At 46.2% G+C, this 144179-nt stretch overlaps 4 protein-coding genes across 4 annotated transcripts; 2 read left to right on the top strand and 2 right to left on the bottom strand.

Moving 5' to 3' along the window:
• Positions 1-39746: 39746 nt before the first annotated feature.
• LOC119387317 (40S ribosomal protein S26) lies at positions 39747-42552 on the top strand. The gene is made up of 3 exons (XM_037654666.1): positions 39747-39977; positions 40561-40875; positions 42470-42552. The coding sequence occupies exons 1-3, from the start codon at positions 39975-39977 to the stop codon at positions 42512-42514; spliced, it is 363 nt and encodes a 120-aa protein (XP_037510594.1). The 5' UTR covers positions 39747-39974; the 3' UTR covers positions 42515-42552.
• Positions 42553-44512: 1960 nt separating this feature from the next.
• Positions 44513-126051, bottom strand: LOC119385912 (histone-lysine N-methyltransferase SETD2-like). The gene is given in 34 exon segments (XM_049414156.1): positions 44513-46739; positions 47226-47405; positions 49980-50018; positions 50875-50956; positions 51563-51729; positions 54203-54268; positions 54303-54440; positions 57273-57653; positions 60906-61231; positions 61937-62143; positions 64903-65108; positions 65983-66115; positions 66580-66763; positions 66854-67049; positions 67175-67374; positions 67992-68102; positions 68527-68652; positions 80282-80495; positions 81804-81901; positions 85734-85935; positions 87141-87217; positions 87335-87386; positions 88066-88194; positions 88857-89452; positions 92500-92597; positions 92599-92878; positions 95407-95489; positions 95587-95818; positions 96759-97429; positions 103355-103779; positions 122587-122665; positions 123105-123175; positions 123802-123918; positions 126026-126051. Coding segments are annotated over 34 exon segments (6360 nt in total). The 3' UTR covers positions 44513-46571.
• A 528-nt stretch (positions 126052-126579) lies between these two features.
• Positions 126580-128585, top strand: LOC119387314 (regulator of MON1-CCZ1 complex-like). The gene is given in 3 exon segments (XM_037654664.2): positions 126580-127924; positions 127926-128357; positions 128359-128585. Coding segments are annotated over 3 exon segments (1857 nt in total). The 5' UTR covers positions 126580-126631; the 3' UTR covers positions 128491-128585.
• Positions 128586-128858: 273 nt separating this feature from the next.
• Positions 128859-142501, bottom strand: LOC119387316 (NADH-quinone oxidoreductase subunit B). Its single transcript, XM_037654665.2, has 5 exons — positions 142434-142501; positions 140681-140919; positions 139134-139313; positions 137467-137602; positions 128859-129032 (listed from the first exon to the last, which is right to left on the bottom strand). Exons 1-5 carry the CDS (start codon positions 142444-142446, stop codon positions 128935-128937), a joined length of 666 nt encoding a protein of 221 aa, XP_037510593.1. The 5' UTR covers positions 142447-142501; the 3' UTR covers positions 128859-128934.
• Positions 142502-144179: the final 1678 nt, after the last annotated feature.

The raw sequence follows: 144179 nt of genomic DNA, 5'->3' as shown, positions 1-144179 counted from the left end.
CACTCGAATGAAATTTCAAAAACTTTCGTGGGTAGGTAGAGGCCACCTCTACGAATCGACAACGCGTCGCCTCTACAGATGGTACGCGTTGCCGAACATTGCCTCTCCTGCTTGCTGAGGTCGTCAGATCGAGACCCGTCGAGTTACTTCCCGTAGTAGACACCAAAACAACTTCACGCGTAGGCTTGTATACATGTTTACAGTTGAGATTGTATATAAGCGACGCGGCTGCGCTACGACCGCTCAACTCGCACCCTTTCGTATTGTGACGACGGGGGCCCTTCCCCCGCTCTGTAGCAGCACGTCTTCATCAATCACCGAACGCTGCGGGCCGCCGCGTCAAGGAGAGAGGATGGCAACGCGCGGGCGCGCGAGCAATCACCCTCCCTCGCACGCGGAATTGCCATCGACGCACTCGTCGCCGGATACCGACGACGAATGCGTACGACGCGCACTTGAAAGCGAACCGTGGCCCGAAAGGAAGTGCCATACCAAAACACATATCTATGTAGTATAGACATCACAAGGAGGAAGAGGACGCGTATACACAGGGAGTGGTGACGTACCAAAACACAGGGAGTGTCTATGTACCAAAGACATCAAGGAGGAAAGAGGACGCGTACCATGACAGGGATTGGTGATGTAACAAAACACGTGAAGGCTCTATGTACTATATACATCGTACACAGGGAGTGGTGACGTACCAACGCACATAGACTGTCTATACAAAAATCAAGGAGGAAGGGGGACGCGTACACAGGGAGTGATGACGTACCAAAGCACACGGAATGTATGAGTAGTACAGACATCAAGGAGGACAGAGGGCGCACAAGCAGGGAGTTGTGACGTACCATGCGGCCCCGCGTATATTACATCAAAGGCCTCGTGGGGCGGGCCGTGCGGGAACCTCGAGTTTGACCTCGTTCAGTGGCGAGACATTTGCGAGACGGATGAAGGAGTGCGTGGTCGCGACACTCCAAACCAGAGCGATGACATAACCCCCGGTGCGGAGACGTCGCGATGCTCGACAACGCGCCTTGCGACTCATTACGAGCGAAGAAGGTCGCGTGTGTTATATATGGGACGACAAACAGCACGCATCCCAATGCGCTGCAATGCGTGGACTCGTGAGGCGACCGAATACGAACACGTGGCCGTTCCATCTGGTTCCGCGTAGCGAGAGCGCATACAAGTTCGGTGACGCCCCCTTTCTTCGCGTGAAGGACTTGGCGCCCCAGATTTCTCAAAAGTCGCGTATCGGGATGGCACATCGCGTGCTGAGAGTGCTGGGACCGCGGAAGAGAAACGCTTCCTCGATCCTCGGGGGGTGTTTTTGTGACGGACACCGTCGTCCTTTGCATGAAGGAGTACGCCCACCCTCCTTGATTCAGCTAGGCGCGCAATATAGGTACACGGAAGAGTTCGCGAAGCTCTCGTCAGGTCGTGCTACTTTTTCTTTCTTTTTTCTTTCTTATTCTCCAGCGTACAGGTAGGTATACCGCTTCTGCTTATTTACCGATAAGGGAGGTAAGCGATATATATATATATATATATATATATATATATATATATATATATATATATATATGTGTGTGTGTGTGTGTGTGTGTGTGTGTGTGTGTGTGTGTGTGTGTGTGTGTGTGTGTGTGTGTGTGTGTAGAACAACAGACGAGGAAACGTCAATACATTGTTTTGCCTCTTGTCGACGTCCTCGTCTTTTATTCAATGATTCTTCCCGACCACATGGATGTCCGTCGAAGCCCTGATTTCATTGTTATATGTCTACACAGATGTATAACAAGAAGAAAGAAACCCCTCTTTCGAGTGCCGTAAGCTATGAAAAAAGGAACGACTCTTCCCTTCAGTGCATACAAATTTTATACTGAAATCCGGCAGTGGGAAAAGTAAGGAAGTGTCACTATTCAAGCAAGCACAAGCAGGTTAGGAAGATGACTGAATCTATGCGAAGGGGATTGGGGGTAGGCGAGGAGAATAAAGATAAGTTAGAAATACCGACGTAAAGAGTACTCCGCCTGTCTATTATGTGCGGTGTTGTTACAACTGTCATAGAAGTTATCGAATTAAGTAAACGCTGAAGCCGAATACGGCTAAATTGAGTAATTAACATCCCCTTTTCGCTAGGTAACTGACGTACGAGCACGACATTAAATGAAGGACGAAAGAGATAGAAAAATGGGGGAGGGGTGAATCAAAAGAAAATGCGATACCGTGTCCGTCTTGCTCAACGTTCAAGCAAATGAGATCCGTTACGAGAACGCGGTGTCTAAACGGAAGCGTACATGTGGCGACGTTCGCACAGAATGTCTACGTAGAGCGGAACTGCAACAAGATTCGTGCAAACATAGCACATTTCACTTTTTTGAAGAACAGAAAGAAAGAGAGGGGACATATCAAGCGAGAGGTACAACGTGTAAATGAACCACGAAGGGGGACACCGCAGAAAGACACAGGCAAGAAGATAAAGGGAGAGGGGGATTGGGATGGGGGGAGGGCAAGGGCACGAAACGTGGGAAAAACGTCCTAAATCAGCCGAATCTGCGCAACGCTACGAAACTGAACGCTGCCGCTGAGGAGTCGAAATCGAAAGCCCAGACATGGAGACAAAAGAGAGAGAAAGAAGTACGAAGAAATTAAAGGATAAAAAAAGAGGAAGATAATGACGAAGAAAGGAGAAGAAGATCGGGACAACGTGGGTGCACAGGCGACAAGCTTTTTTTTTATTCTCCTTGCATTTCTCTTTCTCCCAGAGTTCACACGTGCAGTAAAAAGAAACGTGCCGGCGGCGAGTCTTGCTGTCTTTGGCGGCGTATTTCTTTCGCCCTCTCTTGTCTTAAGGGAGACACCGAGACAGGGAGAGGGTGCGCACCGCGGAGCACAGAAGGAGAGCGACTGCACCAGGGGTGTCGAGTTTCGGCTTTCCCACGGACCGCGCACTCACGGTGCTGCCCTGCGGCGTGCTGTGTCCGTCCGCTCACCAGGGAGGAAACGACGTCCTCCCCGCGACCGACGACGAGGCTTGTACACTTTTTAGGATACTCGCGACTTCACGAAGGAAACGGCGCGCTAAAATGTCTGTGGCGGCGGAAGTATACGAGTATAACGCATGGCCTTTCCAAGTTCCAACACGCGTTCCAACGTTGCGCTTCTCCTTGTGAGCAGGTGCGTGCGGCGCACGAGAGACATGTCCTATACGATGACATTCGCAGATATACAGTTACGACAAACATCGAGTAAGCTTTCAAACAGCCCCGGCAAATGCAAGATGCAGCGACCATGAAATACATCTCTGAGTATATGCGGATGTTTATATGTTCCCGGACTCGGCTGTAACCCAAAAGAAGACATCAAGTCCACAAGGAGGCAAGGTTTAATTTTCCCCAGCGGAGCACAGGGGAGGGGGGTCATCCTGTAAGATTCAATCCACGAAAGTGAACGGTCCATTCCAGTGCGCGTTTACTCGATAGAGCTCAAGAGCTAGGCGGAGTGGCTCCAATCGTAACCACTGCTATGGACGCACATCTAACCAAAGCACTTTGAAATCGACACTACTTGGTGGAAAATTTTCAGAGTATACCACACCACTTCAGAGGTGCAACGGTCACCTCTTACTGCTGGCCGTTGCGTTTTTGATGCGACAACAGTTGGTCACCCTTTCTCTCATTCTTTTCCTTTCTTACGTTTCTGTCTCCCCTTACCCCTTCCCCAATGCAGGGTAGCAAACCGGATATTTTACTCAACCTTTATCTATCTCTTTCTGGGCGGCTGGTTGTGTTTGTCCGCGTGTCTCCCCATTCCATCACTTCCCGCAGTTGAAAATGCGAGTGTTTCTTGATATTTTTTTCAAGACAATTAATTACATTTAGCCAGGCGGATTCGTACATTACGGGTCTCGTTCTGTGCATTCCAGCCGGAACTCCGGTCGTGGGACCATTCTCGACTCACTCTCCAGAGGTTCATACTTCATTCACGAGGCCAGAACGTAACGCTGATAGGCCATCGCACTCTACACTCATAATATTGTTTCTTTATTCCTGTGTGAGAATACACTGACTCTACATGCGCAGTCGTTCCCTTTCATGTTTACGTCAGATATCGAGGCCAGGAGAATGGCGGTGTCCGCCCCGCCGTGACCGCGTGGGCAGCAGTCGTACTGAGTTCAGTGTCGGAGGAATCGGTTTTATCGCGTCGTATAGGACGTTATGTGCGGTAATTCCCAACCCTCGTCACACACTCACACTTTTCTTTCGTTTAGCGTTCGCTCCTCTTACATCTGCGTTAGCATCAAACACGATGTCCGCTATGACAGAATACAGCTGTCGCGCAAACTGCCTGATCTCAATGTTGGAAAAAACGGTCTTTTATCGTGTCGTACGACACTATACTCGCGGCAATTCTGGTCCTCCATCAGCCGCTTATACTATAGCGTTCGCCCTTGACGACATGCGCGTGAGCACCGAACAAGGCGAGGTCAACAAATGAGCCCGAAAACGACGAGACGGAAGATAACAGCGCGGGTTTTACCGCATTGCGAAAACCGAGGCACGGGCCTTATTACGTGAAACGTCTCACGCGACGAAGGCAAATTGTCGACCGACAGAGACCGGAAGTCTGACCACCGTGGCCGAAACCAGCTTCCTACGAGGCTATATACGAACAACAGCACCCCTAACAATGCACGCGCTTTCGTCTACATGACCCAGATGAGCGGGTTATATACCGTACGAGACGACGGCCACCAGACGCGGCTGCCAGCCAAAGTCTAATGCCTAGCCGAGTCAAGCCACGCCAGAATCAAGACTCTTCCGGCAGCGGTTGTCAACAAGGGCGGAGGGCCGCATGAGAGAGAGAGGGGGAGGGGGGAGGCAAAGGACCCAAGGTCGATTCGCGGACACAGGCTAGCGACCACATAGCGGAACCAGCGCTAAGCGTTAAAAATAACGAAGAAAAAAAAAACAGAGGTCGGCGAAGACCACGTGGAAAGAAAAAGGAGGCAGGCGGCAATTTGTGCCACGAGCAATGACGGGGAACGAATGAGGGATGCAAACAACGACAAAGCGAAGCGCGGTGGAGGGCCGGCAAATTGAATAATCCAAAGAAGGGAGAACGGATGAAGGGCGGTGCAGTGAGACAAACACAAGCTGTAGTTGCGTGGACCCGATGCATTGGCGGAGAACGACGACCCGATCTTATCGGACACGGAGTTGTTGCCCAAAATCCTGTAGCGGCGGCGGCAGCGGCGGGCGGTCATCTGCGGAAGCCGCGAGCGAGGATGAACGAGGGAGCGTGGGAAATCAACGAGCCGTGGTAGAAGATCGCGTGCGCTGCGCAGAACTATACGCTGTCCACACGTGGGCCGCGCGGACTCCGAGCGCGCGCCGCACTTTGGATGGAGGAGACGAAGACTTCCTCCACCCAAAGCGGGCATTTAATCGAAACGCGAGGCCGTGGCGCGCGATTTCATCGGCGTCTCGTTCTCATGCCGAAGCCAATTTTTAGCAGCGGTGGTATCTATAGATACTGCGCGGCGGGAAGAAGTTACATGTTATAAAGTATTGCGAGCAGGAAGAACGTAACGCACCTTACTTAATCTTTTTTTTTTTTCGAGCAGTTCATGGCAATGCTGCTGTCTTTTTTACTTGATTATGTGCGCTTAAAAGAAAAAAAATACTGCCTCGAAAGCATTTACAGCGTTCATTGTGAATGCAGACCAGTGCTGTAAGTTATAAGCTATAGTTTCGTTTTGTTACTATGCGTTTTATGTACGGTCACCGAGTTTAACAAGAAAGTTTCCAGCGTCATAGGGTGCGTCCGCAATAGTTCTGTGGATATCTGAGGCCGAATCAGCAAACAATTTCGCTCGTAAATGCTGTCTACTATCAGTGTCGGCTGTGGGATCTGCAATAGCAGTAGAAGAAACCCTAGAGGTACGCATAAATGCAAGGTTACCCATGTTGATACAAAAAGTTCGCAACCACCTCTGATAGCTGGGCCTTTTGCTAAGCTGTAAACGCTGTATATAGTATATAGGCCGACAGGCAAACAAACAACCTGCAAGCAAGACCTCCTGCTACGTGACGAGCGGACTTGTTCAAAGGGACACTAAAGAGAAACAATGAATTGGCTTAGATTGATAAAGTGTGCTCGGAGAACTCTTGCGTAGTTTATTTCACCACCATAGGTTTATTATTAGAGGAGAAAACCAAGTTCAAAGTTTCATTTTTAAATTTCGCGCCGAACTTTGTAATTCGTGACGTAAAAGACGTCAAAGAGCATTTAACGTATTTTGGCGCTACTGGCTCGACGAAATTTCCACAAACTCGTTATGGCAAGTCTCCGGCCCCCTCAGAGGACAATGTACTTCGATTTAACCGATTAGGAACTACGTAGGCCCAAGCAGGCGCCGTCAAAAATATGTGACGTCACCGCAAATGGTGCGGGAATTCCAAGGTGGCGTCGCCACCTGTATTTTCTATTTGCGCGTTTTCTCGCTTATTAAAGGGACACTAAAGGCAAATAACAATTTATGTCAGAGTGAAAACCCAATGTATGACAACTTCTAAAACGGCAATATTATCACCAGCAGTGCCCTACTTACCGAGAAATTAAGCTTAATGTATCACATGACGAGCGCCACGAGTGGGACATTTTCGAAGTGATCCCGATGACGTAGGGAAGTCGGCCTGCAATAAATCACTAGTAATCAAACTAGCAGCAGTAAAAAAAGAACATTCCGAGCATCAAAAGACGTAATAAAATGCTGTTTGTTCGTTTCCGCTTGATTCATGGAAAACAAAACCTCCGTGGCGTTGCCATGGGGAACGGCGCGCGTGGTTCAAAGGTTCCGTTTTCGCCGAACTGTGCCTCGCCCGTCTCAGTGGCAGTTTCGGGATCGCGTACTGCCGTGCGTGTTTTGCGCGCTCGTGAAAGTCGCTCTGACAGAAAGTTCGACAAAATGCCGCATGCGTGTGATATTGCCGGATGCCCGAATGGTGCACAACGCCAGTGCTGCAGCAAGGAAACGGGTGTGTCTTTTCACTGGGTGCCGCGGAATGAACCCTTACGCTCGAAGTGGCTTAGTGACATGCCATTGCGCCAGTGTGCTAAACAGTCAAAACCTCTGCGTGTGTGCTCGCTGCACTTTCGTACTGAGGATTACGAGACCAACCGCAACGTGACGGCTTTGAATGTGCCCATCCGAGCAAGTCTTTGCCGCAGCGCCCGTTGTTGCTACTGTGGGTCCCGCTACTTCCGCTCGGCTGCTACTAGTGTCGGCGGCCGCGCAGTAAAAGCGGGCAACGTTGGGCATGGCAGCAGTGACGTATGAGAGTCGTATTTTCAGACGGGAGATTTGAAGCGCGCTAACGCGATGCGGACCACTAAAAACGTGATTTTATTTCAAAATAAGCACTTCCTTGGCACAAAAGCAGCGTTACGAGGTTTCTGGACCGCTATTTCAACAATCAACGTCGACTTAATATTTGCCTTTAGTGTCCCTTTAAGCGTCTTCGCGCAGAAAGCGTGGTGTTTTTGGATCGTGAAAGATTACTAATGCGAGAAAAATCGTTTTGCTCTTTAGTGTCCCTTTAACGGAAAAGCAGCGTTGCGGAAATCGAACACGCCACTTATGTGGTGTGATGTTACCTGCAAGATCGTAGAACTAAAATGAAAAAAAAAAAATATAAAGAAGTAAAGTACGAACACAAAAAGAAGCACACGCGGCTATGGCTACCACGAATAAAACGAGAGAGATAGGCGGGGCTCCAAGGTCTAAAAACATACGCGATCTTCAATAGCACGCCTCATCGCGATTCTATAAGCACCATTTTCGCAGCCATGTTCGTATATGTATAGCGAGCCTCATATAGCGACCACTTAGCGTTCCATTGCTGGTATTTCTAGCCAAGGCCAATGAGTACGGAAAAAAGAGAATAATTAACGCACAGATGAGGTAGCCAGATTAGAAACAAACAAAAATAAAATATTAAGGGGGGAGAGAGAAGGGGATAAGAGACGGGCCAGCCGACGTGCGAGCGTGTCGCAGCCTATCTGGCTCAGGAATTCACGCGTACAACGCGCGCTCGATTGCCTCCCCCGTCGTATAGTTTCCTCGAAACCGAGCGAGATGCGTTTGATATGCGGCGGTGCCGCTATAGAAAAAGAAAGAAAGGTGCCGCAAGGCCTCGCAGGCATGCTTGGGCAAGAACTCGGCACAGGTCGGGCAAGGCGGGAGGCAGCGGCGGCGGCTCAGGCCGGCCTCCGGAGGACGGGAGAGGTCGGGCAGACCGCGGCAGATTCGTCGTCTTCGCCGAGGGGCGGCGAGGCAACTCAGCATGCGCGACTCGTCCCGGCAAAGAGCGCGAATCGTGGGCACGCCCAACGATCGGCCGCCGCACAGCTTTCCTCCTGCCTGCGCGGAAGCTCCTTCGTGTAACTCGGGTCTCTTTCTTTCTTTCTTTCTTTCTTTCTTTCTTTCTTTCTTTCTTTCTTTCTTTCTTTCTTTCTTTCTTTCTTTCTTTCTTTCTTTCTTTCTTTCTTTCTTCGTGTTCGTGGTACCAGGGAAGAAAAACTCGTCGTGACGACGACGATGTAGGAACTCCATCGGCGCCACGAACCAACGCGACGCTGCAACCTGACTACTATACGTATAGCGGCAGCGAGCAGAGATACGCGAATTCTCCGTGTTTCGGGAGAAAAAAAAAAGGAAGAGAAAGAAATAACGAAAGAGACTGGCGCTTTCTACATGCCTGCCGGTCGCGTTGCGCAATTTGCGAAACGTTTGCAGCGCGGACACTGTGCGCCACGCGCCGAGAAAGTGCGCCGAATTTTCCTGAACCGAGAAGGAGGAGGAAAGGAAAGGGATCTGGAAGCGGGGACCGAGTAAGAAGGATTAAAAAGAAGATGAAATCAAGCGAAGATATCGCGAGCCAATTCATAGAAAATAGAGAGTGACGCATGCGCACAAAGCAAAAAGAATAAAAATGGGGAGGGGGGGGGGCAGACTAAGGCCTTAATTACAAAGTAATTGGGTTCCATTCTTCCCCTTCGCAGTGGCTGCCCGGAAAGCTTACGTGGCAGGCGCATGCGGGTATCGAGAATACGTGGTTGGCTTCTTCAGGAGCAACGGTTACCTCGAACGCAGGTCGTAAGAGGAATGACGTGTATACGTACTATAACTACACCTAGCTGCTTCCTACGCGTTAGGCAAGACAAAACGGGATGAGCTCGACATCGAAGGCGGTGATAGCAGCTCTTTACGCGAGACATTTCCTTTTTTTTTTCTTTTTTTTTCTTTTTAATGAACAAAACTACCGAAGGGAACAGGCGAACTATAAAAGTATAGCCTGCATTTCGGGGTATACAATTTTCGCGTTATTTCGAACGAAGACCAGGGGTCGTGGGCGTCGGCAGGGGGTTGCAAAACGGAGAACCCGACAACAAGCTTCATTCCTAATTTTGTTCGTAATAGTTCAAGTTTAAAGGGGTAGCAGTCGCCAAAAAATGGCGGCAACAGATCCTTCGTTGGTTTCGTTTCAATAATAATAATAATAATAATAATAATAATAATAATAATAATAATAATAATAATAATAATAATAATAATAATAATAATAATAATAATAAAGACAGCAAGCAGACATTTGCGAAACCACAAGAGGCATCCACGACTGCGGTATCTTTAGAAAGATCATAATAACACTTAATGCTCTGAACACTGCGAATGCAGACACACATAAAGAGATGCAGAGGAAAAATTTCAGACAGCAATGCTTGCCTGTAAATACCGTAAGCCTTCAGTACAGGCACAACCGCGCGCCTCCTACCAGCAACCCCCCCCCCCCCCCCCCATCCTTATACCGCCACCACTGCTTCGTTTCTTAGACATCGTGTTGCTGCAATGCATAAAATCAACAAGTACAGCCTCTGCTATCGGGCTCAGAAACAGCCTCGAAGAGACCACTATACGCCGTCGTTGCAACGGCCGCGAAGCAAGCGCCCCGAGAATGCGAACACGCCCTTTGAGATAACCGAACAACCTGCACGATATCACTCGCTTCTTCGCGACAACATCGCGCGGTGCATGACTTCAGGCGGATCGGTAACGGGACGACAGCCAGTAACAGCCGTTCCGACGGCAAATTTCTCGTCTATCGGGAACGAACGAAGGGCGACACACACTGCACGACGCGACCAGCTTCGATACATGTGGGGTACAGAACGCGAGGCGAGAGAGACCAGTTTGCGTCCGAAATCGATTCCGCGCTGGGACCTGCTTTTATCGCCCTGCATTAAAAACGCTATCAGAGCGACCTCGAGGGGCGCCGTCCCAGTCGGCATACACGATGTGAGGAAGTCGCCACAGGCACATTATACTAAAGAAAGGGGACAAGTGTCGGCCAAGAACGACATATACATAAGCAGCCAGACCGGCCGATCGCGATAGAGCTCTGGGAGCCAATCTGCGATTCATAGGTAAACATAAAGAAAGAATGTGACAAGTCGCGAGAGCGGTTGTCGCCGACAGGTTTCGAAACAAAATGAAAGGAAGGGGGAGAGCAAAGAAGAGAGATGGAGCGAATAGAAAGAAGCGAGACAAACTCAGCGGGCGAACAGGTAATGCGCGCTTCTTTCGGAATCTTACAACTTGTCGGACACGACTTGACGCTACACGCATCGAATGCGCGATCGTCGCCAGCGGCGGCGAAAAACAGCGCCCGCTTGACGAATGCGTGGTGGCTTGCCAAGAAGCCACGCAGGCGCGGTGGGTGACATTGATCGCGCCAACGATGGCAAATAAGTACGTGGGGGAAACGTTTGAAACGTTAAGAGAGTGAGAGAAATCTGGGAGTTTATTTTCTAAAAAAGAAGGGAAACAGGAGATAGAGGAAAAGCAGGGATGCTAACCGGTTTAGAGTAACCGGTCTGCTACACTACACTGGGGAAAGGCATGGGGGAGTTTGAAAGTTAAAATAGTACCGAAAGAGGGGGGGGGGGGGGCGGAGACCACACACACAACGTCATAGTCCATCAGTCTTATGCTGCATACGGCGTAACTATCAGTCTACAGCCTGCGTTCTAAAACTGCAATATGATCATGAGGAACACCGTAGCGCGGGACTCCGGATTAATTATTACGTACCACCGAAGGTTATTTCAAGTGCATCTGTATCTAAGTACACGGGTGTTATTGCGCTCCTAACCAATCTGTGGCCGCCTTGGCCGGAAATCGTACCCGCGCCCTCGAGCTGAGCCGCGCGACACGTTACCTGTTATAAGTATACCATGCACGGCGGGCAGCTCGTGTGGCGAGAAGTAACCAACAGAAGATAGGAAGAAAGATGTACGACAAGTAAGTCAGGTTTCAGGCAAGTCTAATAATAAACGCGCATGAGAAAGCGCGCGCGTAGACGCGCGGTTCTTGACTCTCACGCTCGCTGCTGCATGCGTTGCTGCGTCTTCGAATGCTCGCGCAAATGGCTCCTTCTCAGCATCAGCGCACTCGAGCTCGAGCGGTATATGCATGCGTATATGTGCGAGGCATACTGCGTATTATGTAGTGCATGATGCATGCAGTGGCGCGAACGCCGGTCGTCTCGGTCGCGGCGGTGGCTCGAAGGCTATGCAAATCACGTTCTCGCGCTTCCCCCACCCGCGGCGGGAGCATGCGCGGCAGGCAACTTCGGGAACCTTGCCCCTGCTGTAGCTGGCTGCCAGTCGCGGCGAGGCGAAATGGTCTGCGTTGCCTCTTCGAAAGCGACCGCGCTTTGCACATTACGTATACGCGAACGGAGCGGTCGGCAACAAAGAAGAATGGCGCATTATAGGCCAGCACTGCCACCAACATAGTCGTGCCGATGAAGAAATTCGCTCACTGAGCTGTATAGGAAGTGGTACTCTATGGAAGTATGTGGAACGGCGTCAAAGAAAAGAAGAAGGAGAAAAAAAAAAGAACTAAAAGAAGAAAACAGAGGGGTTGGCCTAGACAGGTTATACTTGCATAGACATCGCTTGGCCTTAGGCTCACTTTGAGTTTGAATGCATGTTTCACGCGCACTATTCGCCATGTCTTCCAACTCAATGAGAAGCAGCTGTGAATGGAGATTATCAAATGCTTTAAACCTGTGAACCAGACCATTGCAACGTGGTCTTGTTAGCGAGAGTATAGCGTGTACAATCACACACCACTGATAGCAGACAGCCCCTTGTATCGCACAAAGTAGCACGGAAAAGCAGTTAGGACATATCAAAATATAACAGTAACAAAAATAAATTGATGAAAGTAAACGTGAAGGCAGCTGACAGCAACAGGAGCAAACCAGCGCGGGTACGTAGCGAAATGCCCATGTGCAACGCACTGGTACGACTTCTAGGTACACGAACCACAAACATTTTCGCCTCCATCGAAAATGCAGCCGCCGCGGCCGGGATTCGATCCCGCGACCTTCGGGTCAGCAGTCGAGCGCCATAACCACTAGACAACCGTGGCGGGGCAGTACGCGACACTAGAGTTACTGTATATGCTATACCTTCAGGAAGCATAGTTGCGCATCTGTCTTCCAAATGCCGCGAGCAACCATGAGATGCGGAGAAGCTGACACTCGGGCCAATTTTTATATTTTTTGACGACGCCGCTGCAGTGAACTGAATTGACACTAGTCGTTGACAGTCAAGTTAATCACCTGCCTTCGACACGCCAAGCATGTCGATCGGCGACACGGTAGGCATGTCGCCTGCAAAAAGGCAGTGCGGCTTCGCCGCATAGCTGCGGTTGCTAGCCAGATCAATCGCAACTCTGCTACCTCTAGGTAGCATATACAGTGACTCTACGCGACACGCGCTTTATAACCAATGATGCGAGAGCAAAGTCACGGTTCATCTGCCCACAGGGGCATGAATGAAATGGCTCAAACAAACAGGCACTACTCATCACAAGGCGACGAAGACTATGAAGACAAGTTGAACAAGTTCCATACATATCTTCACAGACTACCAAGCCCGCTCTATAATGAGCAGGCAGGCGAAGTAGCTGTCACAGCATTGTTAGCATGTACTACTAACTATACACACGGCTATAGCTGTAAAGCCTGCATGAGAAAAAAGGATAAACTTAACTCATACGAGCGAGAGGTGACGGCGTTAATGAAAGTTTGAGAGATTAATTGTAGTCTAGCCGTGCACAGGCTGAAGTCGACTCGATCCCACATACCTCACAATGAAATTGCTCAGTAAGCACAGCGGGCGCTGTGAAGTTTCCTCGCCTACTTCCCGTCGCAATGATGTAAAGAGTCCAATTACACCTTCGAAAGAACAAGCCGAGTAATAACTGAGGAACTTTCTACAGTGTACAGGCGCATACGACGTTCAAAGCGACTCAATGCAACATCCTTATTTAGAGTTGAGTACATCGCGTAGCGAGCACGCACCAACGTTCGCCAGCTTTATTGCCGAGGCAGCCCGACCGAGGTTGCCTTCCCAAAAATACACCGAGGAACGCTGATTAGTGCTGCGGCCTTTAGCCTAAAGGGCTCGAGGGGGCAAATATATCTCACTTAATGGGGCCCGAAAATGACTATGATAAAATGGCAGGAAACTGAGCAACGCTAAATCTCATCACATCCTTCAAAGAAACAAAAAATACGGAATAAGATAGCATACCGTAGGTGACCAAGAAACGAAAAGAAAAGAAGAAAAGGAGTATGCAAAAGAAACGATAATAAATTAGGCGATAATATATAGAGGCGCTGTAATCTAGACAGTTATAAGAGGTGCATCTCTCAAGGTAGGCCGTGCGGCACGCCGGATAATCCATCTAATTAGCGGCTTAAAAAAGAAGGGAACCTCGCCAGTCCGATCCCACGCGCAACTTATGAGAGAGCGGCTTCTCTGCATATACACGTGCAACTGTGAAGGGAACCGGCGAGGCGCGCCGCTGCTGTTCGCCGCACGTGCAACCGGAAGTCGGAAGTGCCCTCCCAAAAAACTTTCCCTGCGTGCATCCTCTTCCGGCGAGGGTCGGAAAAGCCTCTCCTGCCGGCACAGCGCGGGGTCTCCTTGTACCAGCTGGTCCAATATACCGGATATAAATAGTGTTCTTCCGAAAAAGAACGGGACGCCCCGGAGCGGTGACAAAAGATGGATGCAGAAATACAGAAAAAGTCGCGTCTCTCTCTCTCTCTCTCTCTCTCTCTGTGGATCGGCACACACGTACAGACACACGCGTCGCGAAAGTGACAGGCACTTCCCGCGGCCGTGCTGCATCGGAGTCCGTTAATTTCTAGTCCGCGCAGCAGCCGTACACGAGGGACACGAAAGGCAACCTCATCGTTTGTCAGGATTAACGTTGCCGTATAAATGACGTATACTACGCACGTGACGTGACGTGCCTACGTCATGACAGTTCCTGGCCATCAGTCTACCGACCTACCCGCCTGTCCTTGCCCGGCTATCTACATGCGCATAGCTCTGTTTATTTGAGCAAGCCATCACGTAGGGGAAGCAAACATCCGTCGCGCGAGACTTAGCCACCGACGTGCTTTATGGCTGGTACGACCTCACACGAATACGGGACGGCATAATATTCCCATCGATCATTCGCAGCGCTCCCTTACGGGAGAAGCGGTCGCGGGCTCGGCTGTCTTGGGAGGCGCCATTGTGGCTTCGAAACAGTTCCGTTCCAGAAACGTCGTCGTGCAGAAAACCACCCAACGACAACACCGATTCCCCTTCATAAAAACGGAAGTGAAAACCAAGCATCTCCGTAAGAAAGCAGTCATCGCGATGAAAAATAACAGTGTGCGCACATCACTGGTCCCAAAATTAAGTATCGCGGTGGACATCGACCTTCTGAGGAAATGAATGCGTTCTGCGCTCGAGCGGCTGACGGACATATTTGTGCCCATGGATATTCGCAATACACTTCTAGGTATAGACTAGTTCGCAAAAGAAAATTTCACCCAATCGTGATGCCCCCCACCCCCTCATAGCCCTCTAAAGGGGGGGGGGGCAATTCTGCCCCATGCCTTTACTTATAAGACGGACCTTTCCAGTCATTTCTTAATGTGCAGGGTTATGGCTACGCATGCTTTTTGACGATATAGCGACCAAGGAGCCCTGATGTTGCATTCAAAGAACTGCTTACTTCTAACCTTTACCCCGGAAAGCTGGGGTCCAATGGCAGGCCTTTGTGAGAAGCACAACATTGCTTTACTTTCATTTTTGCATCAGTTGCGGAGCTCGTTTTCTTTCTAACTCGACCCTGGAAGGGGGGGGGGGGTTATGCGGTGAAACTAGACTCCCCCCCACCCCTAATGGAGAACCCTACGCACGCCTATGTATGTACAGCTTAAGGTTTGAGCCTGACTGACTTGTAGGGTGTTTTTCTCGTGCGACTCGCGCTCTTCCCGCATCCCGCGGATGTAGAGATGCTGCCAAGCACTTAAACGCATGCGACGCAGCATGCGGAGCACCAAGCTGGGATTCCCGTCCCGCGTCGCTGGGACTCGCCTAAAATGCCGGCTACATACATGCAGCATCCGGACGCCCCGCGTGCCACCGGGACCGCATCAGTCAGTGCCACCACAGGCACTCCGTTGCAGCGATTCCCGTGCGCCGAGGTATGTAGCATTGAAAAAACCGCCACAGGAAGAGGAACGCAGGGAGGTCCCTCCGGTGTTCGTTCACTGCCCAAACTGTCTCAGCTCATCCGGCGACGGCATCCCGTTGATTGTCGCGAGGGTGCTCTCTATACATGGCAGACTTCACACAAGGGTGTCTGCCCAGTTTCTCAAGGGCCTCGAGGACTCACTCCTTCCGCGGATATTAGGAAAAGAAGGTGACGGGGGGCGGAAAGCAGACAGGAGGCACCAATCCTACGCTTCCTGTTGCGCGGATACGACAATTAATCGCCGCCAAGCTGCGTACGCCTCTCAAAGTGCGCTAAGGGCGCTACGCGTACGCCATGAACTAGGCACTCAAGAGTGCATCCTTTTCTGAACTTCAGCCTTTGCAGGCGTCTTATAAGCTGTCTCCTTTCCTAGACGAAGATCTACGAACGAGTGTCGCTGGTTTAGTGTTTTGGCGATGCAAAAGAGGCGATGCAAAACAGCATTGTTGTAGTGCTATCAGTTATATTTACCCCCGGCGCCTTTGTTTAAAGCAAGCCCCGGCAGTATGCCGAAAGTTCGTAAGATAGAAAGCACTATCACAGCACGCAAGAGAGACACCCTGCAGAGGCGCCGCGGCAAATGCCGCGGCGCGGCACCTTTCTCACGGCAGTGCATCGGCATCCGTGCGTGTGTGTACAGCGTGTGTACACATACGTACGTCTAGAAACTACTATACGGGTAACCGGTTCAAATCCATTCACAAGTCGACTACTACGAGCGCGCGAGAGTCTCGGAAAGATGTACACACGAACGGCGCGCAAACACGGGGTTACGTTATACACGTGAGTGTAGTACAATAAAAAAAAAATACAAGAGAAGGAGAAAACGAATAAACAGAGCCTCTACTAAGGGATAAGAAGCGCCGCCAGCTATACGCCGAGACGACGCTCCCTCGTCGTTGTGAAAGAAATGAAGCATGGCGCATGCAAACACGTATAGCAGTATGTACGCCATTGTGCGAGCAGGTATATGCGCGACGCAAGACGTGTGCACGTTATAAAGAAATACAAAGATGGCTGCCGCGCCCTGCTCGACAGATGGCGCCAAGTTTCCGAAGAACAAAGAGGGGTCCACACAAGCGCCTCCGGTGGACGGACCGACGGGGATGCTGCCCTTGATTCTGCTTCCTCGATGCGAATAAGAGGGGAAGGGAAGAATAAAAAAAAATAGTGAGGATGATGACGACGACGACGCCACGAGAGACGGAAGGAGTGCGGAGCGCCAAGAACAACGAGCCCCGAAAGAGAGCGAGCGTGAGCAAGAAAGTCCGGACATAATTTGCCCGGCGCACGCAACGATACCAAGAGTTGCCAGCATTAGGGAAGCTCAACAATGGCCCCGCGCGGAGAGGGGACCAAAGACCGTGATCTGGTTGGTGCCGAGGACCAAGGAGCAGGAAAGCGAAAGTACACTGGCGAAGCGCGGAGTAGACAAAAAGGAAAGAAAAAAAAAAACGCGAAGAAGTTGTTAGATGTTCTAGCGCGGCGGGGCCCGTTCTCAGACAGTGTGAGAAACGCGTAGGGTTTGAACTCCCCGTACCGAGCGCGCGCGGGGGCACGCGTGGGATCACCGAATGGATTGCGAAAGAAAGAAACGGGTTCGAACCCCGCGACTATACCCCCCCCCCCCCTCCCCTCTACAAATCCATTGGATCTAACCCTGCAAGGGGTAATTGACGCCCAAGGTCGCGATCGACGAAGCGTGAGTGCGTGCATGAGGAGGGGAGGCTTCGTGAGTGTAACGTTCCCACGATGTATGTATGTGTGCGCGTATACGCAACCTCTTATTTCTCCCGAGCGTCCGCTTCGGAAAACGTTTAACGTGCCATGTAGTGTACGCGCCCAGCATACAAAAGGTCCTACTTTATTTACCTCGCGCGTATGTGAAAACGCTGCAGCCCCGCAAAAAAATTATGTAACGGGTTCACTGAACATGCCTGCGGGACGCCATAGCCCTGCCGAGCCTATCATGAATCGTGATGCAACCGCTGTCGACAGAAAGAATGATGAGGATGAGCCGATAGGAGGAAGAGGAGGAGGCGGGAGTTCCTACAAAGAGGACGCCTTGTGTACACCTCGCATTGATAACCGACGCTTATCCGCAGAAAGGCAGGCCTGAGAAGTCGCCAGGTAAAATAATATTGAAAGAAAAAGGCTAGAACTGCGCTGACCCCTTTAGCAACAAACAGTTAACATTAATTAGAACTAACAGACAAGAAAACCAAGGAAAGTATAGGGGATGTTGTTTGTAGTAATTATGATGTCAATGTGGAGAAAGCAAAGTGGACGAAAAGATAACTTGCCGCCGGCAGGGCCGAACCTGCGAGCTTTAGTTCGGTCCCGGCCGGCGGCAAGTTATCTTTTCGTCCACTTTACTTTCTTCACATTGACATCATAATTACTACAAACAACATCCCCAATACTTTCCTTGGTTTCCTTGTCTGTTAGTTCTAATTAATGTTGTGTCTAGCAAAGCAAAACAAGCCCTTAAAATTCCCCTTCTTTCGTTCAAACAGTCCACATAGACTCTGTCTATTATACAAAAACAGTTATGATTGCACGCTATGATTGTAAAGGGCTATGTTTGGTCACTTCTAACACTGCATGATATTAGCAAGAGAGGCTAACCCACGAGAAATGGCACTTACAAATGAGAAAAAGCTTTTGTGAACGCGGCCCGGTCTTGAGTCATACAAGAAATACGCCAATGAAACACCCCAATTCGAGCCTCAAGCACATAGTCAAGTACAGTGGACTCTTGCTAAATAGAACCTGAAGGGACCAAGCAGATAGCTTACATTTAACAGTTTCATTTAATGAGAGATGAACGGAGGGTACCGAATTCAAGGACGAAACCAATCACAATAGATGCAGTTGTCCCATTAAAACTACGGTTCCGTTTAAAATATTTCCGTTTACCGAGGGTCCATTGTATATTTTTATGCCATATTGGTACTGTTTTCTATCCGGTACCTCCTCGACGACATCTGTGCACCACAGCCACGGACTGCTGCAAACAAGCGCAAACACAAAGGCTGCTTGTTTACGGACCACAAGATACCGTTGCACTGCAACGGTATCTGCATGCACCGCGCACGTGACGAGCACATCAGTGGTGGCGGTGGCAGCGGCGGTACGCGACGCAGCCTGCCAGCCACCATTGGCGCGACTCGAGTTACTAGCTCGCGACTATGCGGCGCCGCAAAGAAGAGCGGCGGCTTGTTAGCCCTCCCGCGGTCACCACGAAGGAGGCGACAGGCAAAAGCGAGACCTCCCGGAGGAGCAAGCGGCCGCGAACTCGAGTCCGGCGACCTCCACCAGCACTGCATGTGCAGGCTGCGCAGAGAGGAAAACACTGAAGACCGTACCGTCCCCACTACGCGCAACAAAAACATGCCGCTCATCTGTCCACCGCCTTGACAACAGAGACGCCGAAGAGAACGGAAAGAATGCACAGCAGCGCGGTTGGGGGATTTCGCGAATGACGACGACAGCGACAGAAAAAGAAAGAAAGAAAGAAAGAAAGAAAGAAAGAAAGAAAGAAAGAAAGAAAGAAAGAAAGAAAGAAAGAAAGAAAGAAAGAAAGGAGAGAGAGAGAGGAGGGAACAACAAGCGAGGGGCTTCTTGCCATGTGCATAACGTCGACGCGTCGTTGCGAGAGGTCTCGAAAACAAAATACAAAGGCACCGCGCTTCGCAAGGTTACGCGCACGCCAGAATCTGTCGCGCTCACATGCCACGCATCTGGAACACAAGAGTCGCGCCGCTCAGACAGGCCGTGGTTGACTTGCGATCGAGAGGCGCACGCGTGAATGTTGAGTGCATATGCCCGATATCAGACGCTGTGCAGTCGAGAAAAAAAAAAAAAGTGTACTTTTTTTTACAGCGCCGGGTGCTGTGAGGTTAAGAACATCGTAATTAGTAAGTACCCAACAAGACAACGGCGGTTTTACGACAACGTCGAGACTCGCTATGATATAATCAAGAATGAGTGGACGAAGGGAGCCTCAGCCTGGAAACAGATTATCGACAATGGGACTTTCCTCCGTGAGAGCAAACATCGTTCTGGTCGTTTAGATGGGGGTGAAATGCAAAGAATACCCATGGGCCCAGATTTAAGTGCACGTTAAACAAAACCAATTGTTCGAAATTAATCCGGAGTCCTCCACTACGGTGTCGCTCATAATCATATCGTGGTTTTGGCACGTAAAACCCCAGCAATTATTGCGAACACCGTTCTCATTGGCAAATTCATACATCAAGCGTTCGCACCTACCATGCAAGGGCGGCCAAGGCCAGTGGGGTGCTGGACCTAGGGTCCAGCACCCCACTGGCCTCGGTCTCTCCGTAACTCCCCCCTCCCCACCCTCTTCTAGTCCTTCCTCCCTATCTTATTCGCGAAGTTATGCCGTTAATTCAATCGTTTCCATGGGAGTGAGTACCGTGAGAGCTCGATAAAGAAGAAATTAACAGCTTCCAGAGCTTCGTTCGAAAAAAAAAAGCCTCCACTGATTGTACTGCAGGGGGGAACAAGAGGTAAACTTTAAAACACAAAGATTAAGCGCGTGGAGGTTCTAACAATTGTAGGTCAAAATGTGAGCAGAGTGAGGTATTGGGCTAGTTGGTTTTTCATGGTTACAAAAACCGCGCTACAGTTACTGCGAAATACGAAGTTAGGGGGGAGACACGAAACGAAGTGGACACTACAAGCGCAAACTATCAGCTGAATTTTATTGAACAAAACTTGAAGGTAAGAAGACATCCAGGAACGGGAAAGATCAGTTTACGGAGAGGGTAGGGGGGCGGCAATGTTGCTCCATTGTCTTCATGTGCTCCACGTGGGGTGATTGCGATGAGGTGAATGGGTGATTACGATTGCGAGAAGTGGCAACGGCTCAAAGCTTTTTTCCGAGTGTGCTGATTCAATTGCTATCTCTAGCTTGTGATGAATTCGATTTCCGCGTCGGTTAGTAGAATGGAGCTTGTACTGACACATGCGCTTTCCTGGTCCGATATGTGGAAGGCTTCCCAAATTTTGCGTGTTTTCTTATTCTTTGATTTGGGCAGAACTGTCGTTTTTTCTAATATTGGACGGCACCCACACTCTCTGCTCGAATGCAATGAACGGAGTGCAATGAACGGCCCAAAGAGCATCGCTATGCATGCCATGAAGAAGGCGATTACAGGCAACCTTTCCATGCAATGCAGAGAGTGCGGGTGCCGCCCAATGTTAGAAAAAAGCGACAGTTCTGGCCAAATCAAAGAATAAGAAAACACGCAAAATTTGGGAAGCCTTCCACATATCGGACCAGGAAAGCGCATGCGTCAGTACAAGCTCCATTCTACTAACCGACGCGGAAATCGAATTCATCACAAGCTAGAGATAGCAATTGAATCAGCACACTCGGAAAAAAGCTTTGAGCCGTTGCCACTTCTCGCAATCGTAATCACCCATTCACCTCATCGCAATCACCCCACGTGGAGCACATGAAGACAATGCAGCAACATTGCCGCCCCCCATACCCTCTCGGTAAAGTGATCTTTCCCTTTCCTAGATGTCTTCTTACCTTCAAGTTTTGTTCAATAAAATTCAGTTGACAGTTTGCGCTTGTAGTGTCCACTTCGTTTTCGTGTCTTCCCCCTAACTTCGCATTTCGCAGTAACTGTAGCGCAGTTTTTGTAATCAGGTCAAAATGTTGCGTGAGTGCTCGTAATGTGTTAAAGGCCAACTCCGACGATTTTTCGAGGTCGATAGATCTCAATAAAATTCGCTGGGTACGTTCCTTTGCACGTTTCCGTCATTTATGCCAAATTACAGGCTTGAGACATGCGCAGATTGTTTGCAAATGAATTTGAAAGATTGTCTGCAAACGCCCTCCTGGCTTCCCACAATTATTGGCAACATTGCGTCTGTGACGTCAGTATTGGGAAGGCAGCGGAAGTGACGCAGCCGAGGGCACCGCTAACTTCGGCGCTTCGGCCGCTACAGCGAGCGTCTGCTATGCACAAGGCGACAGACAGCGATGGTTTGGCCGGCGCTTCGCTGGTCGTCCCGGCTGTCACAGTTTTCATACTCGGCGCCGGCGTGACCGGCATGCCTTGCACGACTTCCGGTTCGTTCGTAACAACATCTACGTCATACGTAGACAGCACACTCGGTTTGGTTTCGGTTTCGGTGTTGCGCTTTTTTGCTTATTTAAAATTATTCTCCAATTTGCCGAGTATTTCTGCTATCGGGCCCGTAACAGGAGCGCCTCAGGAACATAAAAGCACCCTTACTTTGACATGGCCAAAAAATCGCCGGAGTTGGCCTTTAAAGAGACGCTAAAGAGAAACAATGAATCTGTTTAGATCGATAAATTGCACTCCGAGAACGCTAATGTTAATTTCGCCATCGTGTAGGTTTATTAATAGACGAGAAATCAAGTTCAAAGTTTCACTTTTAAATTTGGCTCCGAAATTTCCCTACGTGACGTCACGGATTTCAAAGCGTATTTATCGTATTTTGGCGCCATTGGCTCAACAAAATTACCCAAACTTGGTATGGTAAGTCTATGGCACCCTCGGAGGACAATGTACTTCATTTTTACCGATTAGGAACTACGTAGTCCCTAGTAACCGCCGTCAAAATATGTGACGTCACGGCGAATGGTGCGGAAACTTCTAGGTGGCGTCGCCAACCACATTTTGTTTTTGCGCGTTTGCTCGCTTACTAAGCGCCTTCTCGCAGCAAGCATGGTGTTTTTTGGTATCGTGAAAGAGTACTTTACTAATATGAGAAAAATCGTTTTGCTCTTTAGTGTCCCTTTAAGGATATCAGTGACTATTGAACAACGATCAAGTAAGGTGCACTTCAAATTTAAAAAAAAGCAAGGTCACAAATAAGATACAACTGAAGATGAAATTATGTGTGTTCTTAGCAACCTTCCGACACACGGCGTAGCTTGTACAGTGGTCAACTCTCATGTCTATAACGCCGGAGCGTCGTGCTCGGAACTGCATGAGCGACATCTACAGCTTGAAACGGGCCACATCAGAGCGTGCGCAGTGTCACTGATGCGCTCGCCATGTAATTTCCGTCCTTGTTATCGTCGCGGCCGCGACAACTGATTTCGCCGTCAGAAGCGCTGTCAACCGTATAGCGCCTAAAAAAAAGAGAGAGTGCAATCACCGGGTCGGCGTGTGTTATACTGCGCACTTATTCTCGGTTCGCAGTATCATATCATACCGACAATGCGTCGGACAATGGATAAACTTATAAGTGGACGCAAATCTGCTGCTGGGACAATGTGACCGCGAACGGCAAATCAACACGCAGCATAGCTTTCATCGCGCGCTGACAACGGTTCCCTTCGCTTCGCTTCCTTCTTTTCTATTTTTTCTTTTTTGTTTTTGTGATAAACTGGTGACAGCGCTTCCAACGGCCAAAGCAGTTGTTGCATTCGCGGTGATAACCAACGATCGAAAAAGCAAGGTAGGCGCATCAGTGGGGCTGCGCATGCTCAGAGGTGCCCCGTTATCAACTGCAGATGTCGCTCGTGCAGTTCGGAGCACGACGCTCCGTCGTTATAGATATGAGAGTTGACCACTGTACGAGCTTGTTTCGAGGCGGCTATTTGCTATTTGGGCACGGCTTCATCGAGACGAACTGGACTGCAACAACATACTGGCGCTAAACACACACACACTGAAATGCTGTACGCCCAAGGCAATTCTAGTTATGACATGCACTCTCGCCAGCTTGCACCTTGAAAACATCGGGCCACAGACAGCACGCATTGTTCAGACCGCAACGAACAAGCCAGTGCCAAGTTAGCGCACTTATCAAAAGCCAAACGCAACTGCTGTGCTGCTTTTTGAACGCTGTCCCAAGCACTACATAAAACTGGTTCTACAGTCGCGCTACGCTAACCAGCATTAGTTTGTTAACTAAGAGAAACCGGCTACAGGACAGCCTGATTTACTGATTTGCATGCGGGCGAACAAAGAACCCACATTTGCCCATGGAAAATAGACCGACTAAGATAATTGGGATTTCGAGGACACTTACACACAGACGGCCTTGCCCATTTTTACATACTGCAATTCGACCATAAAAGAATACTTCTTAAACTGACTGGTGTAACTGATTGATTAATTCCTTTGTTCCTATGACATTACGTTCATTTGCATGGTCAAAGTACAACAAAGCCGAACGCGTACTGTCTCCCTAAGTTCTGGAAATACTGAAGGCCGAGCCGACGGCATTCTTAAGCGAGCACGTACGTGGAACGAACTTCATACGCATTTACCGTGGCGAGGCTCCGCCTATAAAGTCGGCACGTTAATCTTGCACCTTTTTCCGGTGCAAAATTTTCTGCACCGTTATACCGGTTTAAACGGGTCATGAACCACTTTTCCAAGTAATGATCTAATGGCCTCAGTATCGGAGTGTACTGCCTCCCGAATCGATTGCCGCAAAAATTTCTCGAATCCGTCAAGAATCAGCGGAGTTACGGGGGTTTGGCGCACGCTCCCAGCGCTTTCTCTCTTTTCTCGTGCCGACGAGCGCACTGGAAGCTAGACAGGGAGGGATGGCATGGGGGAAAGAAGTTACGCCAGCGCGCGTCATGAAACGCGATCGCTCTCCCGCTGTGATTCGCTTGCGCGAGTGCGGCGCCGGCAAGTGGCGGCATTCGACGGCAAGAAGCGCATCTGATCCGAACGCCGCTCTCGATTTACGTCGGCTATCGGCCAATAAGCATGCTATGTCTTTGCGACGTACAGCGGACAGACGCCCCGCCCACCGACGAGAGTGAGAACCGGCCTCTGTTTGAAAAGAGGGTGCCTGGGGAAACGGCAACTTCGCGCTCCGCTTGTGGCCATTAAGCGGCGCGCACGACTGTAATATTTGGCAGAGCAGTTCATAGCCGTGTCAGCTTTCCGCAGGATGTGTTTTTTCAATCAGCCCAAGGGGTGCTTCATGACCCCTTTAAGCTTCGCATCAGGGGCCATGACGGCGGTGTTCCGAATTCGGGTCAGGTCAAACCACGTCGGTACACAAACGCGCGAGGCGCGAAGCGCTTTTCCTTCCTTACAGCTCATCGGCCTTGGCTCGCGATGTACCAGAACAAACGATCCTCTCGGGATATGTACGTATACGAGGCGTCGTCGTAAGCGCCCAAGCAGCCTCGCTACACGTGCGCAGTCGTTCGTCTTCCTTTCGCGGCCGCCCGCATCCGCAGCCAGGAGAAAGACGATGCCAGAGAGCGGCGGCAGCGCGCCAACGAGAGATTTCCTGGCGAGCACTGCGCGCGAGTCGTCTAGATGCCCATCGCGACGTCGTTGAGCGGCGGCCCGCAGAAACAGTGACGGGCGCGCGCGCGCGCGCCGTCAATTGAAGCCCATCAACCGCAGCCACGCGCCCCTCGACGACAACCAGAAGACGGGCGGCTTGCGGGGCACAACGCAACAATCTGCGGCGCTCAACGCGGATCGGGGCTGCCGCACTCTCTTCTTTCATTCCGCGCTTAGTCCGAACGCTTCGAGTCGTGCACAGGACGACGCATCGGTGGACAACTTTGTCAGCTACGCGCACGCCGTAGACGCGCAGCCAGAATGTTTTTCTCGAAAGGGGCGGCAGGCGGGAGGAGTGTTCCGACACCTTGAGATATGTTCGTGCATCTGTGTATGTGTGCGCATATTACACATACATAATGTAGATACTTCGAGAAGGGGGGGGGGGAGCGGGGCTCACCCCTCAAACCATCACCTGGACACGCCACTGCCACGCGGATATCTCGTGGCGACTTGAATTGTACGGACACCAGCAGCATTTTATAGAACTCCGCCACTATACACCCTCTCACCCAGCTACATCACTCAGCTATCGAGACTGCACTTCCTAGACTTCGTTGCACCTTGGACACCATGCACTTGGTATAGTTCAGTGCGACGACGCAATTTCACTGTGTCGATTGTGGTTGGGCGTCACCACATCCGTTTCCGTATTGGCGTAAAGGACAGTGCCTCGTGCCGCACTTGTGATAGTGACAAAGCCATAGAACGAAACACATGCATGGCGCATTAAACCTACTGGACGATAGAGCCGATCATTGAAGAAGAAGAAAACAATGGGATTATGGCCTCGACCTCCATCACACACAGAGAGGGGGAGAGAAACACAATCGTGTGGATGCCAATACAAGCTGGTTTTAATGCCAAACCATCATATGAGCTGACAATATTAACGGGAAATGTTAATGCTAGAACGAGCGTTAGTGCATTGTCACTATCTGTAAAATATGTTGCCAATGGCAATCACAGTATATATACCCCTCGTCGACATCCCTAATTGCTTTTTCGATTTTCAGCTGCTCACCGCAGCATGTGAAATTACAAGCGTCCATACCATACTGTTATACAAGTTTGGTTTGTTGGCTGCAGAACATTGCACTACCTTTGTTGTACATACGATGTCGTAAACTTTTGTACATCCAGGCGGTAATAAATAACGTAGCCGACGTGTGACCCACGGTCTTAGCGTGACCAAGCCTACCACTCAGCACTGTATGAATGGATTCGTAGAATGGAGTGCACAAGGTGGGTCAGACTTTTCAAGTCGCAACTTTCGAAGGGTGCTCTTGTCAACCGAAGTCTTGTCAACCGAAGTACCAGCCGCCGTCCCTGGATTTCAGTGAACAGCGGTGCCCAGTAGGTGAAGTATAGGCTATTTAAAACGAGCCGCTTGCTTTGGCAGCGAATTGCGTGTAGTCTGACTGTTAAACTAACCCTAATCCCTGACCGATTTACAGGGAGTGATTTACAGGGAGTGATGCTTCGTCAAACTGCAGCCCCTTCTCTCACTTCTGTAGTCATACCTGTAATGCACTGTGTTTTGTAATGTGCATGAAATAAACTTCTACTGGCTGCACTCGTCTCATCAACTGCGATTCGCGCCAGCTTGCGTGCGCGCTGGTAAAATTAGGCGAAGAGCGGTGCGGATTAGGAAAGCGTTGCAATGACAGCAAGCCTGAGCTAGCGCTGCGGGAGAACGCAACCCGCGAACGTGGTCACACGACCCTCGGTGCGTAGTTTCCTCGCAAGCACGCACGCATATAAATACGGGCGCGGAAAAGGAGGCTCAAGCGGCGCTCTGACCGCTCTCCATCAGTGCAGCCACCATCTCTCCTCCTCGTCACCACGATGCGGGGAGAAATAAAAAAATGCACGCGCCTGCCGAACGAAGAGGAACACCGTCTTAGCTCTTCTTCCAAAGGCCCGAAGAAGTTCAGAAATAAAAACGAAGGTCTCTCAGGAGAGGACAAGAGCGAGAGGGAAAGACCGGGTAGGGGCGAAAAAACAAGATGGCGGACGTCTTTTTTTCCCACGACGACGGACGATGCCGTCTGGCGCGCGGTGGTTCCAGGCGAGAAGGAGGTCTGCCTGTCTTGCGCCCCTCGGGTTGCGAGTCCTCCCTCCTCCGGACTTTTCTTCAAATCGAAGGAAGAAGAAAGCCTCGGGGGGTCCGAGAAGCGTGCGTGAAATATGCCCAGCATTGGCGGAGCCCCAGCCCCCCCCCCCCCCTTCAGCGTGTCGTAGCGGGGTCTCTCCTGCCTAGATGCCCCCTTCCCCACTCGCCCTTGGGGGATGCCCCCGGGGCGCCCCTGCAGCGAAGAGTGACGCCGTTCGACGGGTCTTGCCCCCTAGGTGAAACCCCCCCCCCTCCACGCCAAACCCTCCCAGAGTCTTCAACAGCCCCTAGCAGCCGCGTGGTTTTCGTACAGGCAGGGGAGGACTCCGAGGTGAGGGACCACGGAGTCTTGAGAAAGGAGGGTGCACCGCGAGGCAGAAGAAGAAGGGACGAAGAAGATCACGACCCCGAAGCGAGCCGAGCTCCCCGCAGCGCGATGCGTGTGCCATGTGCGGGTCAAGAGCGGCGACCGCGCAGGCGAACGGTGGCCGCCTGCCTAAACTCAAATTTTCGTCGTTTCTTTCACCTTTCGGGAAACATCGTGCTTTCTATTTTCTAGACTCTCTCACGGGACCCCTGCAAACTCTGCCCTCCTGCTGGACGTCCTAAATAAACCTGGTGCTTCTCAATCATTACTCCTTCGACCGAAGAAAGCGCGTGCGTGTTGAACCAGTTGACAGGCTTTAGTTGCACGTCTTCTCTCTCTTCCTACTCCCGCGCAACGTTCCATCATGCTACCGAGCAGCGTTTTCATATACGTATCAAAGGTCACGCCGGTAGACACATCGGAACAGAGTCGTGCGAAATGAGCCATGGAGTGTCTGTACAATAAGGTCATCTGAATAGCTACTAAGTAAGCCAGCTGCCACTGAAGCCCAGAGGAGGGCACGTTTTTGCCTCTTAACAGGCTGGTTATTCTATCGCTCACATGGGTGGCGTGAAAGGTACATACAAATAATGAAAATACAGCATATAACCGTTAAAAATATTGTTGTCCGCAAACGGCAGAGCGCTAATATATTGGTGCTTCCACGTCTCTGCCAACTTTTTAGGGTCTTTGTACTATATTCCGCCAAACAGAGCGTAATCTGGACCCAGAAATGTTGACCAGCGGCGGAATACCCTTCCAAACCACTGTCGTCACACAGCATTGCATTGTCTTCTTATTTAGGCGAGTGCCTACGAGACACTATATAGTGGGGCAATAAATTTACGGGAACACTATAGATCAATTTTCAATAGTATTGCAATTTGCAACGGTGTTTTGTTTCATATAGCGGGAATACGCGAAATTTGGGTGGATAAAATGAAGGCTAGGCTTTCTCCAATTTTGAATTTCGCACTGAAATCTCACCGCCGGTACGTCAGAATGACGTCAAGGAGTTCAAGGTACATTCGTCTCATATACTGCGGCCGATGTGGCACAGGAAACGTTTTCGAACAGTGCCAGGTTGAATCACTGGTGCCTTTATTGCGTATGACGTAGTCAATTATCAACCAATAAACACGTAATTATGCCCTCGCAGGCGTGGCCACACAACGTCCCAGAGACAGAGGTTGGCACATGTTGTGTATGACGTTACTGGCAGCGGAGTTGTCGAACGATTTTAGGGTGCGTCGAACATTCGGAATTTTGACCTACCAGTATAATAATTGAAGCGTGAGTTGGAAAGAAACTGCCGGACTAAGCTTAATTAAAGTTTATTCATACATTCATTTAGTTAGAATTCAACATTTCACCATAATGCAATTCCATAGAATAAACGATTACGATTAACGTACAGGACCACCATAAGACTTATTAAACACCCGCGTGTAGTGATCGTGGAAGACGGACTATGAATATTATGCTCCACTGGCTTCGTCATGTGTCCGTTGTAAATTAACCGGAAACCACAGAAAACATTACTTTTCCTTGCGCGTTCACAAGGTTTCCCAGCTGAACGGACGCCCAGAGAATATTACGATTATTGGACGAAATTATTAAAGTCGGTCCTTCCACTTCTGTGTTTATACTTTATGTTAAAGAGCCGAAGGAAAAGAAAAAAGCAATATTCTATCCTATATTTGAAACCGGTATTTACTACACCTTCGAATGTTCGTGATCCCATGAGAAAATTTCAACGTTTTAATACATCTGCTGCATAATAATCGCTACCGCACATCACTACAGTTCTGCAGCTCTTGATGACTATTGAATCTGATGCGAGTTCTCTATTTGAACAGTCCCTCAAGTACCTCACAATAAGTACACGAAAGAAGTAGAAATACAGTCTGCAGCGAAACCGCAGCAACCGAAAATGTAGTTCAAGAAGAAAAAAGAGAAAAAAAAAATGAAACCGAGAAATGAAGTTGATAACATAAAAAAAAGAATGAACGAGGGAACAAGGAGCGGATACGCAGCGTTTATAATGCTTCACGAAAGAGATATAAGTAAAGAAGGATTAAAAGAAGTGTGAAACCCGCGGCGTTTCGGCCTCAACCTCATTGCCTAATGGGCGAAGAAGGCGCGAAGCAAGAACTCCCGGACAGAAGAGACTTCCCGCTGCCAGCAGGTCACGGCTGGACCTGACCCCGACACGCCGCTTTGCATCGCCACGGCCGGGCATCTTTCCTGGTACACCTCGCATCCTTGCATGCGGCATGTGTAAGCGCAACTCGCCAACACCTCCATCCGTAGGGCGCGCGCTTCACGGCAAGTTCCGTGCTAAAAATTCCCGGCAAAACGTGCGCCGCGCCACAGCTATATACGCGTCATCACTCGCAAAAGGATGAAGCGCACATATGAGTCGATACGTGCAACTTCTCTTCTTTCCTCTTAAACAAAACTCTTTCGACATGCTTGCGTTCACATTTTATGAGCATCACCAAACAGCAGTTGTAGTGGCGTTGGCAGGGGAAACGAAGGAAGGGGAGTTGATCAAGGGCTCGTTTTCCTTGTTATATGCAACCTCATGGAACCAACAGGCAATGTAGCCAAGGGAAGTATAGCGGACATTTTTTGTAGCCCTTAACTGTTGTGAACTAATTATGATATAAGTGTAAGGAACATTTATATAACAATTACTGCGCTACAGTAAGACACTAAAAATAATGTCCCCTATACTCTCCATGACTTCGTTGTCAGTAGGTTGGCAGGGGGATGGTCTTTTGATGGAGGAGGGAGTCTAGCCCCCCCCCCCCCCTCTCTCGCAGGTTATTACATTTCGTGTGTCTTAAATGCGCGCGCAGATACAAACACCCGCACAAGCATATGCAAAAAGAGGTAGGACATCTCCCCCCTCCCCCAAACGAAATAAAATTGCTAGCTACGCCCCTGAGCAGTTTTGAAAGCGAAAAGTTACTTCTATTCTTTCTTTCTAGAACATGTTATAGTCATGTCACCATAGGCGTGCGCAGGGTTGATCATCAGGGGGGGGGGGGTGAAAGGTTTGTCGCAGACCCCCCCCCCCCTTATGATGCTTAGTCAATCCATGGGCGACGAAAAAGAGAGCTGAAATGAACGGCGACACAAGAAGAGAACACACAACACAGGTGCTATGGGGCAAAGTTTGACCCCCCCTCCCCTCTTAAGGGGTATTCAGACGGGGGAGGAATGCTCGGGGGAGACGGGGGGATGGCGTATCACGTGACCGCGACGTCACGGATTAGCGAGTGGGCGTGACCCCCCCGCGCCTTCTCGGAGGAGACGGGGACGTTTTCCCCGAAAGGACAAACGATCCCCCTGCGGTGGGGGATGTGGCGGAATTTCGGGCTCTTGTTTGGCCACATTGTTGCACTTGCTCCTGCAGAGAGCAGCAGTGGGGTGTTCAGTCTGCCGCTGGGGTCATCTGCAGCTCGTCGTCAGCAGCTCAAACGGGTCGTACAAGCCACCAGAGTAGTCTAGTAACACTGGTCTCCCCCTCCGTTCGCCTCGTCCGTGTGAGTGGGGGGCATTTGTGGAGACTTCTCCTCGCGAGTTGACGTCACTAGGCTCCGCCTTTACCCCCCGAGCATTTCTCCCCCGTCTGAATACCCCTTTAGGTGACTAGGGGGGCCCGCTTCTCTGCCCTCTCCCCCGGTGCGCACACGCCGCGCTAACGAGTGCGCGATGCCTAATCGTCGATCTCGCCTCATGAGCCAGCGCAGCGGGAACCGTGCGAAACTTTGCTCATTAGCGAAGCGATACCACTCTTTCTTTCTTTCCATTGCGATTAATGGAGGTGGCTAATATAAAAGCTGCAGTGACGTTCATCGCCATAAGCATCGTATACTTTAAAAAAGAACGAAAAGAAAAGAAAAAAGCAGAGAGCACATTTGTTTACAAGAAGGTACAGGTGGCACGTTACTTCATTTCTACACTGCAATCTGCAGAAATGGAGGGATATAAATATACATACACGCCGCTTGCTCATCGACTGCTGTAAGCCTTACGCAGTGCCAGCTAGTCTGCGTGACTCAGTGTATAATAAACGCTGACGCTCGCTCTCGCGTTGCAGTTCAAGTGGCTAGAAGAAAAACAAAATTGTCGATAAGTGAGCGACTCCGTGCGTCCATTTATCTTCTGCTATGAAACAACCCGAGGGAGGCAACCCAGGGATCTGTAAAAATTACATTCACAATACCTGCGACATGCTGCTATCGAGCACTAGATCGCGGCCGCCACGATTCTTTGGCGCGGTGGCCGTATTTCAATATAAGAAAAGAACGAGAAAACTCTCGCCCAACGAATAAGCTTAGTGGTCAAAACCAGTTGGACCTCTCAGAGGTAAGGCATCTCTCGTAGCATGCGTTGATTTGGGACGTCAAACCACCCGAAACAATAAGGTTGTACAACTCATCGGCGCTCATTTGTTTATTCACGTTACAATACCTTCAGAGCCTAAGCGGAACGTATGGAGTAAGGAGGGTGATACATTCAATGCATACACAGCTCAGGCGTGTCATAGGTTCACTCCTTCCGACTTCACAACTAGCGCACCAATTAGTTATGTGTGCTCGTTCGCAGTGATCTACAAATGTACTTGTACACAGACGTTAAAGGTGAATGCTCAGTGAATCCGGATAATCAGCCCGTTCATGGAGCCGCGAACTTCGCAAACTCTAAAGAGAGTTTACGCAGAAGCCGCAATGCCGCTAGTTTCAAGCACGTCGCGGGAAACAATGGCCGTCGTCAGCAGCGAAAGCAAGTCCGCCGATGACACACGACGACGGTTACGACGCGCTATATGCGCACCAACGTGACAGGCGAACAACGTCGACGCCATTCCGGGGCGAACGCACGTACCATCCGCGAGAAAGGCGATCCCCCTGTACTCTCTCTAGAAAAGGTTGGTTCTAACTGCAGCTCAGCACGGTCAGCGAGGCTCCTGTGTAAAAAGGCCGTGACAAACACCTGCACACTCTCGCTTCTTGTTTGTGCATTTCACTGGCAGCGCGTCATGCGCATGCACTTGTCCGTCACTGACGGACTTAATTTGGTCATTCACTCATTCATTCATTAAGCGAATTAATTGTCCTTGCGCGAAATCTTTTACGCAACCGCTGTCACGACTGCTGCCTAACTCATTCACATACAACCTACAAGTGTCCTTTTCGGGTCCTTTTCATCGAGTTACAGAGGCTGTAATCGAGTCGTAGCGAAGCCACTGCAACTGAACGGCAAACCTGTGGACGGAAAGTGTTGCCACGGCTAAACTGTCTACAACAATAAACGCACTTGACACAGCTCACTGGCCACCGAGACGGTACAGTGAACGTTGACTATGCTTATAATACCGTAAAATCCCGAGCAAGTGCCCTCCTTCCTTTTTGGGGAGATTCTCAGTGAAGGCCCTCTGCGCCCTTCGGGCGCGGCAACCTAATCGTGGCTTCGCCCTCGCTTCGCGAGTGCGGCCATTTCGCTAACGCTCAATGGCCGGTTGGCAGGGTCACGGTCACGCGCTACTGGCCGCTGTCGCGGCCACGCGCTGTTTAGCCCGCGCAGCCTGCCCCTTCGGGGCAGACGGAGGCGTACGTAACCCAAGAGCCGCGTCGCGCTTCTCTGGCAACAGACTTCAGCAACACCCGAGACAAAAAAAAAAAAAAAAAAAAAAAAAAAAAAAGAGCACTAGCAGCGAGGTTCGAACCAACGTCCTCGTAGTTCCGAGCACGACACGCTAGCCGCTGCGCCACTGGGGCCAATCGGTTCGGTAGGTCTAACGGGCTGTATTTGTATTGCCACGCTGGACGTAACTTTTAAGACTCGTTATTCTTACGTCCAGACGTAACTGCAACGGCTCGTACCGTTACGTCTAGACGTAACGCTAGACACTCCCTTTGAAATATCCGCCAATGACCGAGCAAGCGCCCCCCCCCCCCCCAACCCTCTCGCCATTTTTACTGTTTCACTGACTCGTTTTATTTACCCGATGAGGTGAATAAAAACAGTGAATGCATGCTTGTTCAATAAAGCATTTCATTAGAAGCACGAGTGTGCCTTCTTTATTCTGAGCGGCTCTTCCGCCGCCATCTTGAATTTTGATCCATGACCGAGCAATGCCCCCCCCCCCCCTTCCTTCCTAATCTTTTCGGATTATCTTTATCTTTCACCGTGGGAGGGGGGGGGGGGCTTGCTCGGGATTTTACGGTATATACAACATTCATGAAGGATCGATATTTTTGAAGGCCACCATGAGTTCACTGCATAATGGCTTCGAATCATTTAACATCAGTAGCATCAAAAGGAATGTAGACAGGAGGATAAGGCTCAGTGCAAAGACTGTACACAGATCACCAACGACAAAGCTACTTTAGCCCGAAATTCCCGTTAAATGGCAAAGCTACGGCACAAAGTACGCCGGCGAGCGGCCATGTGCGGACCGACGGACGACCGTTGCAGAGACAACGCGGCCCTGTTCTTCATCCTGCGAGAAGGGAGGCTGCGGGGAGTGATAAACGGGAAGCAGAAAGAAAGAAAACATTCGACCCTAAAAGCCCCACGTGTGAATCCCTAACAATGCCGAGATACAGCGACAGAGTGCGTGGAAGCGGACGGAGGGTGCTCGAGTTTCCGCGATTAGGTGCGGGCGACGCCGGACCACACGGGCAGCGCCAATTTTAGACGTCCCGCCGCGTAGCACATGCAGACGAGCTCGCGCACGGAGCCTGAACGGCGGGTGAAGACCTCCTCCCGGGCGCTCAACCATAGTCCCCTGTGCGACGCCGCTGTTGCCGCGCTTTCAGGCGTGCTGTTGCCGCGCGCAAGCTCACCTCTTAAAACTCCGCGCGCCACTGCAACGGTCCACTGTCCCAACGCTCTATTCGGCCAGAGCCCCATCTGCTTTCCCGCTCGTACCGATGTCTGCTTAGTGTTCGAAAGAAGGACGGCTTTTGGAAAGCGCCGCTTGCGATGCCTGGAGGTCGCGCTCAAGTGGCGACAAGATAGCAGCGCACTCTGTGCTTCCTCTTGGCCGAAAGCGTGCGGCACTGTGGAACACACAGACCAGAAGGCCTCCCCCCACAACCCCCTCCCTCTGCTTTCTGTCAATCAAGAGTTCGTGATTCCGAAGCCCCTCGAAAGCTCCGTTCTAATCGGGGTAAGTCGGGTAAAAGGCTTCGTGGGCTCAGATGTGGCCTTTCCCCCATTTCACATTACGTCCGTCAGCTTCCCCAAGCGATGCGCCGACTTCGCGAAATGAAGGCGACGAAGACTCGGCGGCTACTGTAGCTGAGTGGATCGAGAGCACAGAACACAATGGCGCACGATGCCGCCCCTCTACGGCTACGAGGGTGCGCGAGTTGGCCTCTGCCAGCCTCCACATCATCGTCACAGTGCTCCGCACTTTGGCGTGCGAGCTGCTACTGTCGCGTGTTCTTTATTTTTTTATCTCTTATCTCGACGACGCTTCGCGAGAAAGGAAATGCTCGACAACGAAACAAGAGAAAGCAGCGCCGCGCCGAGCTTGAGAAAGATGTACAGCGGAGGAGAAAGGCAGAGCTACGCGAGAGGGAGGGAAGTGCCATTGTTTCGTATCTGGTGAAGAAGACCAAGAGCGCGACGCAAGAGCCACCGTTGTCCACTGCAGGACTGCGCTGAGCGTGGCCTCAGACTCTCTCGTCTTCTACGCGGCGGCTCCGTGTACAGGCAGTACAGGCCTGTGAGGTGGTTTGAGTTCGTTCCGCCTTTTCTCATTGCATACGTCTTTCTTGTTTTCGCTTTTCCGCTCAGCAATGTTACCGGACCTTCTCGCATAATCCGCGGGAAGGCATTTTTTTTTTTTTTTTTTTGCCACAGGTGGTTGCAAGTTCCGCCTGCCTTGCGTACTGAAAGGTACTCCGAGCAACAGAAATATCCCACAGGCATGCACACATACGCAGCGTGCGTCGAACAAGTCTCGTAAAATAACGTTGACTACTCTAGACATATACTACGCGCAGGAGGTGCCAATTCTGTATATATGACCCTGAGACCTCAATCTGTATTTAACAATATGTAATGCAAACGTATTCACCAGGGGCGTAGCCAGAAATTTTTTTCGGGGGGGGGGGGGGGGGTTCAAGCATACTTTATGTATGTTTGTGCGTGCGTTTGTATGTGTGCGTGTATATATATGTAAGCAAAACTGAAAAATTTCGGGGGGGGGGGGGGTTTGAACCCCTCTCCCCCCCCCCCCCCCTTGGCTACGCCCCTGGTATTCACTCAGAAATAAGGACGGCCCGGTGCGCATTGACCGGCAACTTGCCGCTGTCCCTAAAGTGGAAAGTGTACAACCATGTCAACCGAAAAGTCGTTGAACTTTTTGTTTCCCTGAACTTGTCTTGTTTACATGTCACTTATGCGTCATTTACGCAAACTTCCGCAATCATCTATTCGCCCGCCAAGACCTGTGTGAAACGAGGATACAGAGTCAAGCAGACCTCTGCAAATGGTCCGGTGTAAATATATGCAATTCGACACGCTTGTACACTGACATAAACGAACAGCAGAAGTGTAAGGTAGGAGGCGAACGATCCTTTCGACACGGACGCGAGCCCAGCTAGGCACAGTGTGTTTTCGTTACCCGCACTAACAGGGCAGTTCGGAATTTAAAGACACGCACTTTCATCTAAATGGTGCGGAATTCTGGACGAGATAATTCGCGGACAGGGCAATTCTTTACGAGCCTGTCAACGCCGTCGTGCATAGGAAATGATAGGAATGGAATGAATGGCGCCCTCATTCGGCTCCCTCCCGCTTGATATCAAAGCGGCAACTCTACCCCCTTCAATACAGCGAGGCAGCTTGCACAAACGATTCGGCAGCGCCTAAAAAAACAGAAACAGATTCGCACAATCAGCGCAGGGGGCAGATCATCCAAAAACACAAAGAAGACCGAGTAAACGCTGCTCCAATCTACGGAGAATCGAGCACCCCCCCCCCCCCCCAAAAAATGGGGGGGGGGGGTTGCGGATGAATGTACAACGCGTAAAAGCAGCGGGCTAGACAGGAAGGGGAACAACGCAGAAGCAAGCAAGCAGAAGCCGCGCTTGGGACGACAGGTCGGCGGCGAGCGCGGAGGAATAAGAAAGCAAAAACTCGCAAAAGCCGGTTTCATTGAAGACCGCGCCGAAGGAGCAGCGTAACATCTACTCCAGCACACCCCCCCCCCCTACTGCTACCCCCCATCTCCACGGTGGCATCCCCCCACCGCCACGGCAAACCTGACTGCCGACAGGAGAGCGAACGATTGAGCAGGCAGCGCTTTTCTCCACGCACGACACAGGCTTCGCTGTGCCGGCTTCTCTTCCACTAACCTTAGCCTCTTCCCTCTCCTTCCGTACGCTCCAAGACAGACCGAACGGCGGAGGAGAAGAAACCGAAAGCGATAAATAATGTTAAAGAATAAAACAACAAACAAACAGCTCAGGAAACACGGTCTGTCGTCAGCCCGAAGAAAACTGGCGTATCGAGATGAGGGCCAATGCGACGACGAGAGATGTTTCAGTCTTTGATGAAGCCACGGAACGCGTGTAGTCTCACAGCCGAAGGAATGTCCGAAGAGGGTTGGTATAATCCGAACGAATGACTACCCGCCTGATAGGAACGATGGATCGGCTGTTGCGATATGCGACTGACATGTCACAACGCGCTCGCGTTGCCTGGATCGCCTTATTGACTGTCGATTAAACGAGCTCATCACACTTCGATTTCTTTTGGAAATACACAGCGTGACGACGTATTATCAACAGCTGTGACACTACCAACACCGAATGGTAGTGTTGTTCTCTCCTTCTCTCTTTTTAAAGGAACAGTTGTAATACTGTTAGACATCTGAGCTGGCTGGCTTTTGGGGACTTCGTGGGCGCCATCACACTATGAATAGACGTCGATTAAAAAAAAATAATTAAAACAAAAAAACGCTCGCCATCAACAATATTTACGAACTGCTTGCGTTGAATCGCACGAACGCTCACAAGTGTCGACAAGCTCTAGGCCTCCCACCAACCACCTCATTCGTTCCTGAAATGCAGAAATTTCGGAGATGTGCCTGAAGATTTCGCTCTTGAAATGATTCAAGAGATTGTAGAATGCCACGAGTACAAGAGCAGCGGTGCCAGGAAATTCGGAAAGCGGTTGCTGTGACATTTTTTTCGCAAATGTGGTTGGTCTTTAAAGTAACGTGTTCTGAACGACCTTTTCGTAAAACAACTTCCTTTACGTATGTATGTGGTTGTACCCATAAGCGTGCACAGGGTTCCCCTTCAGGGGGGGCGAAGGTTCGTCGCAGCGCCCCCCTCCCTATTATGTCAATGTATGCGGCTGCCTTTGCGCCCCTCTTCTCGCCCCCCCCCCCCCTACAATGTATAGGGCTGACTTTGCGCCCCCCCCTTCTCGCCCCCTTGCCCCCCCCCCCCCCTGCGCACGCCTATGGTTGTACCTAAACCCTTTGGTTTGTACGCGCGTGTGCCTGACTGGAGATAATTTAGCTGAGAAGCAACTGTCGCAGGACAGTCTAAATGGGGCAGACTGCGATAAACAATACAGGCAAACATACACAGCAAGGGAAGGCGGTCGAAACTGAAACAATGAAACCAACTGATTATGCCATCACAGCAGATACGCAAGTAGATAAACATCTTGAAGTTGGGGAGATAGCAAAGTGACATTATGTTGAGATGGACCTTCGAATCTGCCGCTGACGACCCGTTGTTACTCAAGTTTTTGGCAACATAGTCGAAAGTTATGTCAGTATTCCGAGCGCGTTAAACTAACCAGCACCAAAAAGAAACGTGAATGTGCTTGAAGAAGTCTCATTTGCTAGAATCCACAGGTAGGTCTCAACTCACAAATCACTAAATATAGCGCTAGGGACCCGATTGAAAACAAAGTTTGAATTCGGTCGTGAAATCCCGACACATTTCTTCGTCCGACAATGCGCGAGAAGAGGTAAGATTTCACAATAGGCAAACCGTTGTTAGATAACGCGATTTTCTCTTGGTGAGAGGTTTAACTCATTACGAGAAGGACTGAGGTATCATAAAACAGTTCGTTAATTACTGAGACGTACTGCAAGAGGTTCGTTCGATCAGTTGTACCTTCCGCAAGGACTCCTACGGATAGCGTCGTGGCCCGGAGTCTGACCAACGGTTGCTGCTTCCGATTTAAAGAGAATCCTTTTAAAGTCACCTGCCGCTACGAACTTTGTCCCCGGAGGCGAGCGTCTGCCGACGCCAACCCCGAGGAGTCCATTTAAGAAGACCAGCGTAGCGTGACAGCCGCGGCCAGATCAGCGGAGCGTGACGGGAGAGCCACTGAAGGGGACTTGCCTTTTTCTTCCAAGACGCCGTGGACACTCGCGATTAGCCTTGCAGCGACGCCGACGACGACAACAGTCCGGAAGAATAAATCCATCGTAGCGATCCGGCGAATCCTGGGCACGTTGGATCCACACACTGTCACGGACAAGGCATGCTCACACCTGACGGGCACAGGACACCGTTGAAAATCGCCGCCGCCGACTCGCGCTCACAACAGGACACTTCTCCCATCCGCGCGCCGCGAATCAACGCGTACTTTTCTCCGCACGTTGCCGCTTTCGTCGACAGGCGGCGCAACGAGCGGCGCTTGGCAGTAGCTCCGCAGCATAGACAGCGGCGAGCTCTTATTGGCGAGTATGTAAATTTTGTTACGACAAATTGGGCTCAACATTTACATGATTAATTATGTAAAATATTGTACCTAGGTTATACGAAAAACAACCGACTTTTCGTAGTGTTTTTATGTTTCTGCACATGCGGTAGAACATAAAACAATGTTTGCTTCAGAATGTTCACTAGCGCCACTACACCCTTACCGACCCTTACTACAGAAATTTTGTTTATAAAAATTGATGGTTAATTTTAATAAAAAACACAAAAACCGTATTACTTAATTTTGCGTTAACTTATTGTAAAAACACAGCGTGCAAGCCAGAGTGTTGGTGCGAGCGATAGAGAATTTACAACTGCATGTACACAAGTTGAAGTTAACTTGGACGTTATTTTAGTTAAGTAAACCGAAAAGTTTTAATATATATTGTATAAGTTTTATTATTTGCATGACTTTATAGTTATTTTACATTTTACAAGTTGGGTAGTGCACAAAATGCCCACTAGAGTTCAAACCGGGCAAAATTTCTTGATGTATTCATCCGCGCTTAGATTCCGATAAATTTTATGAATTTCCTTCGCGAAATTATGTGTATCTGCCTTAGTAGCTTAGCAGCACATCGGATGTTTTTACGTTAATTAAAACCAAACTCATTATTCTTCGTTAATATTTTCACAGCGGAGAAACGTCGACTGCACTACTTTTCGGAGGAGCACTGCGTCACTCTCTTTTCGGCTTCACTGCTCGTCGAACATGGTAAGCATGGCGCTCCGCTCTTCGCAATTTTTTACTATTAAATTGTGATTAAGGTGCGAAATCGCATCGGTATTTTACGTGCAGCTCCTTATGTGTGTGCAGAATATGTAGCGACACGCAAAACCGCCGGAAAACGACGTTAGTGTGTGGAAATAGACGTTTGTATTAGGCTTAGGTGTCACCATGTGTTGCTGGGTTGGCACCGGCATTGCTTCTTGTCTTTGGAGGTGCAGCTATCGCGCTTGTTCATATTGTCAAGGCAACCGTTAATTTGTCATCGGGAAATTTTGTGTCAGTTCTGCGAGTACGTTCGTGTGTGTCGGTGCCAGTTCCTCGCATGATGTTTGCGAAGCCGCAAGTGCCTGTCTTGTCGCATCAAGTAACGTGGTAGGAAGAGCCGGGATTTTGTTTTCATTGTTTCAGCGTCTATTCTGAGCTTCATCGGTCATGCACAGGAATAGATATTATAGTGAAGCAGCTAAACTAGTGAAGTAAGGCCGGTTATGTGCATGCTAGTACGAACGCGATTTTACCGTGCGATAAGCTGACCACGCTTGACCACTACCCTTCTAACTTTGTTCAGACGTCCAAGAGGCGCAACAACGGTCGCTCCAAGCACGGTCGCGGGCACGTGAAGCCCGTGAGGTGCACCAACTGCGCGCGCTGCGTGCCGAAGGACAAGGCGATCAAGAAGTTCGTGATCCGCAACATCGTGGAGGCGGCCGCCGTGCGGGACATAACGGTGGCCAGCGTGTACGAGTCGTACCCGCTGCCCAAGCTGTACGCCAAGCTGCACTACTGCGTCTCCTGCGCCATCCACTCCAAGATCGTGCGCAACAGGTCCAAGGAGGCACGCAAGGACCGCGCACCGCCCCCGAGGTTCCCCAGGGCCACGGCGGTTAGTTGCTCACACGTTCTTGTTCGATACAGTTGTGCTCCTTTAACTGTCGCCTAAGGGCAATTTTTTCCAGCGAGCTCGTTTATATGTGAGAGACAGCCAAATGATTACAAAAGGGTCGATAGGTGGGCTAATTGGTAATTCATAATCGTTCAGTGAACTGGGAGCGCGGAAACAGGCAACAGACGAGGCAGCACCACACAGCACTAGTGTTCACTAACAACTGGTTTTGTTACGCGTGAGAAGACCACGTTTATACGCAGAAGTGGGAATGCCATGATAATCTTTTTGGCATTCACACCTATGCATAAATGTGGTCTTCTAATGTGTAATAAAACCAGTTATTAGTGAGCGCTCACCTTGTGTGATTCTTTCTGTTGTTTGTTCCCGCATTCCCAGTTTGCTGAATGAATAAGGACAGCCAAATGAATCTAACAGACAATTAGGCTAGAGAAGGCATACAGGATGTTAATTTTTGTCTTTAATGTAGTGTACTAATTGTGATGTAAATTGAGATGAAGTGGATGAAGAATTGCCCTTTCCGTCAGCGGGATCTACAATGCACTACATTTAAAGACAACAATTAACCTCTTCTATGCTCTCCCTGGCCTAATTGTCTGTTCGATTAATTTGCTTTACTGTCACCTAGTGTTCTATGAGAGCATGTCACTGCCATTGACACTAAATGCAGGAAGTAATCCTTGCAGTGTGAGTTAATGGATGGCTGCGATTGCAGAGATTCCGAGAGGTTAACCAATTGAAGGCTGCGCCTACAGGTCATGGCTGCAGCCTGTTGAAGCTAACGGGTGGAACGAAAAATGCGTTGTGTACTTAACTAAACGTTTTTACTCTACAGAGTCCAAATTCGGGTGCCTTGGTGTGGCCACTGCTTTGCTGCATGTGTAGTTGCACTTTTGTAACTTGTATCCTATGCCATTTTAAGGGGCTTGAGATGCCACAGAGGTCGCAAGGGATAAGAAACTAAAAGCAGGCTTATGAATAGTTGTGGTACCAAATTGCAATTTTGTCTTTTTCTCTTTAGTGCCGTTTTGTAAGTTATGGCAAAGCAATTGGCTCAAAACTCAGATTATCTTACTCTATTGTAACGCGACCATAATTGTAATGCAAGGGTCAACTTTAGGCAGCAAAAATCTTAACTCTCGTTACATTCGAGGAAGTACGGTAGTTTATGCTAGTTTATACCGCTGTCATATGCTTCAGGCCAACATGCAGATGTTGAAACTGAAAAGTCGCCATATTAATGGTTCAGGTTAACACAGTTTTGCCTATATTTACGATTGGCTGTAGTTCTGCAATGCATGTCATATTGCGACATTCAATGAGCTTGGCACCACACTGAAAGCTTATCTCGTGTGTTTTATGTGTAGGAACTGTCCCCAAGAGGCTTTACAGTTTTGTTTTTCCTCACCTTTTTAGCTGCAAAACTAGAAACCTATGTTCTTTTTAAACTGTTTGTTGTAACATTACAGCTTCACTGGTTTGTACATGAGGGGTACTTGTAGAATAGTACTTCTTGCATAGCATGTTGTTTCATGTAAACATCTTTGTAATAAATGTGTGCTTTTTATTGCAGGACCTGGCACGCGGACCCAACGCACCACGTGTGGCTGTCAAATAGAATGTGAATAAAAAAAAGTCGTGTTCACTTGCAAACTAGTTGATTCATGTCTTTTGTGTGTTCAAACACGACTGAAAACCAACTACCCACTGTGGTAGCTTAGCGACTATGGTTTTTTACTGCAAAGTACAAGTGCACAGGTTCAACTTTTGGCCATTGTGGCTGCATTTCAGTGGGGCAAAATGCAGTAGTGTTCCTCTCCGAACGCCACTCATACTTGACGAATTAAAATTTTTTGCAGCAGTCGATTCACAAGCCAATAAAGTCGTTCAATGATTACTTGGAAAAGTATTGCAAGGCCCCTTTAATCTGGGTGTGTCTCAATTGTATCCTAAGCGTATCTTGATTATGACACATAGAACCCTGATATTTAATGTTCTGAGCAAGAAAATCTACTGTGCTCAGAAGAGTGCATGTCAAGTTCCACGTCCTACGGTGAGAATGCTAGTGCGCAAGTACATACTGTTAGAACAAGCAGAAGGTATAACAAAGCCAATTTAGTGGAGTGTAACAATGCATTGACATGGACTCTTCACACAAGCTGATCTGGCCCAGTACTTGTTTTTGGGACATGCACTCATTAAAAATGTCCAGGGAGCAGACTAAACAGTTCTCTCTTGTACCAGTGGCCCGGATTTGCATCAAACTGTACAGTCTGGTAAACTTAAAACAGTGGCCTGGTTTTGCATCAAACTGAACAGTCTGGAACTTGCGGGCACCCCACAAGTTCCAAGAAACAATCCCTTCTCCTCCAAGTGCCTTTCGGCATTCCTCATACACTCAACGTTCACCGTGACGTCAACGTGTCATCTGCTCGTCATCCACAATACCCGTTTGTAGACTCTCAGGTACACGTGCTTGCTTCTCTTTCTCCTCGCACGGTGAAGAGGAACACTCAGCCAGGAGGCGAGACGAGCCAATGAACAGAGCACAGCGAAGGAAAGAGCTAAACGAGCGAGGGCATCTATCGTATCATCAAACATGTGCAACTCCGCTATTACGGCACAGTTTCAAAAAATTCTCACGGCTAGTGTTCATTGTAGACTCATGCACAAGTGCACCACAACTAAACTTCGACCTCTGGGTAGTTCAGCAGCCCTTTAAGAAGGCAGTGGTCGCATTTCCATCTCAACAGCGGTCGCAGAGCAGCCTGCACCAGTGAGCGTGTGCACTAGACTGACATCAACAGGACAGTTGGTGACCTCGCCACTGGAGAAAGTTACAAATTACATAAGCGGGACTATTTAGTATTTAGGCTTGCTTCGCTCATTTGGGTGGGGCCTCTCCTGCCTTCTTAAAGGGGTACTGACAAGGATATTTTCAGTTGTTTTTTTGCGTCAAATGAAAGGTCAAGCCCTCAAGAGCCTAGAAAAGGTAGTGCTAAGCGCGTGTGCACCCTGAAAAAGTAATTACAGTATGTTTTTAAAAGCTAGTTTCGGTTCCTACTGTACCCCGATGTCACAACACGGTACGAGCTTCTCGTCACGTGTTCGCACAATATATAGCGACGTTTCCACGGCTGCTCCACACCGTGCCTCCGTTGGTGACGCAGAAGCGGCCCCCATCTTGGAAGTTTTGGTACCTAACGTGATCACAACTAGCCAGACTGCTGAGTGAAGTCACCAGAATTTGTACTGTAGCCTGACGTCAAGCTAGTGTTGATGTCAGTAGGTGCGCCATGGAAAAATTGACTAATATAAAATTAAAATATCTTATCAACATTTTCTGAGTTTCAGTGAAATTAATTTGAGATGTTCACACAAAGAATAGTAGTGCTCACACCTATCTTTAATGTGCATCCAACATTTTGTTCCAATATTACCCCAGTTACGTGTTCCTTCTCAAACCCGTGTTTCGAAGCTGTGGATCCAACATAACTGAAGGTGAAGTTAAAATTGGTTTGAGTGGATGGCGACAGTTTGTGTATCTTCGCCACAAAGTACTCCTTCCACTCAACCTTGTGAAGGGCACAAGGCAATAATGCTCTGGACAAGGGGCTCAGGAAATAAAATTTAATCACTGCTGATCTAGGCATACTTGCCTATAAGGTCTCACTTTTTGTGTGGCAGGAACAGAGGAAAGGACTCTTTTCCTTTACTGCATGTCACTGTGTACTCAACAATTCTTTCACTGTAATGTCAACATGACCCTGCAATACCTGCTACACAGGAGTTTCCACAACATAAGCAGATGCATGCCAGAATGCTTTTGCAGTAACGTGCTAACAGCATCACAGTTCACCGAAGACATTTCAAATGACCGGTTGAATGTGCCATTACCACTTTTTCTCTAGGACCCAAATGCAAAATTAATAAATTAATTGACTTTTACTAGACTGCAATATGTCTAAATTATGTTCTTGACAAATGTAACCCACTGGCAACAATGAAAAATAAAATTTGTTACATCCACACTATACACGCCTTCAATATACGATTTAGCACTACAGTGCATGTGACTTGTGAGCACGTATAAAGGACGGCACTGAGAGGTACCAAGGATATGAAAAATGTATGTTTTATTCCAATCATTGCATCAAGCCGTCTAAATGGGGCATAAATGTGCATCAAATGACAAATCTATACGTATAGTATGCTCTTACTGTATTTACAATGCCCTGAAATGAACAAGGAAAAATTACAGCATCAACTCTTGGTTCTTACTTGGCCCAAGAGGAGTTGGCTCAAATTATAGGTGTCAAAATTTCCACACCGGACTGAATATTGATAGGCCATGCATTATCGTCGGAGAGTAAACTCGACAGCATATGACGAGAACCGTGCGACGAAGTCATTTCATATGATACTGACAATAATTAAATAAGGAGAAAGAAATTGAACCACTTTATGTACAAAAAAAAAAAAAAAGACAAGAAAGGGGTGGGGGCATAGGTGAGGGAACGTTGGGCTTGCAAGAGTATTCCGCAACCTCGGTCGAAAAAGTGATAGCAATGAGACTGTACAAAGAGGGGACTTCTTGCGTTTCTTGCCTATCCCGGTGCAATATGAATTAATTACAAGATGGTGGCACCCCAAAATTCATTTCCAACACACCTGACCCTTCTTGCACCACACGACAAAAGTCACTAAGCATTGCCTGCAGTGTTAACAACTACCCTCAGACAAATTACTTGTCTTGTGTACTACACAAAGGAAAAGGAACTCAATCATCAGTAGCATGATTTGTACAGACACAATAGTTCTGAATTCGCAGCAACTACAAAAACTAAACGAGTTAACATGTTCGCCTTAGGGAATTGTAAAGTCAAGCGACAAAAAAAAAAAAAAAAAACCGATAACGACGAAAGAAACAAACTAAAATCATGCAGAAAAATGGGAGGCAAGTCCATTATACTGTGGCAGTACAGAACCAGTTCATCACAAAAGTCTAACTTTCAATTCCCCATTGTAATTAAGTGAAAATCACTAGTGTGAACAAAAGGATGGCTTGGAGCCAAAGAAACAAGGATGTTTGACCTGTAAAATGCATGGTATCCTTGCTGAATCCATTTACGCTGGCCTGCGAAGTGCAAATCGGCCACCGTGGCAGTACTTGCACAACCTGGCTTTCAGCAACTGTAATCTAGCCAACGAACTGTTTTCTTGGAAAAGCAGTGCAGGACCAAGTGTTCATTCACTTGCGCAGGCCTACACAGATGCGCTTTAGGTAGACTTTGCCGCTTCGATGACGAACAGCCCGAATCGTTTGGCTGCGTGCCAATGCTGGACGTGCCACTATTGCAGGACTCAACGAGGCAGGCACTTGTGCCCAATGCACATCCCCACGACCAGGACCAAACGCATACTATGTGGCCACGACCAACTGTTCCGCATGGAAGCTTCTGGCGATGGTGCGACACTTATCACATTGTGACACATGGGAAGAGTAATGCTGCCTGGCAGTCTAGTGGTCCCTGGATTAGAGGCTCGAAGACGTTGAACTGATGACTGAAGTTAGCCATGGTAATGCTGCACTGATGACTGGCAGTATTCAGTGTCAACGTCAGCCATCTCTCATTTGCTAGCAGTTCGTGTGCCTGCACATAATGAAGAGCGGGCTACTCGTCCTTGGGGGAGACAGTCTTGTCCTTCCGGTAGACAGGACCATATTTGGCCATGTACTTCTGAATGAACTCTTTCGCCTTATGCTTCACGTTGTCGTTGCATTCCAAGTCTTCGACGTTCTTGCAATGCTTCAGCTCCTTGGCCATCACAAAGTGTGTGAGCTGGGAAGAAGAAAGACAAGAGCATATTGCCAGCTGTTTGTTCCATCACTGACATTACTGATGCCCGAAGAGTGCCAATTTGCATGCGCTATACGAGAGCTGCTTTCGAGAGCATATCACAACAAGTGGTTACCCAACAAGTGGTTACAAAGCAGGGCAACTTCTTCAAGACGAGAAGAATTAAAATTACATTGTCAAAACAGCAGTAAGGTTTTGCTGTCGTCTCCACTCGCTCTTCATTAGGAATGATAACATAAAACTTTTATGTATCAAATATTTATACAAAGTGCATCAGCATGACAGCCTTCAAACACTACGATGTTTTTTTAAGAAAGCTGTCATTGAAAACTTAGAAGTGCATGTCACAGAATCCAGCAATATGGTAAAATGAGCTCCAGCATAAGAAATGAACATTACCGAACTAATGAGCAAGTAATTAATGGTCAACAATGTTAACCCTAGTAATCTGGTTAAGCTAGAACCTACCTTGCGGGCAAGATGCTTGAAGTCCTCGGTGCTCTGGATTCGCCCCAGCTTGCAGTCTGGTTTGCGGAAGGGGTTCAGGCAGTGCACAATGTGGGAAGAAATCTTGGACCGAAACAACTCCTTGATCTTTTTGGCCACTTCTGAGGTGTCAGCAGCCACTGTCACCGCTTTCTTCTTACTCTGCAGACAGAAAGTTGACAATGTAACCCGTACACTTACAGGCCTCATGCCAAACACACCACTGTGTAAATATGTCTCAATAGAAATGTGCCGTATGCCCAATGGATTAATAATAATAATAATAATAATAATAATAATAATAATAATAATAATAATAATAATAATAATAATAATAATATCTGGTGTTTAACGTCTCAAAATCACTATATCATTATGAGAGACACCGTAGTGGAGGGCTTTGGAAATTTCGACCATCTGGGGTTCTTCAACGTGCACCTAAATCTAAGTACACGGGCCTCAAACATTTTCGCCTCCATCAAAAATGCAGCCGCCACAGCCGGGATTCGATCCCGCGACCTCCGGGTCAGCAGTCGAGCGCCATAACCATTAGACCACCATGGCGGGGCTGCCCAATAGATTGCACTCGCATGTAATAGTATATGTACAATGCAGGAAAGGGGCCTTTGACAACCAAGGGGAAACAAATTACGCTGCAAGCTAACAATGCGGAACAAAGCCTCATCCGAAGGGTAACTCATACAAGAACAGATAATGGATTGTGTCCACTACTTTATGCTGATTGGACCTCTTCATGTCTTTGGCTCTATTTCCTTCCACTGTTCAGAGTAGTGTCTTTGCTATTTGCATACCCGCTGCTGTTACTGATATGTTTGATTTTTTTCATAAAGCACAGATGCCTGGAAGCCGAGACCATGGCACTTCAAAGCACAAAACTTATTCCATTAAGAAAATGGTTCAGTATAGTATAAACAGAAACAATTTCTCAGGTCCTCAATTCACAGAAAATAACAATGAACAAGCAGACAAGCTTTCACAATATACTAGTCCCACAAGTAAGGATAACAATTTTTTTTGTTTCAGCAACACTATACAATGCTACTATAGCACTGCCCTCTCCTTCACAATACAGTCACGCACACTGTCAACAACCCCTCAAACAATGGTAAAAGGCCTTGGGACTAAATATTCGTGGCTTGCTACACCTGATGGATACTGCAAGGGCTTACAGGCTTGTTTGTGTTGCCCCTCATAAAAATTTTCCACGGCAATGTAGGCAATCATTTACACATGGTAGCTTCAACATGGTTACACTAAACGAGAATCATACTGAGGCTAGACTAGAACAAACTCCAAAGAAAACCCTAAAAGCAAGCATTTCATCCATATGGACTGTTCACTGAGACCTCCAGATACCTTTTTTTTTTTTTTAAATCATGTAAGAGGAGACATCGATTGGAGAAAAAATTGACTAAGAGAGGCACAATTATTTCACAATCGAAACTGCCCATATGAATGCATAGTACATTTGACATCATGGCTAGCTTAATCAATTCACGTGCTATCTTAACCTACCTTATTTTTTGTCCTTGTAGTATTTGCTAGCACTACTTATGTCAAGTATGAACACTTAGTAGCACACAGGACTATTCGAACTGGCATTGGAAACTAGGGTGTTACATAGTGATGAAAGAGTGTGGCAAGAATGTTGATGGCAATAACCTACGAATAAAGTTAGATGTAGCCACTTACTATATTATAATCTCTAAGTGTAAGCAATGGATGAGCCTTCACTTACGTGCTGCTGCGCATGTGCCATAATATGAATTGTTTGGGTTTTACATACCAAAACCACGAATGAGAGACGCTGTAGTGGAGGGCTCCAGAAATTTCAACCATCTAGGATTCTTTAGCATGCACCTAAATCTAAGCACATGGGCATCTAGCATTTTTCCTTCATCAAAATGCGGCGGCGGCCGGGCATTCGATTCTGCGACCTTATGGTCAGCAGTCAAGCACTATAACCACTGGACCACCACGGCAGGTGCATGTGCTCGTGCAAAGGACAGTCACGAGTGTGCAGTGGTGCCACTGGGCTGTCAGGAGTAAATATTCTGGCACAACTAAAGGTTAACCTTTGAGAGTAAGTAGGCCGAGTCCCCAGGTTCCATTAATTTTGCCAAGTCGACGACTATCAATGTCAGTTACCAGCCCCAGACACAAGTACATTATATGCTTGAAGACGCTCAAGCTATCCAGAGGACCCTAATTGACTCCTGTCTTAGATATTGGGAATCATCATGCTGCCACCACGACTGTTGTCACGATGTCGCCATCATTGTCGTGCTGTCATTGTCACTGTGCTGCCATGATCGTTACTGAGCCATTGTTGTCAACATGTTGCTGTTAGTGTACCACTCACTGATGAAAGAATGCAACTGGCCTGTTTTTTGGGTTCACAATAAAAGCTAAACTTTCAGGGAGGGAGCTTGGAACTCACGCAGTTCACACACAAAGAGGGTTTTAGTTTCCTCTCACATAGCTACGGCAGGCGTTTTGAAGTGATGTGGCTTACTTCTGACTACTGTGAGACCCTAATATGCATCCAAGGCTAAACACACAGGGGCTTTCACATCCCAAGGCACCAGGCTTCGTTCGTATGGACATCCCCCCCCCATTGCTGAAACCAAGCTTGAATAATAACCAAAAATAGGGAGCATGCCAACTGCACAAGAAAGAGCTTGTACTAAAGTAGCGTGTGCGCTAGGTACTAACCGATCTCTTCACCCTGGAGCTGCCTACTGTGCTGTTCACCTGAGGGGCAATACACATGCAGGAAGGAAAAGGCATAAGCAATCAGCAAAACAAAAGGAAAGGAAAAAAAAAACTAACAGGCACAACACAAATGAATCGTGTCCCAACACCACACGTGCACACGCACGTGCGATAAAACGCATGCAGTTCTTCACCGACGCCACGAGACAGCTGGGAAACTACTGGAACAATATGTCCTAACACAGCATCATGCAAAAGTAGTAATAGAAACGGGTTGTTTTACAGTACTTATTCTAGTATTCAATACGTTTGAAGGTTGGCCAAGACTGGGACCTGGTTTAACGATTTGGTTTTAGGACATGGTATGAGAACTCTATAACCAAGTTGCAGGCATTTGTGTTGCCTTTCATCGTCTGTGTTGAGAACTGTGGCTTAACACTTGACTAGCAACACCAGCCACACATCACCAAGAGATGTGTGGCCAACTAGAAAGCATGTGCAAGAAAAGTTAAATACAGGGAAATTCATTTTGCAGCGTCCTCAAACTTGGTGCTTTGGAATGGATAGAAATAATGATAGCACACTCTGGAACAAAGTGATGGCCAATAAAGTCACATCAAGTAACATGAACAGAGTCATGCTATACGTAATCGAAAACTACTGTGACATACATGTTATGCGAGAGGGTAAAATGGCTAGCGATGCAGCACACATGAAATTAATTCGAATGGTTGGGTTTGTTTTTATGCTTATGATCCATTGTTCTAAATTTTAAGGTGACATGTGAAGAGGCTTGATGAATATAAATGACTAAAAAAAGCATGTATTGTTTGCCACAACAAAGCCTCAGATGTCAAACCTATACTTCCTCAGCTAAAAGTCTTGATTTACAAACCTTTGGTTCATCATAGGTCGGGGTTTCTAGCTCCATGTCCTCCTCATTTTCATCCCAAACAGGAGGGTCCCATTGCGTTTCTCTGCAAAGAAATTTACTTTTTTAATGCATGTATCAAATACCATGTTCAAAGTTACCCAGTTATGTAGCTACCATCATGGCAGGCATTCATGGTGCATTAATCTAATGCTATATACAGTAGGACCCCAATATAGTGAAGTTTGCAATCTAATGCACTTATTTCTTTACTGTTTGTTGCTTCCATCGAAATGCATGAATGTTTTTGCATAGACAAAGCAATATTGTGCCATAGTTTCCATACAGCGAATTTTTGACAAGCACCGAAATAAACTTGGGCAAACCTTTTTTTCTTCAGGACGATTCTTTACCACCAGACACCTCAACCTGCTTGCAGCCCATCAAAGCTGGCGTCATTAGAAATGCAAGATTTTATTTCCAATGCTTGCTCGTGAGGAGGCTTTCGGCCACACCAACCCTCGCTATTTATCACAGGGTACATCCACTTGAATACGATTTTTGGACTATAAGTTTCATTTTTCATTTCCAGTTAAGACCCTATCAATGATATTCCATTGTTATGCATCGAACTACAGCCTTTACATGATCAATTTCCAAGGTCACTTTGTGCTTGCTGCCTGCTGTGGTAACAGCTGGTGCAACTGCTCACCTGGTAAGTGCGTGGTAGTAGTAAACGTTGCCTTCTTCATCCTTGGCGGTCTTCCAGTGGGGAGGCAGTCGGCCATCCTTCTTGTTTGGGGTGTGGATCTGCGGCGGTGGACTGCAGATACGGCCAGACGATGCTTCCCTGCCGAGCACAGACACTACTGGCTGCTCCTGTTGCCAAACGCAAATAGAAGTGCACAGGATTAGTTACTACTTTTTTCGAGCAGCTTCACAGTTCTGAATTCACTTGTCCACTGCACGGTATGTGTGTGGGCTGTTATATCTTTTTCACTGTGCTTGGTATTGATAATAATAATAATAATAATATAATAATAATAATAATAATAATAATAATAATAATAATAATAATAATAATAATAATAATCAATCAATCAATCAATCAATCATTTATTTAACGTGCCCAGGAACAACCGTGAGGTCTTTGTGCAGGCGCACGCAAAAAAAAAATCAATAAAGATAAACAATACAATACAGACAGTCTTCAGAAATAAGAAGAGCAAAAACACGTAGACAAAGAGAAATGAACACAAAAGGGGAGGAGTAAAATAAGACAATATGACAAATATTGAAGGGGAATAAAAAATTAGATTGCACATATACAACTATGCGGAAAGACGGAGAAGGGAAGACTTTGTACATTGTGCCATACTATGTCAAAACAGTGCAAAGCTCGGATAAAAACAATGATTGTGGACTATGAAAAACGTCAAGATCAAGAAAATTAATATTATAAAGACTTTGTATTCTGTGAACGGTAGAGTGTTGGAAGAAGCAGGCGGGTACATGAAACGGTCTGTTCTCTCTGGTTAACTTACGCGGAATTCGAAAATTTACGCAATTGAGAAGTACAGGGCAGGATATGATACCGTGGACTAGCTTGTAGAGAAAAAAGAGATCAGAACGATTTCGTCGGCAGTGAAGTGATGGCAGTGATAATGATTCAGCAGTACTTGAACGAGATCCAGAGTCATTTTTAGCAAAGCGATGGTTATATATGCTGAGGAATTTTTTCTGGACTCGTTCAATGGTGTTACCGCTGGATTGAGCAATGCCATTCCATATCACGGACGCATACTCAAGTTGCGGAACACATATTGCCGTGTACAATTTGTGTAGGGCCATGGGAGACCTGAATTCTCGAGATATTCTACAAACACATCCGAGAGAATGAAGGCCCCGCATAGCAGCACGCTTAACATGAGAAGAAAAGTTTAACGCGCTGTCAACAATAACACCAAGATCACTGATTTCATAAACCTCGCATAACGGCACAGAATTGACAAAGTATTGAAATTACACGCCAGATGTTTTGCGAGTGATAGACATGAATTTTGTCTTTGAGGTATTTAGAGAAAGGTTATTGCCGTTGCACCATTCGGAAAAAGAACACAAATCTGACTGCAGCAAGCGACAGTCGTTAACTGAATGAATTTCCTTAAATATCTTGATGTCATCAGCATACAAGAGGAAAGAAGAATTACGAATGGCAAAAGAAACATCATTAACGTAAATTAAAAATAGGAGTGGGCCTAATACCGACCCTTTATACAAAGAAGAGGTTTGGCCATTTACGGCAACATAACAAGATCTATTGAGCAGATAGCTGTGCAAGAGATTCACAATCGACAAGTCAACGTCAAAGTTCGCAAGTTTAAACATAATCAGTGTGTGGCTGACTACGTCAAAAGCCTTGCTCAGGTCACAGTAGATTACGTCAACCTGTCCTCTCTGAGAAATAGGTGTGGAGATCTGCGTCATGAAACTAGCAAGATTTGTGGTAGTTGAGCGGCCAGCAAGAAAACCATGTTGATTTGGAATCAATGAGTTTTTCACACTAAAAGACAATATTTTGTGAAGAGCCAGTTCGAAGATCTTTGATGTGGCACATAGTAGAGAAATCGGGCGATAATTAGAAACATCTGTCTTAGAGCCCGACTTAAATACTGGGAAAACACGAGCAGTTTTCCACATGCTAGGAAATGTGGAAGTGTCCAGGCAGTTATTAAATATCGTAGTCAGTACTGGGACAAATATAGTACCATATGCTTTTAGTATGGCGGAGGGGATGCCATCTGGGCCACATGATAAGGATGGTTTTAAGCGCTTAATGCATTTGCTGATATGATTATAAACTAATAATAATAATAATAATAATAATAATAATAATAATAATAATAATAACAATAATAATAGGGGTTTATTTTCCAAAATCACGATATTAGTATATGAGGAATGCTGCAATGAAGGGCTCCAGAAATTTCGACTGCCTGGGGTTTTTTAACGTGCAGTTAAATTTAAATAGATGGGCCTCTAGCACTTCGCCTCCTTCAATATGTGGCCGCTGGAGTCAGAATTCGATCCCGCGATTTTCGGGTTGGCGGCTTGATCCCTCGACCTTCGGGTTGGCGACTTGACATTGATGTTTGGATACATTGAAAATTAAGTTCCAGAGTTTTGTACCAAAACCACAACCTGACAATGCGGCATACTGTAGTGAGGGACTTCGGATTAATTTTTGTACCACATTTTGCACACATGTAAATCTGCCCCATGGCAGCCAAAGCTGAACCCGAAAAAACTAATACTGTTCCACCTAACCAGAATTGCGTGTACTGTAACATACCAGAGGCTGTTCAGAGGGCAAGGCCTGTGCGACCGGGGGCAGGAAGTAAACTTGTGGATGCATGCCCTGCGTCGGACCTGCAGCCACACCAGCACCCTACAGAGCCGTAGCCGGGGCCGTATCCAGGGGCCACTGGTTGCGGATTGGCTGGGTACACGGTGCCTGGAGCCATGGCCGGTGCACCTTCAGGGGTTGCGGCCCCTGGCGTCACCACAGCGTAAGGTGCAGCAACTGGTGCCTGCAACAATGAGGTATACATTATGGTTCAAATCCACAGACCACTCCTGTACGCGAGCACATTGTACACACGCTACAAGACCAGACAACGAAGAGGCGCTAAAATGCTACTCTCAGTTTTGCTGGGAAACCACTGCAGTACAGCACAGACAGACAGTTTCTTTCTGGGCTTGATGCACACAACTACGATATAATGAGAGTTAATAAAGAACTAAGGCACATTTTTAGGCCTTGTGTCGTATACCGCCATAACATTGTTAGAGTACAACGCAATGGGCAGTCAAGTACTTTCATCATGTACTCTGAAGTAAACCAACACAGCAGCAGCTTTTCCACAAAGCAGCAGCTTTGTTATAACAAAGTTTAATCTTTAAAAGTGCACTCAGACATGATTAATAGCACTAAAACAACAACAGCAATTTAATGAAGTGCATTATACAAGTCCAGCACAAACTGCTTAGTTCAAGTAATAACTGTTTACATAACTGGTTAATAACTGGTTTTACGTCCCAAAACCACAATATGATTGAGGGGCATCGCAATGGAGGGCTCCAGAAATTTTGACCATCAGGTGTTCTTTAACATGCACCTATATCTAAGTACACGGACCTCTAGCATTTCACCTCCATCAAAATGCAGCCACAGTGGCCGGGATTCGACGCTGCGACCTTCGGGTTAGCAGTCAAGCACCATAACACTAGACCACAGTGGCGGGTGCTCAGTTCAAAGTGAACCCGAGTTACTTCTCCAAGGAGACTGCAAAATTATTTATATACAGTAGACTCCTGTTAAACGAAAGCTGAAGGGACCAGGAAAATATGTTTCATTTAACAGGAGTTTCGTTTACTGAGAGATGAAAAGGCGTGCAGAATTCAAGCACAAAACCAATCATGTTAGAGGCAGTTTTCATTTAAGAGGTTTTCGTTTATTGCGAGTCTACTGTATAAGGGTGTTCCAACTGAAGAACACCCCTTTGTTTACTGTGCTCAATATTGTGCATGACACAACATGCATTGATGAGTCTGGTTCTGAAGAAACACAGAAGTGTAGCCTCCACATTTACGAAACAATTACACCCACAACTGCAGATGCAGACTGCATTCCAACAGCCGTACGATTTAAGGATATTCACAAGAATCCCGCAGTTGCCTCATTTAAATGCTGCCCTCTTTAATGGAGACATTGACAGTGCATTTGGTACTATTTGAAATTGCTTGATGGTTGCAACGGATTAAAATTAGTTATAGCAAAAGAACTTTCCCAGGACCATGCTTAAAATAAAAAAGAATTTTGGGTGCAACAAGCCAAAATGCAGTTCTCCAAAGGCCACCATCCCCAAGTTAGCAGCTCTGAATGGCATTCACTATGGTTTGCCAGCAATCAGCCACAGCTGGATACGCAAACCGTCAGACCACTTTACTTGTGCTAGGTTTTTCTCTATCGAAGTACGCATGACTCTGTCAAGACAAACCGATCAGTTCGAATTATCAGACAATTCAGATTAAGAAATTTCACTATATTTTCCACAACAGTTACAGCTGAGGCTGTTAAAACTTGCCATATATCCAGGTTCCCACAGAATTACTTGTATCTCTACCTGTTCTTTATTATTTTCATATCTATTGATAGAATGCCAATATGCAGGTCTATGTCTATATGCAGCATTATATGAGAGAATATGAACGTAATTTCCACAACCTGTGTCTATTCTTTCAACAGAAGGACATGCTGATGATGGGCGAGTTGGTGTTTACTTAAAGACATCATTTAGCACAACAAACAGATGACCACACAGAACACGAAGACAAAAAGAGAAGGGGAATGCCCACGACGGATTCCCGTCTTTGGTGCAGTGGCCCCTTTTCACACTAAATTATGCGTTAAGTTCTTACAATAAGCTGCCTCAACCAAGTGTTACAGTGGTCATGAACGCAAACAGTGCTGGGCATAATAATATATTCTATGCACAAATGGAGGCATTCTGAGTAACACCCCAATAATTACAAGCTACAGCAGATTATATTAATTTTATACTATGCAAAAGGTTAGCAATTTTGTTAAGTTTTAGAGTAAGAACAAAAAGATGCAGAAGCATGCATCACACAAATTCTACCCACTAAAACTCTCTCCCCTTTTTCATAACTTACATAAAGTGTGGTGTGTGATTTGAGAGTAAACATTAGTTGGGGGAAAACTGCTTTTTCGTGTCGCTAATGAGGGTTCACATCCACATACAATTGATCAATCCACCAACCAATCAATCAAATCTTTTATTCACTAGAAACAAGTACTAGATTGTCATTTCAGACTAAAAGCTACGAAAGCAGCTTGACACGGCCCAAAAGACCTTGCAGATTTAAGAATACAGTAGCACAGTACGACATCTGCCGATGACCAGTCAAAGCAAACAAGGGCAGCGATACAAATATTAAAATGAACAAAAATCTCGCGTAATAAAACTGTACATCAAAATTACAGTTTTCATACTGATTAGAAAATTAACATAGCAGAAAACAAATGCATATTCAACGTAAATTGTAAACACACTTGCAAAAATTAAAAACCGTAGCAATATTAACGTGGATAAATTGTCCTTGACCACCAAGAAGAACATGTAGTATAGTAACTAAGTTTACACACATGGCACGTTGGCGTTGTATACAAGAGAAGCAAAAACGCAACAGACAGGAAACAAGATAGATTCCCCACGATGTAGCAACGATATTTTAATTACAGGAAATGTATTTCATTTCGTCTACTACCACAGCCCTCACCACCAAGGAGTGGGAAGCCAAGGCCAAGCATCAACGCTAGTGGGTTTGTAGTGTAGTACCTGAACGGGGGGAGGGTAGGCCATAGCTGCGGCAGTGCTCTGCTGCTGACTGGGAGACGGCAGCACGGGCGTGCTGCCGGGAGTGTCTGTGTCGTAGTCAACAGTTGGCACCGCAAGTTCCAGAGTGGTGCCTATGGGCTCCCCTCTGGCCTCCTGTGGCACCGGCAGTTCAGAGACTCTGCTGTCCGTGCTGTCCAAGGTGGGAGACGAGACCGGGTCAAAATTTTGCGGTGTGGCCTCCCCGCTGTCCGGGGACAGCGGTGGAGGCAGTGGAATCTGCATCGGGTCTGTCAGGTAGGCGGCCTCTGACTGAATCGGCGCCGGACTGGGAGGCTTGTTGGTCACGCTGCTGATTGCTGCAGCCAGGGCCTGGTAGTCCTGCTCAACCAAAGAGCGAAGAAAAAATTCAGAAGCCCTTCCCCTACCAGGAAAATGGGGGGAAAGCGACGCTTGCAGTGTGTATGACCGACCTACTCCTTTTCTTTCTTTATATAGCATTGCACAATGCTGCCCTCCTAACTTTTTTCCTTCCTCCCTGCCGGGAATTGTACCTTCATCCACGTGCTTAAGCAGCGCAACACTTCAGTTGCTACAGGCAACGACTGTCGTGCTTTTGTATCCGGGCAACAATGAAATACGGCAGTGTGGAATGACAAGCGACCTCGATAAAAGACAGATTGCCCTATCCAAAACAGGTGACTGCCAACAAGCCCACAATTGAGAGAGCATCAATTATTGGAAAACGACGCATATAAATGCGCACCTGACCGGCACACCTTCGAGGGTCGCATTTCTGTACGCTCACCGGCGCAGCGCCTTTCGTGTACAACGCAGCCATATTCATTGAAATCTAACTCGCAAGAAGCTTCAATTGAAAAAGCAATTACCTATCGAAGCACCCAGTCCTATGACAGTAATCAGCGTAGCCGCTTCCCATTTGTGGAGATTTTATCGAAACAAGAATCGACCATTAGAATGAGCTGCTTGTAAATAAGTGTAAATGTCTGCAATGGCAAAAACCGAAGAAGCATTAATCCTTGCTAAAAGTTCCTTGTCTAAAACAGTGGGCGTTGACCAAGGCTAAAATTAATTTTTAAAATTTATTTCCGGGGCTTTATTTGCCGAAACCACTATACGATCACGAGGCTCACGTAATGTGGGACTTAGGATTGATTCACACAACCACATAAATGCAAGCATAAAAAGTGTTTTTATTTTTGCCCCCATTGAAATGTGGCCGCCATGGACAGGAATAAAACCAGCACCCTTGAGCTACCATGGCGGGCAAACCTAAACTCCAGATACGAGCCATCTTTTCTTAATGATGCAGAAAAAATGAAACAACAAAGCAATGAATTTATGGCTGAAAAAGCAACATATTTTTGCACATGACACTGGATCTACGGCATATTATACTGTGCAAGTCTATGTATTTAGAGCAAATGGAAGTAGCTGACTATGTAAAGCTGACACATGGAAAAAAAAAATGTTTAGCAGGTAATGCAATAACTAGAGCGGAAGGCGGGTAACTACAATAGCAACAGTATAGCTTACAAGGAACGAGAATTGCAGTAGAGGATGGCAGAGGATTAGATGATGCGATGAAACAGCAAACTTTACAATGAACGAGAAGAGAGGAAACCGCAGAGAGCCTGACTATTGTTAGTCACAATCACATGAAGCCAACAGACAGTGCAGCCAATCAAATGGTAGGGGAAACCTTTAGCTGAAATGTAGGAATTATAAGGTAAAGAGAAATAGAAGTGGATGAGAAAAAAAAAAGCTACTAGTCCCTGGTGAAAGCCAAACCCACGTGTGCAAAGCTCTACCTTAGAGCTATGGTGAATGCTATTGTTCCAACATCTAGGTTCTGGGGTATTTATGTGTGTGCACAAGATCTGACCATGGCCAGCACCCCTAATGGCTATGGCGGCAGCACTATCTTCGGGCGCACTATGTAGCGTCTGCTGGTGCAAGTTAAGGTCCCTAGATAAAACAAGTTTTCAAGGTAGCGACACCCTTCCTTTTCCTCCTCGCTTATTTGCCTGGAGCGCCCCCAAGAAGGGTCAAGGCGTGCATAAAAAAGGGAATGTTTGTGTTCAGTTATTACGGCGGATAGAAATATTTATAGCAAATGAAAAGTAAATGAGACGTAGGATAAAAAGGTTACTTAGTTGAATATAAGCGGTACAACATAAGAAGAAGCGTGATGTGTGTTACCCAACTGGCAACGTTGTGATAGTTCTATATTTCACACCATTATCCGTGGCGTCTCGCATCATACTTCGTAGTTCGTCCCGGTTCGTCCAGTTCTCCGAATGTGTTTTGCTCGTGAATCTGATGTGGCACAGTTAACGTGCTCCTTGCTGGATCCTGTGATCCTGACTGATCACAGGGCAGCACCTTGTTGTGACGTTGTGATGAGTGATCATAGCCGCTTGTGCGCACACAGGGAAAAGCCGCGGCCAGACTGGAACGAACGCTTGACTAGCAGCATTGCGATGACAGTTTTTTCTGGAAAAATACGTCCATTTTCGCAATCATGATGCCAGGTAATCGTGGTGCATATCTTATTATCTGGGTGACTACGGAAGAGACCGCGGCACCGCAATGCGGGTGCACGCAACTTGACGACAAGTGGGGGTTCTACCAGTTTGGTGTCCCGAAGTGATGAATATTGCGACGATGTCGTCGCTTTACCATCAGCGGCAAGTAACAGAAACAGACTTAAAAAGCGTTGGCACAGCGTCGCGTTTGAGCCTCTTTGCGCCGCGTTCAAGAGCAAGTGACTCGAACTGGTCTGGCGTGAAATGCTCCTGGAAGTGCAGCCACTTCAGCTGTATGTGCATACGCACAAATATTTGTAACGCATTTCACGTACTAGACGCGTGTTCTGTAGCGTTTCAACAAAAGCCGACAAATCAACTCGCCTCGCAAAGCCGCGTCTACAGCGTTGCACGGAAGTCCTCGCGTCAAATGTTTTGTAGCCACACTTCACGGCGTGCCCTATTCTGGATACCACGAGGTATGTTGTAGAGGGAGAAACCGCCTTCTGTTTTGTTACTGCAGCCGACAGCACAGTACTTGACATATTCAAAATCCACGGCGAAGCATGTTCGGCCGACTTGGCGTCATCTGGAACGCTCCTCTTCTACAGCTTGTCTTGGATACGATTTCGTCTTTCGTCGCGGCAAGAATCCGACTGGAACCATATGCACATGCGCACTCGTTTTGAACCTTTTGCTTTATAATATATATCACCACCATCCACTAACAGCATCACGTGCAACGAATTCACCAATCACAGACGCAAGTGATGGAGAAAAGGAGGGGTAGGCGCGACAGCGAGGAGGACGGCGCAAAGAGCAATGAGTGTCGCTACCTTAAAAACTTATTTATCTAGGGACCTTAGCGCAAGTTATTGAGATTACCGGTAGAGGCCTGCATCTTGCAGTGGACATAAAACAGGGCCATGTGTCATCTCGCTCTTGTTTCCACACTTGCGCTGCCCTCAAACGTGAATAAAACAGACAGCCACTGCTGCTGCTGCTGCTGATTATTCAACAGCGAGCTCCCTACAGGACGACAAAAAGAAGGAACCAGAGGGAAAAAGAGGGCCTGCTGCCCACTCACGATGTTGGGAGGCACAGACTGGTGCTGGGGAACAGCCTCTTCAGGAGGCACCGTCATCAGCAATGGTGCCTGTTGACCAGGTCCCATCAACTGCTGTCCAGGCACCATGGGTGGTTGACCGTGTAGCATTGGCTGCTGCCCCGGTACCAGTGGTGGCTGTCCCGGCATCATTGGTTGCTGTCCCGGCATTATTGGCTGCCCAGGAATCATCGGCTGCTGTCCTGGTACCACTGGTCCCGGTGCCTGCATTATTACGTGGGGGCCTCCCTCTGCCGGCGAGTGCATGCCAGGAGCCACCATGGGCTGAGCCCCGCTCAGTATTGCGTCTGGAAATTGGAAGGAGAAACAAATGCTTGACGACACTAATCAACCAACCAATCAATCCGCAATGAGAGCTGCATGTTCCCATAAATCAAGTTTTTAAATGCATAAGCATTTCTATGCCGACTCAACAGAAAACTACCCATAAATCCGTCAGGAAAGACGACCACCGCCATAAAGAAATGAATGAATAAAACAAAATAAATTTTTTTGGCGGGGCTGCGCTAAAACCCGGGTCCCCACGCTTTCAGAGTTCGAATATATCTGAACCGTAAGAATGCGTAGTGCCCGGTACAAGAGCAACTCCCCAAACTCTTACCCTCTCTCCAAGCTGCTCACGTAAAAAACCTGGCAGCTCCTGCACTATACTTGCACTACTACACCTCCCAGAGGTGCTAAGGGCTCATTTTACGTAAAACGTAATGTTCGCAAAATTAATGCATTACATGCACACACCAAAGCTGAAAACATTTGGGTAAATAACGAATGTCTTTTTTTCTCACTGTCCGAGATGACTTATTGAAAGACGAAACACTGCAACCAAAGCACATGAAGGGTAGCATGATTGCGTGATGTGGCCCGATGGCTCTTGACCTATAGACAGCAACCAGATTTACACCAAGTGGTAAGCAGTTTCGAACATCATTTTCATTTGAGCTTTTGTCCCCTGAACCTCAATGTTTGTGGCACCAAGAGAAGTTAAAACTCACTATGCTGCAGAATGTAGTCTTGAGGAGCGGGTGGTTGTGGTGCTGGAATGGGTGCCCCCGTCTGAGGGTCATAGTAAGTCACTGCGGGCTGAGATGGAGGTGCCCCGTACATGGCGGCACCTGTGGCTGGGTCATAGACATAGACGGGCTGTTGTTGCGGCTGCCCAGGAACCATTGGAGCAGCCACTTGGGGATTGGGAATGCCACCTAAGAACCAGAAAGAAGAGGGCAGCCACATTACAAACACAGCATAACATCACAGTTTCACAGCATAATATTGAAAATGTAATTAATTATCGTGGAATTAACTAATCATGTAGAAATCATGTACAATATATTTAAACTAGGGGTGTGCGAATATACGAAATTTCGAATATTTTTCGAATAGTGTTTGCTATTCGATTCGATTCGGACTGAAATTTTTCTATTCGAACTATTCGAACTTCCCAAAGACAAATGCAGTCAACGTCCGGTTGAAAGTGACCCCTTCAGATTTTCAATATGCGTCATCTCATTACACTCTCGTATTGCGGCAAAGCTGCCTTTCAAGCTCCGTTACGGTCGAACTTAGCCAAGAGACAAAGTCCGGTTGGAAGTGGTCCCTAGATTTTCAATATGCTTCACCTCCTCACACCCCCGTATTGCGGCAAAGCTGCCTTTCAAGGTCCGTTACGCTTGAACTTAGCCAAGAGACAGTCAAGGTCCGTTTGGAAGTGGTCCCTAGATTTTCAATATGCTTCACCTCATCACACCCCCGTATTGCGGCAAAGCTACCTTTCAAGCTCCGCTACGGTCGCAAATGTATTAACTCAAGAAAACGCTGGTTCCAATATGGAGATGAAAGATGTAGCAGAGTTGGGGGCTCAATTAATGCTGTTTTGGACCTGAAATTCGGGCAGGAAGTCCGAAAAATCGGACGCCGAAGCTTTTTAGCATCCAATATTTCAGATGTTCTTATATATCGACGTCTACGAGGCAGATTTGGAACTCCGGACTTGAAGGGAGCACACCCTTGTCTGCCACATCAGTTGGCCTTCCACAGAAGTTGAAAGAGAAGGAGAGGCTGAGGAAATGGCATCTCTGCCTATCACGTGTAAAGTGTTGTTGGCAACACTTTGGTTGCACCAAATCATGTACATAAATATAATTCGGCCTCTACATTGCCTCATTCTTGATAAGAAAGACAACTATGAAATATGACCCCACCAGCGCTTCATCAACCTAGCGAAAAGAAACACTTTCATGTTGCTATCTCACAAGAACATACTTAGGGATTCTCTGCAACTTTTTCTGTAATTTCACTTCGAATTATTCGAAAAATGTTTGAGAAATATTCGAAAATTATTCGAAATTATTCGATTCGATTCGCACTCAATCTTTATTATTCGAATTCGCTTCGCACCCAAAATTTTACTATTCGCACAGCTCTAATTTAAACCCACTGCTTACGTAATACGCTCAAACCTCATTATAACAAAGTCACATCCTGCATCGAAAATAACTTTGTTATACCCGAAAATTCGTTATAAATGTTTATTTGTAACACTGTATCTATTACAAGACTATTCTTCATTTACTTCGTTACAACCAACAATTCGTTATATCCATGTTCGTTATATCAAGGTTTGAGTGTACCATCTCCAGGAAGCTTTTAAGGTAAATAAACTGAGCTGAAAAGACAGTACATATAAGAGGACTCGTTCGGACAGTGCACCAACAAATGCGTCTACTGCAGTGCTCTAGAGCCACTTTGCACATTAAGAAATGGTTCATTTGGCAGAAGGTATGGTGCTGCACAATGCAGGTTATAGATAATAAACACAGATTCAGAAATAAGATTGACAAAATACATACCACGAACACAAAAACTTTACAGCCTCGCATCTCTACTAATGAAGCCATACGATTAAGCCTCGAGATTAGCTCATAATCATTCATCTGCCAAGTTCATGAGAGGCCAACTTCAGAGGCTCTCGTAAAGCAAAGCACACACCACCTAATCACTAGCGCTGTGGCCTTGGTGCCTGTGATAAGGATCTCCACAATCTTTGGTGGAGAAGAGAATGGTGATAACCTTGTCACCGAGTGACAGAACGCAATGATACTATGAAAGAAACCAACTAACTCTGGTGCCCTTGGCACTAAGCATGATAGTGCTAGTGCTTGAGCTCCACAGCACGTAAAGCGGCTGCTGCCACAGCTGTTAAAAACAGAGCACATTTTAACAACTTTAGCAAGATTGCAATCAGATGACAAGGCTATCACCAAAACGAATGCCAATGATATACCACAATAAACCCTTGACAAAATTTTTTCAAATACTTTTATCAGACAGTCACCGTGTGCCTCGTGTGTGCCTTGCCATGCGCCACCAGAAATGGGCTATTGCTCCATTCCTGGTGACATTAATAAACCAAGCCAGAGTGCATGAACAAGGAGAAGTGTCTTGAGATTGCAATTTGCCCACTTGCACAGGTCCATGTTTTTACATGTAGCCATTTCCCACCTTTGACAGGGCAAACGAATGAACACACTGAATTGCACGAGAAGCCCTGTACTTCTGTCCATTGCAAAATTGAAGTCACTCCATTACCAGCAGCAGTTACTGGCTTAGAATGCCCATGCACATTTTTTTAATCCTCCTCGCTGAAGCTGTGCTAACATTTCCCTAGCAAACTCTTTGTAGCTGGCCCAATCATTTATAGTATTCTGGGGTTTTTATGTGCCAAAAGCACAATTTGATCATGAGCACAGTGGAGACTACCCACAGATTTTGACCACCCGAGATTTGTTAACGTGCACTTAGGACAGCCATTTTTGCCCTTTGCCTTCACTGAAACGCAGGTGTCACGGCCGAGATTGTAACCCACGACCTCAAAGCTCATTAGTGCAAAGCAGCCGCCATTTGGCCATTGCAGGTGAAAACTGGCAAAACCACAAGTTCTTTTGGTCAATTTGCAGCTCACCTTGCATTGGCATCATTCCAGGTGGTGCCCCCATAAAACCTTGAGGAGTGGGAGCAGGCACTACCATGCCCGGCGGCACTGCAGCGGCTGGGGGAACCATGAATTGTCGCCTCAAGGCCTCCTCTTGGTCTCTCTGCTGTACCTCTAGTGCAAAAAGCTGTCGCCGCTCTTCCTTGGTCAGTCGAGGTGGTGTTGGAAGTAGCGTCCTGCATTGGGGAGCAAGCCCTCTTGAGTAATACTGTGATAGACGACTTTACACTCCTCTTCAACTGCTACAGTTCCTAGACAGATTACTTGGCAGTACAGTAAACACTTTTTGCATATAAGCCACACCATGTTTTCTTGTGTTTCCGAACGGTGGCAAACCAATGCATTATTTTAATAAAAACTATCCACGATATGACAACTTCCACAACACGATACAGATGCCACAATGCGACCTCCGCCAGTGAATTGCAGATGCTATAAAGCAACACTAAGAGGCCTAAAGTATTTCCACGTGAAGAAATCCATGCGCAAAGTACGAAATTTGAAGAGGCCTAGGGATCTTGATGACCACATGTACCACTCCTTGGGAAGAAACTTATTTCCGTTAATTATGCTTCAAATAATAAAATTAAGACATGTCGTTCTTCGCAGCGTAGGTTTACAGTCAGCTGGTCGAAATTGAGCATTCTGAGCTCATTCACCAACTACATTCAAAGCACCCTGTCAGCGATTCATGTGGCTTCTCCGACTGCTGCCGCTCGAAAGCTGAGAGGCCTCCGCATTGATGCAAACCGAGATGAAGCATGGTAGAAACCAGATGAATGTACCATTATAGCCTTATCTCCTTATCTCCTTTAAAATTGGCTAATCCCCTTAAGTCCTCTCCAGGTGCATTAAGTACAACCTTATGGCTTTGTCCTGGCCAATAACATTAGGATGTGAAGCTCCAGTGTTCAGTGATGTGGTCATAAAGGCCTTTTCATTGGGTGATCTAAAAAAAAATGTTTAAACTCTCCAGTCTTCATCATGGCTTTTCTCATGCTTTGATAAGGCATGCGGCAGACTAGATGTCATGTCAGGTACTATACTCACTTTCTAGGTTTGGTGTCGTTCCCACTGCCACTGCCAGAGCGGCGATGGTCTGATGATCGATGGTAGGGTTTCCTGTCGTCCCTTCGCTCAGGTGAAGCAGAATACCGCCTCCGTTCGGATGACCTTTCATAGTCTGCAGAAAATAAGTGAAAACAGCCCCAACAAAAAGGCTTGCACAACAGTGACTTGAAAAATTCAGGGCATTCAGCATTTTGGGGCACCTTTTACTGTGCTGCAAGTTTCTAGGACCAGTTTTATCTAGTTCTGATGATGAGAGAATTTGTCAACCAGTGTAATTCTGCATATTTACAAGACCTTGGCAGTTTGCATTAAGTGCTACTCATGAGATGACACTGGAGAAACACTGTGTGGCCTACAAGATGCACTGCATACACGGTTGCAACTTGAAATGCTGCCGAAATAATCAATTTGTGAACACTCTAAGGTTATGCATTTTACTTCACACTGCTACTTTGTTAGCAAAGCACACAGACACCTGGCAGGTTAAGCTGCTAAAGATAGCCAAAGTCAGGCTTGCGCATTTACTACTGCTACAGGAAAACAACGCTGTCGAAGTTTAAAGTCCGAGACACCCACCTCTGTCCCTGCGGTCATGGCTACTTGATGATGGGGGACTGCGGCGCCGTGAGTTGGAGTCTCGGCCACTGAAAGAAGATTCCCGATTCTTCTGCTGACGATTGCGTTCTCGTTCTCGCCTGTCTGCCTCGCGCTCATCCTCGCGACGTTTCTGTTGCTCCAGGCGAGGGATCCGGAAGACTTCCTGCTCAAGAATGTAAAGTGACACAGTTAGAATGCACGTTACAGTTAAAGAGTAACGAAAGCAGAGCAAGATATGACAACAAATGCGTACCTTTAATGAGCTCCATGAGTCCAATAGCGTGGATGCGAGCTCAGAAAGATCCTTGGCCATTTTGGTGCCATGCTCGTCCTTGGGCCCATCACTCGACGTCGAGTCGCCGTTCTCAACCAGGTTTGTAGAGTCCGGAGAACAGACCACAGACCCAGTCTGAGAGCGTTGACCAGGTGCTGATGCTGGTGTTTGACCACTACAGATATGTAGAATAGAAGTAGAAATGAAAGTGTCAATGACCAACACTCCAAGGGAGACACACCAGCCAAACACAGGTGTCAACTACAGGCAAACAGGCTGCAATGTCCAGTCAGAACTCACCCTGAGCTTTCCGAGGCATCGCTGTCAGCTTCCTCGCTGGTCACCTTGGCTCGCTTGTCAGGGGGTGGCGGAATGTCAGAGTCCTTTGTAATACCTTGCTCAGCCAGCTGAGATGCCCAGCGGTGCACCACTGACATCACCTTGCTGTCCTTCACCATCGTTTTGTTGGGGATGGGCAGTTGACGGAGCACCGTCAGAATCTGCCAAAAGTAGGACAATGATGCAAAAATCATTTGACACAAAGAAAAGCCAAGGTTTTTCATTTTTATGAAGGTTGTATGGCAACGAAGAAGTCTAAAAAAATAAATGCCTCTATTATGATCATGCAAATCTTCAAAGTGGCATTCGTTCACGCACGAAGTTGTGAAATGAACAAGTGTGTTATGCATTTATGGAAAAGATATCCATTATGCTTTGACATCCAGACGAAGTATGCACAGTAGAAGACCCCTCAAGCAGGCTGGCATAAGACGTCCTAAGACACAGTTCAAGCTTTAATAGGGAAAGAAGCGATATGAAGCATCTCATTTAAAGCATAAAAAAGAAAAACCTATGGGGGAGGGAGTGGAAAGCAGAAGTTGCAGATACGACCACTCCCCCCCCCCCCTTTTCCCCTTTTTTTTTCTGAAAAAATAGGATGTTCCTATTCACACTGTCTGCACTTACGGAGAGTGCATGCATGAGCCGGAGAGTGCATGCATGAGCCACACAAGACATCTACAACAGCTAACATATGTATGTCAATGCAAGCATACAATGGAGCACATTTTAGGCATGCATTTGACAAAGTCTACTACAAACAATGTCGGTGCTTTACCTCAGCTTTGAGAGCAAGCTCGTTATCAGGAATGTCAGCCATCCAGCTCCACAGCAGCGAAAGGCCATGGTAATCCAGAAACAAGCGAAGGCAGGCCGTTTCAGTTGTGTTCTGTCGGCACAAGAAAGACATATAAATCCCATTTCCGAAATAGAAATGGTAGCGACATCTCACCCTTTAAAAAAATGACAGCTTACATATCAGAGTCACGGCATGTCACGATTTCCATGCACACGCTGTTTGCGGTGCGCTGTTTCCATGTAATAACACCAAGATTTGGATTGTATGGGCTAGCTTGATGAATCTTAGTCGAACTGAACTCAAAATACTATAATGTCAGATTATGGGGTTCAAACTTCGAATTAATAAATAGGGAAGTCATTGTGTGGCAATGTTTCACAAAAACACATCGCATGAGCTTAATCATGCGGCCGTTAGGACACTCTTACGGGAACAGTTCAAGAAAACTGAGTGAGATCTATTTCCGAGTGAAAATGACTGAAGGACAGAGGAAATGCGAAAGTGAAGAGCCCACCTTGATGATGTTCAGGAGTCGCCGCCGCGTGTCGATGTCCTCTCCTCGGACCATAAGCCTGGCCAGAAGCAATGTGTGTTCCCGGTTCTTCAATCCACCGCTCAATTTCTCAATCTCCTCTTCCATCTGAGAATTGCATAAAAAAGAAATGCCAAAATAATTTTGTTGTTTCATCAGGAATCCAAGAAAAAAGAAAAAAAAGGGGGTGGGGGGTGGGGGTGTATACAGCACATTGGCTTGTACTTCCGTATGCTTAGTAATGTGATGGCTGATGTGTAGGTACACAATACAGTCCACTAAATCAAAAAACTGATTATGGCTATGTGCTCAGCAGTGGTCACAGTGATGTCTTTTGGGCACCTGTTATCCTCGCACTGAAAATGTAGCTGTAAAATGTTTCTATTGTCTTCATCGCTAAAAACCAATGGCACCAGAATAGGATAAAAATTAAGCATACCTGAACTGCTATTTCATATGCACAAGCCAAATGGAGGATTTTTCCTACAGGGTACTTGAAAAAAAATTCACCAAGTTTAAAGACTTGCCTGGTATATAAGCTATTACAGTCAAAGACAATGAAACGGAGAACTCTACATGACTGTATGCTGAAGCAGCTTGCCACTGCCTTTACATATTTAGCAGTTTTTTTCTAAACCATTCCGTGTATGTAGATTTTTCACATTCAGACGACACAAAGAGCACGATATAACACAGATCATCTGCACCGGTGTTTGGGCATGAAATTCAAGACTCCAAGAACAGAGGAAATCATTTCTTAGGCTATGTTAAATCTTCCCCACTAATAACAGCAGAGAGAGTTCCAAAAGGCTAATTTCTTCCAAAGCTATATGAATTTTCCTATGGTGTCTGTTCAATAACACGTATGTCCATGAAAACTACCTACAGGTCATGGAACTTGAATAACATGTCTGAAAACGGTGAAAGCTATGTAACACCCTATAATGAAGCAATGAAGGAAGAGAATTTCCAGGACTCATTTCTTTGTTTGACACAACGTTAATGAAAACCAGCAGATAATGAAGCCAAGGAAAGTATAGGCAACGTTAATTGTACTGTTTTAAGTGTATTGTGATACAGACGTGAAGAAATTAAAGTGGACGAAAAGACAACTTGGCACTGGCAGGGACCGATACTGCAACCTTCGGATTACGCGCCCGATGCCCTTACCAAGTAAGCTGCGGCGGCGGTTGTCCCCTCGTCAACATTGTGGTGTATTTATGTGCGTGAAAACCCTGAGAGTGCTAGTCAGCACCGCCTGCAGCCATGACGGTAAATGTAGAACGCACTTCCTTTGCCAGATGGCGTCACGTAGCACGTGATCTTTTAACGAGCAAACAGCTAACCAATAAGCCCTCGCATACTACCTGAAGGCATCAAGTCTGCTGGACCGAGACCCTCGCTATGGATGAAGGAAGAGATAATTTGAGGGCTCGTTTCTTTGTTTGACACAACATTAATGAAAACCAGCAGATAATGAAGTTAGAAAACAGTTATTCCTGTGTCATTCAAATGATAAGCGCTCGCCACATTCAGGGAAAGGTTGCACGGACCTCTTTAGAATGACTACACAGCACACTGCAACAACTGCACAATGTCTTCATTTGATTAATTGGACTTCTCCATTTATTTCATCACTATTCAGTTAGTAGCCAACAACATAATTGTCCATCACAGACAGGGGCGGCGCTAGCGGAGTGCGCGAGGAGGCAACTGCCCCCCTGAAGTTCGCGCCCCCCCCCCCCCCCCCCCCCCCAAGAGCAAGCATATTAAAAAACAACGCAGAAGATCTCTGGGGGGAACCCACTTGTTGTGGGTTCCCCCCGTTTAACAAATCTTGGCGCCACCCTTGATCACAGAGCAGCGAGCAAGTACAAAGCTAGCATGCGCACTTATATTATCTGCTGACAGATCATTTTCTGCTGCATCAGACAGACTGCAGACCACGCACTTTGTGCGTGGTCTTTTTTTTTCCTTTTTCTGGACCCAATAAGCCAATGCTCTCTCCAAGTAACAACAACTAATCTCAAAGGCCATGCTTTTGTCAAATTGGGACCTACACAGATGAAGGAGGTGGGAGGGGTGGCTCTGGAATAGTTGGGATAGTTTCGGTGGTTCTGGAATACTTGGGATAGTTTCACCAACGAACAGGAAGTGCTTACAAGCAACGTTCCACAGATACTGTGTTCAGCCTATGGCCATGCCTAGCTGCACAGCGCAACGCCCATCAATAGAGAGATAAGTGCAATGGTGAGCAAATGCTTTTGTGCAGCAGTGAGAAAACTATTCCATCTATTTCTCTCACTCTGGTGCCCTGTAAACACTGATGCAGCTAAGTGTGTCCTCCGAGTTTGCATCAGTGCCAGAGCGACCACAGAGGCCACAAGCTGGCCAAGCCAAGCAGACACGGCAAGGTTCATTGTATGCAGTAGAGCAGTCTGTTTGCCTGATTAGTGGCATCGCTGGCTTACAACTCTCGTCAAGACGTGCAAGACAATTTGTCCAACCACTTCGCCGTTCTGCTGGTTTCACAGCAATATGGAGAAGCCAAGTGCAAAGTGGAAGCGACCAACGACACTATAGGAATGGAGGGCAACTATCATGAAGGCTGTAGCGTCAAATGCTAACATGTTGCTTGGTGCTAACATCAAAGATTAATCTACCAACTTATTAGAATTATCGCACACGTGTATGGGCAGTGGTACTACAGGCTGCAACGTCACCATCTTCCTTGCATAGTAAAGCTGTGCACTCTATTAGGCAGACAGCTTATATTGCAGCAAGGGGAAATGGACAAAGTCATTTCGGATGACCCTTCACCCTAGTAACAGGGTTATAGAGCATTGTTGGTCAAGTGTTGCTTGCCTTTCTGGGGATAATACACCTAATGAAGAGCTAGGATTTCAACTTGCACTTTTGACAGTGTTTGGTTCTTTGTCGTCACTACAACAAAGTTAGTAATGAATGCAAGCTTTAAAGGAACCCTTTTTTGTGCGCAAAACGTTTGAGGAAAAAACTGGAGATAGGACAGAGCGCACGTTTTGCGCACAAAAAAGGGTTCCTTTAAAGAATGCAGTACCAACCAGCCCAAGCAGCTACCTTGTTGCAATGAATGCAAGGACTCTTGAGCATATCCTGCATGCTCTGGCTATTTGTATAGCTTCACAATTGAGACATTACAGTAGAACCCCACGGTTACGTTCCCGTGTGCTGCGTTTTCCTGGCTGTTACGTCATTTTCGGTTGGCCCCGGCATAGCTCCCATAGGATCCCATGCATTGGGAACCCCGCTGTTATGTCGCAACTGCGGGACCATTCCCGCATTGTACGTTACAAACCGGCCCTCCAAGGCGGCACAGGCGGCCATGTTGACTATGCATGTGGCTTCGCTTGGTCCGCTTGGTGGCTTGACGATCGAATTAGCTGCCAGAAGCGGTGAGGGAGACATCTATGATACATTTATAAGTCCCGCCACCAAAAACACGACCTCGGATATCTGTATTTTTCATTTAAATATGGAGTCTACGACGCGTTTGGGTGCATAAATTGGTTTTGATGCATTAAACAAAAGTATGGACTTCGAGGTTAGCTCTTGTTGCCCGGAGTCATCCTGTTTGGGAAGCCAACGGCTTCATCGGCCATAACAGTGCTAGATTTGTTGCAAAGATTTGCGCGCAGTGACGACACCGGTGCTTGAGAGACGCCTTGTACTGATCGGGCTTGAGAAAATGCACCACGTGACACTGCACGATTTCTTCAAGTGAAAGGTTTGAAATAAAATTGTGTGCTTCTCATCACTACTTTAATTCCTCATTTTTTTTTTCCCATTTCTCGGCTCCTACGTTTCCCAGCTCTTACGTTTTATTTTTACGGTTCCGTGAAAAACTTATCAGTAGAGCTGTGCGAATAGCAAAATTTTGGGTGTGAAGCGAATTCGAATATTGAAGTGTGAGTGCGAATCGAATCAAATATTTTTCGAATATTTCTCGAATACTTCTAGAACATTTTTCTAATATTTCGAAGCGAAATTGCAGAAAAAAAGGTTAGAGAGGATTCCTAAGCATATTCTTATGAGATGGCAACATGAAAGTGTTCTTTTCGCTAGGTTGATGAAGCACTGGCGCGGTGGTATTTCATAGTTGTCTTATCAAGAATGAGGCAATGTAGAGGCCGATTTCTATTTATGTACAGAGTCGTCCACATTTAAGCTGAATACTTCATTAGTATTCAAGACCTCATTGAAGCTGTTGTTTAATACATAATTCGGAAAATCATTACTGCGTTTGCCGACACCATGATTAGACGTTCTATAACGGGCATTGCACCCCTGAAGTATAAGAAACGTTCTGGTTTTACCGGTTTGAATACTAATGAGGTGTTCAGCTTAGATGTGGTCGACCCTGTACATGATTTGGTGCAACCAAAGTGTTGCCAACAACACTGTACACGTGATAGGCAAAGATGCTATTTCCTCAGCCTCCCCTCCTCTCTCAACTTCTGTGGAAGCCCAACTGATGTGGCGGACAAGGGTGTGCTCCCTTCAAGTCTGGAGTTCCAAATCTGCCTCGTAGACGTCGATATATAAGAACATCTGAAATTTTGGATGCTAAAAAGCTTCGGCTTCCGATTTTTCGGACTTCCTGCACAAATTTCAGGTCCAAAACAGCATTAATTGAACTCCCACCTTTGCCACATCTTTCATCTCCATGTTGGAACCAGCGGTTTCTTGAGTTAATACAGTATAGACCGCTTATAACGTAAGTCGCCGGAGTCGCGAATATCCCGCACTATAAGCGGTACCACACTTTAACCAAAACAACCTTCTTCAAAGGTTGCACTTGCTCAAAACGTGTTGAGCGTGTAGCCTCGAGTGTCCGATAATCGACATATGCGATTTGGGGCGCTTACAACCACTTAAATCTCCAAATGTTCAAAAATTAACCGCCAAAGACCCGCATTGCCAACGAAATGAACACGGGGAAAAAAAGCAAACAAAACAAAGTGCCATCGCGGAAATTCGCCGACTACATATCGGCCACCTTGAGGTATGCGTATTACACAGAAACCATGTTGAATCGCAACCGAAATTTCACGTGCTGAGCGGTACCGATCGTTCGACTTCACAGGCGCGCACGCGATGTCCAAGACATTGCAATCGAATCCGGAACCACCATTCGAGAGTTGCATGTGCCAACCATGCCCTCGTTTTCATTAACGATATGATTCCCTTCCCTTCAAGTGCAGCCATCGCAAAAAGTTTCGTTGATTCCGCACCAAACCGCAACTTTTATCGCTCGCGACCGCTACCGAAAAGCAACCAACGCTGATTAGGCCTAGCCTGCGGTTCAGCATGTTGTCGCGGGAAGTTTGTCCAAGACAACATGAAGATCGGACGTCGTAAAGATCGCACTCAAGCACTAACCCAAGAACAGGGCGCGTGATACGAAGTTTGCGTTCGCGGCCGGGAGATCAACGGCGACAAAAGCCCGCCAAGCTCGTTTAAGTCCGCGCACTGGCAGAAAAGGCGAAAGCTCGCGTCATGAAGCCGGAAAACTTTTCAATTTGCGTACGAGGTAGCAAACGCGACATCTGTAGCAGGTGTGATAACGACGACGCTTCTCCGGACAGGAAACTTACTTTAAAGCGCTTTTGATGAGGACACGATCGTACGTTCCACTCTGAACGCGCTGCCGGCAAGCGGCCGCGGAACCTCGCCGCCGCCGGTGCAAAGGCTACTCCGTCGCCTAGGCAACCACCATCCTTCCCCACTCGGCGAGCCCGCACAGCGCTGCCGCAGTCTTTTTCCTCCCTCCGCCCCTCGTTCGTTCACTGTGCGTGCCCTCCCCCTTCGTAAAGACCTCGTCGCTCCCTCCCCAGCGGCGTACCTCCTTTGAGAACCGCACTCGCTACCGCATTTGTCACAAATATTTTCCCGCAACCGCATCATAAACGGTATTTCATCTTGGGGGACTGCACAATAACCGGTATGCGTATACATGCGGTTCTATGGGAGGGTAAACGGGAGTCGAAAAAGACCGCATTATAACCAGTCCTGCACTATATGCGGTTACGTTGTAAGTGGTCTGCACTGTACATTCGCGACCGTAGCGCAGCTTGAGAGGCAGCTTTGCCGCAATATAGGGGTGTGATGAGGTGAAGCATATTGAAAAATCTAAGGACCACTTCCAATTGGATGTTGACCGTGTCTTGGCTAAAATCGACCCTAACGGAGCTTGAAAGGCAGCTTTGCCGCAATACGAGAGTGTAATGAGGTGAAGCATATTGAAAATCTGAAGGGGTCACTTTCAATTGGACGGTGACTGCATTTGTTTTTGGGAAGTTCGAACAGTTCGAATAGCAAAATTCCAGTGTGAATCGAATCGAATAGCAAACACTATTCGAAAAATATTCGAAATTTCGAATATTCGCACACCCCTACTTATCAGTGGGATTCTACTGTATATGCAATCTAGAGCCATTTAGGACAGACTGAACAGAACAGAAGAGGGTGTTAAAGAAAAACGAGGCCAAACTTTGCAAGCAACTTTTCAGGAAGGAGCTCTGCGGGGAATCAAGGTAAGAGCGTAAGCTACAGTATTAAAGCTTTTCATCAAGAAAGGCTGTTGGTTCAGACATGTTCTTGATAAGTTCCCATCGATCTGCCCCATCACTTGAACAATGTGGCCTATAACCAGTGATCTGGAGCATTCATTATATACCCTAATAAAAGAAAATGCAAAAAAAGTCAAGGTTAAAATATGCAAAAAACTTTGGATATACTTTTCAAACCTAAGACAAGGTTGCTTTATCCCCCAATATCATCAAAAGCTTCAAAGCGCCCAACCTATCTGCTTCGTCGTACTTCTTTCTCGTGTCTTTCTTTCATAGTTTGTGCTAAAATGTACTCCTTCCCTCCCTCAAAGCTGCCCTCACGTCGCTATCTGCTAGTCTGCCTTGGATGGTATAGACACTGCTGTGAAAAGGCGCCAGTGTCATTTCTGACTGCCGGACAAAAAGTTTTGTTCAATTTTGCAGGTTTCTTCCCAAGAACCTATAAAGTTTTCTATGGAGCTTCCTGCTACTCCTGCATGCAAGACATTTTCCTGCTGGGTTGTGGATCCAAGATACGTTTGGGCGCGATAACCAGTTGTGCATAGTGGACTTTCCCTGTCTGTGAGCACTAAAACGAGTGGACTGCAATGTATAAATTACCATTTATGACTAATCCCTAAAGAAAATACATTTCCAATGTTTTACACACACAGTTCATGAAATGTGTGTAAAGAAGCCCGAACTTAACGGCATTCTGCAAAACGGATAGGCCAAAGATATGCCTCCAATATATGCCCATGAATTGCAACCACTGTGAATGGTTGCAACATATGTGGCAATGCCATGCTAGTTTTGCAAGTGGACACACAGGATACAGTAAACCATATGGCGTTTCAGAGCATGTTGGAAAGTGACAGGCCGGCCGGTCCCCTGGCAACGTTTCAGGTGTTGTGTAGATGTTTGCGTTGTGCTGCAGAGGACAAGCAGGAAGGAGTCGCACGAGCATGCCACAGACGTCGAGTTTCTGTCATGCATCCATCCGAGTTGCTTCGTGTCGGCCGATGCCATTGCAGCCGTGTTGGAGGAAGGAAGCGTAATTTGTTTCCACATTGTGTGGGCAGTGGCGTGTGTGTAGTGGCTCAAGAGGCGGAAGGTAATGGTGCGAGTATTCTATTTACCTCGGCCGAGCGTGCCAATAGTGAAGCTCAAGCGGTCACATATCCATTCGTGATGGCCCAGGCAGTTTATTGGCCAGACAGCCGGAGGCTGCAAGAGAAGCGCCGAGTTAGGGCGGGCCCTCGGGACACGACTTCTGCTATCTCAGCTAGTCTCGCAGTTATGTCAAGTACATTAAAAACATTTACAAAACTACTTGTGGCCTATGTTTCCTACAGTTTGCTGCTTGAAGAGGTGAGCGAAAACGGCACAATTTGTGTGTGCACCATGCAGTTGAGGTTATCCTACTTAAAATTCTCGGGTGGTTCACGAATCCAAGACTGACCAAAGAGGCCTCAGGTCATTTCCCTGGTGGGCGAAAGTAACGGACAATCCAGAAGAAGGGGGACGAGTGTGTGGAAACGTGACACAACGATGAGCCACCCCAACCACCTCAAATCACAATATTAGGGCGCATATTACTGTACATATGTTGCGCTTATTCATCTTGACGAACCGGCAGCTACTTCCAACAAGCTGCAGAAAGTGACGAAACTAACTTATTGAAATGAATGGGCAAGAGTAAAGGTGAGACATGGCTAAAGAAAAACCGAGTGATTAACATGACCATCAAATTGGTATAAAAAAAAGCACTGCAGTTGACTCAAGATAATACTGGTTACCATGAGCAGAATGTATTTGTGCTCTCCCAGTTCCCAGTTTGATTCCAGTATCAAAATGTCATAATTAGCAAAAGGAGCTTGAAATGGAACATTTGAAATGTGTGTGTGCATTTGAACTAGTGTCTTGGTTTATTGCCAAAAGTGCCAATTCCTTGTAATCCCACCCATCTCACTGCTGCGTATTTCTGATGATGCAAAGCCCATGTCCGACTTATCGTTGCTCCTGCACCACATATCAGCACGGTGAGCCGTGCAGATGAGCCATCAAGACTGATGGGAGTCTCTTTATGACGTGTCACAGGCACAACGTTTGCATGTCTTTCGCATAAACTTGATCAATTACTTCACCCTCAGAAGCCCTTCATTAGATCCCACTGCAAATTTTGGCTGAACACTGGAAATTGTAAGGCACTGTGTCTAGAGAGCTCTATTTACCAGAAAATATTTTGAAATTGGTTCATTTGTGTAGGTGCTGGAAAAACTAACTGTCCTGTTACCATTCTGCCAGTAGGAGAGAGAAAGAATGAAGAGCATCACTGATATATGTAAACGACATCAGCCACGTTACAGTCTACTGTGAACATAGTTACTCAAATGTTGAAAGCATCTGAATACATTCTGCGCGATTCTTACGCAGTCATGCCACCAAAATAAGGCTAGACCAAATCCCAATGAAGGCCATGCTCCTTTATCAATGTTCCCAGAAATTTTTTCAAGGCTGGTTTAATGTTAAGATCTTTCATTACTGCATAACAGCAGTGCATCTGGGATTATTTTTCATGACCGTAAGCATGAAAAACAGCCATATCTGTGAGGTACGATTCAAAGATATGGACTTGCACATCTGCGAGTCGGAACTCAAAGAGATGCAAGGCCATACAAAAGCCTCTATGAAAAGCGTGATATTTCTTAGAACAGAAGTGTACCGTGTGTTGTGCTCTGCACAATGCGTTCTTGAGCTGCATCTACATGAGAGGCAGCCCAGAGGCTCGACGATCATCGTAATTGTCCTGATAAGTCAACATTACCAACTACAAGTTGAGCTTATCAGGTTGAATTACTTATTTGATGTGAAGTGAAAAAAAGAAGCGACCATCATTTCGGCATTAAAGCAGGTAGCGTCCTCACTAAAGCGTTGCAGAGTCACACTTCTGCACTTCCGCAGACTACTGCCTAGAGAAAGCATCAGCTTTCTAGAAAGCTGCCATTTAATAGTAAAGCAGTCCCATGAAAACAGTAAAATTAACAGTGGCGCTCGGGGAAAAAAAGCAAATTCATGGATGAACGACAATTGTCACAGGTATATTTTGGAGGAAGCATCTGGACCAGTGAAGACATTTCGTTGGCTCATTCCAACTATGTAAACCTATCAGCTACACTGAAGTGATGACATCATGCTACATGCTGCCCAGTCTGTGCTACCAACCGGTGGTTCAATTTGTGTCACAACTGTTTCTTCACATAAGGCATGCCGTTTAAATGCACCACGATGTACGATATTACCACATCCTGCACACTGTGTGCAGGCTCTCATACATGGTGCCTAGGTCCAAGTCTGTTCTCAAGTACCGACACAAGCAATCTTGTTTTAGGCGTCTGAAGGCAGCTAGCAAAATCCGCAATGTCTCCAACACAAAGCATAAACGAAGTTGCATAACATCGTCCATAGTCATCCAAGCATGAGAAAATGTGCGCACTTTCAGGTCAATTATATGTACAATTGTATGATTCAAAACAAGCAAATAGTAAAATAAAGAAAATGAAAAGTAATATTAGAATTTATAATAATGCTTACAGATTAAATCTGCCCCAGAAAAAAAAAATCAAATCATTGCTTGCTATGTACTTGCACATCGGCGGTGATGGACTCCTAAATATGAGCAATAGAATGATTCACATAAAAGAATCTCATATGCTAGACTGAATTTTTGCATTAGTGCAAGCCTCCGATATCAATGAGCACATGACCAGCACCACAAACCAGCTTATCATGCAAGAGTTTGTACTGACCTTACAAACCTGCTTCCCCTGTATGGTAAAATCTAAGCAAGCATGCACCGCGAGTGCTCTCAAGTGTACAAATGGTAACATAACACTTCCCAATGATAAACGGAGGTTATGATAGTGAATGTCCTAAACCAGCCCATATTCCATTCAGCATTTAAAAGGCATAACTGGATATACTGTGTGGTGATGCATAGACGATAAAAAAATTTTCCTATGTTAGCACGAAGACTAAATACCACTGCCCCATAGCATGCGTAATTTGTATTACATTATGTTCACATATGTTGCTAGTTGACTGTTCTGAAGGCATATTCAATATAAATTGATGAAAATGAACCCCTGTAAAAGTTCAGGGAATGCATTCAAAAACTTTCAGAAATGAATGCATAAAAAGCAAATAATGGCCTTGTCATTGCAGTGAAGCAGTCTGCCGAACATAGGTAATTAAATTTGTTTTTCTTGTGCGACATGGACTCACAACATCAGATGCTAGCTGCATGGACATCACAAATCTGTAGGTACTGGAGCTGCCATGGCTGCAATCGAATGCATCACTGACAATTTTCGTTTTCAACTTTTTCGCAGTACAAAATCAATTGTGAGTAATTTTACAATGAATATATTTTAAAAAATCAAAATAATATTAAGCTGAAGGTTTTTGCCGAATCCACCCACACTTTGTTGAATGTTGCTGCCGCTGCCATCTTGTGAGCTGCTCACTGATGCCATGCAGTTTATTTAGACACTTGGCATGTGCGTATTATGCAAGCAGAATTCATTCATGTGAAAGAACCACTTAACAAAAGCTTCACACATATATACAAAAATGAGCGGTGCATCTGCACAATTTTTTAAATCCTACCCACATTAAGGCACGAAGTTTCTGCAAATAAACTGAGGCATTGGTACAACAGCAAGTGTTAGCGGAATTAACCAAATGAATTGCCTTTCGTTTTGGTGTTCATTCATAATTATGGACATCCTACAAACACTGGATCATGAGCAGCCATCTGCTGCATCGATGCAAAAGTTTATTCTTAGCACAATGCCAAATGGATCTTTACTATTACTCTGCTGTCTGTGCCACGCAATTGCAGTAAAATATCTTTGTATCAGCATACCAACAGTGCATTTCTTGCAATTATATCTATTTGTGAAAAATAACCTGCAGGACTAGTAAGGCTTGAAAATAAACAATGCTTGACGAGCCATTTCAACGTCAAGCTCAGTAGCTTCATAGCAAGTTGATAAAATATTCAGCACAGGGATCCTAAAAGTTAAAGAGGAAGTTGCTTTGACAAGATGGAACAGAAAACAAGTAAGGTGATGCCATGGACTCACCGCCAAGTCCTCCACTGTGTCTCGTTTGCGCTCCTCCATTCTCTTAGCGGAAGCACTGGTGCTGCTGCTGCTGGTACTGCTTGTACTGCTGCTGGTGCTGCTGCTGGTTCGTTTCGGAAGCTGGCTGCGGCCAGACTTGAGCGTCATCTTCGTGTCCTCCCCAATGTAGCCCCGGCAGTTGCTAGACTCACAGTGGCAGCGCTGCGCCTCCTTGCTGAAGAGTGGAGGGGTTGACAAGCACGGACAATACTCACGTAAGCACTCCAGCTCGTGCAATTGGCTACGGCTCATTCAACTGGCGTGTTTAAATGGAGACCCTGCTTTTTTTTTAGCAGACTTTTATGGAACTTTCACAGCTTATGCACATTTATCTGCTGATTTCAAACATGCTATTGTTCCATAAGAATACGTTGTTCTTAAAATATTAAATAGTTCTGGTATTGTTAGGAGCAAGATTTATTTCTAAACAGAGAGTTAAAAGGCAAATCAGCATATCACAATAACCTTTGATGAATACTGGATGCAGTAAAACAAGAATGGATGTTCTAAACCCATATGAACAAAAGTTATGGTACGCTGAACATTTGCAAGTGAGTCGACATCAAGCCGGGATTTTGCTCACGGAAGTTCAACATACCATAACTCTTGTTCAAGTGGGCCTAGAACATCCATTCTTGTTTTACTACATACAGTATTCATTCCAGGTTATTGTGATACGCTGATTTATGTTATAATTCATCCAGTTTAGAAATAAATCTTGCTCCTAACAAGGTAAATTAAATGTCTTACATTTCAAAAACTCAAATTGTACTAGAAAAATAATTGCGTATTTGAAATCAGGACATAAAAATACATAAGCTGTGAAAGTTTCATAAAAATTTACTGAAAAGTAAAGAAATATGTATCTAAAGCAGGGTCTCCCCTTTAAGGGCCCCCCCCCCCCCCCCGCAACACTTTTTTAACATGGTCGGAAAATGCTGCCGATTGTTAGTCGAGGCTCCTGCCAACATGCGAGCCAAACATTATAGCGCAGCACGCGGCATTGAATTTACAATTAAGTTTCAAAGTCTGCTAGAAATCGCCTGCTCTTCTCCGGACAAATAATTCTGCACACACAAAATCAACTATGTCACACAACCAAAAGTACACGGGCATGGCCATTGGCTGATTTGAGCATTGTGAGCTGCATAGCTGCCACGGCCACCGCAGTGAGCCGCAACCTTGCTCCACCGCGCTTCTACAAAGCGCGCTTGTGATCACACTGAAAGTGAGCCGCGCATACAAGGAAAGCAAAAGAAAATACTCAGGGTCACGATACCCGCTGACGTACGGATGTAGCTTCTTGCTTCCCATTAGCATCAATGGTTCAATAGCTAGAATAACTTCTTGCTTTCAAGCAGCATTAAATACTGCAGCACCTGCCACAAGTTATATAACTTAGTGAAGCACTTAACAGCCCACAGGCTTTAACTGAAGTGACAGAAGCTGATAAAGAAACAAACGATAAGAAGTCAGAACACACCCATATCTCTGGAACTGGTAGTCGAAGGTCAACTCTTCACCAGCTCTCAGTGGTCGTCTTGTGAAGAAGCCAATCCTGAGTTCACCATTCACTGTCCACTGCAAGCCACATATTATGAAAGGCCTCACCTATTAGGCGTTTTAAGAAAACAACACGCTCTATAGAAGGCATCTTTGGGCTGTGGCGAGAGAAAAAGATAGGTCACAAGAGTTCAAACGTGTACTGAACAGTACATCGTGTCCTCTTCGGTAACCTTCTTGAACAGGATTAAAGGAGCCCTGAACCACCTGCTTTAAAGCCTCAAAAATGGCTTGGAACGAGTGAAGTACTTTTCAAGAAAAATACAGTCGATCCCGGGTATATCGAACTCGGATATATCGAATTATTGGCTATATCGAACAACTGAAAAATCCCCTTGAAAAACCTATGTAAAAGTATAGGGCACGTGTGCACGTATATCGAACACTCATACGCCGACGCATTCGATATATCGAACGCTGCGCCGCGCCGGAGCCGCGATAATGACCGCAATTCGGTCGCGTTCCAAAAAAGTTACGGACCCTCTTCACGCGCGCGTCGAAAATGTGACGGCGTCCACGCACTCAAGCATGCAATCCCCAAAAGCATAGCCTTTGAGATTCATTTCCGTCGGCGCCCCATGCAGCGGTGGCTATTTCAGATCTCGAAGGCCATGCCTTTGCGAACTGTACACCCCTGGCGTTTTTTTTTTCGTCCTTTTTTTTACCAATGTTGCGGCTGCCTGCTGCGAAAGCCCAAGTGCCATTGCCATCGCCGAGAGCATGTTTCGACAGCATGTGCCGCAGGTTGCTTTGTTGGTTGTGTGTAGCGTGCTGCGATAGTGTCCTCTCGCCGCTCCCACTTCCGACTTGTGCTTGCTTGCGCGCGACCAAGGTGTGCGCGGTATCTGTCGACCCTGGTCGCCATGGACGCGAAGAAGCGGAAGAACTTGGATTTGGCGACCAAAGCCGACATCATTCGGCGCGTGGAGGCTGGAGAAAAAAAGTCGTCGGTCGCAGAAGCATTCGGCATTCCTCGGAGCACGCTGAGCACGATTCTGCGGAACAAAGCCGATGTAAAGGCGAAGGCTGCCCAGTCGTGCCGTTCTCAGGCTTGTCGTGTGCGTGTTCCTGCGTACGACAATGTTGAGAAAGCGCTGTACGCCTGGTTTTTGGAGACTCGGGCGAAAAAACATTCCTATTGACGGCCCGATGCTGATGGAAAAAGCAAAGTGGTTTGCTGCGGCCTTGGGGGTTGACGGCTTCACTGGTGGCACCGGCTGGCAGCAGCGCTTTAAGACTCGCTACGGCATCGTTGGAAAGACCCTGTCCGGCGAAAGCGGCGCGACAAACAGCCAGGACACGGAGAAGTGGCTCTCCGAAGAGTGGCCGAACATTCGCGACAACTTTGCGCCGTCGGATATTTACAACGCCGACGAAACGGCGCTGTTCTGGCAGATGTTGCCGAACAAGACGTTGGACTTGAAAGGCACCTCGTGTCATGGGGGAAAGATGAGCAAAGTGCGCGTCTCGATTTTGCTCGCGGCGAACATGGATGGCTCCTGCAAGCTGCGGCCGTTCGTTATCGGCAAGAGCAAGTCGCCGCGCTGCTTCAAGAACGCGAAGAGCCTCCCAGTCCGATACGCGTTCAATAAGAAAGCGTGGATGACGCGGGACCTTTTTTCCGAATGGATTCGCGCATGGGATGCCGAATTGGAAAAGTCAGATCGAAACATTTGTCTTCTGGTGGACAATTGTTCCGCGCACCACGTCGTCAGCCAGTTGACAAGGATAACTGTCAAGTTTTTGCCGCCCAACACCACGGCAAGGTTGCAGCCTCTCGACCAAGGCATCATCAAAGCATTCAAGGTCGGATACAGGCGACGTCTGGTGCAACGGCTCCTGATAAACCTTCGGTTGGGGGTCGAACCGAAAATCGATCTCCTTGGAGCGATCCAGATGATGACTGGGGCATGGAATGACATGAAAAAAACCACAGTCGTAAATTGCTTTCGTAAAGCTGGCTTTCTAGCGTCACCTGACGACTTCGAAAGCGACACCACAGCAGACAACGACATGGGGTGCCTCGAGAATGACTTTCGCCAACTGTCGGCATTTCCGGGTGCCATCGCCTATGGGGCCACTGCAAGCGATTTCGTCAGCGCTGATGACGACGTGCAAGCAGTTTCGGACCTCACCGATGCTGAAATCGTGGCCGACGTCGCTGGTGCCGATGAGGCGGACATGAGCAGCGATGATGATGCTGACGACGCCTCGAAGAAACCCTGCAACGCTGCAGAACTTGCGTCGGCATTCAGCCTCATTCGCCGCTGTTGTGGCGCAATGGAAGGCGCAGGACTTGGCTATCTGGAGGGCCTCAGCAATATTGAGGATGGCCTCATGAAATTCATGGCTGACAAAAAGAAGCAATCCAAGGTTACGGACTTTTTTCACGCCAAATAAAGTGCGGCTGTTTTCGTGTATCTTTTTTATATTCTGCGCAAGTCGGCAAGCTCCTGCTTGGCACAGACTCTGGAAACCGCTCCGAGACTCGCCGCGTTACAAGGTAACACTTAAATGGACATATTTTATATTTCGAATTATCGATATATCGAACTATTTTGCGATCCCCTTCGAGTTCGATATATCCGGGATCGACTGTATTACCAAAATAACTTTTTTAAGGACTTTACAAAACCAGAGTTACTACGAGTGCAATTTTTACCTTTCCTATATTCCCTCACCCATGGTGTTAGGTTTCACTTTTTGGTAGGCAGGCGTGGCCAAGCATGAGCAAATGATGGTCAGATCTTCTCTGAAATGTACAACTCTTATACCGGTGTCACACAGTCACTTTTGATTGCGCCTGGGTGTCATCCGGATCAAATTTCTTTATTGCAATTGGCTCCTTTACACAATCTGCAGAAGGGAGCTAATCACTGTTGACAAATTGGATCCCGATCGTGCATAATCGCTATCGGCAGCACACAGTGTGACACTGGTATTGCCCCAATACCAAAATGCAGATTTTCTACTACTTCAGCCTGTTTAGTTAACTGCAAAAGCTTACAGTATAGGTATACTGCAAATTTCCACAACTCAATTCATGTGTGGATGCATTTTGTTACAGCAGTGCCATAGAGGGGAGAACCACCTCTGGCTAGAGTAGTTCAACAGCAGCATCATGTTAATGCACTATCAGCATCTGAATGCACATAACATTTTCTACGACAAATGACAGTTTAAACATCATCTATTAGGTAACTGAGCTATCTATGCTACTTTTAAAAGGGACACTAAAGAGAAAAACAATTTTTCTCGTCTTAGTAGATTACTCTTTCAGGATACCAAAAACACCACGCTTTCTGCGAGACGACGCTCGGTAAGCGAGAAAACTGGCAAAAAAGAAAGTACGGGTGGTGACGCTACCTTGAAATTCCAGCACCAATCGCTGTGACGTCATAGATTTTGACGGTGTCCACTAGGGCCTACATAGTTCCCCATTGGTAAAAATTAAGTACATTGTCCTCTAAGGACGCCATAGACTTAACATACCAAGCTTCAACGAATTTCGTTGAGCCAATGTTGCCAAAATATGAAAAATTCACTTTGAAATTTGTGACATCCCACGCAGAGATTTTAGTGCGAAATTTAAGTGAAGCTTTGACCTAAAATTTTCCTCTTTTTTAATATGCCTATTATGGTGAAATCAACAACATTAGTGTTTTCAGAGAACGATTTAACAATCTAAACCAATTCATTGTTTCACTTCAGTGTCCCTTTAAGAATCACTTTTTACTGAAACACCTAGCATTCTACAGGTTCTCTACAGTTTTGCAATAAGCATTCCACCAAAACAAAAACAAAACTAGGGTCAGGAAAACTGCATATGCAGGAAAAAATGCGTGCACACCTTTTGTGTCTCACAGTTTGGGTCGCACGAGTGGTTGATGAAGCGCGACACGTTGCCCTTCTGAGTGGCATCAATGATCTCGTCGGCACGCAGTGCCATAAAGTAGTAGTGCTGGTTGTTGTCCCGGGCGTACTGCTTGACCCGCTTGCGGAAGTCTTCTGGCGTGAGTACTTCTCCCACATATTCCATCACAAACGTGCCCCTGTGTGAAATGAAAGAAAAAAGAAGTCGCGAAATGCACCTTGGCTATCAGAATACCAAGCATGCCAATAAGTGAAGATCAATCACAGTTCATGTGAAATGGACAGACAGATGGATAGGGGCAAACGAATGTCCCAGTTACATACACAAAAAAGGCACTTTTGATTTGGTTTAAAATTGGAGGAGGTAAGGAGATGGGGAGAGAGTAACAAAAGCATGTGAACCACTGACAGTCCTCAATAACTGCCGTTACATTAGATGGACAACAGTGGACTCTCGGATGATGTTGTACAGCACCGCACAGTGCTAACTTTTTGTTTCCCGCCTTCGTTGGTCCTTGAGGCTCACATCCATGTTATTAAATTTTGGTCTATGGAGTGAATCCCCATAACCCTCTACTATAGAGCATACAGCTCAGTTGGTAGAGCATCGCACATGTAATGTGAAGGTTGTGGGTTTGTTCCCCACTGTCAGAGCGTTGCCTTGCTCAAAGACATCTTAGCACAACGCAGACAGACATTTATGCAATGGTACACATATGGTTGCACAATTCAAAAAGTCAGTGACATAACAAACACATCTCATTTGCTGTTTAATGTTAGGGCATTAAATTATACGACTGAGAGAAAAGACATATTTTGACAGGGCAGATTTAGGTTCACCAGCACTCGCTTATTGGCCACACTTGCTGAAAAGCGTCCACAAGAATGCAAAGTTAAGGAATGACACACCTGAAAACTGAGCGATGGCCCACAAAAAATACGACTCAGAACTTGCCGTCACAAGTATCTCTATTAAATGAAACTCCATGCTTACACGATTCCTTTTAACATCACTCAGCGTGGTAACCCAAAGGAATACAGAAAAAAAAAAAACAAGTATGTTAAATTAGGAGCTTGAAGCCATAAATCCTTTTAGACAGCATTTTTATACCCTTCGTCTAAATTTCACTCAATTCCTGCTCAAGTACTGCAATGGAAATATTCTACGCAATTTCATGTGAAAAAGAATAGAAGTCAGCACAATTTGTGAGTGACCTAACCGGCCCTAATCCTTAATTGAAGTGCACATTAAAAGGCAAATTTCTGTAACTTCCACTAATACTGCTCAAGGTTGACTCTCTAAATATCTAATGGCTCCAACTAAAACACAGCACAACCGGGCAATAAGAAAGGCAAAACAAATATAAAAATTATGAGTTCTTACGAAGAGACAGTCTCTAAGGTGCGTAGACCCCAGCCTTTCTTCTCAGTCATAAACTTTTCCACTTTGATGTAGCTTTTCTGCAACGTAAAGAAAACGCTTCATAATCATTAAAGAAGAGTTTCATTTGAAATGTGGAAAATAAATTTGCTGCTTTGGCATGCAAAGGCAACAAAATACACATTATCTTCACAGACCTTCTGAAATCGTCTGTTGCTGCAGTTTTCACCATTTGGACAGCGGGACCCACTGAACAAAAAGAAAAAAAAAAAGGGACACGAAAAATTCAGTTAGTGCTTAAATTACATCCCTCTTACGAATACAGCAAAATCCTCAGTTTGAACAAGATCTTTTAAGAAGCACTTTCCCTCAGTATGGCTATGCACCCGCTTACCTTATAGAAACAACACTCAATCTTAGCTGTGTGACGTAGTTACTGTGGCAGTACACACTGGAACATGTTCTGGTTGTTGTTAATATTGAACAGCTCGTACAGTGATTTGACTGATGGCATTAAATACACTAAAGCAAATGCCTGGCTTTATTGTAATTTTACAATCCTATTCTTCAAAACACCCATAAATGTAAATTAAAAGAGCTTTAACATTTCATCGTCATCAGAACACAACCACTACCACACAACAGAACAAAACCTGTGGTACCAAGCGCGGAAGCAGAATTCCTAGACAGCAAACCACAGTGGCAGGTACCTCAGTCCACAAAATCCTACATTAGCATCTTATGAAAACAAACATGCCCACAATTATGAGTTATGCTGTACTGGGGGACGTCACATTAATTTTGACCATCTGGAAACCCTTCGCTTGTGAAAAAAAATCAAGTATGCCAATTTTCTTGCATTTGACATCCCATCGAAATGATGCCGTCAAAGTCAAATGGTACTTCTGTGCCAACACTATCAACTGACCACTCAATCATGAGCAGGCGGTTGAGGCAGTCCTCTTCGCAGCCCATGATTCCCCTGTCCTTCTCGTCCTTGGTCAAGGAGCAGTCGCAAATCATGCGGCGCACCTCCTTCTTGCTCTTCGTCTTGCGCCTGCCATCGGAAACAACATGAAAGTTTGACTTGAACACTTGAATGAGCAAAAGAACACATTTCAATGCAGCAATCTGTCTGCCTTTTCTGAAGCAATACCGCAAAAACTCTAATTGTTACACTGCTAGCAGCCGATAGGTACAACGTATGCTAGAGTACAGTACTACCTGCATTATCAGCTGTTGGAGACATGTATGTAGGCCATAAAATCCAGATTCAATTTATAGAATTCCCTTCAAAGGAATGTACACCTGTGAGTAAAAGTATATGGACCATGGAAGCACGAGCCGAAATTGCTGTCTACGCCATCTAGTCTTGAGCCGTTTGCTGTCGAGAGCATTGCTTGGACGGAATAGCCGTCGAGAGCATTACTGTGACTGATTTTGTCAGAAATGCTCTTGACAGCAGGCGGCTCGCCACTAGACGGCGCAGGCGGCAAAGGTATACGGACGGCAATGGTTCGTATACTTTTGCTCCTGGGTGTACATGCAAGGTGCAGCATCAAGCTTTGCAGTTGGTTTGATTTGATTAGTAAAGAAATCAACTGATATATTTATTCATTTATTTTCAGCCACAATGCATCCCTGAAAGGCACTGTGCACTGCAGCAAACCTGTAGGACAAAAAAACACGATGCCTATCGGAGCTGAAAAGTCAACCCACCTCTCAAAAAGGTAAAGGTTTTCTTCGATATCCTCATAGCCCATAGACTTGGAAGAGGAGCCATTCGTCGCACTGCTGGCACTGCCTCTATCCTTGTTGTCCCTGTTTTCCTTGCTGTCTCTGTAATCCCTGCTGTCCTTGCCATCCCTGTAGTCCCTACTGTCCTTGCCGTCCCTACTGTCCCTGTAGTCCCTATTCTCCTTGCCGTCCCTGTAGTCCCTACTGTCCTTGCCGTCCCTGTAGTCCCTACTGTCCTTGCTGTCTCTGTAGTCCCTACTGTCCTTGCTGTCCCTGCTGCTACTCTCAATCCTGTGGTTATCTTTGGAGGCCCTAGGTGAAACCGTGCTGTCGGACTGTTCTCGGCTGCTCGCCCCTCTGGACTCCCTGGAATCCTTTGAATGAGGTGCCAATGTAGGGCTACTCCGCTCTCTCCTTCGCGGGCTCTCCTTCAAGACAGCCGCAGTCGCTTCTTCTTGAATGGCCAGCATCCTAGCTTCACGTGGAGGGGAGCTGCAGGCTACTGGTGAAGATATCGACGGGACGGGTGGTGTGTCACGAGTCTCAAGTTCACTGCTGCGCCGCCAGCGGGATTTGACCTGCAAAGATGACTGCTGCTGTCATTTCACAAGTTGCCCGTGTTGCCAAGGGCATAAGTTGCCTACAATATTTACTAGAGGGAACTGTGGCGCTGCTATAATTCAGCCACCATGGGTACATGGATTTGCCTAGTCTTCGTGCTTGCGGCTTCGAACGCACTTATGGGTTTGTTTATTGTTGTATTTTGGCTTTTCTTTCAGATAAAGAATGGCGTGATGTGAATCTCATGAGCTAATTTGAAGTAGTCGGCCTAAAAGGTCAAGGTGGTGAAGTGGGACTGCTGATCATTTGCCGAACTTCATCTTGCTACAAAATGACTGCAGGCCACACGGAGCCAAAGAACAAAGCTTAGGCTAATCCACGTACTACCCATAATTCCCATGCTGGCCTGAAATGCCATGCATTGCAGCTCCCATAGACACTAGCGCCAGGTTTCTCTCTAGTGTGCTATTATGAAACTATGGCCAAGGAAAAAAAGGGAAAAAAAAAAGAAAGCTCGCTAATGCAGAGCGCAGAAACATGCATTAATAAAGGTAAAACAACTGAACATTTAGAATACATCACACTCATTAGGTGACACTTTCGTCGTTTTCTCTTTTTAGATAACCTCAATACTACCAATGGCAACAACACGAACAATCATGCATTTAGATGGCCAAAGGTGTGCACCAAACAATGTCAGCCCATTTGCCCACTCTCTCCCTTTGTCTCCCCCTATTCCTAAACTTGGGCTGTTTACTCCAAGTCCCAAACATCTCAACTGCCCTATTACCACATTAAACTTGTACAAACTTTGTATATTGCGAATGCACTTACAGTAACCATAGAAGAGCCTGTCCAGTAAGCCAGAGCCCCATGCGCTAGGTAGTCGCACTTTTCCTTCTACAAAATGAAGGCTAGCCTCAGCTGTTGGGTCACCATTTCACGTATCAAATGTGCCAACATTTCGAGGTCAAGGACAGACATAGGTAGAATCCACATTTATACATTGCACAACATACATTATTATACATGAAATAATGCACGTTTTTAGTACTGTATTTACTAGCATAATGGTCGCGCTTCTTTTTTAAAACACAAATTTTGGGGCATGATCATTTGTGGGGTAAATTTTCAGCAAAACAAAAATATTTACATTATGTAGGTGCTTCATGAATTGGTCATGTAACATGCGATGTGATTCAGATCACTCAGCAGCCAGAATTCACATGACAGGGGATTATTTCGGTATTTCTCACCAAAGATCCCAACTGCAATATGGGTCTTCGTCGTTTCACAAATCATTTCGCGTGGACCGAAGAAGCGCGAGGGGAGCGAGTAATGTATGGTCACGCAATACACAACCCACAGGCTCAAATCACGGTTTGGTCCTGTTGTGTGAATACATAACTGACCCCTCATTTTTTTTTCAGAGTCAGTCTTCACTGCAACATTCGCTGTTGGGGCCAGCAGTTATCACTGCTAGGGGGCATCGTTGCAGTCCCACAAAAAGTTGAGAAAGAATCGTGCAGCGCTGCCTGGTGCATTTTTCGTCACACCCAATCAGCACAAAGCAGTTTTTCAGCAGCTGCAGTGCCCTGACTTCTTAATCTAGTGCCAATACGACCGAAGAGGACGTTAGGTCCCACACCTGGCAAGTGATCACTTTTGGCGATGCATGTGGCGAGATTATAGCCAGATGTGTCAGTGTCACCAATAACATTTCTTGTCCGTTATTAGTACAGCTGGTACAATGGGAGACCGCCGTGGCCCGTAGACAGCCTAAAGGTTCCCAAAAGTATTTCCTAATGTGATTATCCGTGGAAGTGGGCCCTGCTTCACCTCCTCCTAAACTGCACACAGTGGCACACTTAACCAATATATTGTCAAGGATAAAACCGCTGCCTATAAAACCACACCAACAGTACTAAACATATGCCGCACACTTGCACAACTCCCAAGCACAATAAACCACAAAGGCAAGAACCGATCAGCATCAGACCACGGGAAGCACCTCCAATGATGGTGAGCCCACGCCGATGTGACAGCTCTAGGCAAGAGACACGCATCTCAAAGGCCTTACTTTCGCTAACTGTGTGCACCAAGATCAATTTTTGAAGCAAGTGTTAGGGAGCATTTTCGAATTGCAAATACAGATCTCTGAGCCCATGCTTTCACTCGCTGGAACCCGAAAACGTAATGGGTTGTGCGATCATTATGCGGGAAGGAAAAAAATGATCAAATTTTGACAACAAAATTCAGTCGTGTGATCATATGCAAGTAAATATGGTATTCCATTTCTGCCTTTTGGCATAGAAACAACACAAGGACAGAGTATGTATACGAACAAATACAGGCGCCACAGCCAGCAAGTGTTACAACAGTGGCTGTGTTACATTACGCAGTGCTCAAACAGTTGGCCAGCTGTGACAGTGCAGTCAGCTAGCATGTTGCCACTGAAATTTCCATTCTCGAAAACAAGATCTTTTCTTTTTTCTGATGATGGGGGGCACTCAGAGTAGCATATCAATTTTAGCCTTTGAGGATCACAACAGCTGTGCCTGTAAATGATTACTGGGACCTGTAGCTCTGAAGTCATGGGGAAAACAAAGATGACAAGGAAGGGCGCAAGCTGTTGCTAGAAGTGAAAACTGACAATATATCTTGACATTGCTGGTCCGCACATGAAACAAATTGCCCTCTTTTTGGTGTGTAGTGTCGATAAATACTGTTTTTTCTCAAAACAAAAATATGGTAGTACACGATAACTTCATTATAACAAAGTACATCTGACACGAAAATAACTTTGTTATATCCGAAAATTCGTTATAAACATGCATTCAGAACATTATCTATGACAGGCCTATTTTTCACCTACTTCGTTATAACCGATATTTGTTATATCCGTGTTCGTTATATCGAGGTTTGAGTGTACAAGCTGCTGTCCTTGTAGTGTTTCTCATCCATAACACTTCAGTACTACAGCCCCGACTGTGCGCTTATAACCAACTAACCCAACGGTCTGAACTCCCTATTCCCGTAAAAGCTTACAACAATGTTGCCTGACCTTTTCGGGACGACTCGAGTCCAGCGTGGCGACCGTCTCTTTCCTCTGTGGAGATGGTGCCTTTGGTGGTGGAGACGGGGCCTTTAGCGATGGAGATCGGGTCTTTGGTGGTGGGAGACGGGACCTTTAGTGGTGAAGACGGGGCCTTTGGTGGGGGTGGTGGAAGCAAACTGTTGACATCCTGCAACTTGATAGAAGCCTCGTCATGCTGAGGCAGTTCAGTGAAAACAGTTGCAACTGGTTCAACAGGTTCTGCTGGCAACACCGGGCAATCGAAGAGCGGCACAGCAGGTGGCTCAGCAACGGTGTTGGGTTCTGCATCTTGCCATCTGGTTCTGCGCCTCGACGGCCTTGGTGTAGTTGGTCCCTTCTCGGGACTCTGTGCAGGTGAAGCAACAAACTCTTAGGCTTTCACGAACGCATGTAAGGTGTATTACCGCAAAAATACAAACGGCACAATCCCCCGTCACTTTAAGCCACACAAAACCAGCACCACCTACATCGTGCAAGAAAATAGCCTTTGTTTTTCCCAATGCTCAAGTGCATTGAAAGTGCATGCACACAATTTCTGCCAGGCATTTACAGCTGCTGCAATACTTTTTTTTAGAAACAACCAGATTGCTGAGCTCAGAATTTTCCTGAGAATGCTGTTAGACTTGCATTCACTGACCACAGCATTAAAAACAATTTATGAAAAAGCAAGGTGCCATATAGTTTGTCACATTTGGTGTTTAAATGTATAATTAAATGAAATAAACACCACTAAATATAAACTGCTTATAAATACTAACATTACCTGAAGCAGCACTGGCCATGGTTGGGAGAAACTGGTCTGAAAACTGGAATCTCCCATGGTTGGGAGACACTGGTCTGAAAACTGCTGTCTTAATTTTTAGTGTTTCTAGCTGAAATTTACTCACAGTATGTATTTTCGACTGCTGAAAACAAATATGCAATTACATTTTGTCTATTATGAACAGATTTCAAGATATTGACTGTTCCATACACTTGCATTCTTACCAGAATCTTCACAGCTTTCTCACAAAAGACCATTATAAATTTGATATCACCGCATCCTATAAAGACCACAGAGTGCAAAACAACCATTACTTAATTTTTAGCTGTATCCATTCAAAAGTTATGGCCTTAACATGTCCACTCATGAGAAATCAGAAACTGTTGCTTAATTTCACTAATTAAATCACAGTTCTAAATAAAAATGCTGTAATTTCTTGGTTTTCTTGCACTAATCAATGCATAAGCTTTCAAATACCGCAAAAATTATCAAAATCTGACCACTACATCAAAAGATATTGTGGGCAGCAGTCTGTAATGTGATGAAACATGTGGTTTTGAGAAAATGAGAAAAGAAGTTTAGAAACATGGTGGGCACTTATTTTGAACTGGAAGAGGCATGAATTGGTGTTCTTATGACAGTAGAAGCCACCAGGAACATAGTCACCATTGTTCTTAGTATGGCTTCTTTTCGCCCTGGTCTTCCTGGTGATATCCTGCATTCTTTAAGCTACCGATATCACTTCCTCTCGCATGCACGAGCAATTCTGAACTTCTAACGACTGCCTGCAATTGCAGTGTCATCAGTTAGGCATCTCTGTGAAATGGCGGACAACGCAACAATGCACCGCTGTCTAGCAGATGCATCCTCAAGCATCCAAGGTGGAAGGAACAATTTACTCCGAGTGATAGAAATCCACCAATGCTGTGCGAGCACTTTTTTTTTTTAAAGCACAATGGCTTTGCCTCTGCCAGACGAAAAGCGTTTTTGTGCTAGGAACAGCTAATAGAAGAGTGTGTCTTTCAAACGAGACCAAAATGGCTATGCTACATAATACTAATGAGCCCTAACAGACAATAATGCCAAGGAAAGTATAGGGGATGTTATTAGTAGTAAATGTAAGGTTAGTGTGAAGAAAGAAAAGTGCAGCACGAAAAGGTAACTTCCCGCGGGCAGGGACCGAACCTGTGACCTTCTTTTTATCTTTTCGTCCACTTTTCTTTCTTCACATTTACCTTACATTTACTACTAATAACATCCCCTATACTTCGCTTGGAATTATTGTCTGTTGGTGCTCCTTAATATTGTGTATAACAAAGAAAAACGAGCCCTTAAAATTAACACTTCTTTCCTTCATTCATAGCGAGGGTCTCGTTCTGGCAGACTTGATGCTTTCAGGTAGTATGCAAGGGATTATTGGTCAGCTGCTAGCTCGTAATAAGTTCACGTGCTACGTGACGCCAACAGGCAGAAAAAAGAGTGTTCCACACTCGCCGTCATGGCTACTGGCGGCGCTGACTGACGCTCCCACGTTCAAATGAACATATATACCCTATAAAGTGGACGGGGGGATGGCCACCGCGGTAGCTCAGTTGGTAGAGCATCGGACGCGGCAAGTTATTTTTTCGTCCACTTTTCTTTGTTCACATTTACCTTACATTTACTGCTAATAACATCCCCTATACCTTGCTTGGCATTATTGTCTGTTAGTGCTCATTAATATTGTGCATAACAAAGAAAAACAAGCCCTTAAAATTAACACTTCTTTGCTTTATGCTACATAATGTGGTTCCTGCACGGTGCACTGTTGAATAGGACTTTTTGAGGTGCTTCGGTGAGCAAAAATGGTCATGAAACTGACTTCAAGACCAAATAACTTGACAAGTATGTATTACATGTCTGCAACATTTTAATAATAGCTCTTTTAGACCTTCTAGATTATGAAAAAAATATTTCAGAAAATAGTTTTTTTTTTTTTTCAAAATTTTTCTGCCTCCCAGATTATTGTCTCCCCTTAACAGTGAAATTCACCAGCATGCTAGAGCCAGCCTTGCATACTGGTAATTACTAACAAAAGGTCCTAAACGAGAAATGCAGACTCCCATTCTTACATCAAGCACGCCGCACTTGTCAGGACTGCTGTAGTATCGTCGGTCCCGATGGTCGGCGATTTTTCCTTCTCCTGGTGATGATGCTGTGGGTGACAAAAGGCAGGAGGGAGACGCAGCAGCCTCACTGTCGATTGTAGGTGCTTCCTCTGTAATTTCTTGAGCCTTCGAGACCAAGTCAGGTAGTCTGGCAGCTGGCTCCAACTGTCGAGTCTTCCGTTTTCTCTAATGCTGGGGGAACTGTTTCAACATGAAGGTGGATCGCATCTGTTTTCTCGTCAGATTTGGTGGTAGAATTCGCCTCGGGCTGGCTGACAACTGAAGGTCCACCTTCGGGTTCATAGGCCACTACCTCGGGGTTTGACTCCCTGCAGACTGTACTCTGAATTTTAGGGATACTTTCTTCAGTCGGCTCCTGGAAAAAAATGTTCATTTATGAGTGCTTCATTAGCAGTGGCCTTAAAATGTAATTCACACAGTGCTTGTGTACGTTTTTTGTTTGGTGTCGTCCTTTCACTTGATGTGCGCTGCCATGCACTATAACGATCAACCAACTAGCCCAGCAGTACATTCGAAACATTTCATACAGCCATCCTTTGCTCTTTTTTGGTCCACCATCATGGGATTGTTATAACGGCAGAAGAATTGGGTAACTGAGCAAAGAACAGGACAAACAGACAGACAGATGAAGCACTTCTGTCTCAATCTGCTTGTTCCGTTCCTTGCGCTGTTACCCCATTCTTCTAGTATGCGCCAACCAGAAACATGGTTAACACCATATTGCAGATCATAAAGGTGCTGTCATACTTCTTTCAAAGGGGGTACAACACCAGAGTTTCAAGCTTGCATTATGCATTAAATATTAACCTGCGCACGTCCCACAGAAAGCTGGCAAAATTTGACCATGTTTGGTACAATAGAATGTTCGTGTTTAAATTGTTTACCACCACAGCTGAACGGTACAGCAGCGTGGCACCAGTGAGCCGGGATGAAATGAACTGAAACTTTTGAAAGCAACGTTTTTGGGTAACAGGAGCTGACCTCAAAGGTCAATTCAACATAAAAAGATGTGTACAGTTGTTCTAAAAGCTATACAAGAAATTCAAAATGCAGAAACTGCCATTGAAGCCATTAAGTACCTATACACAGCCATTATTTGAAATGCCATTATTTCAAATCAGCACCACAAACGAAATGCTTTTTTACAACCCCATAGCAAATTCATCACGAAGTTCAAATTAAAAACAATGTTTATCTCACTTTATGACTGCAAATAACAGACAAAAGAGCGCTTAAGAAACTGGAATAACAGCAAATCCTGACAATTCATCAACTAGAAGCGTTTGCCAACTCACCTTTTGCTGCTGCTCACTTTCACCGGGCAGACACACATCAGTTGGCAGGGCACTCGTCACAAGCTTCTTCAGCTCAGGTCCTTCAGCAGCTGAGGAACTCGGCAACTGATGCACAGCATCAGTAATGTTTGCCAAGGAGGGCGCTTTCGGCTCCCCACTAGACGCACCACTTTCACTAGCTAATCCCTTGCCAGCTTTAGTCAAACCACTTTCACAGGCACTAGCAAGGGTCTGAGAGCCTTCAGCTACTATATCACTGCCATGGGGTTCATCAACGTGACAGTCTGCTGCGTCCCTCTCCATGTCCACACTAGACACATCCTGCATGCTTTCATCCTGATCCACTTCCGGTTCAGTGTCCGGCGTTTCCCGACTTTCAGACGTGCTGCCCTTCTTACTGCTGGAGGCTTTTGCCTGTGCTGCTCGCGATCCTTGCTTTTTTGCCGCGGCTGGTGGCTTTTTCTGTCGTGCCTTCTTGCTCGGACACGACTGGGCCGGGCTGGTGCCTCGCCTCTTGTCCCCGCTTCGCAACCTCACGCTGCGCTGGCGGGTGGCAGGACCCTCAAAGCTGGGCATCTCCTCGGATGCCCTTCGCCGCCTGGCCTTCGGCGGCTGTGCAGTTGCTCTCCCCATTCTTCCTTGCTTCTGCTTGGTTTTCATGGATGCCCCGGCTGAAAAGATGAATTTTCTTTACCTGTTGATTGTGCATCTGTACTGCGCCCACATGAGGCCGCCTCAATATGTCTGCACTACCTGTCATTCTACACAAATGTGCCTGTATACGAGTTCAGGCAGCATAGCAGGGAGTTCACAAAATGCAAGCACACTTCAGCACTTGTGCGCCTATTGGCATGCCAGATACTGGTGAACTCAATGCACCAGAAGTAGCCAAAGCTTCACATTATAATGGCACTCATGAGATGTCCCCCTTTTTTTTTTGTTTTACCTTCACTAATAATGTTCCTAAATTATGCACAGCATGTCTTGCTTTCTTGTAAAGCTAACATCTTCCCAAAGTTTAGTTTCTTCGTGAAGTTTAAAAATAAATGCAGGTGTTAGAAAGAAAAGCATTCCCTGCCCTGTAAAAGCACGTCGTAAATAGTACTATTCATATCCTCCTGAGACCTGAGCAAATTTGTGGCCACACAGGTGAAATCAAAACACATTTTTGGAATGCACACACACGCTGCATTAAACCAGAAAAAAATTGCGTCTGTACGGCAAGCAGTTTGTGCGCAGCAGTCTGTGCATTATAATGCACACTGGGTCTCAATGCACGGAAAACGAACGACACTTGCCTATAACGAAATTTTTACATTTGCTCGCGAAAAGCACGCTTATTTGTTGTGAAACTGCCTGCAGAAGTTTCGCGCGGATGTGATGCAAAGAACGATGTTGCACGTGCTGCACCGGAACTTTGTGCGCTGAGCATAGGCGTGCGCAGGGTTCCCCATCAGGGGGAGTGAAGGTTCGTCGCAGCGCCCCCCCTACTAAGTCAATGTACAAGGCAGATTTTGCGACCCCCCACGTAGGTGACATGGGGGTCAACGTATGGGGCCGATTTTGCGCCCCCCCCCCTCTTAGGTGACAAAGGGGGGGCGGCCGACCCCCTGCCCCGTGCGCACGCCTATTGCGCTGAGAATATCATCTGTTTCGGCACCTCGAGGAGGATCCCTAGTTCCCAAGCTCTGAAATGTGGCTTGCTTGCGCAGTTTTTCTCTCGGAAGGCGTGGGCCCGACCTTGGCTTTCAGCAGCTTCCAGTCGTGACTCATTAGGGAGCTTTCCGAGTACGGTACGCAAAGCATTGCGTTGGTTTTCGCACAAACTGCGCATGCGTCGTACTCTTCCGCTTGCGGGCTCCCGTTAAGTGACGCAAATAGCGGGCCACAAACGCTAACGCTAACTTAGCGTATGCTATTCGAAAACTTCCTATTGTGAAATTCTGCATACCTGTCTTCCGGCAACAGGTAATGGGGAAGGGACAGCCTCATCGTATGAGAATTCTAGGTCCGAGGTTTCGTTGCTGGTCATTGACTCAAGAACACGTTTCTTTATCACTGATTCCTAGGTGAAACAAATGCCAAAGCTTAATGCCAAAGAGTAACGAACCGCATCAGATTCGCAAACATATGGAGGAAAAGGCACGTATTGAGACCGTGTGTGCATTATAATGCACACTTCAAGAAAACAGCTTGTGATAGCAAAAATACTAGGGTTAGGGTTACATGATGTGCGGAAATTATCCCTAAACCCTTCCTAAGTAGATTTAAACAACAATTAAGAAATATGACACAATGATTATTGAGTAATTTGTGAATTACTTGGACGCCCTGAGCAGAACGTCGAAGACGAGAATGACGCCATGTTTCAAAGCGGGAAACCGGACCTACCACTGTAGTATGCTTCCTCTATTGCTGGCCAGATGGCACCACATGATAGAGCATGCGATTGCACCAAGAATGTTGGCTCCAATAGCGGCGCGAATTTCGAAAACCGGGAAAAAACAAATGTGCATTTTAATGCACGCGGGGTCTGAAGAGGATATATAAATATGATATATGACTTCTTTTAAAAATTTAACACTCAAACATTCAATATTCAACACGACAGCACAGAGAGAATCGAAGCCTGTTTCCCTTTTAGCTACATTTCCATAGAGACAACTCAATCTCCTGTCCACCGCTTAAATGAAGACGGCAGTAATGCACTAGGAAGGAAATGTAGCACTGATGCTACTCGTCATTGCGAATGGTAGATGTGACTTTGAGAAGATATTTTCCAGCTAAAGTACATTCAAAGAAGAGCAGTGTATTGGGCTAGTTCGTATCCACTAGTTTTGCTCGAGGGCACAGAGCGCAAATTAGTGAAACAAGACCAAAACAGACCAGCATGAAAGACTCTACAGGCTTAGGACGGACATAGAAATGCTCAAAATGCCACGCACCTTTCTGCATTACTTGTACTATTTCTTCGCTTGTTAAAGAAATCACAAAACAATGTGAATGACTGCTCAAAACACTTCTACTCAGGGTTGCCAGGTTTCGCTACTTAGTGCCAAGTTGGCTACCTTTCAGGCCAGTAGTGGCAGAAAAGCGCCTTGGCTACTTGGCTACTTTCAAGTTCCCTCGATTTGAACCAAATTATCAATATCTTGCAACGTCGCAGGTGCTGGCGTTTGAGTATGCGGTGTGAAAACGTATCAACGTATGCGTTTCCAACTCCTGAATTTGAATTTGGCGCTTGTGTTACCCAAACAAAAGAAAACACATTTGGATACATTGGCGAGAATCGGGGGAGAAAACTGTTGCACGAGGCCTCATTTTGCTGAGCACCTATTGCTGAACGACACTTTAAACTGCAATAGGAATCGAACAGGACAATCGAAAGCATTCTGCATTCAGGAAGCTCTGCACTCATCGACATTAGAAATGAGATATCTGACGAACTGTTTATGTTATTTCTTGGAATTGGGTACCGACTGCAACTCGCAAATATTAACTGCTCGGAATGCATTAACTGCTCTGAACGCGAGAGACTATTGCGGAAGTGATTGCAATTTATGCTTCAATCCTAACAACTGCGATTTTGAGCACACTCATGCAATTATCATTTTACAGCGAATACTGCTATGAGATCACAACAACAGTTGTTTTGGTGCCGTAGCTGTCCGCCACCGCCGGTGTCCATGACCGCTATCGCACGAAGAAAAAAAAAATGAAATGAGAAAAAATATTTAGGATCGGATGGGATTTGAACCCGCGAACTCTGCATGGCAGTCGAGTATTCTACCACAGAGCCATGCCGGTGCTTGTGATAATAACATCTGGGGTTTAACGTCCCAAAACCACGGTATGATTATGAGGGACGCCGTAGTGAAGGGCTCCGGAAATTTAGACCGCCTAGGGTTCTTTAACGTGCACCTAAATCTAAGTACACGAGCCTCAAACATTTTCGCCTCTATCGAAAATGAAGCCGCCGCAGCCGGGATTCGATCACGCCGGTGCTTGAAGCTCCTTCAGAAAAAGAGCCTATAAAGGCATCATGTTGAGCAAGGAATCGCGTTAACATATGTAATATAGCGTGGTAGACGAGTAAAATAACAACTAGGCACCACACAATGCGAATTGCGCAATTAGTGGGTCGTTGAATGCTTCCAACCCATTACAAAGGGCTCAGCCATTATTCACAGTCATCAGCCACAGCACAAAGTGCACATAATGCCTTATAGGTGTGTAGTAGGTACCACGCTTCTATGCAGAATGACGAATGATGGCATAGTGGGTGCTTCACAAATATGATGATTTATAGCATAGTGGGTACCTTGCAAGTGTACTTAAATTAGTTGCCCCAACAGACTTTACGACGGGCTCTAGAAAGGCCGCTCTTCCAGCCTTTGCTGTGACTGGGCTGAGTGTTCTGTGCAGGCATGGCTTTTTTTGTTGTCGCTATAGGCTGGTACTTCTAGTATTTTTTAAGAAAAGTCGCGCCCAGTTTGTGAAGTGACGTCATTTCTGCAACAGCGCAAGAAACTTTGTCATCCCGCACGAAATAATTGCTACAGTCAATAATTTATGCTATGATTATGAAGTGTTCTTGCAGTTGTTGTTTACATTTCTGCCAAAAAGCTCTCACACTTATTCACTGAAATAAAAACATTACAGTTGTTTTTACACACGCGTGGCTACTTATACCACCATTGGCTCATGTTGGCCACTTTCAAACTAGTTTTTCCAATTTCTTGGCCATTTTCTGTATTTTTGACCTGGCAACCCTGCTTCTATTCGTTTTGTTTCTGTGATCCATTCAAAAGTGAAAAAGTAATGCCTTCTGGAGCAAATCTGAAGTTGATATTTTTAGTCACTGCATGTTTCTGCAAGTGATTTCATGTGGTTAAACAAAATGTTCATGTATAAACTGAGACTAATGCATGTGTTGATCAGTTCACACAGAAGCCGAACCAGCTGTGCATTCACGGAGGTACAATATTTAAATAAACGAGTCATTGCACTGATGAGAAATTGGAAGTTTGTTTACTGATGGGCTTAATCCAGCGGTACACACTATCCAGAGCAAAGTCCACCTGCCTAAGCCTTGTGGTCATGAAGTGGGGGAGGGAAGGGAACATGTGTTTACAAGGATCTGCAATTGACACTGATGCACTATGAAAATCCCCTTCTGCTTGATCCTATTTTCTATTGATTCTAAACATACACAAAAATAATGGAAATGTGGGCAGAGCACTGACTGGATCAAAGGGAAAGCTTGAAAGCCAATAACAATTGGATAAAATCACTACATTGTTGCAGTTCTAAGTGAAAAGGCTCCTCACCAGATTTAAGCATCGCAAACAAGCAAGCATGGCCTATTAATCATGCGGTACCGACCGTGTGGATAATGTACGACACTGCTTCATAATAATATCTGGGGCTTAACGTCCAAAAAGCACGATATGATTATGAGAGACGCCGTAGTGGAGGGCTCCGGAAATTTCGACCACCTGGGGTTCTTTAACGTGCACCTAAATCTAAGTACACGGGCCTCAAACATTTTCGCCTCCATCGAAAATGCAGCCGCAGTCGCCGGGATTCGATCCCGCGACCTTCGGGTCAGCAGTTAAGCGCCATAACCACTAGACCACTGTGGCGGGGCTACACTGCTTCATGGCAGGAAAATGGTAGAAACTTCAATTGTGAAAGTATCTTCTCTTATTCTCGAAAAATTCAGGAATCCTGCCTACCTGACATTCTAATTTCCTTTCTATCCCATTGCACAATGCTCCCTCCTCACTGTTTCCTTCCTCCATGCCGAGAATTGGGCCTTAATCCACGTGCTTAGCACTGCAACACTTCAGGTGCTACAAGCAATGACGATGATCATGTGTTCATACCCAGGCAACAATGAAATGTGGCAACGTGAAATGACAATTATCACCACGATAAAAAAACGATCAGACTGCCCCCCCATAAACAGCCGATTGCCGGCAGGTCCGCAATCGAGAGAACATCAGTTATCGGAAAATGGCACATACAAAAACTACGCATGTGACCGGCGCATCTTTGAGAGCCTCATTTCTGTACGCTTGCTAGCACCGGGTTTTTTGCATATGATGCTGAAATCTGCAAGTTATAAAAGCTTTGCTTAAATGTTGTGTTTTGAGCGTGATTAAGTCTCATGCGCATGCACTGCTTGGAATGTCACTGACGATGGCATGCGACTACACTTCATTAGCCAATGCAGGCTGCACACTGCCACAAATAAAGATCTGCCACGATACAATACAGAAACAAAAAGAAAGGAGGCAGGACACAGCTCCAGAACAAGAGGTACGCTGCCTGCAGACACCATGCAAGGCAAACGACGTTAGTGCCGACAGTGGCTCTCCTCATCCTGGCAACAATATAGCTGGACAGTTAAATATCTTGTAACACGTCCAGTAATGAATTTATTTGAAAAATATTTCGTTAAAACACTTTCTAGGTGGTACCTTGCAAGTTTCTGCGTGTAACCAAATTTTGCAATAGGTCCTGGCGAGGGGCCCTTTAAAGATTTTTGGAAAAGTGAGCAACGTTACAAATGAGACCTTGCAGCTACTCACCATCACTTGACGATGTCTGGCTGTCGGCTGCAGATGCCAGACTCGATTCGTCCTGCATAGAACTATCCACAGAATGGCCTGTGTCATCGTCGTCATCGGCCATTGCTTTCGCACCTGTTGTGGTTGTTGAGTCTCCCACTTTACCGTCTCTGAGGTGCTCACTACTGTCCTGGATCGACGAGAGAACTACCACACAGTTTTTAGCCACTGTATCACTGCAGTCACCACTCGCAGGTGCATCGTTCACACTCTTCGGTGCACTGTCCACTGTAATAATGCCCTTGAGCTGTGACGGCGCTTGTCCATCGCTGTGGCCCTGCTGTACAGCATTCGCAGCAGTCTTGCCCTTGGTGCGCGGGCGAGTCATTCTCCGAGCCACCTTGATAGCGGCCATGTGATTCGGTTCCGCCTCGTCATCTTCCTCCCTGCATTAAAGGTTTATCTGCTTAGGACATTTCACTGTGTCTCAATGCAAGCAAATTCTGGCTCTTGCACTTGATTGTCAGTTTACATGCATTAGAAACGGGGCTATGTAAGCCATATCCAAGAATAAAGCAAAAATGTGACAACATTTTGATGTTGCACAATCTTGTCCCATGTACCAGCACCACGGTATGGAACATGTATAGGATCATCTACTTTCCGGAGGAAATGCCTTAGCGTTGAAGCCACGTCTTCTTCTTCAGTGGGAAAATGTGCACTGCAACACACCGACGATGTCGATAAATGGAAGAACTGTTTTATTACTTTTATGCGAAAGACCAGCTCTCGGCGAGTTCTTGAATAGTAATGAGATTTCTCTAAAAGTGACTGACCTCCTTTTCAATGTGCTGAACTGGATGGTGCTACAATACAGCTAGCTACTTATGCAGACAAAATCCTTAAACTGACCCTTAAACTGACACGATAGTAGTTGAGGGGGAGGGGGGTACACATCCTGAGACTGTGTCGTAGATTACAAGAGTTATGCAGCCAGTCTGTGCATGGTAACCCCCACATGCTTTCAACACGAACTGAGGGCACGCAATGCAGGAGTCACTAGCGACGATGTGAATCGTCGCTACTCCTGCAACCGCCCCCCCCCCCCCCCGGAAAATTTTCAATTTTGCATACACGCCCACATACAAACGCACGCACAAACATACATAAAGTATGGTTGAACCCCACTCCCCCCGAAAAAAAAAAAAAACACTTCTGGCTACGCCCCTAATACACGGGCCTCAAGCATTTGCGCCTCCATAAAAAATGAGGCCGCCGCGGCCGGGATTCGATCCCGCGACCTTCAGGTCAGCAGTCGAGCACCATAACCGCTAGAACACCGTGGCGGGTGCGATCATGAATGTCGACGCTCAGAGACCACGCAAGGCGCCAGTGCACGTAAGGATGCCGTGCTTACCCGAACAGTCCCAGGACGAAGGCGGCCGGACCGTAGCATGGCCCCAGGAACCAGCTGCCAAAGTCCACCGTTCGCGAACAGACCTCCATAGCGGCGCGTGAAATGGAACGACAACACCGACACGAAGGCAGCACGCGGCGTGCAGCCAACCGTTCGCGAAGGTTGCTGGGCGCGCAATGCTGGCTGGCGGCAGTGCGTGGGCCACGAGCGACCGTACCGCCCTCCAAAAAACTGTTGGGCGGCGACTGAGAGATGGCCATCACAAAAACCGAAGGTCGAAACGAACCACCACACTTTATTTTAGTTTTACTTGAAAAGGTGCGGGACGGCAGCGCTTCGCGTGCCAGCGTCTCGGCTAAAAGCGCTCGTACGCGAAGGCGCCGGGAAATAAAGGCGGTAAGGGAGAAAATGGGGACATAGGCGGGCAGCAATCTCTTCAAGGAGACAGCAGCCTATATTGTCACGCACAAAAGACCCGCGACCTTTTTGACAACTTCGAAGCGAGAAAGACCAAAAAACGGAGGGTAGGGGGAGGGGAGGGAATGAGCGGGCGCGCGCGAATGAAAGAAGACAACGAAATGTGAAGCGCGGGTCTCGGAAACAAGTGTCGTAAAAGCAGGGACGGACCTCAATGCTCGAGCCGGCGACTGCTCGCACGACCACGCGTCATGCCCTCGGGACAAGGAACAGCGAAAGGCGCCTCCCACCCTCCGCCGAACGCGAGGGTGGGAGGCGCCTTCAAAGAACGCCGCCGCTGCGATCGCCTTGAAGTACAGTAAAAAGGGAGCTCCTTTGAGTTCAGAGGGCAGTAAAACCGATGACCGAACAAAAGGATGAGCCGGGAAACCGGGCCGACAATACGAACACTTTTGTCGCGTGCCGCCAAAGGCAGTTTAGGTTACGGCGTGGACATGAGACGCACGTGTTTGGGTACACACGACTGTACCCCCCGTCAGCGTTTTTTCATTTATTAATATTTTTTTCTTTCTGACCTGGCATAGTACCCTCAACTCTATTGCCCAGCGTCCTGTTCTTTAACTTCCCCAGTGCCCTAAAGAAGTGGGGGTTCGATGGTGCGATGGCAAACGCAGATACACGCCGTTTCAGAGGGGCGTCTTTTCCTTTAATTGGGACGAAAAAAGCCTTGTGCGACACGTGCGCGAAGCTTGGACGAGCCGCGGAAAATAGGAACCGAAACAAGAAACCGTCACGGGGAAGAGACGTGCAGATCGTGAACCTGTCCGCTAGAGCTGTGTCAGGTGCAGAATCTGAGGTCCTTGTATTAACCGAATCGACACGACACTCATGCACGAAGCCTTCGCTTTATGAAACGAATGGCGACGTGCTGATTCAGCACTGTAACGCTAGTGCGATGCTAACTACGAAGTACGGCAAGTTCCAGACTGATCAGAAAGCGCTTACTTCCCCGCGATATCTTGTCAACAGAAAGGATATGCTTCCCCAATACGCTTTGCTAGAGCTGGTTGTATTCCACATAAGGCATTTTAAGCGCGAAGAAGGCACGAAAGAACTTATAAGAAGGAGACAGCTTACAGGACGAGCATTGTGCTTTATAATCTTCTAGCACTAGCCCTGTGCATTGTGTTACTAGTTTTCTTTCCTTGTTAGCCTAAAAATGCCTGTTAAAAGATAACGCTTGTCCCTACGTTTATTTATTTATTTATTCATTTTGTGCGATATATGTGGAGAACTTGCATAACTTCTCCGAGACACGGAGGCCATGATTTGTCGCAAAGCACGGGAGAGCTGTTAGGGTTCAGCAACGTTCAACGCAAACAAGCAGCAGCGGCTATGTGTGACTACAACGGATGCGCTGAAAAGTTAGCGGCGGCCGGGGCTACAGGATTTCTGTTCTGTTAATCGAGTGTGGCTCCATTACTCGGCTTCAATTACGCATGTGCGATGTGTGATCTGGCGATAAAGATTACGAAGTTATTGCCGCGTGTGCATGTACTGCTTTGATACACATGATGCGGCAAAACTGCGATATCAGCCGAAGATACAAGCGTTCTACGTACTAGGAAAAAGAAGGGTCACGCGTTTTTTTTTACAGGGTGACAAAGGCCAACTTGCAATCCAGAACAAGAGGGGCGTTCATAAAGTTCGTACTACTGTCATCAATGGACAAACACATTAACCGATGGGACATCGCTGCCAGCCGTCTTTTGTCCTGTATATCTTAGTCCCAAGAGAAGTCTCTTTCGCCATCGATTGACGTGATGTCGCAGACATTGGCCGCAAACGGCCGGATCGAAACCGCGCCCAGAGATAAACCAGGCAACAACTATATTAGTGCGGTAACGAAGTGTCCTCGACTTCATAGCTGGTGTAAATTTTCGTCAGCGGCAGTAATTGTGAACATGTTGCCTTTACAAGCAATGTTCGTCATCGTTAGTCGAGAACACTCGGCGAAAAAAAAAAAAAAAAGTGTACAGTTGTGGTTGGAGCAAGGCGGTTAAAAAAGAATTTTCTTTAAAACCTCCTTGGGTTGGCGAAGCGTCACGAGACGTCGGCGCCATTGCCTGTTAACCCGGCATTCCGCAAATTATTCACTTATATTGAAAATTCCGGTCACGCTAAAACAATTTGGTCAATTGTTCCGCCGGTCAGAGTGCACCAGAACATCGATCGATGGTAGGTCCAGCTTATCTGACTGCACTGAAATCGTATGCTCAGTTTTTTACAACTGCCTTACAAGGACAGGGGCATTGCCACCATACGCCGGTACCAGCTCAACGTGAATTTTGGCAGGGCGTGTCATTTAAATCGGCAAGGGCGTTCGTGCTTCCAATTTCCTTATGGAACGCCTGCCATTTTTGTATTGGTTCCCTAGTGGTGCTCTGAGGTACTACGTGGAACACAACTTTTATATTCCGCTAAAACTAGAGACACGTGCGCTCATTTTTTGTCTATCGCGTACGTCTCTTCTCAATCTATGGTACCGATAACAGGAACCTAACGAACGCCCCTTCATGAGCCAGATACTTCAGGTACACGCTGCGTCACGTGAAAGTGTTCGTGGTTACCGCTATGGTGGCTATTACCGCTTAAGAATGACAAACGCTCGTACTTTGTTGTGCCTGCCTTTCTCAGCACATGGGCAAGAATGGGTCGCTAAAACCAAGCTTCGACGTAACCGTGCATGCCCTCTTCGTGTGAACTTCAGCTTACATTTAAAATCGGCGTCTCCTGCCAGGAACGTTAATGGACATACAGCAACGTTTCTGGCAGAAATCAAAGCACAACCAGAAGTTACATTATTACCCTAGCGAAACAGATGATTTATACGTGCGGTGTGTACTGCGATATGGTTCAAATCATCCACTCATTGTAGGCGTTATTTCAAGCGAGGAACGCGCTCTTCAGATGACGGTACAGCGTCAAGACGATCGATGCCCACCGTTTACGAGAAACTGCAGACGTAGCAGAGCATCGTGGACTGCCAGTACTGCTCGATGGCGGGCGCAGCGGTTTAGTGGAAACTGCAGAAGTCGAACGCCGTCGCGGACAGACAGCGGCGAGTGGTGGCCCTGGACGTGGCGAAGACAGACTCGTTGGGCGGAGGCGTCGGAACCAATCGCCGCCGGCTCCGCGAGACACGCGTGGCATTTCCGAAGGGTCTTCACGAACGAGAGGCAACGATCGATATGATCACAGAACTCGGGAACGTGCTCAAGCTTGCTTCCTGCACGCGCGCGCTTTGGTAAACAGAATGCACGTCGAAAGACGCGTCGAGACGGGCACCTCTCGAGACCGACGCTGGCTCCGGTCGCGTCTCCCGGTGGCCCCTACTTGCGCTTGTGCGAAGACGCCGGCAGTGTCCGCAGCGACACACGCTTCGGCTACCTCACTGCGATGCCGCTTGTTTGTGCATCCAGTAGAACGTCCGGATCCCCTGGGCGTCGATTGTGGCTGCAGAGAAGTGTTCCAGAATTATCTCGTAGTGGCATCTGAACACGGACCAAGGCAGACAAATGATAGCGACTCGTGGGTAAGCATGGCGTTAAAGCAAGTTTTAACACACGAGCAGGCATTCCTTTCAAGGTCGGCGACGGTGCGACAGGTCAAAGGCGTGCGCACGCGGGGGGAGGAAGTGGGGGAGGGGGGGGGTGGTTCGCGCTGATTGGGACACCCCCCAAATCTCTTAGGAGGGGGGGGGGGCAAAATGTGCCCCATATCGTTACCCCGTCGAACCTGTCCTGTCATTGTTTAAACAGCAGGTCTTCGATGATAACTGCGGCCGAAAGCCCAAGACGTCGCATTCCAAGAACTCTTTACTTCCAATGTTTACTCCAGGAAAGTCGGGAACCAAAAAGAGGGCAGCGTAAAAAGCACGTCGTCGCTTCACTTATTTTTATTTTATTTTTTCATTCAATGTGAAGCAATGTGTCCTTCGGGCTCGACCGAGGGGAGGGGCCGACGCTGCGATGAAACATTGCCCCCCGCCCTCCCCCCTAATGTCGGGAGCCGTGCGCACGCCTATGCGACAGACACAGGCGTACACACTAGATTTGTATTGAAAAAGATGACTCATACGAGATATTTCTATCAAGAACTTCCCGTGAAAGAGTCTGCGGGGAAGAGGTCACGGCACCTCACCCCCCCCCTCCGTAACTCCCGTCTCTGACAAATAAATACTGAGCTAGCGTATGAACACTAGTGCATTCAAGTATGTGCGAGTTGGCGTGAGTATAAACGTGAGCCGACATAAGGCTGATACTATGTAATGCTGAAGTTGAGTACATAGACGCATAGGTCGGCAAAAAAATGTTAGGCTCACTCAGACTCACTCATGAAATATATTTTGCGCTTAGGGCTCACTTGGACTCAGACTCGCCAAAATTTCCCCCAACTGGACTCACTCAGACTTGGATTCACTAAATTTTTTCTCAACCGGACTCACTCAGACTTAAACTCACCAAAATATTACTCACCCGGACTCACAGCTCCGAGTCTGAGTGAGTTTGCCACCTATGTGTGACACTAATAATTGTTGGGGTTTAACGTCCCAAAACCAGACTATGATATGAGGAACGCTGTAGTGGAGGGCTCTGTAAATTTCGACCACCTGGGGTTCTTTAACGCGCACCTAAATCTCAGTACACAGGCCTCAAGTATGTGCGAGTTGGCACGAGTATAAACATGAGCCGACATAAGGCTGATAGTAATGCTGAAGCTGGGTAGATAGAAGCATAGGTTGGCAAAAAAAAAATGCGGAGCTCACTCAGACTCACTCATGAAATATATTTTGCGCCAAGGGCTCACTCGAAGCAGTGGCGTAGCCAGAAATTTTTTCGAAGGGGGGGGGGGGGGGGGGGTAGGGGCGCTGGCATGTCAACACACACACACACACACACACACACACACACACACACACACACACACACACACATATATGTGTGTGTGTGTTTGTAAGCGCCTGAGTCGCAATTCGTTAACAGTTCAAAAGCATATGCTTAGCAGTGGCTAACACAACTTCAAAAGTAAACAAAAGCTAGCGTGCGATGAGCCAAGGAGTCTAGCAGTCTGCAAAAGTGCTGGCGAGTCTTTTTGCGTCGGATGGGATTGCAGAGCAGTTTTTCTCGGGAGTGTAGTTTCGCCACCTATGCAGGTGGCATTCTGAGCGGAGATCAACCAGTGTCGCATATGTCCTTGTAAACGTCCAGTAGGGGGCCACAGCTGTTGTTGCATGCCGATGGTTTAAGACGAATGAACCACGATTCCAGTAGTTCTCCTTTGCCCCACTTTCGTTCCCGAGCCAACGTCATCGCATCGTTTGAGTCGAAGCTATGTCCTGTGTAGGGTTGCACATGGGTGCATATGTGGCGAAACGTCTGTCATTTTGTTAATAATTGTTTTTTAAATTGGAGTAAACATTTTACAATCATGAATTCACCCGTATTTTAGAACATTTTTGCATCCAGAGAGATGTGTACATCCTTCACCTGAGATTTTCTCATGGAAACGGAGCACTCTCTTCATTCCCAGCCCGTGCTTTCATCGTTTTATAGACCTGACACAAAGGCACTCTCAAGTCCTTTACGTGAGGGGACATCTTCCGGAAAGGTGTTAGTGTGCAGTGACACTGTTACGAGTTGCCACTCTAGCGTCGCCAGCACGAAGTCGGCGGTGGGAATGACAGCATGTTAGGTCGTTCCGTACGCAAGCAAACACAGCGAAGAGATCAGAGACGTGTTTGGAAAACAAAACAACAACTTTAATCTAGCAGTATCGCAGCTCAAGGAACACTTAAAGCAAACGAACATATGTATTTTTGAGTCATAAAACCCAACATAACTAACATACATATAAAATCGATCAATCCGCTTACAAGAGGCAGGTATCACACAATTAACAAACAGCATTAGATATTAACGCAGGCTGTACATCTACGTTAACAGCGGACGTTAATCGAGTTAACAGTAGCTAAAGATAAGTTCGAAAGTATAAACAGATGAAGGCATACATGCGATGAGCGGAAGTGTTCAGTCCCCGACGATCGGATGAGAGAAGTCACAAAGGTCTGGCACGACTGCGATGTCGGTGGAGTTTCAACGTTGATCTTTCCGGGGGCTAGTGCTTGAAGGCGATCTCAAGCAAGTTGAGCTAACTTGATAATGAAGTTCCGATGCCTACGTTGCAGATATTAATCACACGTATCAATTAGATGAATGGCTAAGTTTGGGTGGCCAGCCGATGCAGAGCCACACTAAAAACTTCCAGAAGGGATATTTGCTGATCTGCTACTACACCATGTTAGACAAGCAACTAGGCTGGTTAGCAGGGCGATATACCTTCGCGTCCCCCACTTCTCTTACTGGGGGAAAAGGGACCTCCACATGGGTCCAATCATGTGCATTTCATTGTTACCAACTCAGCCCTAAAAATATATTGACCACGCCCCTTTTTAATTATGGGAGGGTACTTAACTGAGTGAGAGTGACAACCTGTTAAGGTGATCGCATACAGCTTGCCCACCTGCAGTTTTCACCGTGAGAATGGTCCCTTTCCTTGGCTCTCAGCCTGTACGTCTTCCAGTCTATACCTGGTTTGGGGTACATCACGGCCTTCAATGACCCTTCCGTCGCCGCCGGTACAGGTACAAAGGATCAAACATCAGCGGTGAACGTTCGAAGAAGAATACCCCTTCGGCTCTAAAGACAGCCCTCTCATGGTCAAGAGGTCCTGCCGGTCAGCGGGGGAGCGCGGCGTCCGTTAATCGGCGTGACGCCGAGTCGCAGATGACGCACGACTTTTCTGCAAAGGGTCCTTGAGAGCAACGAAATGGGCTTACTGTGAAGTAATGAACTTTTCACCCGCATGTGAGGGGAAATAGTTAAAAAGGTGAAGAAGACTGTCGAAAATGACTCTCCGCTCTCCGCACAGGGGCAAGAGAATGACACATCCCTGGACAGCTGTCAAATATGACCACCCCCTTTTTGGGCCCTCCGTTAGCACAATATAATCCTTTCAGTTCAAGACGTCCCCACCGCAACAGTGTACAGTGAAACCTTGGTGATACGATCACAGTTCATACGAATTTCGGAGTGATACGAATTTTTCGTTGGTCCCGGCCAAGGCCCATTGGCCTGCAGTATAATAAAGTACGGTTGTTGCGAACCGATTTTCACCCAGCGACATTTGATACGAATGTACGCTATCGCCCAGGTACGAAGAGGTGCTGTTCGCGCTGCCGCGAAGACGCGCCAAGCACGTGCAGCGCGGGAACGCAAGCGTGGGCATGCGCACCACACCGCCAAATCGCCAGAATCGCGGTTTGAGAAAAACACTCTTCGAAAGGGGGACCAGGACCGAAAGAAGGCAAGGGCGGTCTTGGCGAAGGAGTCAGGCCTCACAACGTCAACATGCGCGACCGTTGAGGTCACACTTGTGCGGGCACGGTCGTAAATCTCCCAAAAAACATCCCCAACACCTACGCGATAACAAAATCATAACACAGGACCGTGGTTCCAAAGACACCGGTGTCATGCAAAAAGACATACTAAAAATTTGGAAGGGGCTGTCGCGGGTCACGACGCACCTGGTTTATAAATTAAATACGCGCCTACGTGCCGTGTATTTACGAGTGCTGGTATGATTACAGACATCTAAAAACTTAACTGAAAATCATTCAGGATTCTTCCTGACATTTGCTGCTGCCCTGAAAAACAATAAATGAAAATTTACGCCAGCTTTCTTTTGTCTCATGCTAATTTTCCATGCTTTCTGGTGATACGAATTTCGGATGATACGAATATTTTTTGTGGTCCCGTGAGATTCGTATCACCGAGGTTTCACTGTATTCACAATACCTTCTCTATAGCTTAATCCCGGGCGTCCGGCTAGTCAACAATAGTTACTCATTCGCGGTAGCACGGCATCAGCGTGGGAGAGCGGAGCCCGTTAATGAGCGTGTCGGTGCGTCGCAAAATGGCAATCCATGGCACTACACTCTGTTTGCAGGGTATTTCATGGTATTTTTGACAATCATGCGTTGCGCAGCCAGCATGGCAGCGAGTTAAAGGGCCGCCATGGGCGCAGCGAGGAGAGCCAGCCCAAATCAGCAATCTTCGCACCGAATTGTGTCTTTTCGACTGTGGAAAGGAATTTAGGAAAAATACAGATAACTTCCAGCGCAGGTGGCTGTTTTGGTCGGCGGTACATGACAGTACGAAAAAATTTTAGGGGTGGGTGGGGGCTGTAGCCCACCCCCCCCCCTGCCTACGCCACTGACTCGAAGCCCTAAGTGCAAAATACGGGGTTCTTCAATGCGCACCTAAATCTCAGTACAGAGACCTCAAGTATTTTCACCTCCATCAAAAATAGAGGTCGTGGCTGGGATTCGATCCCGTGACCTGCGAGTCAGCAGTTGAGCACCATAACCACTAGACCATCGTGGCGGGTACATGTTGTGACACTATCATTTGTTCAAAAATGCAAGGAGTAAAAATTCTTCGCAGCCTTCACAGTGTTGCCTGCTATGCATGAAACTGAGTATAGATCAGACAAGGTCACAAAATCTCCAGCAGAGCGTCGCATAGTTCATACAGCTTTGCTGTCTCTGGGTTCACGTTCCTGCTTGTGGAAGCTCCACAAGACAGAAGCTTGAGATGTAAATGTGCCATGGATGCTTTGACCTCTTCGAAGGGCAAGATAGACTGCATCACCTCCACAGTGCTAGCAGATATTTTGCACAAAAGAACTTGATGGCCAGCACCAATCAAGGTTTAATTTTCCTTAAATATGTACTACAGTAAAAGCTTGTTAATTCGACACTCGTTAATTTGGAAAATCGGATAATTAGGACGTGTTTTCTGGTCCCAGCAAGCATGTGTATTGTTTAATGGCATCAAATTCTCATTAATTCAGTCATTTTGGCCGCAACCCAGTTAATTCGGACGAACTTCAGAACGCGCCGAGCACAAAGCGCCGCAAATATGCAATGCAAAGGAGCGAAAACGGCGCTTGCAGATGGCCCAAACGGCCGCTGGCTTTCAGAAAGGCGTGGTTGTCATCTACAATCGCGTTGTCATACGCAATAAGGAATGGGTTCGGAGCACGTTTCGGGTTAATACTCGAAGCCACATTCACATTGCAAACAAATTCGCAAATGACGAAAAACGCAGCTTTTGCACTGCTCTTATGCAAAATAATTAATGAATTTGCATATTCCTCAAGAAAATGAAAGTGAAATGATGTAATAGACATTTATTTAATCTTTTCTTGATACTTTCGATAATTCGGCATTCGGTTAATTCGAAGGGTTTTTCCAGTGCTATGAAATCCGAATTAACGAGCTTTTACTGTAGTGTGCCCACAAAAAAAAAAGTGCACACCACTTATGAGGTGTCATATTTATCAGAACAGTTCACACTGCTTAATGTCCTACACTGGCAGGTGCTTATAAATGACAACTATAGTTATTGTATACCAACAATTCCATATTGATAGTCAGCGGTTATGTTGTCCTTTGTGTTCCTACATGCATGCCTGCAAACCTGTCTTTAGTAACATGCTAACCATACTTCGCTGCTTGATAAACAAGGAGACTTCTGCTCAGACTTTTTCCCCCCAACTGATACATAAAGCCATTTGTTCAAGAGCCTTTCTCTGGTGACTTGCGCACTTTATTAATGGAAGGAAATGTGATACATGTATGAGGACAGCATTGTCTTTGTAGCATTTAATGCAACTTTGCAATAGATGACACTGTTAGTTTGGCTGACCTAGTTCACTCCAAACATTGTAGCATGTCGGTGCCCCCTTCAGGCATAGAAGCAAAACTATTAAATTCGGTGCTATTGGGACAGCAGGGCAGCACTTGTAAAAGGAATCTCCATTAAAGGGACACTAAAGAGCAAAACGATTTTTCTCATATGAGTAAAGTACTCTTTCACGATACCAAAACACCACACTTGCTGCGAGAAGACGCTTAGTAAGCGAGAAAACGTGTAAAAACAAAATGTGGGGGGCGACGCCACCTTGAAGTTTCTGCACCACTCACCGTGATGTCTCATGTTTTGACGGTGCCTACTAGGGACTACGTAGTTCCTAATCGGTAAAAATGAAGTACATTGTCCTCTGAGGGGGCCATATACTTCACATACCAAGTTTGAGGTAATTTTGTTGAGCCAATGGCGCCAAAATACAATAAATACACTTTGAAATCCATGATGTCACGCAGGGAGATTTCGTCGCGAAGTTTAAAAATGAGACTTTGAACTTGATTTTCTCCTCTATTAATAAACCTATGATGGCAAAGTTAATGACAGAGTTCTCAGACCACAATTTATCGATCTAAACCAATTCATTGTTTCTCTTTAGTGTCCCTTTAAGACAATAAAACGATTCTATTCAAGCGCTTTTTTTCATGCCTTCGTCAGCAGTCCAAGCAGTACTGCACAGATGTTATCATCAAGATGTGCCAGTTATGAAAACCATGGATGTGCAATGGCGATGGCTGCAGACCTCAATGACCATAAACAACTAACGGAGTGTCCCGTAGACGCAGTCTGATGGACTTCTGCGAGGCTTGCCGACCAAGTGCAGAGAAACTATTTATCCTGCGGTGCCATACATGGCTTGGTGCGTGTCTATTCCTACTGCTTTCTTTTTTCACACATACTTTTGCACGCAAAGACTCTGCTCTGAACCGCTGTTCTTTTCTCCTCGCTCCCTCACTTTCCCCCACATCTGGCACACTCTACCTACCCGCTCAATCCCCTCTTTCTAGACACGAGCCAACAGGACACTGTCACAGAAAGGATGTGTGTCCATCTTGTTTACCAAGGCTCTACAGATGAAACGAAAGGAATGCACTTACCAATGTAACTGTTGCATTATTGCAGCCATAGTCAAAGACACATGACCTCGCAGAATATATAGCAAGAGCATTTGATGAAGAAACATGACGGCTTAAGGGAATAATAAAATGGTTATATAATGATGATATGGGGCAAGTGAGGAAATTTCAACACACTTCCCTATCCAAATATGAAGTGGTTATGTACATAGGCGTGCGCAGGGTTCCCCTTAAGGGGGCGGCGGGGGGCAAAGGTTAATCTCAGCGACCCCCCCTACTAATTCGATGTACGAGGCAGATTTTTGCGCCTCCCCCCCCCCCTGATGACTGGGGGTGCGGGGTGCGCACGCTTGTGGTTATGTACCTTTGTGCTGTTTATGTGCAAGTCAATACAGCACGGATCACTTAATCCTGGCAGTGCTGCTCACTAGCTCGTGGCAGTCTTTTTTTGAATTCCTATGTGATCAGCTTCCTGTGCTTGACATCTCAAAGACAATGTTCAGCTTCCTTCTGTAGTGATAATTCCCACATGCGCGTGAAGAAAAGTCAACGTTGTGCCATGTTGGATACCAGTTGCTGGTGTTTAATCTGTTGTCAATGCTTGGTCTTTTGCAAATGTGTTATAGCAGGGATGTGCCATGCAGTATCTGTAAAGCACTCTATAAAACGTCTTACTCCTTTATGCTGTCTCTGTTGTGTCGACCTGTGAGTTTGTGCATTGTGGTTCCTGCCCCTACAGTGCCACACAGGATATCTGCACTTGACATTATCCGACAGAACAGGTTACGCCATGAAGGATTCTTTCAGCGTTATGATGACAGTTATGACAAAAAGAGCGTACAGTAAGCCAGTGCTGACAACTGCACAGCAACGGTCGGCCTCTTGTTGCCAGCACCAGTACTGGCCAGAACCGATTATGGCTTTCCCTGTTCGTTTGGTAACTTTTTCCAGTCTTTGCTACAATAAGTAGAGGTTGTTTTGCCTTCATGGCCCCGACGTTTATGGGAAGACCAGGTCCTAGTGAATTCCCATATCGCTGTTGAGCGGACGTGTCATTGTACTGTGCGTTGCAAGTTCCACTGGTTTCCCCCTGCCTTGCATGTTGTAGGTTGTAGAAGGGCTCTTGCAGTATCAGTGTGGCTGCAAAGGTGCCTCCACCTCGTCACAGCTCCAGTTTGTCTCATGCATCGACAGCCATCCTGAAGTTGAAGACAATGACATCGCTTGAGGGATATCTTCAATTCCGTAAGTCAGATCACTGGCCGTGTTACTGCTGGTAGTGGTCTCATACGTTTGTGTTCAATACGTCCAGCAGTTTTATCGAAGATTACATCTTGGCATCCATTACCTGCTTGGTTTTTTTTGGAATGTTCCAAGGCACAGGAGGAAGAGGCTGGTCTTTTGCCTCTTAATAGTGAATATGATATTAGATTGTCATGCACATATTTTTGGCATGCTACTAGGAGGACCCATTCTTCATATATTTTGTTGCTCAAGAATGGTAGTCCGATTTTTTTTTTTATCCAAAGAAGCAAAATGTTGCCAGAAGCATCTCTCTAGCAGGGTACTCATGCGAAGAATAAGTGTTGTGGCTTCACAGCGTGCCTTGCCAATGTCACAGTGTGCCTTGCTGATGATAAGGCTTACCGTATCTCTGATGGCTTCTCAGTCTACTTGAAGCTGAAGTCTGTCAGTGGTCAGAAGAGGGCAGTTCATTGAGTTGGTTCCCTTCTTCCAGGTGAATCAATGCATGGGCTTGTCAGTCAGTCCTGGGGGCTGTTCATTTGCTTGTTAGTACGATTCTCGAGTTTAACAACGCAACTTTGTAGAGACCATCAAATGTGCACACAAGAAGAGTGGTTGTTGAACCAACATGGCGGCTTAATGGGATAACGAAGTGGTGATGAAGTGAGGAAGGTGTTTTGACATCTTTTTTTATTCACATTCAAACTGTCGTGTTTGTGCAGCTAGTACGCAAGGCAAACCTTGCACAGAAGCTGTATCGCACGGCAGCAGAAATTTCTGCAGCACATAAGCCTTCATCAACACATTGTCGCAAGGTTGCCAAAACGATGACCATGCACAACAAAGACAGGTTTGCACGCAAAGGATGCTCATATGCCAATGATATAACGACAGTGCGTTTCTCTATCTTCTGCCTTACCAGAATGTTCGGCTTACTTTCACCTTGTCTCCACATGCGCCATTTATGTGTCTGGTGCCCACTACTACTATCGCGGTTCTAAAAACTATGAGTGTTATTGCATGATGCATGCCCTATGCAGTTAAAGGAAAAAAAAAAGAAAAAAAAAAAGGAACAAGCAAGCCTGGAGGTCATAAGGTCAAAGTTTGGGCCAAATGCACAGTTAATTAAGTGTACGCATTCTTTTTCGCGCTCTTAAGTTTTATTATGCAATAGGTGCGATTTATGTTTGATGCAAAATATAATTGCTTATGCAGGCTCAAGAATTTATGAACGTGGTATAAACGTCCACAGGAGTGGCAAAATTGCATGTTGCACAGGATAGTTCTGGTTTGTCCGCACGTTTACATATCCAGTGATGGATGTGCTGCTCCAAAATAATTTTTGCTATTAAATGCTCTGAAACGGTGCTGGAAAACTGCAAACAATGAACTTTAACCATGTGACCATCCAGCGAACCTGAACAAAACCAAAGACAAGCGGTATACTAGCATATCGACAATGCCAGTACTCGTGGCATTGTCGATATACCGGGTGTCCCAGCTGACTTGTGCCAAGGGTTAAAAATGCAATATTAGAGGCAGGCGAGTGAAATCAGTTGCATATTGCTGACAGCCACCTTGTGCACTACGAATATCTTTTTTTGTTTTGTAAATAATTATTTTGTTAATTAGGATTAATTAACTAAATTGCTAAACATTGACTTTAGGCAAGAAATGGGATTTGCAAAGTTTGATAGCATCTTCACAAACCCTCACTGCATTATTTGCGATAAAGAAAGTTGCACGCGTACCATTTTTTCCAAGCTGCAAAGAAAGCCCAAATAATTAAAAAACCACGTGACTTGGCCCGCATGAGCCAGTTGGCACGCATGACGGAGCAAGTTGTAGCAAGCGCGGGCCAAGTAAACACCGCCAACTTATTGGCCTACCGCTGCAATGGAGCCTGCAAGTCGCGGCCACGGCTGATTTCGTTCACTCAAACCAAGGCTGAGAGCAGCACGATCATGGTGCACGAATGTGCTAGTCACTTTTTTTTTGTATTTCACGAGCTTTCTTTGCAGTTTGGAAAAAAATTGTACATGCAACTTTCTTTATCGCAAATAATGCAATGGCAGTCTGTGAAGATGCTCTCAAACTTTGAAAATCCCATTTCTTGCCTAAAGTCAATATTTAGCAATTTAGTTAATCCTAATTAACAAATTAATTAATTACAAAACAAAAAATTGTCTGTAGTGTGCAAGGTGGCTGTCAGCAATATGAAACTGATTTCACTCGCCTGCCTCTAATATTGTATATTTTAACCCTTGGCTCAAGGTAGCTGGGACACCCGGTATACCTGATTTAGCTGTATATTTGTAGCTGATAAGCATACTATTTTGGTGCACAAGATCAGTTTGATATCACACTGATTACTATCTGGTGCTGTGACGACTGTGTTGTGTGACCGATTACATTTATTGCTTTATCAGGTTTGACCTCATTTATGCCACAAAAAGTGGTATTTTCAGTGTATAGTTAATTTAGTTGTTATTTCTTTTTTTAAAGTTTCAATGCAGGCTATTCTGGTGAAATATGAAAACAGATTGCTTTGATCTCGTACAGATTATAAACTGCCACTTTGGCGACAGTTGTATGTGGTTGTGGTTACTTTTATAATCAGGTGCTCAGTTTTATCAGTTTGATATCATTGCTGCCACAAGTACTGGTATTTTACATATACAGGGTGTTTTTTTTTTACACAATACAGATTCATTATAAAAGTCCTATGACAGTAAGGTTCGTGACATTTTTGCACAGGAACTCCACGTCGAGGCGGAAATACTTAGCCGTAGTTAAAATGACACTGTTGCGACTAATTAACAAAAACTCTTTAATTAACTTTTTAATTATTGACTTAAGGGCAGGTGTTTATCTTACAAAGTTGTAGTGCATGCCAATTTATGGCATACCTATTTTTTAGAAATCACGAAAGTTACATGTAGTTCGAGATATTCATAATCGAACTTCCAGGGTGAAATCGAAACTGATCGCACAAGGTACGCACAAAGCGTGACCGTTCTGCTATGTCAGACCTGAACTACCTGTCACATGGGAGTGACGAAATTTGAATGACGGCACGCCGCGGCCGTATGTTATGTTTCCGTGAAAAACTGCACGTCATCTCACTTGCGCCCAAGCATCGCCTTACTTTTGCACGTAGTGTTTGGTGCTCATCTGTTTCTTTCAAACTGTGCACAAGAAAACCGCAATATCAACCTTTTCTTTGTCCGGGAAGCACGAAACTCAGAGGCTGTCACGGCGGCACTTCTTGCAGACAGGCAAAATAGTTTTTCATGCCTCTTTATAGTTTAAGAAAGAAACAGGCCCCACCCATCACACGCAAACATTTTACTGTCTACTTATTTCAGAATGCTTGCCGATTTTTCTGACGAGATTCTGCTTTGGCGCGCCTTCATTCAAATTTCATCACTTCCCTGTCACATGCCCCCCCCCCCCCATTCCGGTGTTCCGCCGCACTTCATGCGTGTCGGGCGCAATCAGTTTCGATTTCGCCCTTGAAATTCGTTGATGAATAGCTCGAACTACATGCAACTTCAGTGATGTCTAAAAAAGAGGTATGCCATAAATCAGCATGCACTACAACTTTGTAATATAAACACCTACCCTCAAATCAATAATTAAAACATTAATTAGATAGTTTCTGTTAATTAGTGGCATCAACATCATTTTAGCTCTGGGGCCTCGACAGAGTTCACGTGAGAAAACGCCAGGAGCGTGACTGTCATAGAATTTTTATAAAAAATCTGTATTGTCTAAAAAAAAGACACCCTGTATAGCTCCTCTTAATGTTCAATGACCATCCATCTTATTAATTATTTGGTTCTTGCGATTTGTAATAATTACTATATGTGTAATATGTTTCATAACAAATAATATTTGTGAGATACTTAAATGATGCTTTCAACTCCAGGAGTCGTTCAGAATATTTTGCCATCTGCTCCAAAAACACCAATAGATGCTCCAAACTTCCATTTTTTTCTGCTCCAGATAGAAAAATGATGCTTCCACCACTGCTTATCAAAACAAACTGTTCATGGGACATTAACCCTTTCAGGCGCCACCTAGGAAGAACTGTCTGTAAATGCATCAAACTTATGCAACGTCATTTCAAGGAACTCAATATTCTATTGCAAGAAAGGTCATGTCATAATATAAGAATTTATGTATGTTATAGTAATAAATCCTAATTATATAGTAATTAAACATTTTATATTCGGAAGTCACTCATGCTCTGTTTTTGCATAAATAGAAGCAAATACCAGGCTAGAAATCTGGCGCAAATTCGTTTTCGGTTATGTCCACAGTTCAGCAAAGAAAAATTATACTTTTGCCGTGGATCGCGGGAAGCGGCACGTCAAACGACTCGTCGAACGTGGTAGTGCCTTCAGTAAAGTGATCATATGCAACAGTACACTCAAAAATGAAGTTAAATGAAGACAAAGTTATTATGCAGGAAGTTCAATTCATCCGAAGCTCAATGTATCTTGCTCTTGGTTAGCCACTTAGTCGATACAACTAGCAGAAACATGTGGTGTACACAACTGTGTACATAGCGCCTCAAAGGGTTAAATACAAATGTAACCAAGAAATCAACGCTTTCCTGAGTTCACCCTTGTGCAAATGCCAAAAGGCCACATAGGGACAGAATGCTGACAGCATACAGTTCTGTTTCCATTCCTCTTTCGCAGGTCCCTTTCATTCAGGGCACTCAACAGCTGGCTCTCTGATCGCTCTTGCACATCGTAATGTGAAAATTACGGGATCATGAATAGCAACTATATGATTAGGAATTGAATAAGATCATATTCGATTATTTCAGAAATTTAAAATAACACACCCTACGCTAAGGTGCTTCTGTATATGCTATCAATTAGTTGAACTGCTAGGGCAAACATCTACGACTAGGGCTTCAAAGGCCAGCATAATCACAATAGGCGAGCTTTGCTGTCAAACCATGCCCTGACAAGCACAGCTTGTTCAAAACATGCAATGGGTCATTAGAGTAAAAGCACTCGTGCCCATCTTATGGTTTGAACCAATTGTGGTCACGGCCAAAGGTGAACCGTGGTCTGCAGATCCCAGTTCAAAATTTTGGACTACTGCAAGGATGCCAGGGTAGCAAATACCACTTGGCCAGTGCAGAGAGTTCCAGAGAAGGGACCAATCACACATATGAATGCTCGATAGAACTCCAGAGAAGTACATATTTATTCCTCCCACCACTGCGCAAGCAAAAGTGACACTCACTTGTCCAAGCCTTTGCTATCTTCATTCGTTGAGCTTTCAGAGTCCCCATTCACAGCTTTGCACAACAGTGACTGGAGAACTGCAAGAAGGACACAAGTTCTGTTGAGTCACAAGCCAGTGCTTCACAACAATACGATGACCATTCCACTTTAAATTATGCACTAGTAAATGCACCAAGTGAATTTTTTTTTCAAACCAGACATTCAGTATACAAAAATCAAGCATTAAACAACCTTACGAAATGGCAGCACAAACTCCTTACAGGCTTAAAGGGCCTCTAAACTACCCAGAGGTCGAAATTTAGTTGTGGTGTCGCAGCTGTGCACAAGCCTTCAACAAACACACAGCCGCAAGAATTTTTCAAAACAGTGCCGTAATAGCGGAGCTACATGCGTTTCATGATCCAAAAGTGGCCCCTGCTCGTTTCGCTCTTTCCTTCGCACAGCTCGGTTCATCGGCTCGCCTCGCCTCCAGGCCGAATGTTACTCCTTCTCGCCATGCGAGGAGAGCACGCATACCTGCGAGCAGACAGACAGGTTCTTTTTGTGGATGACGCCCAGACGCAAATGTTGGCATCACAGCCACCACACTGGGAATTACCCAGAGGCCAAGAGAGGAGGATTGTTTCTGGGAATTAGTGGCGCGCCCGCGGCTTGTAGCGCTGCTGCGTTTGGCATTGTTTATCGTGACGGCATCTTGAACTTGATGCACGCGTTTACTTGAAATGTTAAGGGGCCAGAAAACAAACCCGCGGTCAATAACATGTGATGAAGCAATAACTGCGCACTTGTACGGTGTTCACATGCCGTCGCAAGAATTTTTTTGCGAATAAGTGCTGTTACAAGGAAGTTACAGGGCATAGAACAACCCTTTTCAGCTGGTTTTTGGCTTCTTGGTCAGCCTTTCCACCCTTCTTGGCAGCCAGGAGTGGTAGGTGTAGCCCGCTGTCGTGACTACACCCACTTCAGCAATGTAACACAATGTCAGTGATTACATTACCGGCCTGTAGCCAACGACCGAGCAAGGCTTCCTCCACGTGTCACTCGTGTTAGAGCGGCGCTAGGGTCACCCTAGAGGGGCGGTGAAGAAGCATGGTAAAGGCGTGGCCAAAACCGCATCACCGCAGGCCCAAGGCGCCATGTTGTAGTGCAGAGGACCAATCGACGAAGTCTGTGCTACGCAAAGTTGCCCATGGGCAAGTTTACATCAAGTCACGTATGAGGAGGAGGATTGGACAGCGCTGGTGAGGGGCGCGGGAATCGTTTCTCGAAATGCAGCGTCTGTGCGGCGAGCAGCTCTGTGATGTCCATAAAATGTGATCGCTGCAGCTGTCTGCATGATCAGAAGAATTGACATTTGGGCAAGTTGGAATTGATTATGCATTTTGAAATGGCCAGCGTAAAAACGCGGACACAAGATAGAAGGAATACACTCCAAACAGCGCCGTCACACAACAAACTTCATTAGGAAGAACGCCAATAGTGTGCGTTCTTCCTAATATGGGCGAGCTTGTTTGTGAGATGAAGAAAAAATGAAGTGAGCCTTTTTCTGGCCCTTTAAAAAATTATCGGAGGTAGTTTAGGGGCCCTTTAAGGAATTCTCATTTTAACAAACAACAGTGGTGAATACAGTTTCAAATGACTTATTAAACAGTAATGAAAGCAGGGTAGTTGGTATTATGCTGCAAAATGACAAGCAAGCAGTGTTTTTTAAAGGATAGGGTCTTCATTGAAATGCTGCTGCAGTTTCAGTGTGATAACCATCCACGGGAATTTAAATGCATGGCTAACTGATGGTATGCATTCATTGACTGGCATGGTATATAAATGAGCCAAGGTTACAGCATGAACAAGATGTATGTAAAGTATTGCAATTGAAGAAGCAAGCACAGCTTTACTGTATCTGTGACCTATAGAGCTTTCCCACAAGAGCACCCTGGGAACTGCCATATTGCCTTTGCACTGTTGCAAGTATGCTGGCAGGTGAAATTGGCCTTAAACAAGTGTATTTTTTGTTACCAATAACACCTGTCCAAAAGTTAAAAACTGGTGGCACAGAAACATCACTTTGTGGGTATGTATCAGATCCGAATATAAGCAAAAACAAACATGTATCTGGGTGCCTCAAGTTGCCTCAGATGAGATGTGGTGGATGACTTAACAATTTCTTTTTGTTCACATGAACAGTTTGTCAAGCTGGAAATATTGCAAAATGCGAGCACCCGGAGCATATAACACATTGCACAGTATTTACTTAAAAGTAACCCTAAAATCACACAACGGTATGTTCACTGACAGATGCAAGAACAGACAGCTCCTGAAATTGAAATTACCCGGTTCAAAACTGAAAAAGTACGCGTGCGTGGCTGGAGAACAGGCAAGTTGCGACTTGACCGACAATCGCGGCGTGGTCACGAAGGTCGAGACGACGTTGACATTTACTGGATACACGTAGGCAAGGCAATATTCTCGCCTTCGTAACAAGGGCACGAAGCCCGCGCGCTCTCAGATACCTGCGTGCGACGATCACCGTCGAAGGCAAGAACTCGAAAACCACCAGCCGACCAGTGAACGATGAGACACGCTGTCAGAGACGATGTAGGCACACACTGCAGCGAAAATACATTTCCATGGCCGCGAAAACGACCGCTCGATAATCCGTTTTGATTGAGGCGCACGCCGCGCCAGTGCCACAACTATAGCTGTTCTAATGGGTAGAGAAAAAAAAATACGAATAACGAAAGCGAGCACCAACCTCTGCAAGCGGCAGAAATTCAGGAGAAGCTAACCTTACCAGCGATGTGTCCATGTAAATAGAGCACAGAACGAGCTGCCTTTCCCCGGCGTGGCAAGCGAGCAAGCGCCAGCTGCTTGCACGGCCATTTAAATCGGCGAGCCCAACACGAAACATGGCTCCGTCGGGGTCGGGCGGTCGAGCGGCTGCCTCGGCGATTGCGCTCGCACGGACTGCGGCTGCCGCCACGTACGAACGCAGTCGTTCGCAACAGCTCCCGTCGGGTCGCAAGGTGCGATTCGTGGTCTCTGTCGTGCCTGTCGTAGTAGTGTCCTGGTGCATTTAGAGATTTAATAACGCGCAAGGGTCTTCACAGTCGATATCGTGTGAGCGTCACCGACCGGGGAAGCCTCCCCATTCTGCGATGGCGGACGCGCCGCATCAGCGCTTACCTAGGGAGCAGACTCGGCATTAAATGTCTCTCCGGACATCCGTCGACACGCTCGGCACGTCTAGAAAGTGCCACGGGACGGGGCCGTCGACTATCGGCGCTTTTTCGGTCGTAAGGGGCCACAGGATGATCAGCTTTTGGCGGCCATGTTTGAGCTACCGAGAGAACAGCCACAGCCGCGGCGGTGCATGCCCGATAAAATACAAACATACAAAAAAATCAAAACAAAGCTCCAGCGAGGCTGGATATGCTCACCCTGTGGGCGACTCCGGGTCGTACATCTCACGACGTTTTCACCGCAGGCACTTGCGATGACACGGGAAATGCTTTAGCTGTAGCCGTGCTCGAGAGTCCCAGCTCCTATCTGCAGCCTCGAGGTCCCGGGGCCGCGGCCGACATCACCGAGTACGCTGCCGTAATGCCGAAAACACGCCTTACACTTGCGCTCTACAACAATCTTACCAGTCACAACAGTCTACCTAAGTACTACCAAGCAACGTTATGAAAAATGCCACCTACCTATTACTTTCATGCTTCTTACGAGCGGAGTTTCTTTGGGCGGCTGCTGATGCCTCTTGCCCTTCGCGTGTGTGGTGAATGTGCGTGCGTGCGTGTATGAAGCTTGTGTGAAGCCCTTAACAAAACTGATGTTGACAAAGAAAAAAAAAGTTACTAGTAAATTCTAGCGTTATAAAGACCATTTTTCGCGCTAGTTTTACACCAGATTTTGCCGTTACTTTGTTTCAAGTCACAATGATATGTAGTAGAAATTGTAATATTCGTTTTTTCTTCGTACAGCTTATCGACGCAAATGGCGCTACGGATACACTTTCGTCCGTGATGTGACTGTCTTCTGCAATAATGACAGACGAAAAAGACTACTTCCTCGAACTAAGTTCTAATCCGATCAGGTTTGAACCGGTCAGCAAGATCGCGAACGTCTTTTTCGATGATGCCAACCAGCAGGTATTCGTTGTGCGGTCGGGCGGAGCTACCGGCGTCGTTGTCAAGGGCCCCGACGACTGCAAGTCCACCGACTTCAGAATGGACGACAAGGGAGACGTCGTCTCTATTAAGTTCTCACCCGACTTGAAGGTCCTCGCCATTCAGCGCAGCCAGAAGTCTGTCGAGTTCGTCAACTTTTCCGGCACAATCGACAGCGTCGAGTACTCCCAGAGCTGCAAAGGAAAAGCCACAAATATATTGGGCATCGCCTGGACATGCGCAAACGAGATCGTCTTCGTTACGGACCACGGCATCGAGTTGTACCAGGTCAGCTCGGAGAAGCGGACTTTGCGTTCCCTGAAGACGTACACTCTGCAAGTGAATTGGTTCGTTTACCAACCAGAGACTTCTTTGCTCGTGCTTTCCTCAGGACCTCTGGGTAACATCTTACACCCGTTTCAGTTTAAACCGGGGGTCGCGACGCGGCTCCCGAAGTTTGAAGTCGACTTGCCGATCATTCCGAAACCTCCGAGGGTATGCCTTCTCGAACGAGACGTTACAACGGCGGTACTTTATGGCAAGTGCGTTATCGTGGTGTTACGGCACCAGGCGAGGACTTCAGTAGGAGGCACCGGAGCCGAGATCGTCATTTACACCCTGCAAAAGGAGGCACCGCCGAGGAAAACCGACATCTTGAAGCTAGACACGAGCGGGAGGTTTGCTGTCAACGTTGTGGACAGCTTGGTCATCGTGCACCATCAAGCATCGAAGAAGTCAATGTTGTTTGACATAAAGCTGCCCGGATACAGCGACGGTTTTGTGACTTATCACAGGCCAGTCGTTCCTCCGTCGCCGATTCGCCCGCTAAAGCTGAAGGTGACTTTGCCGCCAAACAACTCGCTAGAGGAAGTCAGCTACGAGCTGTACTCGCCGAACTGGGTTGTCTTTCAACCGAACATTGTCATTGATGCCAAGATTGGCTGCCTCTGGTACGTCACGCTCAGGCTGGAACCTTTGCTGGCTCACTTCGAGGACAAGCGCCAATTGGTCGACTTCCTTCTGCAGCGGTCCAATTCAAAGGACGTCCTGCTCGGAGTGTGTCGTCGTCTTTTGGAGAAAGACTCCCAGTTCCCGCTTGAGCAGATCGCATACGTGTTCGACAAGCTCGCTGCCAAGGAAGGCTGCGTGGACCCTTCCGACATGTACGCTCACTGTCTTCTCAAAGTTTGCCGACGAAGGCGAAGACAGGTTTCACTTCGTTGTTTCCACCCTCGTCGAGTACATCAGGTCGTTGGTGCAGCACCAGCTACCAGTTCCCTATTGTCACAACGAGCTGCTAATCAATGTCCTCGTTCACAACAGGCGGTTTCACCAGCTGCACCAGTTCCTACAGTACCATGTTCTGACGGATTCCAAGCCACTGGCATGTCTCCTTCTATCGTTGCATGCAGTGTATCCACCGGCTACTCAACTGGCGCTCGACATGCTCAAGAGGCTGGGCACAGCCAACGAAGAAATTGTCGAAGTGTTGCTATCGCAGAAGAGGGTGCTCAGTGCTATAAGGTTTGTGCAGAACCTGGGAACTTCAGATTCAATCTCGGCACGCAAGTTTCTCGAGGCAGCGAAGACGAGTGAAGATCCTGCGGATATTTTATGCCGTGTTCAAGTTCTTCGAGCACCGCAATGAGAATCTCAGAGGTGTGCCAGAGTTTGCCAAGGGAGAGCATTGCGAACAGTACGTCAAACATTTTGAAACACTGTATAGTGAGACGTGAACCTGTGCAACAAGAAGGATGTTCTCCGGTTAGCTTTGAACCAGTGATCAGGACTAGTAGCTATTACAAATAAAATGAACAATGTGCTCGACAAATATAGTTTCGATATCAAGTTTCACTTTTTTCCTCTGACCCTTTGCTGGTGTAAACATGCCAATCAATTGTGTGTGACAACTTGCCTTTCTCTTTGTACACCCTTGGGATAACTAAGAGTACTGCAGAAAAACACAACTTTACAGTTTTTATAGGAAATGTCAATATGGCAGTAACATTTACATATTGAGTATTGCATGCTGCATTCAGGTTGTGGGATTAGGTGTGTAAAATGCTATGCAGTGAAAAGTGAAGCAATGTACACAAGAGAAGTCCGAGAGAACTTTACACATCTTTATTACAACTTCTAATACGTGCGGACTTGAAACCCCTACAGTAGAGAAGTGCAGCCTACTTTCTGTACCACATTTGAGTGAGGTTCATGCGCTTGATTTTCCTCTGCAGTTGCAGGATGCCGTACATGAGGGCCTCGGCCGTAGGAGGACAGCCTGAAATGCAACAACAGGGCTGTTGTCACAACTTAAGAGTAAAATAATGGAACAGTTTCGCATAAAGGGTGCAGCACTGAAGGTAATGGCAAAATTTGGCATTTTGCTAAAGTGGCTTGTGTTCGCAAGCCAAACTCGTACTTATTTTTCTTAGCATTTTTTACTTTTTGTGCACTTTTGAGTAGGGACATGGGTCTCTAACTTCCTTTTAAATTCTTGGTCGATTTTGATGAAACTTGCTGAGTGTATGCATATTTGTGTGCTGATTGGAAATATGCAATTATTTTTCTTGGTACTATATGTAGTTCTTAAAATATCAATCATTCCATGTGCCTTTTTCAGAGCGAGATTTTTCCTAAACTGAGAGAGTTACAAAGTAAATCAGCAAATCACAGTAATCTGAAATGAAAACTGTACAGAATAAACCAAGATTGGATGTTCTAAACACATCTGAACAAAAGTTATATGTTGAACATCACAAGTGAATCGATGTCAAGCAGGGATTTTACTCACAAATGTTTAACATACCATAACTTTTGTTCTAATGGGCTTAGAACATTCATTCCTTGTTTCACTGTATACAGTTTTCATTACAGATTATTGCGATATGCCGACTTACTCTGTAACACTTTCAGTTTAGGAAAAAGCTTGCTCCCAAAAAGGCACATGGAATGTGACATTTTAAAAATAACATTATATAGTACTAAAAATAATTGCGTATTTGAAGTCAGCATACAAATATGCATACACTCAGCAAGTTTCATCACAATTGATCAAAACACAACAAATTAGGCCAGTATTCACAAACCTTACAATTACCTTTTGCCCTCCGTACTGTTTTTGTGCTTTTAAACCACGTAAAGGAACAGAAATGGTGAGAAAAGTAAGAGGCAAGTATGATGTTGGTTTGTAAATACGGGTCAGACACTGACATAAGTACATGCGAAAACAACATGTTGGCATGGTGCAGCACTTGAGGTAGCAGTAATGCTGGTGTGAAGAGCAGTGTCGCTGTTGGCATTGAAAGCATCATTGGTGTAGCCAGGGAGGGGGAGGGGTTTAGGAGGGTTCAACCCCCCCCCCCCCCCAGAAGTTTGTCAATTTTGAATGTGTACTATAAATACACGCACAATACAAATGTACACACGAACATACATACAGTATGGTTGACCTCGGCCCCCAGAGAAAAATTTATGGCTACGCCCCTGGCAAGCTTCGTACCTCAGTTGAGCAAGAAATGAGAGAGAAAGAGAGCTGTTGACCTTTACAGCTTCAAGTGTGCTTTTGTTTCACTTGAACAGTGTAAGCACCAGCATGCAGACTTGCCAAAGTTGGCAGTTGAAAAATAATGCGGTCAAAGCAAGAGAATACAGTCGAACACGCATATATCGAAAAGTTATAAAATTCCCTTGAATATATTTTCTGTATATAATATATTCTATATATCGAATTACCTATATAAAGAACTCTTTTGTGATCCCCTTCAGATCCTACATACCAAGGTTCGACTGTACTAACATTAAGTGGGAAATACTATGTAGCATTGTTTTACTTATGAAAATGCTGACTGTTGATTTAAAAGAGTGCTGACACAATTCTTCTAGAGTTGACTTTCAGCAATAGATGAATTTCAGGCCTTGAAACTAGGTATACCAAAAATAGTGACAAGCTTTGGGGAGCCCTAAATAATTTAATATAATGGACTTTCGGCAGCCAGTTTCGGTTTTCTTTAGTGGAGGTTACACTGTGTTGTGGCATGGCACCAGTCACGTGGCACCAGCCCAATTCACATTCACTCTGGCTCATTTGGCCATCTTATACACTGCTACATCGGCTTCAATATGTGCACTAGCATAAGAGGTGATTGAGTGATTATGTAATTTTTTTCTATGGCGTATAGTACGACCTTTACTAACGCAAAACAGGTGAAAACTATCATGACAGTACTCCAAATCGGCAAGTGTATGCTGTGATGATATGGTCAACACGTCATTCAGCATTTTGTATAGAGGGGCCTCCAAGTAAAATTCTACGTTTGAAACATGAGTGCAAGTGTCATGAAAAGCTAGCAAAGACAGCCACTTTTTATACTAAGAAGTGGGGAAAAAAACATGGCTGATCCCTCTGTCATAGGAATCGGTATAACACGAAAGTGAAACGTGTCTTCACAGACGTAGTTGAGCGTTTGTTGGGCATTCTTTCGCCCCAACTGTGAAGGAATGAATGCTATAGCAACAAATTGTAATGCCACGCGGAGAACGGCAAGCAGCTCGAAAGTTGCAACACGTTCAAGCAGAAAGGACGCACAGAACAAACATACACAGGATGAGCGTGAACTGTCATAGTTGTAACTTATTTTTGTGTGAGCAGCGTGCTCCTTTCGCAAAAGCGACCGCTGTAGTGAGTGAAGTGACCTTCGTGCTCTCAACGCAAACTTGCGGTGAGAGTACAGGACGTACAAACCACCGCCATCAAGAGGTAAGCGCTCGCACGAGTGACCACGCCCTGTGAAGGCGCGCACTCATCGCGACGCGTGGGGCGTCGATCTTTTCAAAGCGCGCTCTTCGAGCCCTTCGCGCCATCTCGCTAGTGATAACAAAAACACGCCGATATACCACCGATCTCTGATTACCGCCACCGGCAAATGGTGTACATAAATAGCTCGCCGTTAGCACGGCGAAGAACGTGCCGTCTGTGGCCTAATCATTTCGTGGCGCACGCTGCAGAGCGAGGGGTCGTAAGTTCGACTCCCGGTGACGGAACTTTTTCTTCCACATAGTTTTTTTTCTTTTGCCATCTTTTAGTCTATATATTTTAGAGCGTGATATCCGTGACAGAAATATGTCAGTGGAGCCGTGGTAGACCTGGCATAAACACTTTCGTGTTAAAAATCGCCACCATTACGGCAGTGACGCACAATAAGGACGCGACTTTGAACCTCAAACCAGATCTTGCTTGCACACAATGTTACAAATGAGAAAAATGCTGCCACCATAAACAAAGGTGCTGCAATTCAGGCTGTCACCACGCTTTGATGGGATTTTAATCCACAACTCGCCTGTTTTTGTGGTGTGCAACGAGTTTCGATGTTGTATGTACAATATGAAGCACAAACGTCTCAGTCAACATCATGCCATTCTAGGCAATACCGAAGGTTCTGATGGCAAGTTGCAGAGGTGTAATTGGCACAACAGCTTCACTTATACTGTTAGCTACAGTGCACTGGACCTGCATTTCTTTCAGCTTTCTGTGCGCAGTACAGCCACTGTAAAGAGAACTTCATTGGTGCAGCACCAAGCCGTAAATGGGGTGCCTGGCTCACAGGTTCAACAATTTTTTTTTTCTTGTCTTTCATTGTGACCTGTTATGTCGAAATTTCTTGCGGCACTTTCCACATAAAAGAAAACCCATCGTCGATTGTACTTTGCATAAAAGTTCTAATTTCAATATAACGAAGTTTCAATATAGGCGAAGTAAATTGCCTATTTGTCAAATTTTCTGTATTGGATCTAGCTTTGTACACAAGCTTTCTTGCATGCCACTTCCACTGATATATGAACAGACATTCCTCAGATGAGCATGCATTGCGCAGCCATGTAGCGATGGATGCTTGGAAGCGAAACAATCTCATTTAAATGGAAAATTCACCTGTTCCTCATGGCTCTTGCACCTTCTCTCAAAGTGAATGATCTACACTGGTGGAACAAGTCATGCTCTCAGAGTATGACATCTTTGTTCTAACTTGCCCGCAGGAGTATGGCACAAAAGATTTTTGAACACAGCAGAGAAGCGTCGAGAGCAAAGACCGAATGCGTCCAGCCTTTTCCCATTCGTTATGTCCCAAATGCGTGCAGTTTTTTCACTTTCATTATCTCTTGTCATTTCGGCCTTCCTTTAACCCTTTGATGGTCAAAGACGTATATCCACGTCATCCGCAACAGCCACAAGACTGTCAAAGACGTACATGTACATAATGCCTGTACGTTTAAAAACGCGTGCCTTTTTCGATCATTTCTCTTGCATGGCATGTGCTGCCACACTGTGGGAATACGTGGAATTTTTTCCTTGCGTCGATGTCTCTCCGTTTTCTTTTATGCTTTACTACAGTGGTGCGCCGGCTAGTTTTGGTATCGTTCTTTGGCCGGTTCCTGCTTGTTGCGCCCGCAAAACTGATGGCCTTCCGGTTTAGAATCTCTCAAAGGGTGACGATTTTTTTGTTACTCTCTCGTTTATTGTTCCCCGGGCCGCGATTACGCCTGTTTCCATGCAGGTGCTAACTGACACAAATGATGCCGCTGTAGTTGTGTTTCCTATTTCGGGGACTCACAAAAACCGCTTCCGTCTCCTTGGCGATAAGATGAAGGATTATTATAGGTTTTCGGATTTGTTTTCGCTTTCCAGACGCGCTCACAACGACACAGTTTCCTTCAGTGTGCTCAACCGCGCAGTTTGCTTTCGCTATGGAAGTGCACGCCGGTTTCTCTGCCACAAGTGAGTCTAGCGGCGATTCCTCTGAATCACCGCTCGACTGCCGAGTCAGAATCTGATTCAGTAAACGTCAGCACGTCATACGAGGAGTTACTTACAAGTTAAGGCTCAGATGTTGATGAGTGAGCGACATCTCAAAAGCGTGCGCGGCGAGATGATGCTCACTGGATCAAAAGTGGCTCTTCTCCCTGCGTGTTTCCACTAAATGCCACTTCGTGCACTTATTTTTGTACGTCTGTGAACTACACAGACGTTTATTTCAGCTCATAATTTTTTAACAGTCGTATAGGTTGTTTTTTAGAATTTATCTTGCTATTACTCAGGAATAAACCATGTGTACGTAACAACCCAAATGATTTTTTTGTCACTTTACGAACGATCACCCAAAAAGATTTTAGACAATTTTTTTCTTAAATACATTCGTCTGAAGAATTCAATTCAGCAATAAAAGAAACACAATTTTGGGACGCATTTCGCGAAAAAAGTCGACCCTCAAAGGGTTAAAGTGCATAAGCGTAAGAACAAAAAAGCTTGCCCGACAGGCTTCTTGAATTGCTGTGGCATAGCGGCTCAACAACTACAGGCTGCTAACAGAGCCATCATAGTCAACACCATAGTCAACACCCATAAAGCGGAAAAAGAAAGTGGCAAGAAGGTTCGCCTCGTACATGATAAGATTCTGATTGACAATGACACGTTTTTCTGGGACGAAAACGAAAAGTGCCGAAAAAAAGTTGGTAAGGGAGGGTCAAGCTGGCGTACAAAAAAATGACAAAAGAAAAGAAATCCCAGGGATTTCAGTTTGATCAATATTAACATTCGCAGCCTGGCCAACAAAGCCGTTGAATTTGAACACCTTCTAATGCAGTACAATCCAGATGTTGTTGTCGTGACGGAAACGTGGCTACGCCCTGAAATAAAGGACTGTGAACTAATCCCTCCTGGTTATACCGTGTTCCGTAAGGATAGGGATACGCGTGGCGGAGGCGTAGCCATTGTTTGCAAAAAAGACATTCAACTGATTGTTATGGATGACTGTCCCAACACCGAAAGTATATGGTGCAAAACAGTGTTTCTTGGTGTTCCTTTTGTTATCGGAGCTGTCTATCGACGTCCAAACGCTCCCATTTCATTTTTAGAAAGTCTGCAGGATTACATGTGCAATAATGTTCCTCCTAGCACCCGTATCATTATTGCGGGAGATTTCAACTTACCAGGAATAGATTGGGCTGATCTTACAGTGGGTTCAACCGATGTTACACATTGTGAAGCCTTGATTAACCTCTCTTTCAGTTACGACCTCACGCAAATTGTTCGGGATAACACTAGGATTTCACCGACCTCAGAGTCGTTACTTGACCTTGTACTCATTTCAAGTAATGTAACAGAATGTAGTGTTTCTGTCAAAGACGGATTATCAGATCATAAATTGGTTTTGCTTTCTATTAAGGAAGCACTACCCATGAAGGATTCAAAGAAGTCTACTATCTGTATAAGAGATTATAGTAACGCAGATGATGTCAGCATTTTGGACTGTCTTGAGTTGTCATTGGATTCTTTCGATGGGGCAACTGACGTCAACACTTTGTGGAATAAATTTAAGAACATGGTAAATAGCTGTCTGGACGAGTACGTTCCAAAACGAACCAAGGCAGTAAAAAAGCGCAATCCTTGGATTAACCGCAAAATAATTCAGCTTAAACGTAAAATAAGACACAGAAGTCGAAACAAAGAAAAAAAACAAAACGGAGATTTCGCAGCTTTCCCGAACACTTAAGCATATGATCGAGACTGCGAAAGATCACTTTTATTCGCAGACATTACCTAATTTTATGAGAGATTCACCACAGCGTTTCTGGCGTCATCTTGCCCCTTCGCGCGAACAGATACAGTATGTGTGTGTCGACGGCAATATTATTAACGATTGTACCGAACTTGCTGAAAAATACAATGAATACTTTCATTCTGTGTTCGTCCCACCGGAGCCAATGTCCACTGATATTGCTGAGACTCGCACCGATGGTATGTTGCATATGCCTGACATTGTTTTTACAGAGGAGGGAATACTGGCATTACTGCTTAACCTTGACACTAAAAAATCGGCTGGTCCTGATGGTATCCCAAATGAATTTTTAAAACGATATGCGGAATGGGTAACTAAGTATCTCTGCATCATTTTTAAGGCGTCACTGGACCAGCACAACCTACCATCTGATTGGTTGACTGCCAGAATTATTCCTGTTCATAAATCCGGTGACAGACACACCATTGGAAATTATAGACCTATTTCAATTACATCCACATGCTGCAAAATTATGGAACATGTGATATCGAAAAGCTTGTTTAATTACTTTGAAAATGCTAATATTTTTTTTCCGAACCAACATGGATTCAGGCAAAAACTGTCTACAGTTACACAGCTCATTGAAACTATACATGATTTTTCTAGCGTATTAAACGAGAAAGGTCAATTAGATGCTGTCTGCCTAGATTTCTCGAAAGCGTTTGACCGCGTTCCGCACCCTCAACTTCTTGATAAATTGTTCAGTCTTGGTGTGAATATCAATATAATCAAGTGGATTAAATCATATTTAGTAAGAACACAGTTTGTACAGGTAAATGGTGCGAAATCCCGACTGTTGCCTGTAACGTCAGGAGTCCCTCAGGGATCGGTGCTAGGCCCTGTCATTTTTCTCAGTTATATAAATGATATTGCTGACCAGATTAACCCCAATATTAAGGTTCGACTTTTTGCAGACGACTGCCTGATTTACACCACTGTAACCAGCCGCAGTGACCAAATCGCTTTAAATTCTGCATTAAAAATTATTAGTGATTGGTGCGATACGTGGAAAATGAAAATAAACTACAGTAAGACTATGTATATAACGATAACCAATAAAATTAAAAATATACACTCCTTCGAATACGAGATGGATGGCAAGGCTCTAAGCCGTGTAAACCATTTTAAGTACCTCGGACTTACCATATCGCATGATCTAAACTGGAAAACGCACATAGACAACATATGCTCCTCGGCTGAAAAAAAGCTCTGGTACTTGAGGCGAAAGTTAAAACTTGCTCCAGAGCAAACTAAATTAACTGCGTACTTAACGCTTGTTCGTCCTACACTAGAGTACGCGAGCGTCGTCTGGGACCCCTTTAAAAACAACCTGATAGAAAGAATTGAAAAAATCCAAAGAAGAGCCGCAAGATTCATCTTATCAAAATACCGATCAACTGATTCCGTAACTGAGATGATTGACAAACTAAAGTTGCCTTTACTTACTCAACGCAGGAGGATAGCTAGATTGAAAATTCTGTATCTGATTCATCGTAACTGGTTTAATTTCAATGCCCAAAAATATATAAAACAGCGAGTGTCCCGAACAGTCAGAAGCAGCCACCAAGAACATATTCTACCAATTGCAGCACGAATAGATGTACATAAATATTCGTTTTTCCCCAGAACAATAGAGGAGTGGAACTCACTGCCACATGAACTACTGACAGTAAACAATGTAAGCAAGTTTGAAACCGGGATAACTAAACTTTTCACTGCGACTGTAGACACATAGCTTTTACCTTGTGGATTCAGTCGACCTATAGAAAACTCTCGTTTTTTGTTGTATAAGAACTGATTCATCAAGGGACCGCGGCAGATTTGATGGTACCAGAATTTAATAGTGTCTACAGCTCTTGTTGCTTGCATTGTACCTCATTGTATTACGTGTACTACTGCATTGTGCCTTTTGCGTGTACTGTACCTTGAGTCTGTCCTCGAGCGCGACTGCATTTTCTTTTCTTTCCTTTTTTTTCATATCATGTAACGCAACCACCCTGTAACGGCCTTCGGCCAACAGTATTGATAAATAAATAAATAAATAAAATTTAAAAAAACCTTCCTTTGTGCGAATGAATCTAGCGAAAGTTACGGGTACCATACCTGGAACATAGATGTCCACAGGGATGATGCGATCGCAGCCGCGAACAACCGAGTACGAGTAGTGGTAGTAGCCTCCGCCATTGCGCCAGCTTCCCATGGAGATGACCCACCGAGGCTCCAGCATCTGGTCATACACCTGCAGCAACAAAGTTCACCAAACGTAGCTACAGTGAAAAGCTGTGCTGATCTTGTTAAGCAGATCACACCCCAGAAGTGACTACGAGGATGGTGCAGTGTTTTTTGAAAGATTTCCATAACTATAAGTGCCAATGATTTTGCTATGAACAATCGATTGCGATAGAACAGCTTAACATCCACTGTTGTTAATTTCAGATTGTTTTTAAGAAGTCTTAGCTCAGGGGTCTCAAACACGCAACCCACAGGCCGCATGCAGCCCGTCCCGCATATGATTGTCTTCACCCCATATTTCTTGTCTTAATAAGTATATTCATGAGCTACAGAGATGTGACAGGTCCCAAGCATTTTTTTCATGAGACACCCCTTGTCGTCACCCCATGCTAAGACATACCCATGGAACAAAAACTATATTTTAGAATCATGTCCCTCATAATCACATCGTGGTTTTGGGATGTAAAACCCCAACAATTAATGTCATATTTAAGGATCATTGTTCAGATTTCAGTCATTCTGAAGATTGGTAATGATACGTTCCGAAACGTGACGTGAAATCCCCTTCACAAATGACCCATATATGAGATATGGGAAAGGCCTTCTTTCAAATGGCAAAGTTAGCAGACATTTTCTTCAACCCCCCCACTACCGCTCTATTCTTCTCTGTCCCGGCCCCTGCGGGAGACAACTTCGTGACTGCGGCCCGCAAACTGAGGTGAGCTTGAGACCCCTGCCTTAGCTCAAGGCCAACTCTGATTTTCCTTGTCAGATACATGTACAATGCAGAAATGCTTTTATGAGACAATCTCTAGGCCAATTCGAATGCAACTTGTGGTAGCATTTCAGACAGAAAGTTCAGCTTTAACGACCTGAAGAAGCAGAGCACTTATTTAGAATACAAAAGTGGCCATGAGAACGGTGGTAACGGAGGCAAAGAATTCCATGCATTAATATTATGCCAAGACGTTCGTAGCAGTACTATCTAGTGAATGAGCAAACCTGCTTGCCATGTTTCAAAAGTGTTGCACTAAACCTAAAGTCTCCATGGCCACATTGGTCATATGGTCACATATGGAAACAACACCCCAGTGCACTTTAGCTGAAGCAGCTACGTAGTTTCCTTAAAGAGAAGTACAAATGTTCATAGTAATGGTAATTTACAAATTAAAGCATTGTGATAATGATGCCACTGTCATTTAAGCAAGCCAGTCATGACATGCTCAAGGAATGAATTTTTTTAAGTGTGATGTACATAGTGCTCTAATTAGTATATAACTATTGAGTTGTTTTTGATTAATATTTACTCTAATAGTATCTTTGCTTTTAATATATAACAGAAAATCTTATCAATTTAGGCAAATCTAAGTGCAACGAAATTTCAAACTGTGCAGAAAGCCTGCTTTAAGATAGCACAGATAAAGAATGATGGTTTATCTTCTACCCCATGTCTCTCCAGAGATATAGTTGCACTGTGAGCAATGTAAAAAAGAAAAAGTGCAAATGTTAACGGCCCTTCCAACGCATCTTGACAGTACCTTTCTTAACGCTGGTGCCATTTTGTTGGTAACCGTTCCGGCTACAATGATGACGTCAGCTTGACGAGGACTTGCACGGAACACAACACCGTAACGGTCCATGTCGTAACGAGGGGCTGCAATGTGCATCATCTCCACTGCACAGCAGGCCAGGCCAAATGTCAGTGGCCAGAGGGAAGTCTGCATAAAACAGCACCGTGCTGAATTTGCAGTCTCTTGTGCAGCTGCACATCCCAGGAAATTGTTTCATACAATGTCAATAAATACTATGTAAACATTTGCCTATGTTTTTTTTATAGTTATCAAAGACAACCCACTGACTTTTTTCTTTTTTTTATTATCACCACATCTTCGAAATCTAAACATAACAGAGGTATACAGATACTTCAAATGACTGACAGCGGTCGAACAAGAAATCTCCCAGCTAAGAGCCAATGCTTCAAGAAAGAGAACTGTTTTAGTTAGGGAAGCAACTGCTTTCCTTGACAGTGTTCATATCCCCTTCAGGTGCTGTCTCCACATTTGTGGAAGCAACTTGTTTTTGCCACTTCTGTCTGGCAGTGGTAAAGAAAAAGCAACAGACATTGATCTTTGGGTGGACTCAATCCTCTATATAATCGACGTGCCTTCATTTCACATCAATGTGCTCATCATTACTACTGAAGATCACTTTGCTAAAGGTATTTTTGTGCTTAACAAGACGTCTGACATGCCCTGTTTTGCCAACAATATTGAGATAATCACTTTTCTTGTAGTGCTTGCAGTCAATAATTAAATTACAAAAGTACTTCAAGCCTGAAATGCAATCTTACTTGTGCAAAAATGTGCAGAGCAACGTACTCAGCATCTTAGCACCTTGCCTTTCTTGCAATATCGTGCACGACGGCTCAGGACGAAGTGTAACTTTCATACATTTACAGACAGTGCATCATAAATGGCACAGAATGGAGATATAGCTCTTATTCAGATGGAAGAGGATGCACTATATAAATGCTGGAGGGATATAAACATGAATGAAAGCTGTAGTTGCCATACTGAAGACTGGCCTTCACGTCGAAACACTTCTTCTATCAGCATAACACACCCCCCATTCAATCACTGTTGATGAGACCTTTACAAGGAGCTCTCTAAGGTATACCATAGTAACTTTTAGTGCAACAAAACGAAACAAGACAACAGGACACAGCCAGCACAGGACAACACGAAAGGACGCACCGCTACTCTGAACTGACATCATTTTATTGTGTCACACACCTTTATAAGAAACAACAGATCTGAAGATCATGTGCAGTAAGCACAATACACATGATATTCAGATCCGTTCCTTCTTATAAGGTCTGTGACACAATAAAATGATGTCAGTTGAGAGTAGCACTGTGTCTTTTCGTCTTTCTTGTGTCGTTTTGTAGTGCTAAAAGTTACTATGGACAAGCACCACCTAACCCGTTAACGCACTGCGTTATCCTTAAGCACTCGTTATAAGCTCATGGCAGCGCTCAGCCATGGCTGAAGTATGCGTAGGTTTTTATCACTGGTGCACCAATTACCTTCCTTCCCCAGGCAAGGATGTCATCAGCACGAGCAAGCGCGAACTCCACCATATTTGCCGGCTTGGCAGGAGAATACGGCCTCCATGGCTGCGTTACTTGGCCGGGCTCTGCAGGGGCTGGCTCGGAGGACTTGGTTGCACTTGGCCGCAACTGCAACGTCACTGCAGCGCTGCGACACTGCGCTCCAAGTATGCGCTGCAGGACTGAAGTTGCCATGCGGCCCGACCCCCAGATGGCTGCAAAAAGGAACGTGTCAGCCGGGAAACTGAGCCACACATTCACAGACTTCGATAAATTAGGGCATAAGTCTGTGTTGCTGGATCCAGATCATATTCTGCATTCGCCTAGCCCTTATCAGATTGTCTCTTGAGATTCACATAAGTTCAATTGGTATTAATTAACGTGAAGTATACAAGTGTTGATAAATAGCTCGGTTTACCAGAGATATGGCTGAAAATACAACATTTCACCAAAGCTGAGCCTGCCCAAGCATGTATCAGAAAATCAAGACAGGCACACCACATCACAAAGTAAATGTCTGCACATTCTGTGGTAATTAATTCTCTTTCTATCAATTCTCAAAACAAGTACATATTTATGCAATAGTGGTAGTATTAGATAGTGCACATTCACTAAATAAAACTAAGTTCTAAGTTTATGCCAATGCGTGTCTTTTGCCTGACTTTGTATGCTTTGCCATGGCGCTCTAGCTTCAAGACATGAGACTGCTTTAATTGATCCAGCACTTGTTCTCTGCAACCCGGTTTCGCCTTTTTCTATTTTTGCTCTCTAAACATAACTTGCTAATTAACGTAACTAGCAGGAGCTTTCATACGCTGCCCGACTCCAGTTTAAAATAACGCTATCGCTTAGTATTAATGAAGCTGTGACAGAAGTGCCCTTTTCTCGGCACACCGATTTGTGAGAATGGGTATTAGTAAAAGAACATGACAAATACGATACACGGAGCAGCGCTGATGCTATCTTTACGAGAGCTTTTTACGATCTGCATACTGCGTATGATAAATTATGTATAGCTACAAGGTCCCACAATGATTTAGCTAGGCCGAAGTGAATCGGACGGCCACACGGACCATTGACAGGTAGCAAAGTGCAGAACAAATGGATCGTTATCCTACGGTTACGTAAACGGCACCTAAAACATATCACGAGAACGTACAGCACATGTTACACATGCAAGTGCCGGTAATCGTAGCCAAGTTTATACGAGTTCGGCCACAAGATGAAAAGAGCTTAGCCATAGTTTCTAAAATACTAACGCTTCGTTTACACAGATCGAGCTGGACGCCTTGCAACTATGCATAAAACACTCAGTGCCAGAGATTTTGCTGAGGCTTTCTGAGTTAACATGCCTGTACCACATTCCTCGATTCATAGAACCTTGCCCTGGCATTGAAATGGCTCAACCATGACACACCAACATCTCTCAACGAACGCCAGTATGGTCAGAACACTAACTACTTAGGCTAAAATATACGCTACGCTATATTTCAATGCACTGGATTAAAATAGCCGTATGCGATCCACGAAAAGACGCATTTCGTACAAGTGCGTCTCATCCCCATCTCAACATGTGCAGTTCCCTTGATTGTTTACATGGACGTAGGCACAAATCGTTACCGTGATCGTTACACGCACGATGCTGAATACAATGCATTGAAGTATTTGTTAGGCTTTTGAATGAAATATTGCAGGATCAACATAATGTATGTGACGTTTTAAACTTTACCTTGGCTTCCCATCCTCGCGATACCCTTCAGACCTTCAACAACCGAAAGTCAATATGCGATATGGATTGGATTGCTTTGGATTTCTGCACACCACTTAAAGCAACAAAAATGAAAACGAAACTGAAAATAAGTTTGTAGCCTCTGAGATGTGTAATTAATTAAATGCTCGCATAAAAAATGGAGGGGGGGGGGTTGCTTGATCAAATCTTTACAGCATGGCAGACAGTAAATTTAGGAGAAAACGTGGCACACGCAACGTCTCAAAGGCCATGCTTTGGACCAATGCTTCGAATGAAAGAGCAATGCCAATGATGTCACGGAGGTTTCGCTTGCCAAGGTTGACGTGACGTAATGATCTTCCGTAGTTAACTTTTCCCGACATTTGTGCGAACTTACAGCGACAGTACATCTTACACTTCTAATGACTGGTGATGTCAAAATTCGCAAATTCCAGTCGCTCACTCCGTTTTTCTGAAGCAGATCTCGAAGGCAATGCTTTTGCTGTATGCGTGCACCAGAAGCAGTCACGAATGTGAACACTGCAGTTTTTCTAGTGTGTCACATTAGCATGAAACTATGGAAAACCGTATGAACACCATGATGCTTTGGACATTGTCGAAATCCACGTCCCAGCGACGGCGATTGATTGGGGCAGTTCAGCCACGTAAACAAGCGAGCGCACAAATCTAATAGCATCTTCGACAAATAACACCGGTGCGCACAGGGGCCCCCAGGCGCTGCGATTATTGAATGAAACGATGCCTCGGTGCGCACCGGTATGGTTTGCCTAATTTGCCATTAACCATGTTGTTTTGTGCGGCACAAATAACCGTCAAATGCTCACCTTGCGCTACATGGATGGCCTACCACATTCCTTTCCGTGTGGAAAAGCACACATAGGCCGAACTAGCCGGTGTAACGTTCGATAGCGTTATGGGGAACACAGGGCTCCCTTTTCCGCAATTGACGGTGCAGGTAAAGCTTCAGAAGCGCAGCCGAGCAAACATTCTCGGCCAATACGATGTATCTCACAGGTAACATGCTGTGTCGACACTGCGAGTTCGCGCCAATTAACTCTCCTTATCCTTGTTATCACGAGCGAAAGGCATGTTTGGCGTGGCTTTCCAAATAGTATGTGCCCAGAGTTTCATTAAACCTTCGTTCTGTCACGTGGTACCACAGTGGCGAGGCTCCGAGCTAGTGAGCGCAGCTGCGAAGCCTCTCCGCATTGGACCACGTAGTGTGACGTCACGTCTGCCAGACCATGGAGGAAGGAAAAACTAAGGAGAGGCCCTATCGTATCCCAATGCATTGCGAAAAGTGTGGCGGAAGTGACGTCAGATTTATGGGGCAAACAAACCGGTATGGGGCAAACAAAACAGCAGACGCCCCGCAGCGTGCTCTCTGCGGTGGTTCGCTTCTGCTCAGATTTGTAGTCCCGGCGTAAACTTAGCGCGTATTGTGCGGTTCGCACGTAGTAAAACGTTGCAAGCAGACGTTTACCAGGCTGTTCGTGCGTGACAGGCCCGAGCACTGCGTGCTGAAATTCTTCGTGGAGCGTTTTTGTGCAGCAGTACGGAAAGTACCGGTACGTGCCGTAATCAAAAACATTCAGCCCCTACATCACCGTATGCGAACTCACCTAGCAGTGACTTACGCGTTCTGCTGGGCGTTAGATCTTTCTTTTCCTTTCTCGTAGCCCGATTTCCCGATCTATTGCCCGATTAGCGGTTCTTTGCTCGTGT

Source organism: Rhipicephalus sanguineus, chromosome 3, assembly GCF_013339695.2.
Source record: "Rhipicephalus sanguineus isolate Rsan-2018 chromosome 3, BIME_Rsan_1.4, whole genome shotgun sequence".
In the NCBI taxonomy this organism is placed as follows: Eukaryota; Metazoa; Arthropoda; class Arachnida; order Ixodida; family Ixodidae; genus Rhipicephalus; species Rhipicephalus sanguineus.
Note: the sequence above shows the minus strand (reverse complement) of the source record. Positions and strands in the feature narration are given on the sequence as shown.

Coding starts and splice junctions, on each gene's coding strand:
- LOC119387317 (XM_037654666.1), top strand. Junction 40,876..42,469: donor GGTTCCCCAGGGCCACGGCG/GTTAGTTGCTCA, acceptor TTTTTATTGCAG/GACCTGGCACGCGGACCCAA.
- LOC119387316 (XM_037654665.2), bottom strand. Junction 139,314..140,680: donor TCCTTGCCTGGGGAAGGAAG/GTAATTGGTGCA, acceptor TGTTTTATGCAG/ACTTCCCTCTGGCCACTGAC. Junction 137,603..139,133: donor TGGCACCAGCGTTAAGAAAG/GTACTGTCAAGA, acceptor TTGTTGCTGCAG/GTGTATGACCAGATGCTGGA.